The sequence below is a fragment of the Lethenteron reissneri genome, chromosome 2 (genome assembly GCF_015708825.2).
Source record: "Lethenteron reissneri isolate LAM-NWPU_2019-01 chromosome 2, ASM1570882v1, whole genome shotgun sequence".
NCBI lineage: Eukaryota > Metazoa > Chordata > Hyperoartia > Petromyzontiformes > Petromyzontidae > Lethenteron > Lethenteron reissneri.
Genome location: NC_083780.1, coordinates 2,053,587 through 2,197,765, shown reverse-complemented (window position 1 = coordinate 2,197,765; position 144,179 = coordinate 2,053,587). Strand labels below are relative to the sequence as shown.

At 48.2% G+C, this 144,179-nt stretch overlaps 2 protein-coding genes across 2 annotated transcripts; one reads left to right on the top strand and one right to left on the bottom strand.

Annotated features, from left to right (window-relative positions):
• The first annotated feature begins 7,811 nt into the window (after window positions 1-7,811).
• Window positions 7,812-14,306, top strand: LOC133341427 (carboxypeptidase N subunit 2-like). The gene is made up of 4 exons (XM_061550052.1): window positions 7,812-7,864; window positions 10,872-11,016; window positions 11,534-11,727; window positions 14,087-14,306. The coding sequence occupies exons 1-4, from the start codon at window positions 7,812-7,814 to the stop codon at window positions 14,304-14,306; spliced, it is 612 nt and encodes a 203-aa protein (XP_061406036.1).
• Window positions 14,307-32,796: 18,490 nt separating this feature from the next.
• Window positions 32,797-100,386, bottom strand: LOC133341422 (carboxypeptidase N subunit 2-like). Its single transcript, XM_061550040.1, has 4 exons — window positions 100,344-100,386; window positions 80,053-80,191; window positions 58,294-58,660; window positions 32,797-32,907 (listed from the first exon to the last, which is right to left on the bottom strand). The coding sequence occupies exons 1-4, from the start codon at window positions 100,384-100,386 to the stop codon at window positions 32,797-32,799; spliced, it is 660 nt and encodes a 219-aa protein (XP_061406024.1).
• Window positions 100,387-144,179: the final 43,793 nt, after the last annotated feature.

Here is a 144,179-nt window from a genome sequence, read left to right as displayed (position 1 = left end):
ACTGTTATAATACTGCTGGCTCGCATGACAATGTGTTCTCAGATACCAAGGAACTTGCAAACCTCCTGGATACTACCAAAGATTTGTCCATGAGGCTATCCAGATATACAAACACAGACATAACTTCAACCGAGATGATGGATTCAGATTGAGCAATCATTGGAAAGATGTTATTAACCAAGTTAAACTTTAGTTACTGTGCAGTTTACTGATAGACAGCCAGTTTATATTTATCTTCTTAAACATATCCATATTACCAGTCTGTTACCCCCAGCTCCACGCACCACCATCAACATCACCACACGTTGCTTATCATGTTTAGCTTCTCTTTTACTTTAGTTACCTGCTTTGAATTTTACCCACCCAGCAGCATAACAAAAGGCGGCTTAATCCTAGCTTGCTTATCTACTTCTGCCATCTACATTACAAAGGCTCAGTTCATGCAGCAGTACTGACCATTTCACAACTCCTCCTCTCCCGCGACCCATCCTGGCTCCTCCCCCCTTAACCAGTATATAAGGTCGTGCCTCTTGGGACTTCTCTTACTTGATACAGCAATTTTGCTGTGACGGTTTCACCTGAAGACGGAAGCTTGTGTTGCCTCTGAAATGTCGTGATTTAATTTATTTGTTTTCTTTTTAAACCTACGTGACTTTACCGAAAAAACCAGAGTACTTTAAAGGTGACGGACGCGAAATCGGAATAGCGCTGGCTCAGCACAGGGCTTGTGGCGTGCTACCTGGTTACTTTTTTAAAATGAAAACCCCACAGTTTTCGAGCCAATTCCTTCGCAAGTTTCGGCCACACACACACACAGATACACAGAGACAGACAAAAATTACATTTATAGGTGAGATTGTGACGTTATTGTTTAGGCAAGGCGAAGTGGTGAATTTACACCAACGCTGCAAGTTGTTGCGGATAATGGGTTCATTGATCAAACTAAACCTTCGTCTAAGCCCGTGAGTGTCCTCACACACAGACTCTTTACTATTCACACTCTACTAAGTACAGGAGTCTCATGAACTTGCCACCAATCACGCAGTCCCAGAATTTGCCATCAGCTTCCCGTGTTTTCTCCAATGTTCCCAACCCCTTAACGTGGTTGGTCGCCAAATGGATCTCTAAGAGTGGCTAATTCACGCTACATCATCTGCCTAATGTGATCATGCATTCACTAGACGAGTTACAAGCCTTAAACATCGCAAACTGATACCGCACCTACATGGGGAAATGAACAAATGTTGATGCACAAAAAACTGACGGCTCTACCCGCCGGGGTGTTTGATAGTCTGGCGAATCTAAGGGAGCTGCGACTGTGGGGGAACCAGCTGGCGTCTCTCCCCGCTGGGGTGTTTTGGAAACTAAATCAGCTGAGTCTGAATCCAAAACAATATATAACTGGGTAGAGGTGTAGCTGTAGATGAAGGGCTTCTACCCGAGGGGGCTCTCGAGAGGTCCTCTCGAGGGGACTTTGGGCTACGATTTCACACTTCCCAGACGTCTTGGGAAACATGAAGATATCCAGCTTTTACTCCACGATACGCTACCCATTAATCATGATGATGTCGATTGTAACGATATGGTGCTTTAATACTCACTGTATCAGTTCATATTTGTGTGGAGTTCTATTGGTTATTGCTTTGACGCCTGCAAAGCTAATGCGGGCGGGGCATCACACGTGGGTTAATAGTAAACAGAGGGGGGGCGGTTGTTGATGTGATTCTCTTACGTCTTACCTCTGTAGTAAGTTGATGAGGAGACGATGTCGAAGTTGAGACACACTGTTTATTAACTCCGGGACAGATACAATAGTTGAAGGGGTATCGGCCCCTTCACCCGTACTATGGGAAACCCACCCTAGTACTAAGCCCTCTGTCCTGTCCCCCAGTCCTCCTCTACTGGGCTACGGGAGGCTGACTGATCTGGCCCTGGCAAGCACAGATCTCGGCACCAGCTAACCAGCCTTGCCCTGATAAGGGCAGCGGTCTGGAAGCTCTTGGGCCGCGCCACTGGCTTACCCGGCTCGGCCCTTATAAGGACGGCGAGACCGGGGAGTCCCAGGGCCTAATCTCCGAGTCTTGGATCTTCACTGGTCAGCTTCGTGTCGAACTGCCTCGAGCTCTTTGGGTTCCACCTTTTATAGGGATCGCCTCCGAGGGCTGGGGGCGTGGGCAATAACTGATGCGGACGTCGGTGTGACCCCCCCGTGTATGTGAGTGCCGACAGCCCTGTGTTTGTTGTCCGCCGTTTCTCCCGTAATAACCCCTACATCACCCCCCCCCCTGTACAGCTCGCAGCCGTCCCGGCTGCAACAATCCCTCAACCCCCAAGAATAAAGGTTAACACCGTCAATACACGTGTGCCTCGTAACAGTAACAATAACAAAAACAAGCGTAACATCAACCGATGGTTCCCTAAAAAAAAAAACCCCCCACCCGGAACCGCAACACATATACAGAACGGTATAACAGCACATGCAATCAGCATATCGCGATCACACGTGTACATTGAAGCACAATAGCAAGCAAATCTGCAGGCGACCAACACACCATCAATCCCGTCGTAACTTTTCAACCACAACACAGTTATTCCCTCTCATGCAACGACCGCATCGCACACAGCACCTCGCAGCACAATACAGCCCAAAAAAAACATTTTTTTTTTCAATGAAGCACATCGCGCACGGTGACCCACGAGATGGTACAGTACAGGATACCCGACGCTCCCACGTTAATAATTAACTTTACCATCAAGATAACAACTCCACGCAGCAGCGCACACACTCCCTTTGAAACTCAGCAACCACAGCAGACTCTCCGTCCATTCCCAACACACGCACACACTTACATGGACAGCAAGCAACAAGCAGATAGCGTGGTCATCGTTATTACACACACATACAACCATTAAAAAAAACATATATACAATGAGCGGGTTCCGCAGCAACGGAACACGCGCGGAAAGCTAATCATAACAACCGGCGCGTTTTGGCGCGAGTCCGTGCAGCGGGCCCGTCACAAGGGGCCGGCTTGGTAGAGTCGGTGGCAGGTGTCGCATCAGCAGGTGCCTGGTCGTCCGGTTTCCCGGACGTGCCAGCGCCGCCCCCCACGGGGGAGGCTGGCAGCCAAGAGGGCTTCAGTCCTGGGGCTCCTGAAGACGGGACAGTCATTAGTGGATCAGAGGCTGGCATCGATCCCGCCCCCCCGGAGTCAGAGGACTCCCCACATGTTCGGCCATTTACGTGGGAGGAAGCGTGCGGAGCAAAAAATGGCTTTAACCGTGAAGGGTGCACAAACCACCGACGCTTCCCCCACTTAATGCGCACACATTGAGGCCGCACAACCTGCACAATTTCAACGGGGCCCCTCCATGGTCGCAACAACTTAGCCGAGGTGGCCAATGGCACCTGGGGGCAGTGCAACCATGCTCGGTCGCCCGGGTGCCATTCGTGCGTGTGAGTCCGGCGCGACCGCAATCTCTCGTTTTGTTTCTGGCGAGAGTCAGAGTTTTGCATGGCCGCCTGCCGTGCCTCCGCCAAGCGAAGGATGTTAAATTTAACATGGTCGGCGATTTTCGACTTAGCATGAGGCGCGGCAATCGTCAGCTGAGTCGCGACAGGCGGGTCAACCTCGCGACCATACATCAAAAAAAATGGCGAGAACCCGGTCGCCGCGTGAGGAGCCATCCTGTATGCCGCCAGGACTCCCCCGATCCGTAGATCCCAATCGTTTTGGGACTCAGATACCTGGTGGGATAGCATGGACGTAAGAGTCCTATGCAAGCGTTCCACCATCCCATCCGTTTGTGGATGGTAAGGCGAGGTACGAACTTTCTTTGTACCCAGAAGGCCACATACCTCGTGTAAAAGGGTACTAGTGAAATTCTTTCCCTGATCGGTCAACAACCGTTCCGGAGCGCCTTTGTCGAGGACGTAGCCCTGAACAAAAGCCTCCGCAACGGCCGCTGCGGACTGGTTGGCGAGGGGCCAAGCCATAGGCCATCGCGTGAAATATTCCACGCCAACCAGCAGGTACTTATTACCCCTCAGCGTGGAAGGAAACGGTCCCAAAATATCAAGGGCGACCAGCTCGTTAACCCGGGTGACCGAAATGGACTGGAGCGGTGGACTGGCTCCCTTCGCCGGCGGCTTCCGTTGTGCACACTGGGTACAGGACCGCAGCAGATCGTCCACGTCTCTTGCCATGCCCGGCCAAAAGTAATTAAGCTGGAGCATGGCAAGCGTTTTGAGGGTACCCAGGTGCAGGAGCCGTTCATGAGCAGCCCATACAGCCCTACCCCTCAACGTGGAAGGCACCACCAGCCTGTGACGGCGGATCGTCCCGTCCCAATGCATGAGTAAGCCCTGGCACCACCCCCATGAGTCAACGCCCGACTTCCCTTGACCTGATCCTTCCGCGCGACGTCGTAGCGCCAGGAGGGTCGCATCCTCCATTTGGAGGCGACCCCACTCAGTACTTGACAAGCCAAGTAGGGAATCACTCCCACCCTCCGAAATAGGACCAGCGTCCGAAGGAGTATCAACTGCGGCCGCAAGAACCCGATCCCGGCCGTCACTTGCCGATTTGCAACGGCCCGAACCCAAGAAACAAGTGCAATCCGGGCCGATCGGCAGGCGTGATAGGGCATCGGCGTTGGTGTGGCGAATCCCCTTCCGGTAAGTTGTCTCAAAATCGAAATCCTGCATGATCTCGAGCCATCGGGACAACTGCCCCGATGGCTGGTTAATTCGTAGGGCATACTGCAACGCTGCATGATCTGTACGGACGGTGAAATGCCGGCCGTACAGATATGGCCGGTACTGTTGGATAAAGAACACGATAGCCAAAAGTTCGCGGCGGGTGACGCAGTACCGCTGCTCGGCCGGGGACAGTACTCTACTACCATAAGCCACAACGCGCTCCACGCCACCCACAATTTGTGACAGCACGCCTCCAATCCCGGTATTGCTTGCGTCCGTGTCGAGCACGAACGGCATGGAAAAATCGGGGTAGCTTAACGGCGGGGCCCCCACCAGGGCATCCCGAAGAGAGACAAAAGCGGCGTTCTCCACCGGCCCCCAATGAAATTTGACCCCTTTTGACGTCAAGGCATGTAGTGGCTTAGCGATGGAAGCAAAGTCCGCAACAAACCGGCGGTAATATGAAGCAAAGCCGATGAAGCTTCTAACCTCCCCCACCGAGGTGGGAATAGGCCAGGAGCTGACACAACGCGTTTTGGCGGGATCGGTTGAGATGCCTGACCGGCCGACGATGTGACCCAAATATTTAACAGATTCGCGCAGCAAATGGCACTTTTGTGGCTTGAATTTCAAATTAGCAGCGCGCATTTTGAGAAAAACGGCCCAAAGCCTATCAAGGTGTTCCTCGAACGTCTTACTGAATACGATAACGTCATCCAGGTAAATCAAACACACCTCCCATTGCAAGCCAGCGAGGACCAATTCCATCAGGCGCTGGAACGTCGCGGGAGCAGAGTGTAATCCCATGGGTAAGCGATTGAATTGGAAGAGGCCGTGCGGCGTTCGGAAAGCTGTTTTGGGCCTAGATTCGTCGTCCAAGGGAAGTTGCCAAAATCCTGAGAGCAAATCCAAAGTGGAAAAGAATCGCGATCCCGCGAGGGCATCCAGCGATTCGTCCATTCGAGGAAGCGGATAAGCATCGGCCACCGAGATCTTATTTAATCACCGGAAATCAACGCAGAACCTTAGGGACCCGTCGTGCTTTTTGACCAACACTATGGGTGCACCCCAAGGGCTGGTCGAGGGAGAAATGATGTCCGATTTCAACATGTCATCTACAGCCGATTTGACATGATCCTTTTCGGCGGGACTTAACCGAAAAGGATTTTGGCGGATAGGAGCGTTGTCACCGGTGTCAATATGGTGGCGTAGCAATTTGGTACATCCGATATCGTATTTGTGTTTACTGAAGACGTCGGAAAATTCTCGCAATAAGGCGCGTAATCTAGCACGTTGTGCGTCAGACAGGTCAGGTGACTCAGCACACAACGCATCCAGCCAACCCTCGTCAGCGTCTGAGGCTAATTGCGTTTGAGAATCGGTGGCCACCTGGCCAATGATCGGCGTTTCCGCAGGTACCGGAACCGCATGTGCGAACACGGTACCTTGCGAAACCACTGCCGTCCGTGTCCCGACATTGAGGACCGCGATAAACGGGTCCCCATCCCCTTTAACAATAGTCTGGGCCGTCACCAGATCTGGCCCACTCACCCCGGCTCTAGATGGTCCCAAAATAACGCCCCGGTCAGAGACTCCTTTATCGAACGGTCGACGCAAGCGCAGGGGTACCAACATCTGTGCCCCCGGGGGTACACGCACCGTCCGAGCAACAAGCGCCTGTACCGTAGCACAGGCAACACGCACGGCAGGGGTGGCAGGTAGGAACGTCATACGTCGGCCCGATGGAAGCTCGATGCATTGCTGGTCAATCAGAATTTTGATGGGCAATTTGGCCAAAAAGTCTGTCCCCAACAGGCACGGAATAGCCAGCGAGGAGGAGACGAACACCGGGCCAGATAGTTTAATGTCCCCTATCGAAATTTGCGCTCGAATTTGACCGATAATACCCAACGAGCCCCCATGCGCAGCGTAAAACGGTATATCGACAGGGAGCAACGGGCGACTCTGAACGGGCAGGATATTATAAATCAAATCTGAAATGATAGTTGCCGAAGCTCCCGTATCGACCAATAGCCGTACCTCCACCCCGTCAATATGCCCCGCGACAACGGACGACCCCGCCGATGCAGCCACAACTCGGTGAGCCAACTCGGACCATTGGCCCGGTTGGAGCGCCCTCCCCGACATGCCGCGACCCGACGCACCAGCACCCAACCCCCGAGAATTGTGTGTCGGACCATGTGATAGGAAAGTGGGTGTGTGTGCAGGCCGAACATGTGGGGTGCCATGACTTGCCCGAGGATGTTGCGAAGGCTTGTGAGGAGGGCCGTCCGCAGCTCCAGGTCTCGCACCGCGCTGTCGAGGAGCCCGGCATCCGGACGCCACGTGGCCCCGGAGGCCACAATTATAGCAGACGACGAGCGTTCCAGAGGACTTGGGCTGGTCTTGGTGGCTTGGAACGTCCCGAGCCGGTCGCTCGGCAGATCGCCATCCTGCAGAACGATCCGCAGCGAAGGCTCCCTCCATTCCAGAAGAGGTCGCCGCCACGGTGTGTCGTGCAGCAGCTTTGTTCGCCTTCCTCCGCTGGGAGATGAGATTGGCGTGAATGTGCCTTGCAGCCCGCAGTGATGACATATCCGCATTGTCCTGCGCTAAGATGGTGAAGTCCAGATCGTCAGCCAGCAGCAAAATTTTCTCGGCCACCATCGCATCGATCCCCTCTTCATCCATACGCGGGAAAGCGTCTTTCGCCAATGACAGCAGGGCCGTGCGATAAGCGAGTGGCGATTCCTTATCACCCTTCTGCCATTCATAGAAGAGCTGGCGACAATCGGAGGGCGGCCCATAAACGGTGGCCAGCAGCTGCAGCGCCGACTGAATGGTGGAGCGTGCCGACTTGGGTACAGCAGTGAGGGTGCCCAGGGCGTCGCCGTCCAATAACGCCGGGAGAGCACACAGCGCCTCGTTGTCCGACCAACCTGCCATCTCTTGGTGGGCCAAGAACCGGCGCTGGAACCCCCCCCAATCGCCGTCGCTTGCAACAAATACCTGCAGGGCCGGCAGGCGTTGCTGGAATGTCGGCTCCGTCTCCGATCCTCTTGCAGCGTCTCTTGCAGCATCCGTAGCGCGTCCCCGTACTGTATGAGTAATGGCGGACTGTAAAGGGTGTCGCGCCGTCAGTGACGTGTTGGTCGGGGCTTGGTCGGTGCTGGCGTCCGCTGGTGGTGACGTTTCAACCCCTGATAGGCCGCCACCGCGACCCGCCTCCGCCGATGACGTGGCGGCTGCTGGCTGGGCACCGTCTCCCGCGTGACGAGCTGGGACTCCTCCCTCCGCCCCTACTGTCTTCGTGGCGGGATTTTCGAGTCGCCCCGCTGTTGTAAAGGCGGGAGTTTCTGGCGGGCTTTGTCCATCTTCCCGCCGCGTCGCTCCTCCCGGCCCCAGGCGAGTTATTTGTTCCAGCATAGCGGCCGCTGCATACAAGAGCTCCGCCAGCCGCGAGTGAGCCAACGCCAACTCGTCAGTCGACGTCCCGGCCCTCTCCGACGACCCCGCCGATGTCGGAGCCGGCAGCAGTTGTGCAGGTACGTCGGCGGCGATGTCTTGCACTGCCCCTCCCTCGTCGTCCTCCTCTCCTGGGTCTTGGGCACGAGTCTTCCGTCTCGTATCCATGCTTGGACCACTTCCAACACCAGATGTAGTAAGTTGATGAGGAGACGATGTCGAAGTTGAGACACACTGTTTATTAACTCCGGGACAGATACAATAGTTGAAGGGGTATCGGCCCCTTCACCCGTACTATGGGAAACCCACCCTAGTACTAAGCCCTCTGTCCTGTCCCCCAGTCCTCCTCTACTGGGCTACTGGAGGCTGACTGATCTGGCCCTGGCAAGCACAGATCTCGGCACCAGCTAACCAGCCTTGCCCTGATAAGGGCAGCGGTCTGGAAGCTCTTGGGCCGCGCCACTGGCTTACCCGGCTCGGCCCTTATAAGGACGGCGAGACCGGGGAGTCCCAGGGCCTAATCTCCGAGTCTTGGATCTTCACTGGTCAGCTTCGTGTCGAACTGCCTCGAACTCTTTGGGTTCCACCTTTTATAGGGATCGCCTCCGAGGGCTGGGGGCGTGGGCAATAACTGATGCGGACGTCGGTGTGACCCCCCCGTGTATGTGAGTGCCGACAGCCCTGTGTTTGTTGTCCGCCGTTTCTCCCGTAATAACCCCTACACCTCTATGAACTTCGGCTCAGACTAGAATTGAGCAATGCCAGGTAGAGAGGCCAGCGCTGTTGAGAAACTCTGCGTGTGAACAGGTCGACGGGAGTCAGTGATTCTGCTCAGATTTTTATAAGATCACAGAGATCTTCAGACACAGAGATGTAAAATTATCGTTCGATTGGAAACAGATATGGTTATTTAGCTGACAGTGGTAGTAGCCTAAATCAATGTAAATATTCACACTGAGCAGAGGAACATATTTAGTGATAATGTTCCTGTTTATTTGTATCTGCCTGTTCTGCGGTGGTGACTATGACTGTCCGGACCGTAACGAGGTGGAAAGAACCCCGACTAATGACAGCGTTGCAGCTCCCGAGGCATTGTCCGTTATCACCTGGATGCCGAACACAAGAACAGCAAGGGTCAGGGTGTTGTTGTCGACAGCGAGAGACACAAACAACCTGGACTCGTGGCGGAGAAGTAACAACACTCTCATGTTGAGAGCGACACATACACATCTACACTTGTGTCTGCAGTGTTATGCTTTGTAAAGTGCAGTTTTAAAACTGCCATTTCCGTCGATGTCCAATCTGTCATCAAAAGAAAAGAATAAGCTAGTCTGCCTCACTACAAATTCTCCAAGAAAATTTTATCTCCCCGTGGTCATGTAATGGTTGCATCAATCATGATTCTGATTTGATGGGACTGGTGACCAGTGCCATTGGCGTCAGAGCAAACGGCGCTGTCTGGAGCGTTGTCCCACACTCTATAAACTTTATTCGTATTCTGGCTGATTCACGTGCTGAGATAGAGAATTTTCACGCAGGGACAGTCTAAGCCCTAAGGACAAAGATCGCGGTGTCTTAGGTAAAAGGGCAGTCCTGTAATAAATTGGTCACCCAACTCCTGGCAGTATGCCGCCAGTCAAGGGAGTTCTCAACAACCTCTTTTTACAGGGTACTTGGCCTACTCTCCTTCGCTGGCCTGATGTCTTCAAAGAGTTGGGAGTACCCACAATTTATCATACAGCACGTGACCTACGGATCGACTGACTATGGTAAACGCATGTATTTGTGCTGTATGCCTTTGGCGTCCTCTGGTCTAACACCGTTTTGAGACTAGGCTCAAAAGAAAGCTGTCACTGGTGTGGACCAATCCGTTTAAAAAACGATGCATATATTATCAGAGTATGTTTTTGTTTGCATTCTGACCACAAGTATTGTGGCTAATGCAGACATGATTCCTTGTAAAAGGTTTCAGTTTGGTGTTTTAACATCTCAACACCTGTTTTGTTGCCAGAAAAAAGGGGAAACCTATTCGCAAGGTGGACAGAGTCTATGGACTTAATAAACATGCCCATTATTTCACTTGCCGAGCATCAGATCAAAGGTCCAAACTTTTGATTGCAAGTCCAATGTGCTCACCATTTCGCCATGGCCGCATCTCGCATTTTATTGAATTCCTGTGAAAAGTCTCTTCCAGAGCCATTCTCTGATTCATGGTAGTGGATCATTCTGGGATACAAATTAAATCACCTTCCTTTCTATATCGCCACAATAACATACATATATTCCAGTCTATCGGCTTGTTGACTTTCTTTAATTTGCTTAAACATGAAAATTCTGGACCAGGTTCGCCTTTTTTGGGGCACGTCAGCTGTAATGCATGCGAAGCAAATAATGTTGGTGTTATTAGATGTACACAGATGGTTACCAGATGCATGGCTCTGAGAGAATTTTGAATTGAACCTTCACTACTTGACGTGACGCTGATATAACAATTAGAATAATCTGTATTAAAACACCAATATATAATTTATATTACACCTTTTCTTAACTTTATCATGATGCCTCTAATATATAATTAATAAAACAAATTCTAGTGTAATATGAGACTGGCAGTCCGGCTGTCGTGAACGCTAATCCAGCCACATGTTGGTGAATTTACACATCTTGCATGTGTCTGGTAATCAGCTGATGGCCATTGCTGAAGTGTGTTTCACCACCTGGTGAATCTGCAGAAGTTGTATTTGGGTGGGAACCAGCTGCAGGATCTACACGCCGGTGTCTTTGACAAACTGACCAAACTGACTATCCTGAGTCTGCACACACATCAATTACAGGCTCTCCCCACCGAGGTGTTTGACCGCTTCGTGAATCTGAAGGAGCTGTATTTGTATAAAAAAAAACTTCTAAAGTCTCTCCCAGCCGGGGTTTATAAAAAAAAAAACTCAGCCAGCTGATGACACTGAGTCTGTAGTGTAAGGTATAATTCACTCCAGGCGGTGTTGATTGCCATTCCTCGTCGAAACGTGCGGGGAAATGTATTTGCTTCCTTCCCACATGAAAACAAATGCTCCACCACCAGCAGTGGCATGAGCAAGCAAGCAATTGCAGTGCTGCACCTTTAACTCTTAATTAAGAGACGAGGGCAAAGTGTATCGTGCGGTGACTGAGGTCGCCATACAATTTGTAGTCATTGGGAAACAGGTGACCGATTATGCCGCTAACAACTCGCACTGCTTGAAATCATGTTGATATTTGAAACCGTTTTTCAATGTTAATCAATATGATTTTCGAACACGTTCATATACATTATTACCTGCGTTTGCTCTGCAGAATTTGACTCTCAACCAGTTTCAGGACATTCCCAAGGGAGCGTTTGGTCTCCTGGGAAATTTGGAGATTCTGTACATGTGCTGCAACAAGCTTATAGAGCTGCCTAGTGGCGCGTTTGACAAACTCACTCGGCTGAAGCAGTTTGGCCTGGACCATTATCAACTTAAGAGCGTTCCCGTTGGGGTGTTTGATCGCCTGGGAAATCTTAAGAAACTGTCGCTGTACGGAGCTTGCACTGCCAGCAACGGTATCTGATATATCGCTGGGCACCGGGATAGAGATGACGCTCGTCACGAGAAGCTCTCAGTTAGTAAATCTACTGCGTTATTGACATCCACAATCATCGTAACCATCATCATTATGTTGTTGTCCTCTAGTCTGCAGGGTCACTGCGGAAGGAGGCGAGCAAGACACTGCGTTTGCAGTCAGTGATGTAGAAGCGCAGATAACAAAACAAACTCACTACAACACACAAACTGCCTAATTCTAGATTTGAAGCTTTCGTGACTGCAAGGATTCATATTCTTAGGTTTTTTCGGTATAGTCACGTAGGTAAAACATTAACATTAATAAAAGTAAAATAAAATAAAAATCACGACGTTTCGGAGGCAACACAAGTCTCCATCATCAGGTGGGACCGTCCACAGCCAGATTTGCTGCATCAAGTGAGGCAATTATTCAAGATGTAATCCCTTAAAAGTAAGTTAAGGGGGGAGGAGAGGGGGGGGGGAGCTCATCAGAATGTGGTAGCCAATGAATGGAACGTATCGGGAGGGAGGGGAGCGGGGCTCAAAGACGGCACGAAGTGCCACGTAGAACGCATCGGGAGGGGGAGGGGGCGGGGCCAAAAGAATGAACGACGTGGTACACGAGAGTCGGCGGCATGGACGTGGTTGTGCGCAAGCAAATACTGCTGCACACGCCAACGCATTGGACAGAGAGGGGGAGGGGAGGCCAAAAGAGAGTGTGGGGTGCAAGTGTACGTGGACATGTGTGTGTACGAGCACCTGTTGATACACATGATAGAAAAGAACGAAAATGCCCATGTTTATACCAGTGATGGCTGAACAATGAAGAGAGTACTGTTAAACACTGGGGATGTTAACACTCGGTAAAGTAAAGTAAAATAGTGCCTGTCAGATAAGATGGTCCATAAATGTGTAATTAAGTCTTTTTTGCGTGGTTGATAACATCTTTCCAATGATTACTAAGTTTGTACCCATCATCACGGTTGAAATTATGTCTGTGTTTGTATATTTGTATGGCCTCGTGTACAAACCTTTGATGGTAGCCAGGAGGTTTGCAAAGAACCTTGGTCTCGGAAAAGACAATTTCAGAACTGATTCTTCGGCCGTTGGCGATCATTGCTACAAATCGGTGGGCTCTCATGAAATTGTCTTTTCCGAGACCAAGGTTCTCTGCAAACCTCCTGGCTACCATCAAAGGTTTGTACACGAGGCCATACAAATATACAAACACAGACATAATTTCAACCGTGATGATGGGTACAAACTTAGTAATCATTGGAAAGATGTTATCAACCACGCAAAAAAGACTTAATTACACATTTTGGACCATCTTATCTGACAGGCACTATTTTACTTTACTTTACCGAGTGTTAACATCCCCAGTGTTTAACAGTACTCTTTTCATTGTTCAGCCAGCACTGGTATAAACATGGGCATTTGCGTTCTTTTCCATCATGTGTATCAACAGGTGCTTGTACACACACATGTCCACGTACACTTGCACCCCACACTCTCTTTTGGCCTCCCCTCCCCCTCTCTGTCCAATGCGTTGGCGTGTGCAGCAGTAGTTGCTTGCGCACAACCACGTCCACGCCACCGACTCTCGTGTACCACGTCGTGCATTCTTTTGGCCCCGCCCGCCTCCCGATGCGTTCTACGTGGCACTTCGTGCCGTCTTTGAGCCCCGCCCCCTCCCTCCCGATACGTTCCATTCATTGGCTACCACATTCTGATGAGCTCCCCCCCCTCAACTTACTTTTAAGGGATTACATCTTGAATCATTGCCTCACTTGATGCAGCAAATCTGGCTGTGACGGTCCCACCTGATGACGGAGACTTGTGTTGCCTCCGAAACGTCGTGATTTTTATTTTATTTTACTTTTATTAATTTTAATGTTTTACCTACGTGACTTTACCGAAAAAACCTAAGAATACACAAACTGCCGTCATATGAAATATATAAAATGAGTGACATTTCCGGCAATGGCTTTTCTTCATAGCAGGCAAATGGTGTCTATTATATATTTATCGCTTTAATGCAGTATTATTGACGAATGTGTAGAGTTGTTTGTGGATGTTTAGTTAAATTCCAGCTGTGTGTATTAAATTTCATTATTCCTTTAGTCTATTCATCTTAGTAGTTCAATATTGGTGTGCATGGGTGAATATTTAATTAGTGAATTGTGTGAATGATGAAAGCTGATATTGAGCATTTACAACAAACGCACTTGTCGCACAGCACGCGATAATTGTTTTAAACGTTCATTATCAAATCTAATTATTCGCACGATTTATTCATTTTATATTGATGCACGAACAAGGAAACACCCGACCAATGTCACCAGCTGACGACCATTCCCAAGGGTGCCTTCGACAGCCTCAAGAAGCTGCAATACATTTGGCTGCACAGTAACCCCTGGGACTGGGCCTGCCGCGTCGCTTCGCGGAGAGATGCCAAGACATCAGCCCTCCACTCGATGCATTGCTGTTCCATACAGCCGCACGTGATCTACACACACACGAGATGGAGCGATTATCCAAGAAGTCGATCACTCGTCTAAAAAGTATTATAAACCATTGTATTAGTAACAAACTAGAGGAGCAGACAATGCATCTCCTTCTGACTCTACACTTCAACGTCAACAATTTTAAGTTGTTTTTGCACAACCCATCGGCCCCATGACCTTCTGGAATTGCTTAATTCTAACAGCATTGATTCGATGTAAAAACAACTTTGGACAGGTGTCGACATTCAGTGTCGCATCATCAGAGTCAACAACACACTCATGGGCATTGTTTAATAATTCTGGATGTTGATCATTATTGTAGATGATTACATTTATGAATCCTGCTGTGGATGATGAGAATGATGATGACGACGACGAGTGTGTAACTGTTTTTATTGTACATCGTGATTTTAGTGACGACTGAGTCGATAGTCTGTTCATGCGGAGTACATTTTAGCAAAAAGGATTTTAATCCAGTGCTCGCCAGTCTGATCTCCTTTTGCGACAGTTAAAATGGTGGTTTATTGTTTTAATCCCCCTGCCTCTGTCTACCCTGACATACAAATGGATGCACCAGAGTCGATCGTTGCGTCGCGTGTAATGGGGCAAAGTGTGGGTACTCCCACCTTGACCAAGACTTCCTGCCAGCGTGGAATAATCGGCGAAATACTCTGCAGAGGAGCTCCTTCCAGTGGAGATCCTTCCATGATCAATAGCGTGAGCCAGGCAATTACGGGGCTGCACCTTACTCTGTTACTCACTGGAGAGGTTGACAACTGACCCGGGGCATTAAGCGCCGGCAGCGCTGAGCGATTTATCCGAGTTCGGCTCGACCCACGTGTATATAGCACATGATGAAAAGAGCGAACCAATCTCCCGGCAATGATCTTCAACTGGTTTAGGTCCAGGCTGAAGTGATTCAGTGTTGGCAACTCCCCTACCGCCTGCGGGTAGCTCCATGCTTATTTTTTCTTACTCAGGTAAAGCTCCCGTAGACTCACCAGCCAAGTCACAGCCTAAGTCAAGTCGATGACATATTGGTGGAACTTTCCAAATCATTTTGTGGTACTGCCCTGGCAGACAGTGGTACACAAGCACAAATAACAAAACAAACTCAACACAACACGCACACCGCGATGCGGAAAATATAATGGGTGACATTTCGGGCGATGGCCCTTCCGCATTGAACGTAAATATACATGCCCATGTCACTTTTCATATATGTATCGCTTTAAGGCAGTGCTGTTGAAGAATGTGAAGAGTTATTTGTGGTTGTCGAGTAGAGTTCCAGCTCTGTGTATTTCATTTTGTAATTTCCTTCGAATATTCGACTAAAGTTAGACAATGACTGCACTCTTAGTTGTTCAATATTGGTGTGGGGCCCAACTTTCTAAAAAACCCTCCCCCCCTCCCAACCATAGTGGTCAAATATGGTCACTTCATCCGGCAGTGGACAAGGGCTTTAAATTAGTAATTTGAAAACGGTTTGAACAATGCCCAAAACCTCACAAAATTAATGGGTGAATAAAAAGTAACCAGTGGTGTTGTCATATTTAGATTCACTCTGACAGAATCTTCATAAAACAGCGGACACCGATTTTCGGAGGTTCCTGCGCAGTGAAGAACTCGCGTCTCTCCCCGCTGGAGTGTTTGAACGCCTGGTGAATCTGCAGTGGTTGGTTTTGTCCACCAACCAGCTGAAGAGCGTTCCCAGGAGCGCGTTAAAAAAAATGGAGCCAGCACTGCCAGCAACGGTCTTAGCTTTGTCGTTCGGCACCGGGATAGAGATGACGCTCAGCACGAGTACCCTTCAGTTTGTAAAGCTACCGCGTTATTGACATCCACAGTCATCGTCACCATCATCGTCGTATTGGTGTCTTCATGTGCTACAAGTTAGTCTTTAGTGTGACTGAGCATTAGTGAATATTAAATGAGTGAATGGTGTGATTAATGAGAGTTGATATTGATCGTTTACAGAAACTCACACGTGCTGTGCGGATATGTGTTAGTGCAGTTATAACAAAAACACAATACAAAACAATGACAAGCAAAATTACACAACAACCACGGCACAACAAGAGCAACTATATAGAACAACAACTACACAAACAGCACCAACAGCGCAACACTCTCCTCACTCAGGAATTGGCCACACATCCTATTGTAGCTGCATCTCCCTGAAGACAGTCTCGGGACTCAACGAGGCTCCCATGGTCAGGCGAATACGATAATTATTTCTACTGATCCAGTAAAAATGTTCCAAAGGGATTACAAGGCGAGCTCTGAACACCGTGCGGGTCGCGGTACTGCACCACACAGACAGTGCGCACCACCACCACCGTCATCATCGCGATACTGAGGATACTACTCGTTATATTGGCGACATTAGTGGCAGTTGTCATATAGTGAGTACCAGTCGCTGAATAGCAGTCATCGAGTCTGATTTGGCCATCCATTAATGACGTCACGCACCTAGGGGGGGGTCAGACATTTGTGACGATGTGTGACGAGGTGAGGGGGGGTTCAGAAATGTGATGTCACATCAAAATGCGCAACTTTAAATAAATACTAGCTGTACTACCCGGCTTCGCCCGGGACTTGTATCTACCACGGCCGGCCGCCTTTGTCTCCCCAGTTGCGATGTTAATACGCTACAGTAGTTAAGTTACTCGTTTGAGGCAGAGTCGACCTAGGGGAGGTTCAAATAATCGTCACCGGTGGTGGCCGTGAGCGGGAATCGAACTGGGTTTGCCGGGTTGGTAGCGCAGCGTAGCGTTAAGCACTACACCCACCGCTCCTCACACACCACACACGCACAGACACACACACAGACACACACACAGACACACGCAGACACACACAGACAGAAACACACACACAGACAGCACGCTAACCACTACACTACCGCTCCCCACACACCACACACGCACACACACAGACACACACACAGACACACACACAGACACACACACACAGACACACACACACAGACACAGGCAGCACGCTAAGCACTACACTACCGTTCCCCCTACACAACACACGCGCGCGCGTCCATTGCTGCAGACACACACGACTTTCAGGGTGCATACGGCAGTAAACGACTGAAATAATAAAGCGGCAATGCTGTGTAAGGAACGCCTTAGACCCGCATTATACATTTGTGTAATGCGAGCGTAAACACACAAACACACACAAACACATACACAATACACACACACATACATGCAGACACACAGACAGACACATAACACACATACATACACACACATACAAACACAGAAACACATACACACACATACATAGACACACACATACATACACACAAACACATCCACAGACGTACATACACACATACATACAGGCACGCAGACATACACATAAACACATACAAAAAAACCCACATACATACACACACACATACATACACACAAACACATGCACACACATACATACACACATGCATACAGACACACAGACATACACATAAACACATACACACATACACATGACCCGGCTTCGCCCGGGACTTGGATCCACCACGGCGGCAAAACCGACATACATACACACACAGACATACACACAAACACATACACACACATACATACAAACACATACACACAGACATACACATACACACAAACACACACATACATGCACACAAACACACACACAATACACACACACATACATGCAGACACAGACAGACACATAACACACATACATACACACACATACACACACATACATAGACACACACATACATAGACACACACATACATACACACAAACACATGCACACACGTACATACACACATACATAGAGACACGCAGACATACACATAAAGACATAAAAAAAACCCACATACATACACACACACATACACACAAACACATACATACACATACATACACACATACATAGAGACACACAGACATACACATAAACACAAACACACATACACATGACCCGGCTTCGCCCGGGACTTGGATCCACGATGCCCCGCCGCCTTTGTCTCCCCAGTGACGATGTTCACACACGACAGCAGTTACGCTTTTGAGGCTGAGTGGACCTAGGGGAGGGCCAGGTCCGTTTCAAATAATCGTCAGCGGTGGTGGGCGTGAGTTGGAATCGAACTGGGGTCGCTCAAGCAGCTTAATGACTGTTTGTACAAAGAACATATAAAGAATCGATTATAATAACCAGGCAAGAGTCCACATTATAGACTGCCAGTACACGCACTCAGCTTCATAAGCAGGCTAGAGTGTACATGATAGAGTGGCAGTACGCTCACCGAGCTTAATAAGCAGGCTACAGTGTACATGATAGACTGGCAGTACGCTCACCCAGCTTAATGAGTATTTGTACAGTGAACATTAAAGTAATCGATTGTTGGCACGTTGGGTTTAAAAGTAATATTAATAGCACACATTGTGGTGGGGGTGTAGTGAAGAGTAGGAAAAACTTTGATGAATTTACCTCAGAGTGGCGTGGTGGGTGTCGAGGCCTAGTAGCGTGCAAAGCCTGCGGCCTCGCCTAAAATTGTCGGCTTGGAAGAGGCAGGGTACGGGTGGCGTTCCTTCCCCCCCCCCTAGCGCTCCAACAATACTGTGTAATGGGTATTATTTAATTAAATACAGAGCTTATGAAAGTGGCGAAGGCGTGGCTAGCCGTTGGCAGGGGCAACCGCCGTCCAATGAAACTGCAGCCCTTGGCGAAGGCGTGGCTAGCCGTTGCCAGGTCCAATGAAAGCGGCGAAGGCGTGGCTAGCCGTTGCCAGGGGCAACCGCCGTCCAATGAAAGTGCGTATGGGCCAAAGTCCACACACACACACACAGACAGACAGACATGAACGATTTTATATATATAGATAGACATGTTTTACTTAATTACAATGACTTTTTAATAAATATTTTCTCCTTCAACGTCAGAGTGCAGCGCCACATTAAATACGCACCACAATGACAATAGTTTAAAGCGATTTGAAGCATTGTTTATTTTAAAAATGGAAATATGGTTTTGGGGAGGGGGGGCCAGAGATTTGTGACGTCATATTTGAGGGGGGGTCTGACTTTTTGTTACGCCGTGTGATGAGGGGGGGGGGGGGTAAAACGTCGTCCAAAATCGCGTGATGTAATTTATGGACGGCCCCTTTAACTGTTCATCACATCCCTCCTCCACCTCCATGGGTTCTGTACGTGCTTAAACGAATTTAGTCCTTTATTCTGATTGGAAACTGCTCTGTGGATCTCCACAGAGCTGCCAAACAAGTAACACCCTCCCTGCGATGGGTACTGTATCGACATGTCATATGTAAAAAACAAGTGAAAGTTATACTGTGGTTAACAATGCAATGCTTACATATGGGATTAGCTGTGGAATTCCCAGCTTTACGTGATATCATCATTAATTTGTATTGTTAAGTTGACCGTGACCAGATGTCGGTCAGCCGAATCAACAATCGTACTCAGGGCAGTGGTGCTTGATGGTGAAGTATTTGTGCCTTGGGCACCCACGTGACTCTTTCACCTGTTTGATATACATAAGTACGTTCGTTGAATGCAGTGCGCTGTCATTTGCAATGGAGTAGATCGTGTCGTGTGGGAAAGATAATCGTCATACATAAACAGAATTAAACATGTTGGAGACGAAATAGATAATTGTGGAATGCCAGCGTTAATAGTGAAGGCATCCGATTGGCTGTGTGAGTTGAGCTATGCGTGAGAATTAATGATGAGCTGCGTGTGAGTTGCGTGTGAGTGAGCTGTGTGTGTGATTCAATTGAGATTGGCGGGTGCAGGGGCGTTTAATTAATCGGTTCCAGTTCGTCTCAGTCTGAACTGGCAGGTTTGCGTGTTCCCGCGTGCATGTACACCCATCATCAGAATCCATCTTCACCACATATACCATTCATCACCAACACCATCACCCATCAACAACACTACCGGTAATCAATAAATGTTCTCTAGGAACATTCTTAATCTAAAAGTAAATTAAACGTAATTGAGGATTCAGGCTTTGCCTAGAAACAGGTTAGTAGGCCTCAAGCCTTAGGCCTAACAGTTTAACCTTTAATTTGGTTACCCAACTAAGGTGTTTAATAACGTAACAATTAGAGATCGTTAGATGGCAGATCTTCAGTCACCCCTAAATCTGTTAGTGCATTTTTTACTATTTTGAGAATAAATGTGTATGTCGCAGGCTTCGTCTAAAGCTTTAAACTTTAATTTAGTTCCCCATCTAAGGTATTTAATAACTTAACAATTTTACAGAGGTCCTTCGATGGGAAATTATCAGTCGCCTCCTAATCTATAAGTATTTCTAAAACTAAATTTAGGATCAATTATCTTGCCGCAGGCTTCGCCTAGTACCAGATTAGTAGGCCTAAATGTATAAATGTTTAATTTGTTTGCCCATAGAAGGTGCCCCTAACCTCCGATTCTTACCTATATAGCCTCTTGTCACGGCAGCCCATTCGCCCACTTCAGCAATTGTTTATTGCTGTGGTTGTCCCATCTAATGACGGACGCTTGTGTTGCGTCCGAAATGTGATTTAATTTATTTTATACCTACGTGACTTTACCGAAAGAACCAATGAGTATGGATCTCTGCAGTCACGAAAACTTCAACTCGTACTGCTTGAAATGTTGAGAGTATGAGAGAACAAACATGTTAACGTGAAAAAACATGGATTTCAAACAAGTTCATATATTAACTGCGCCTACTATGCAGTATCTCCCTCAACCAGCTCCAAAAAATTCCCAAGGGAGCGTTTAACCGCCTCGATAATCTGGAGATTATGTTAATGTGCTGCAACAAGCTCACAGAGCTGACCAGTGGCGCGTTTAACAAACTTACTCGGCTGAAGCGGTGGAGTCTGAACCAGAATTAACTGAAGAGCGTTCCCAGAGGCGCGTTTGACAAACGAAGCCAATATCGCCAGGGATGGTCTCGGCGCGAGTAGCGTTCAGTTTGTAAAGCGACCACGTTATTGACATCCATAATCGTCACCATCGTCATGGTGTTCTCTTGTGCTATAAGTTAGACTCCATTGTCACTAAGCAGTGAGGTGAGCGTCTGACTTTGTGCATCAGTGAATATTAAATGAGTGAATCGTATGAATATTGAGAGCTGATATGGAGCCTTTACAGAAATTCACGTGTGCTGCAAAATATAACCACAAAACAACATACAGGTAGTCCCCGAGTTACAATGGTTCGACTTTCGATATTTCGATCTTGCGTTAGCCATACGACAAAATTGTCATCAGCAACCTAACATCGTTCAAGTATGCAGACGACAGACGGAATCTTGGTGAGTACAGTACAATTTGATATGTTACGATACATTCAATGCATGTTTTGATAAATAGCTTTAGTGATTTCATTTTAGGGTTACCACGATACGTTCAATTCATGTTTAAAGTTTTTTTTTTTTATAGCAGATAGGATTGTTTCCTAAAAAAATTTCTATTAAATTGAAGTTCATATAGGTAGGCCAGGCTTAATCACAAACCGTACCTCTCCATAACAAAGGCTCACCCTCTTAACCCTCGCCTTACCATATGAATAAAAAGTGTGCCGTACTTGGCCCTTCCCCCCTCTCCAACCATTATATATACGGAGTGGTAGCTCTTGCAATCTCTCATTTACTTGATACAGCTGTCGTGGCTGTGACGGTTCCATCTGAAGACGGAAGCTTGTGTTGCCTCCGAAACGTCGTGATTTTTATTTTATTTTACTTTTATTAATTTTAATGTTTTACCTACGTGATTTTACCGAAAAAACCTAAGAATAGTAGGCTAAGAATTTACCTTGTTTTTTTACTTTACATTTTACTGTGCAATACAGTATTGTAATTAATACATACTTACAGTATATAGTTTATACAGTACGGTACTGTAAAATGCTCTGTTTTGCTAAATTATCACCATTCTTTAAGACTCCTGAGAAGGCTAGGCCATCTTCGACTTACAATATTTTCGACTTACGATGGGGTCGTTGTAACCCATCTCCATCGTAACAACATTAATAACACGACAAAACAAATATACAGCGCAATAGCAACAACATTAATGATCACACAACCAAACAACAATTAAATAATGTACCTCAACACATCTAACCACACAGTAACACAATAACAATACATCAACACAACAACAATTACGCAGCAAAAGCAACAACACAACAGCATGAACAAAAGAACACACAACACAGACATAACTTCAACCGTGATGATGGGTACAAACTAAGTAATCATTGGAGAGATGTTATTAACCTTGTAAAAAAGTTTTAACTACACATTTGTACCATCTTATTTGACAGGCACTTTTCTACTTTACCGAGTGTTGACATCCCCAGCGTTTAACAGTACTACTTTTTTGTATTTGGATTTTCAGCCAACACCTGTTTAGGTCGAGGTACACTGATTGTTCTCTTGCACAGGTCGAGGTATACCGATTGTACTCTTGCACAGGTCGACAATCACCGATTGTTCTCTTGTAGCCCCCCCCCCCCCCGTTCCATTCTCTGGCTACCACATTCAGATAAGCCCCTCCCCCCCCCCCTTTAACTTGTATTTAAGAGCTTGACTCTTGGAATTTTGCCTCACTTGAGACAGTAAATCTAGTTGTGACGGTCCCACCTGATGACGGAGACGTGTGTTGTCTCCAAAACGTCGGAATTTATTATTTTATTTCTAGAATTTTTTCAACTTTATTATTTATTATTTACCTACGTGACTTTACCGAAAAACCTAAGAGTATAATAATACAACTGCACGACAACAATAAAAAAACTCATCAACATCTACAACACAACAAGATCAACCACGTAAAACAAAAATGACACCACACAATAATACAACCACACAGACAAAAAAAAACAACAAACACGTAAAACAACTACATAACAAGAGCAACCACCCAAACCAAAGACAAAACACATAATGTAAACAACATAACCACAACACAAACAGCAACCCCCTATAGCAACACCAAGTACAAAACTAACACCACTACAATAAAACATCAATCACAACTCAAAAGCGACGACGTGAAATGCAAAACATAGATCATACAACACCGCAATACTACAACATAAACAACAAAATAACAAAGCCATAAAACGCAACATTGACAACAACCACAGCCTTTTAAATCTAACAAGTACCTTAACAATGCAGCAATGTCCTCACACAGGAATGGCCACACGTAATAATAGGGGTTTTCCCCTTTTTTCTGGCAACAAAACTGAGACCTTTTACAAGGATTCATGTCTGCATTAACCACAATACTTGCAGTCAAAATGCAAACAAAAAACATACTATGATAATATATGCATTGTCCTTGAAACTGATTGGTCAACACCAGGGACGGTTTTCTTTTGAGCCTCGACCCAATTGGTGCTTGACCAGAGGACGCCAAAATGCGTCCGTAAAAAGGGGAAAAACACTTATATTTTGGTACTGGCAAAGGAGGTCTAATGATGGCTACACATATAACATCATCCATCCTGAAGGCAGAGTATCGGGGACTCAATGAAACTCCCATGGGCAGGCGAATGCGGTAATTGATTCCACTGAATGAGTAAACATATCCCTGAGGGAATGCGATGCGAGCTCTGAACACCTTCGGGTCGCTGTACTGCACCACACAGATAGTGCGCACGGCATGAAGCGAGGTGCCGAGATGTGAGGTGAACACGACGCCACTAACGCGACCCAGTGACCCGTGTTGAACTCCACTGCCATGTGAAGAGTGATTATCTCTTGTAGGGGCTGCTCTACGGAAAGGGGTGGAGGGGGCTCATCTGCAATTCGTGCTCAGTGATGAACTCACAGCCCACCCCGTTGGGGTGTTTGACAGTCTGACGCCACTGACTTTTCTCAACCTTGGTAACAACCAGCTGACGGCTCTACCCGAGGGGGTTTCCAGGACGCGTTTCACAGACAGCTAACCTTTACTCGCGCTGAGGCAATTATTGCCGTACTCATCAGTGCTGAAGCACGTGCACTACGCCTAAGAATTTACAATACTTTGACATCTATTGTAATCACGTTGTACATGCACATGTACAGCCCTTTCACTATCCACTGCTGCATGAGGACAGCCCTCGCCATGTGGGTCATACTGGTTAATGGACCACACTTCACTCTGTTTAGTGTGGTTTGGTGAAGGCATAGAGCACAGACACGGGAAGATAGTGCTGTACAGCAAATGGCTGTTGCAGAACTGGTTCCTGCTTCCTAACACGTGGGCCCCGCGGCAGCCTCTAACAACCTGGCATGCACCGTGGTCACCCATCCAAGCACTATCCAGACTCAAGGTTGCTTAGCTTCTGGGATATTTAATCGGGCGCATTATGAATGATTTGGTCTTGGTTTTCACACCAATATAGCTCCTCTAGTTCCACTATGCAGTCAAAAACCCCAGGGTGGAGCCGACAGCTGGTTGATGTACAGAAACCCTATCTTAGAATTCAGGTATTACATAATTTGTGCTGCTTGTCCATTAGATGTAAGAGCAGTGGCGGCTCCTGCAAAATCTCTCAGGGGGGGCAAATGTCTGGATGATTGATAAGGATAAGGTCCACCCATGCAATGGATAAATTAACAGCTTAAGCATGTAAAGGCAACTTCACTTCTTTAATATTAATGAAAAATAAAATGACTCTTACAATACATCTTGTTTGTTTCTATACTCACTATTAATACAATCCACTCAGTTTCTTTTATTAAAGATTCCACTAGGTGGCGACAAATAATATTGTTGGATGAAATATGCTTACGTATGATGACGTAAGCACGTTAGTGCGAGCCCTCCCGGAAGCCATAGAGAATGCATTGCAGCGCTCGCCGTTCGAAAAAAAACATCTTTGAATGTAAGTCTATGGGAACACTCTGGGCGATTCTCAGCCGGAGTGAAATCGCCCAAAAAGAGGCGGTACTCCACAGAACGTGACATGACGCTGATTGGACTATATCCAGAGGCACAGTAACGGCTCGCGAAACTCTGTGGTTGAATGACATTGGTGGTGCGTCGCCCAATCGCCCTAATGAAGAAACCGCCCCTGTGTAAGAGTTTTAAAATTTAAGAAGTACACATTTGTGACTTACACATTTAACACCGAAGCAAACCAAATGTTTAACATCTGCTTTAAACAGCAATCGTGACCGCCACCACCAATGTCAGCATCGGGATAGTAGCGACTTTAGTAGCAGTTGTCGTATAGTGAGTACCCGTCGCTCAATGCCAGTGATCGAGTCTGATTTGAAATTGAACGGCATAAATAACTGTTCATCACATTCCTCCTCCACCTCCATGGGTTCTATACCTGCTTCAGCGAATGTAGTCCTTGATTCTGATTTGTTACTGCTCCGTGGATCTCTACAGAGATGTCAACCAAGTAACGCCCCTCTCCCCCTACCTGTACGCGTGCGTACAGGGAGGGGGTGGGTCAAATTTTTACAGATTTTTGCGTACGTTCTAAATGGATGGCCCCGAACCAGCTTCAGGCGCTACCCGCCAGGGTGTTTGACAAACTCACCCAGCTCACTCAACTGAATCTGAATGACAATGAGCTGCATTTCCAGGGGAAGTTTTATCGACTGTCTTGCCTCACCGCAGATGTTGAGCGTACGTTCACAGGAAGTTCCTGTTTTTTATGCTAATTTTGGTCACGTAACCAGGAAATCACGACGTTAGATTTCAGTGAACCACGCAGGCATGGGCCATCTTACTCATAATTCAAGATGGCGGCACGCATCGCATTTCAGTGAGACCACAGCCGCACTTGTCCATTGTGGGAGCTTAAGAAGCATTGTCTGTAAGTTGTTTATATTCCTATAATATTGGCAATGCTGTTGTAATGTTGGAATGACCGTTATAGTGATGTAAATGCCTTTATGGTGCCGTTAAGTTGTTGTAGTAAATATGAGGCCTAGTTAGTAGCGAAGCCTGTGACTTTCCTTATTGTGGATGTTACTTATGATTTAGTAGGTCGTTTCAGACTTGTGCCTATGTTGCGATCCTGAGAGTAAAGATGACGAAGTATCTCATCCACAGTTTAGTGTAATGTGTAATGCTGTACATTTGGGGTGCAGTGGGATGAATACATGATGTGCCTGTATGCAACGCACCGGCTTGTGCTTTTGTCTAGTTGTTTAGTGGTAATGTGGGGGCCTGGTCCGTCCAGGATCTATTGTTATCTAAGACAATGTTCTGATGCTGTGGTGTTCATTGTGTTGGTGTTTCCGGATTATAACAGATGCTGTATCTGTGTTTTCTCACCAGTTTTACCTTCTTACAATCAATAAATGACGATTGGAGTGAGACGTTCATCCTGGCTCCGAGGGTTTATTGAACGCAAGGTTATATACTCGACTAGCGGTGCAACGCAGCGCACAGCGAGGCCGACATAGTAAAAAGACAGTCTTCTTGAAGCTCCCAACTGGTGCTGCAGCCAGCCCTGCAGCGAGTAAAAAGAGTCTTCTTGAAGCTCCCAACCGGTGCTGCAGCCAGCCCTGCAGCAAGCAACCAGCTCAGCAACGAGTCTACATTAAAATCGTGTTGCAAGCATCACAGCATGGAAAGCCACAGTTCAGCAGGGAGAGATGCTGAAGAAGGTGATTCAAGCAATCCAAGACCTCCCATCCTGCCTCAAGAGGACCAAGGGAGTTCAAGGCCCCAAAGAGAGGTCAGGCTGACACAGCGCGCCTTGGAAAGCTATGATGCTGAGAAGCAGGACATTGAGGCCAGGATATAAAGGGCATGGGAACGGGTTGAAGTAGATATATCTGAAGCTTCAAACGCCTCAGACACAGTGGCCTCAATTCAGCGGACCATCCAGCGTGTAAAAGTGAGCAGCTCAAGCTACAAGCTCCTGGCAAATAAATACATCTCCCTCCTGATGAAGGTGAAAACAGATGAGGGCATTGAGGGGATGCGTATGCAAGAGCACTTCCTTGAACTGCTGGATGATAATGTGCAGGCAGTGATACAAGAGGCAATGGACCGTGTGGAGGGCTTAAGAGAGACACGATCTCAGCACTCTGTCTCATCCAGGTCCACCACAAGATCTAAAGGCTCAGCGCACTCAAAGACATCATCTACTAGTATGGCAGCAGCTCAGGCACGCGCAGCAGCAGCAAACGCCCGTATTGCCTACATGGCTGAAGAGGAAGCCATGCTAATTGAAAAGGCTCACATACAAGAAGAAGAGAGTGCATTAGTGGCTACTGCCGCACAGAGAAAAGCAGAGCTTGAAGAGCAAGAGAGTACATTAGCGGCTGCTGCCGCACGGAAGAAAGCAGAGCTTGAAGAGCAAGAGAGTATATTAGTGGCTCAAAGCAGTCGGGTGCACTTTGTGCATCAACTCGCGTAGAGAGAAGCCACTCAACCTGTTGACTCTTGCAATTTTGCACCACGGTAGCAGTTATCATGATAATTGTAATGTGATTATTATGAATAAGATCCCTTTGACCATTAGCTGCTCGATAAGGCCTCTAAACGGCGTTGTTTAACCATACTTCACCACCAATAACACTATGTAACACAATTTTTGTTCCTGGGTAGTAAGTGTCATTTCGTAATTGCTTATGCCTAAAAGTACAGAAGATGGATATTATTCCCCACAAACTTTGCTTTTGTGACCAGGACAGTGATATTTTTAGATTTACATATTTTCTAGAACATTCCAGATATATTCAGTGCTGGGTAAACTTGGAGTAACTACTATAACATTCTAGAACTTTCTGGCGTCTACAAACTAAGCTGTGTCTGCGGCAGTAGTTACATTGGGGAAACTAAGCGACATGTCTCGGACCATGTTCGTGAACATAAGGTATATCTGTAACATGGTAGGACCAATACCTCGGCCGTGGCTGATCATTGTTTTAATGCTGTTATCATCATCATCACCCGCATTATCCTGATAATCTCAGTCATCATCACCCTCATGGTAACTGTAATCATTGGACGCGGTGCAATCTCTGTGGAGGATCGGATCACGTGCAACTGCTGGGTGGATTGTTACATCGCAGGATCGTGGGAGATGGTGACTTCTTGGGGAGACCCTCATCCAGTAGTGGATTGGTCATGGCTGATGACCGATTATCAAATAAATGATAATGATGATGCCGTAGCGCTATAACACAAGATAACGGAATTAGACAGTGGATACTTACGTCAATGCTGAGTGAAGCTGTCTATGAATCTAAATTGGTGATCATAAGGCGCCCTTTAATTAACCAGGTGAGAGTCAACAACTCATTAGGGGGGGTGAGACCCCACTGGGTTAAACACCCCCTCGGGGAGACTTTTATGCGATTGCTTCTCAAATCCAGGACGTGGGTGCTGTCAGCAATTCCAGATGTAACTGAACTCGGTCCTTTGCCGTCACAGTCCGTTATTTGGAGTCCAGAATTTGAATCTACAGTAGAACCTCTGTTCATGACCATAATTCGTTCCATAACTTTGCTCGCAACCGGATTTGGTTGTTACTCGAACCTAATTTCCCCATTGGATTGTATGTAAATACGATTAATCTGTTCCAGACTCCTACAAACTGTATATAGATATTGTTTTTTAAAGATTTTTAAGCACATAAATAGTTAATTATGCCACAGAATTCACAGTGTAATAGTAAACTAAATGTAAAAATATTGAATAACACTGAGAAAACCTTGAACAACAGAGAAAACTAACATTGCCGCGTCAAAGTTTAGAATCGTTCAACAAATGATTGTTTCGTCTGCTACATCAGTCGGTCGATTCTGAGAGAGAGAGAGAGAATATTCGTATGAGCAATTCATGTTTCTATTGAAAGTAAGTTAACAGTAATTTTTTGGTACAGTATTGTTTTTGGAAGCATTCACCGTAATATCGAATAAACATTTACTTCACCGCATCATCGTATGAATGATGTGAGAAGAGATTAACGGGTTTTTACGTGAGCGATTTACGTACTCAGCGCTTTCGCTCTCTAAATTACGGCATGAATAAGGGGGGAGGGGTATGACTACACTCACAAAATGAATATCTTACTAGGAATGATATGGGTCTCTGTTTGTAAACAAACAACAGAAAATTTGGCGCTTAAAAAAAAATGGCGCGGAAGGGGAAATCGGCTTCGGCCGTGTTTGATCACCACCCGAGTATGTGTTCGTGACCAGATTGAAAAATGTCGTGAAATATTTGGTCGGAACCCGATTTGGTCGTGGTTAGAAGCGTTCGTGACCAGAGGTTCTACTTTATGTAGCACCAACACTGCTAGTGACGTGGAGCTCCGCGTGCTCCCAGCTCTGAATGAGACCCATAGACTCCAGCACAGACCTCGCCTCCTCCAATACTCAATCACCTCTATTCTGACACCACTACTCATGGTAATATTAAACTAGTAATAGTTCAGAAATATAATAGGTAAAATACTGCTCTACTAATTATGATTATATAATGCCATCATTATATTTGTTTCATACCCCCACGGCTAATGTGACCAGCGCTACTGTAGTGAGAACAGAAGCTCCCCGCTCAATGTAACGTGTTACAGAGACACAGATTACGTAATGACAAAAACAATGACGCACGAGTTGGTTTAATTTGGGAAATTAATTTGAAGATGATAATTTGATATAACTTGATAATATCTTTATATGAATACTAGCTGTACTACCCGGCTTCGCCCGGGACTTGTATCTACCACGGCCGGCCGCCTTTGTCTCCCCAGTGGCGATGTTAATACGCTACAGTAGTTAAGTTACTCGTTTGAGGCAGAGTCGACCTAGGGGAGGTTCAAATAATCGTCACCGGTGGTGGCCGTGAGCGGGAATCGAACTGGGTTTGCCGGGTTGGTAGCGCAGCGTAGCGTTAAGCACTACACCCACCGCTCCTCACACACCACACACGCACAGACACACACACAGACACACACACAGACACACGCAGACACACACAGACAGAAACACACACACAGACAGCACGCTAACCACTACACTACCGCTCCCCACACACCACACACGCACACACACAGACACACACACAGACACACACACAGACACACACACACAGACACACACACACAGACACAGGCAGCACGCTAAGCACTACACTACCGTTCCCCCTACACAACACACGCGCGCGCGTCCATTGCTGCAGACACACACGACTTTCAGGGTGCATACGGCAGTAAACGACTGAAATAATAAAGCGGCAATGCTGTGTAAGGAACGCCTTAGACCCGCATTATACATTTGTGTAATGCGAGCGTAAACACACAAACACACACAAACACATACACAATACACACACACATACATGCAGACACACAACACACATACATACACACACATACAAACACAGAAACACATACACACACATACATAGACACACACATACATACACACAAACACATCCACAGACGTACATACACACATACATACAGGCACGCAGACATACACATAAACACATACAAAAAAACCCACATACATACACACACATACATACACACAAACACATGCACACACATACATACACACATGCATACAGACACACAGACATACACATAAACACATACACACATACACATGACCCGGCTTCACCCGGGACTTGGATCCACCACGGCGGCAAAACCGACATACATACACACACAGACATACACACAAACACATACACACACATACATACAAACACATACACACAGACATACACATACACACAAACACACACATACATGCACACAAACACATACACAATACACACACACATACATGCAGACACAGACAGACACATAACACACATACATACACACACATACACACACATACATAGACACACACATACATAGACACACACATACATACACACAAACACATGCACACACGTACATACACACATACATAGAGACACGCAGACATACACATAAAGACATAAAAAAAACCCACATACATACACACACACATACACACAAACACATACATACACATACATACACACATACATAGAGACACACAGACATACACATAAACACAAACACACATACACATGACCCGGCTTCGCCCGGGACTTGGATCCACGATGCCCCGCCGCCTTTGTCTCCCCAGTGACGATGTTCACACACGACAGCAGTTACGCTTTTGAGGCTGAGTGGACCTAGGGGAGGGCCAGGTCCGTTTCAAATAATCGTCAGCGGTGGTGGGCGTGAGTTGGAATCGAACTGGGGTCGCTCAAGCAGCTTAATGACTGTTTGTACAAAGAACATATAAAGAATCGATTATAATAACCAGGCAAGAGTCCACATTATAGACTGCCAGTACACGCACTCAGCTTCATAAGCAGGCTAGAGTGTACATGATAGAGTGGCAGTACGCTCACCGAGCTTAATAAGCAGGCTACAGTGTACATGATAGACTGGCAGTACGCTCACCCAGCTTAATGAGTATTTGTACAGTGAACATTAAAGTAATCGATTGTTGGCACGTTGGGTTTAAAAGTAATATTAATAGCACACATTGTGGTGGGGGTGTAGTGAAGAGTAGGAAAAACTTTGATGAATTTACCTCAGAGTGGCGTGGTGGGTGTCGAGGCCTAGTAGCGTGCAAAGCCTGCGGCCTCGCCTAAAATTGTCGGCTTGGAAGAGGCAGGGTACGGGTGGCGTTCCTTCCCCCCCCCCTAGCGCTCCAACAATACTGTGTAATGGGTATTATTTAATTAAATACGGAGCTTATGAAAGTGGCGAAGGCGTGGCTAGCCGTTGGCAGGGGCAACCGCCGTCCAATGAAACTGCAGCCCTTGGCGAAGGCGTGGCTAGCCGTTGCCAGGTCCAATGAAAGCGGCGAAGGCGTGGCTAGCCATTGCCAGGGGCAACCGCCGTCCAATGAAAGTGCGTATGGGCCAAAGTCCACACACACACACACACAGACAGACAGACAGACATGAACGATTTTATATATATAGATGACTCGTGTTTACTGTTTCCATAGTATGAACTGCCTGTCTGTCTCGGTTTTATGACTCGTTAGTTCGATCCATAACGTTAAATCTTAACTTAAAGTTTTCGTGACTGCAGGAATTCATATTCTTTGGGTCTTTCGCTAAGGTTACATAGAACCTATCTATGTGACTTTACCGAAAGACCCAAAAAACATAATGCTAAGGCAAGGTTTCCCAAACTCCAGGTCTCGTGTCCCACCATGATATGTCTTCAGACTTGTCCAATTATTTTACTGCATTCAAACGTGAATAAAGTTTTTACATGCTGCACGTATAAAGACTTAATTTGACTCACCAAGCAATTAACGCCAAGAGCAATAGGCCACATACCCTCCGGAGGATCTTGCAAGAGCTCCCTCCAGTGGAGGAACTTCCTTCTCTAGTGGCGTAATCCAGGCACCTGCAGGGCTGCACCTTAATCTGTTACTTCTCGTTGGAGAGATTGACAACTGACCCGGGGCATTGAACGCCGACAGGGATGAGCGCTTTTCTTGAATTCGGCTCGAGCCATTGGCTGAGACGCAGGTTGAGTGAACGATCGCAGTTCGACAAGATGGTCAACAGCGCACCTCCATCCACGTGGTCATGACGCAGCAGGCCATCTCCATTGCCAAGGTGACCGGGGGCACTCTCATGTCGCACTTCGACCCGGCGTCACGCGCGGTGCTCTGCATTGGGGGCGTGATTAGAATTGACAATGAATTTTATCTGGCAATCGCTTTGATCGAATGTCGATGTTGATGTACAGCTTAGACGAGGGTTCTTCAACTGGTGGGATATTGGGGAGCTGTGTTGCAATCGCTAGCTGGAGATGGATGAGCAAAGCTCATTTACAGACATGGAAGACACCCGCATTTTGAAAAGCGTAGCAATCCACGGTTATGCACCGTTTTCCCCCTCACAATCCAACGCGCATCCATTTCCCAAGCTGGCATCGTGGCAAGTGTCAACTTGAGCTGCTCCATGCTGGTGGCCGCTAACCCTGCATAGTGCCGCTCCAAACCCAAGAAGGTCGTGGAGCAGAAGTTGCTTAGGTTTACCTGTAGAAGAAGCTGCGTCTGTGAAACGCGCCCCTGGAAATGCTCTTCAGTTTATTGATGTCCAGACCCAGATTAGTCAGCTGGGTCAGTTTGTCCAACACCCTAACGGGTAGAGCCCACAGCTGGTTCGTCCTGAGAAACAGATAATGCAAATTCCCCAGGCGGGGAGAGACGTGAGTTCCTGCACAGGAACCTCAGACTCTCGCTCTCCACTGTTATATGACTACAAAGAACATGGGTTACATTTTACTCACCCTTCAGCTTTTGAGCGGTTTTTTATTTATAACATAAAAAAATTAATCATTGAAAGCCATTTTTTCTGTCCACTGCTGGATGAAGTGATCATATTTCACCACGCTGGTTGGGGGGGCATGGAGGCAGGGGAAGTTGGGCCACCACCAATATTGAGCAACGAATGGACTCATCTTTTAGTCGAATAGACTAAATGAAATAGGCAGATTAACACATCGGCTTTCGCGACCAATATCCATTAAAGAGGTATTTTGGGTTAGATCGCGTAAATATATAAATGTGTCGTTAAAACCCTCCATCACCCGACACAGCCAACTAGTACGGGTTGTCACGTAAACAGAACATGCCAATTCGTCACTAATACACACCGGTGTGTTGGTGAGCCAAGCCACAACATTTACAATTTGAATATGACGTTTCGTCAGTAATTACAACTAGCTTCATCAGGTGACAGCCAGATTTGTGAAGTCCACCTGTTCCATTCCTTATATAGAGGCATAGATGTCGTAACCACACTTCTGTGCTCTTGCGCAAAATGGGGGGGGGGGGGGGATTAATGAGTCAACGTACATTATGCATGCGCATTATGCAAGCTCTTTGATCTTGTCCTTCCTGACACAACATTTACAATCTGAGAATGACGTTTCGCCAGTAATTACAACTAGCTTCATCAGGCGACAGCCAACGAGAAGTAATGAGTCAACATATATTATACATGCACATTATGTGAGCCCTTTGATCTTGTCCTTCCTCGGACACGGGAGATCCTCCGATAACAAAATAGCACCCACCATTTGCGTGGTCCCACGTCCAGAGCCCTCTGCTCCTGCTCCGACAGTAGGTCCGGCTCAATTTTCCCCGCTCTCCTCTGTGCCGTCCCCTGGGGTCCATGCCTCATGTCAGCCCGCACCCCTCTCCACATGGCAGTTTCCCGCCATGCTGCTTGGTCGGCACTTGACCACGGGTAATCTTGGCCGCTCTCACCATCGACGTGCGGCTTCCACTCTCTCTCCATCAATGCGCAGCCTCCTTCTCTGTTGACGCTCTTCCGCTCCTGCCACCTGGCATAGCACTCTAGCTGTCGACACTCGGCTGCTCTCTTTCCATCAATGTGCTGCTTCTCTCTCCGCTGACACCCAGCAGCTCTCTCTCCATCGATGAGTAACCACTCCCACAGTCAACACCTCAGCCGCTTTCTCTCCGTCGACATGCAGCTTCTCTCTTCATCGACATGCAGCATCTCTCTCCATCGACGCCCAGCAGCTCTCTTTCGGTCGAAGCGCGGCCGCTCCCGCCTCTTTGCATAGCCACTCCCACCATCAACGCCCAGCCGTTCTCCCCTAGGCGATGCATAGCCGCCCACCCCGCAATTTCGCGCAGCAGCTCTCCCGCAAATCTGCTGCCCAGCAGCCTTGGGTTTCTTAACCAGATTCCCAGATCCCGGTGCTGTCGGGGGATCGACCTTCTCGCCGTTCTCGTCCCTACGACACTACTGGTGGGTTTTTATACCCCACTTCTGACACCAAATGTAGTGTCGTCTATGCGTGCGGGTGGCGTGTGTCGCACACACAGTCAGCCAGAGACGAGGTGGTCACAGGAGGCACCGCTCTGCCCTTTCATTGTTGTTGCCGAGCTCACACCACCACTCAGGCCCCCTCTCTCTCCTACACACGATCCTGCTGCCGCATGACCCGTCCCAGACATGACCCTGTCTGCATTGCACTGACGGCGTCGACCGGGGCAGCCAACTACTGTCTGGCTACACAATGATCGGGCGAAGGTGGCAGCAACGAGGGCGGCGACAACGACAGTGATAACGAGACGAGTCCAATCCCAGAACCAGCAGCCCAGAGCTCTCGCTCTCTGCTGCTTATATTCCCCTTGGCACGGCTTGGCTCCGCCCTAGCTGCACCTCCCTTCTCGAACCCTCTAGAGGGTTCCAGGGGCTTCCAGATGAGGTCTACCATGACCCTTGCCCCAATTTCTCCACCCTGCGGGCACACCCGCGTATATTCTCAGCGGCATGTGCTCTCACTGCCCACCTTCTGTTGCTGCTGCTGGACAGCGCTATGTCACTACATCTGTATACATAACATCTCAAAGTATTTGTATAACATTCAGGTGCCACACAATATTTCGAACTTTCAAGTTATGTTTATTCTGTTTCTGTATGTATTTCGTTTTTAGCAATTAATTATAAAATTGTCATGCTATTTTAATCCAGTAATAAATATTATACAACAAAATAAGAACTGTGTTTTGGATTTTGTTGAGTGAGGGGGAAGGGTTGGAAGGTTTGGAATCGGAATCAAAAGAAGCATCATTGCCATCGAATCATAAGACAACCGATTCAGTGGTCGCCTCCAAAATATTGGAAGCTGTCACCCCCCAGAGTAGTAACTCTAAAACACTGCACACCGTCTACTTTACAGCGGACGCTGTGTGTCGGGTAGTTCCATTCAAAACGAGTAGGTAATTTGTTTCCAGGGCCACGATCCACATTTACCATATTAAATATATATCCCGCAAATTACTCAATTGGGATGACACATAGCATCATCCACTACTTGACTAATGCCCGCTTGCAGACCAGATGTGCTACACAGGGACAACTGCCAATGGGGGTGTGTTCAAATACTTGAGATCGGTTGAGAGGTTAGTCATTTGAGTTTCTGAGAAATTTAAGATGGTGCCATGTGCATGCTAAAAAATTTTATTGTTGTAATAAATAGAGATGGGATTGATGCATCACATGCATCACCCAGTTGGGATTATCAGCCCCGGCGCTCCTTTTTTTTCGTCATTTTATCCACATTTCATTGTTATGGTTGTAATCGGTGTCATGTGAAATAATCTATTTGGAACTCAGTGAAACCCTTTATGTTGGAGAACAGTACGAGCAAGCGGATACCACAGAGCTACCTCTAAGATCCATTCAAGTTCCCTCTGGTCTATACATAGTAGAGGGCAGCACTTCCCCACTCGCTCTGGTTATAAGAGTAATGTATCTCGCTTGACAGTGAAATCAATAGTTTACTTCTACAAGTCATTTTTGTCTGTCTGTCTATTTGTCTGTGTGTTTGTGTGGATGAAACTTGCGAAGGATTTGGCTCGTGAACCATGGGATTTATGTTTTTAAAAAGTACACAGGTAGCACTGCATAAGCCCCGTGGTGAGCAAGCGCTATTCTGATTCCACACCCGTCGCCTATAAAGTACTTTAATCAGCAATTTAGTGCTGTTTTTGTTAATTATTTATTACCTTACGCCTCCTTGCGTGCCAAAGCACACATCTACACATGCACGCCCATCCCAACGCACGCATTGGGTGGGGGGGAGGGTGCAATTCTCATTGTGTGGACACAAGGCAACACACACACACACATTTGCAGCTCCCTTAAAACATTTATTACCATTGCTGTTTACTCATTACCATAACTATTATTTAATATTAAATGATAGGAATTACCAAATGTTTGATGACAGTTCATCTAAGCAACACGATTTTTCTCCACGACTACTAAGTGCTATTTTTAAATTGTTATTTACAAAATGCACACGTTAGGTGGGTGGGAGAGGACAATTCTCATTCGTGTGTCACAAGGAAACACAGATTTTCAGCTCCCTTAAAACATTTGTAGCGACATCGCGGATGTCACTGTGTGGTGCCGGCCCTAGAGAGTCACAGCGTGCGATGTATTCACATCGCGGACACCACTTTGATGTGGGTGCAGTACCGGCCTTAGAGGGGCTCGGTGAGCGCTGATCGATAGTGCTGGATGGAACCACGCTCAGCGTGCAGTGCCGGCCCCTACAGGATAGGGTGTGGGAGTGCCGGCCATGGAGATGCGGTTACGTGGCACTCTGGTTGACCCCAGAAGACACGTTACCGGTTAAGTCAACACAGGGTCCCCAAGTGGGGGATAGGGTTGGTCACTTGTCAGGGTCGAGATCCTGCTCGAGGATTCTGGAAGGTGGTCGTGGCCAAGGGCGGAGCCAGCCACGCCACAGAGGATATAAGTCGGGTCCCCCAGAGGGACCAGCGCTATTGTTCATCCTGAAGAAACATTCGTCTACGTTCTACGTCCCACAGAGTCTCCAACACGTGGACCGGGACCCAAGCTGGGGTCCGGTACATTGTAGCTAGTTACAGTGTAATTAGTGTAGTTAGCCTGGTGGTCACCACCATAAATTGTTATTCTGTAAAGGGGCAGTTACCCCATGTGTTGGTGTTAATAAATGTGTTGCCTCTAAAGAGTATGTCTGCGACTCAGTTGAACCCACTACAACTGGTGTCGGAAGTGGCCAAACGTTCTTTAATAAGCTAGCCATCTTAGGTTATTTTTACGCAAAGCAGACCACGTACTAGGACGTCGGACAATGAGGATGACAAACTCATCCCTCAAACTGCCCCGGGAATGGCGACCCCGGAGAAGGAAAGTGAGGCACTGTCGGCAGAGCAGCGCATCGACCATCCATGCGACAGCTCCCTGCCGTCGGGGAGGAAGAGCTGTACAGCACACTCCCGCCTCGCAGAGCTCCTCCAAGCTGCGGCATCCATCGTTGCGGAGCTCCACCGAGAGGAGCCGGCAGTGCCAGAGGACATCCCTGTCGCACCCCATACTGTACAGGGAATGGCTCTGACTCCCGGCCACGTAGTTTTACCCAGGCCTTACCATCAGCCCCCTGGGTATTTTGTAACATTGGACACTCCACCCCCATAACTCCTAATTGGTGATAGGGCAGTTGTGGAGAGAGTGGAGAGTTTCCCATACCTTGGCAGTGTGCTCATGACCGGCTCCAGTTTAACAGCAGAGGTCTCACTCCGAATGAGTCGAGCGGCATTATCTTTTCATCAGTTGCGTAACGCTGTGTGGAAGCTACCTGTTCTATCACTTCGCACGAAGCTTCAAGTCTTCTCAGCCACAGTCATTCTCTCCCTTCTCTACGCTTGTGAAAGGTGGACACCCCTAAAGGAACATCTTCGCTGGTTAGTAACATTTAGGCTGGGCTACCTACAATCCATCCTGTGTTTAACTAGCTTGATTGTGTGAGGAGCTCACAAATCCTTGAAAGATGTGGACAAAGTCCCATCGGTGAGCTCTTCCGGCAGGCAAGGCTGCATTGGCTGGGTCATGTAGCCCGCATGCCCAGCCACCGCATGCCTAAACAGCTTTTTTTCGGCCGGATCGAGGGGGCTAAACGGGCGCGGCATGGTCTAAAGAAGAGATGGAGTTACGTGGTACAGGAGGACTTTGAGCTGAGTGGCCTTGCCGATGACTGGAACCAGCGGTGTCAGGATCGGCCTCTGTGGAGGAGGCTCGTGAAGGACGCTACTGGGCAGTTGGAGGCAATCGCCCTCCAACAACACCGGAGGGCGGAGGAGCGACGCTCACAACAACGAGTGGAACGCCGGGTGGCTAAAGCACAGCAAGTTGGCACAGTAGGGGGCACAGGTGGTGCATCGGCCAGTCGTCTCAGTCAGTCTACCTGTGGCATCTAGGTCTACCTCGTGACCTCCTACCAGCAGGCGTTCGACACTTCATATGGCCTCAAGGTGCACATAGCCTGGCACAAGCGTCATGGTGACGTTACCACCACTTAGTGGCGAATGGTGGTTGTTGTTGTGTGTGTCAGTCGCTATGTGTGTGTGTGTAAGTCGATATGTGTGTGAGTAAGTCGATGTGTGTGTGTGAGTCAATGTATGTGTTTGAGTCCAATTGTGTGTGTGTGTGTAAGTCGATGTGTTTGTGTGTGTGTGTAAGTCAATGTGTTTGTGTGTGTGGGTCGATGTCTGTGTGTCTTTTTCGCCCGGGCAACGCCGGGAACGTCCCGCTAGTCTTGAATAAGAGTGCTCACTTGGCATGGTCAGCTTGCATCAAGATGGAAACAATCGGGGGTCTTCGTGAGGTTAGGGGCAAAATCAGTGTGGGTGAAAAAGAAAAACCCTGCGCAGGATTTTGTACTTAATAAAAACGTATGTTTTCCTCTCCAGAAAATCATAGGCGTGCTCATTGTGTTACACATTTGATAATTTTATGCAAACGGCGTTAATACGGTCTCCACTTTTATGATGAGTATTTAGAAACCACAGGCTCTTTTGATAACGATCTGCCACCACTTTTCCGTCGATAAGCACTCATTAGTTCCGTGTTTAGCGTTAAATATAAGCAATGGCAACCGCAGTCAGCGTTTCAACACGACGCTATTTTTGAGTAGAGCTGCCTGTGTCCATGCAACGCATAACAACACAAAGCAGGGATCTGCTGTTCTCGCTCAAGTAGCGATGGTGGCAGTAGCCGTAGGAGTATTTAAATCCATTGATAATGATGACAATATATACACATTTTTAGCAGCCTAGTGTTTGATGCATTACATTTTTTACGAGTAATAGTTCAATAGTCGAATTAGTCGTGATGGTGGTGTTGTCGTGAAGGACGCGGCTCTGCGTGCTCCCAGCTCTGAGAGAGACCCAGAGACTCCATCACAGACCTCGCCTCCACCAGTGCTCAATCGTTGCTAGTTAGCCACTACCATTACGACCAACCCACTCATAATAACGAATACGCATTATAGAACTACAACAAGTGTCCATTACATTTAGCACAGTAGTGATATGAATAATGAATTGACTACTAACATTAATATTCATTTATATAGATACTCGAAGTCAGTGTCCCAAAATCCAGATCCCGCTACCCACTACACTACTTCTTTCCCGGTTACCAATTTACCTGCATTCACATGCCAACTATGTCGTTACGCGCTGCACGTACCTGATGATTGTTTTCCACGCCCCACGTGTTCTAATAGGTAACACTGCCTGCGTCAAATGGAATGTGTGCACACGCACGTGGAACACCTGTCCACATACACGTGGAACACATGTCCACACACACGTGGAACACGTGTCCATACACACGCGGAACACGTGTCCACACACATACACACTGAAAAGTGTGCACTTTTCTCATGATAAATCATCAGACAAGTGCAGGATGTAGCTACTTAGTTTACATTAAATGAATTACCTCATCTCTTAACACAGCCTTTAACCGGGGCGTGTTTAACCGCCTGGTTAATCTGAAAGAGCTGTTTTTGCAAAGAAACCAGCTGACAGCTCTACCCAGCTGACTATTCTGAACCTTGAGAGAAACCAGCTTCAGACTCTTCCTGAGCGAATGTTGACAAACTGACACAACGGACCGGTTTGGTTCTGTTTAACACGTAGGCTTTCGTGGCCAATATTAGTGATAATAAAGGTTTTTGGGTTAGATCGCGTAAGAATAAATGTGTTGTCACCCTCCACCACCCGACACAGCCAGTACAAGTTTGTAATGTAAGCAACGCGCCAATAAGTTATTACTTCAGCCAACACGTTTGTTGGAGAGTAAACCCACAACATTTACAATTTGAATACGACGTTTTGCTGGTAATTACATCCAGCCTCATCGGGCGATTTGCCAGAATGGTAAAGCAATTCACCTGCTTCCGGTCTTAAAAAAGAGCAAGATGACATCACCACAGAACCCATCAGGTGCAGAGATCAGAGGGGTAGGAGGGGGGGGTTATACGATTAAATGCCTACAATACTGCTCAAATTAACAAAGCGTTGAATGCCAAACCAAGATGGAACAGCAATACTGCTAAAAGCGATCAGGTTATCAAAACAAAAATACCATATCTTGAGTAAGATTTGGCACGGTACACAAAATTCAAAAACTAGTATCTTGTGTAACGACTCCGGACTCGAACTTTAGAGGTTTATTTTATTGCACATACTGTAGCTTAGAACCACGTCGTCATGAGATAATGCCGACATGGAGATCGTATGACCGAGCAGAACGTGACGACTTTAAGACTGTCATGACGTAAAGACAGCAACGACGTGAAGACAGCGACGACGGCCCAATTCCCTCTAAACAGCCCCGAATATGCCTTCTTGCCCTGCTTTTAGCCTCGTAGATTCTCTGGGGGAATTTCTCCAGCTGTCTCTCTTGGACACTCTGGGGAATTTTCCAACCAAGGACCTCTGGGGAATTTCCCCATCCAAGATTCTTCAGACTTGCTGGTGCCTTTTTTTTGCATCCAGCCACACTCTGGGGAATTTCTCAACCAAGATCCTTCAGACTTGCTGGCACCTTGTTTTTGCCTCTAGCCTCTCCGACATCCAGTCTTCACATCGAGACTTGATGACAGTCTTTACGATCGGTATGCGTTGTGGTAAATGGGTGATTCGGCCTAGAAGGAAATTGTCTAAAATTGTGTTAGCCAAGGATGGCTATTTTTTTAAGAGAGGGGGGGGGTGATGTAATGACAATGCAGAGCGATAGCGGGACAGTGTGGCTCCCCGGGACCATGGTTACTAATGGACGAGCTACCGGGACCATGGTTACTAATGGACGAGCTAATGAGGATAATGAGAAGGGATCCAATGGCGGGAATGGACGAGCTAATGAGGATTAATGAGACGGGATCCAATGGTGGGGAAATGTGAGAAGGGCGGGGGGCAGCAGGGCCAGGTGTGGTGAGGAATATTTAGGAATAGGGTGTGGCCGGAATGGGCGAAGATAAATAGTTGCGTGAGCGGAGGCTTGGGCTGTTTGTGACTTTACCGAAAGAACCAAGAAGAGGAACTGCCGTTGTCGTCACCTTGGATTGGGCCGTCTCCATCGTCTGCGAGTTGTCTTGATATAGGAAGCTGTGTGTCTCAGAATAGAGTTGTCTCGTCACCCAAGAGTACGGAGTCACTCGCGATTACTTGTTGAGTTGTTATTGGACTTTATTCTTAATAAATATACAGAAGACAAGACGGCACCTCTGAGAGCTACATTACACTTCTGAAGTACCGGTGAAGACACTTGACGCCGAGGTTGAGGCACACGGATATTTATTTAACACAGCTCGTATGTGACATACAGCACTGGAGGGGGTATCGGCCCCCTCACCCGACTAGCTAAGGATACACGTCCTAGCTAGTCCTAGCCTGCCTCACAGTCCTCCACTATTTGGCTAGGGGAGGCTACTTGGCCCGACACTGGTAAGTCGGGCCCGGTACCCGGAGTCCCAGACCAGCTCTTAGAAGAGCACCGGCTCTGGCTTTCGGGACCACGCCGCTGGCTCAGTCCTGTTCGGCCCTGATAAGGACATCGAACGAGGAGAGTCCAGGGCTCTATCTAGGACGTCTTCAGTCTTCTTGGTTAACTTATAACATAACTAACTCGAGCCCCTATAACGTCCCCTTTTATACCCAACCCTCCTTGAGGGGTGGGGCCCCGGGGGATCATAACGCCAAACCAGCCCCCCCCAGGGTGTCTGGCTCGGACGTCGCAGAGGGCATCTCCCTGTGCACACACGTAGCCCCGCCCACTGTGTTTGTTTCCCATAGACTGCCATACATAACGGGCCCTCTCTTTAACACCCCTACATCACCCCCCCCCCCGCATAGCTTGCAGCCGTCCCGGCTGCCAACATACAAAATGACAATAAAAAAATGAATTTATACCGTAACCGCGCGTGTGCCTCACTAATTTTCAACAATAACAAGAACAAGAACACAACAAAATGCAACAGCAAGAAGAGAAAACAACCCGACGCACCCCCCCTTGAATAAATACGAATTCCGTAAGAAAAACACCTATATACAATTTGCAGGGAACCCACCATACACACAACACACAATGAACACAACCTATATACAATTTCTTCCGGCCTCATAACAGTCTGCGCATTTTTGCGCGCGTCCTTGCAGCGGGCCCCTCACACGGGGCAACCCCGGGTGGCGGACCGTCAGGTTGCAATTGTCCGTCTCGGAGTGGGACCTCCTCCGATGCCGCGTGACCGTTGGTATCCCCAGAAGGGGTGGTTGGGCGTGAGCCCGTCAGTCTCGATGCACCTGGAGGTGGCACGGCCGGCAAGGCATTAGGTGAGCACGGCGGAGACGGACCCAGTGAGTCGGTCGACCCCCCACACGTCTGGCCACGCATGTGTGAAGTGGGTTTGTGTACCGCAACGAAGGGTTTCAACCGAGAGGGGTGCACGAACCATCGCCGCTTCCCCCATTTAATGCGCACGCACTGTGGTCGCAAGACCTCGACCACTTCCACAGGGCCCCGCCACGGCCGCGCCAGCTTAGGGGAGGTAGCCAGGGGCACTTGGGGACAGTGCAACCATGCCCTGTCCCCCGGCTTCCACTGTATCACGTGCGCCCGACCCAGCCTGAGGCGCTCATTCGCCTTTTGACGGAGGTCCGAGTTCAACATCGCAGCATCCCGCGCCTCTGTTAATTTGGCCAGATTAAATTTGACGTGGTCAGCCAATTTAGTTTTTCCTTGCGGGTCGGGGATCTGCAGCTGGGCGCGAACAGGCGGGTCGGGTTCGCGACCGTACATGAGGTAAAAGGGGGAAAATCCCGTAGCTGCATGGGGTGCCATCCGGTATGCCGCCAAGACCCCCTGAATATGCAGGTCCCAATCAGTCTGTGAATCTGAGACCTGCTGTGCCATCATTGACGAAATGGTGCGATGCAGGCGCTCGACCATTCCGTCAGTCTGCGGGTGATACGGGGAGGTCCGAATTTTCTTTGTGCCTAAGAGGTCACAGACTTGTTTAAGTAATTTACTGGAAAAAATTTTGCCCTGGTCGGTCAGCAGCCGCTCCGGAGCACCTTTGTCCAGGACGTATCCCTGAACAAAGGCGTCCACGATGGCTGCTGCCGACTGGTTGGCAAGGGGCCAGGCCATGGGCCAGCGCGTAAAATACTCGACCCCTGTCAACAAATACCTATTGCCCCTGGGGGTGGCGGGAAATGGGCCCAAGATATCCAGCGCGACAAGCTCATTTATTCTGGACACCTTGATCGATTGTAAAGGCGGGTTAGACTCCCGTGCCGGCGGTTTCCGTTGCGCACACCGCGGGCATGAACCCAATAGATCCCCAACATCCCTTGTCATACCAGGCCAAAAAAAATCTAGTTGTATCAGTGCAAGGGTCTTTAGGGTCCCCAGGTGTAACAGGCGCTCATGCGCGGCCCACACCACCTTGCCTCGCAACTCAGAAGGGACGACCAGCCGATGTCGCTGGGATTTGCCGTCCCAATGCATGAGCAGACCCTGCACCATTTCCCATGCACCTGAATCTCCTTTCACCCGCCCAGCACCCCCGACGCGACGACGCCACCCGAGGAGGGAGGTATCCTCCATTTGGAGGCGCCCCCATTCAGTGACGGGCAACCCCAACAGGGAATCTCTTCCCTGTTGTTCGATCGAATTATTAGGCAGTGGTTCGTCGTCGTCGGTGGCTGCCAGGATCGGAACCAATGCGTCCCCTGAAGGTCTGCAACGTCCCGACCCCAGGAGGCATGCACATTCCGAGGTGGTTGGCATGCGTGACAGAGCGTCCGCGTTGGTATGGCGAACGCCCTTACGGTAGGTGGTTTCAAAATCAAAGTCCTGGAGAACCTCCAACCATCGAGACAACTGTCCCGATGGTTGTTGAACTCGCAGGGCATACTGTAGTGCCACATGATCTGTGCGGACGGTGAAATGCCGACCGTACAGATATGGGCGATACTGTTGGATAAAAAAAACAATTGCCAACAGTTCCCTACGGGTGACACAATATCTTTGCTCCGCAGGAGACAACACCCGACTACCGTACGCGACCACCCGTTCAACGCCATCAACCACCTGGGAAAGCACACCCCCAATACCCGTGTTGCTCGCATCGGTGTCGAGCAAAAAGGGCTTCGAAAAATCAGGGTAAATCAAGGGAGGGGCTTTTACCAGGGCGTCCCGAAGGGAGCGGAACGCGGCCTCCTCCTCTTGACCCCAGTGGAACCGAACCCCTTTAGATGTTAAAGCGTGCAGGGGTTTTGCAATTGTCGCAAAATCAGCAACAAACCGTCGATAATACGACGCGAACCCAATGAAACTCCTGACCTCTCCCACCGAGGTGGGAGTCGGCCAGGAGCTGACACACTGCGTTTTGGCGGGATCGGTAGCAATACCTGAGCGTCCCACGATGTGCCCCAAATAACGCACCGAATCACGCAACAAATGGCATTTTTGGGGCTTGAATTTCAAATTAGCAGCCCGCATCTTTAGGAAAACTGCCCGCAACCTCTGGAGATGTTCATCAAAAGTTTTACCAAAGACGATAACGTCATCCAAATAAATGAGGCACGACTCCCATTGCAGTCCAGCCAAAACCAATTCCATTAAACGCTGGAAAGTTGCCGGCGCTGAGTGTAAGCCCATCGGCAACCGGTTGAATTGAAACAAGCCGTGCGGTGTACGGAAAGCAGTTTTAGGCTTTGACTCATCGTCCAGAGGAAGCTGCCAGAATCCCGAAAGTAAATCGAGTGTGGAAAAGAATCGCGCTCCCGCCAAGGCGTCCAGCGATTCATCCATCCGAGGGAGCGGGTATGCGTCGGCAACCGAAATTTTGTTAAGACGCCGGAAGTCAACGCAAAACCGCAACGAACCGTCCTGCTTTTTAACCAGGACGATCGGCGCTCCCCAAGGGCTGGTGGAAGGAGAAATGATGTCGGCGGCCAACATGTCATCAACAGCCGATTTGACATGGTCCTTTTCGGCGGGACTCAACCGAAACGGATTTTGGCGAATTGTCGCGCTGTCACCCGTGTCAATATGGTGACGCAGCAGGTGAGTACAACCCAAATCATATTTATTTCGACTAAAAACGTCGGAAAATTCTCGCAGTAGTGTTTTAAGTTGTTGACGCTCTGAATCTGACAGGTCCGTCGATCCCGCACAAAGCGCCTCGAGCCACCCTTCATCGCTGTCCGAATGCGGTCGCGACGCAGGGACAGTGTTGACGTGATTTACGGCGGGTTCCTCACACGGCACCGGCGTTGCGTGAGCAAGCACGGTCCCCTGTGGGACCACCACCGTCCGCGAGCCCACATTTAGGACCGCGATGAAGGGTTCACCATCCCCTCTCACTATGGTCTGGGCCGGAAGTAAGTCAGGTCCACTAACCCCGGCCCTAGACGGCCCCAACAGAACCCCTTGGGCCCCAGTACCCTTAACGAGGGGCCGCCGAAGTTTCAAGGGTACCAACATTTGCGTTCCCGGAGGGACGCGTACCGTTCTCTCCACGAACGCCGGCACCGTCGCGAACGCCGTCCGAGTCGCAACCGGTGATGGCAGAAACGCCATGCGTCTGCCCGACGGAAGCTCTATACAACCCTGGTCGATCAAAATCACAATCGGCATTTTGGCCAGGAAGTCCGTCCCCAGCAGGCACGGAACCGCCAGCGAGGAGGAAACAAAAATTGGCCCAGACAATTTTATTTCCCCGATACAAATTTGGGCACGAATTTGTCCGATGATGCCAAGTGAGCCCCCGTTAGCCGCATAGAATGGTATGTCAACAGGCATCAAGGGACGACTCCGGACAGGGAGAATATTATAAATCAATTCCGAAATAATAGTCGCCGATGCTCCCGTGTCGACCAGGATGCGCACTTCAACCCCGTCGATGTACCCCACAACGGCCGACGACCCCGACGATGCGGCTACCACACGATCGGCCAGCACGGACCACTGGCCGGGTTCGATATGGGTACCCGGGGTGGTGCGTGATGGTGCGATGGTGCGTGATACCGGCCCCCCTCTCGTTGCGGTGTTTGAGTGCGTGACGGGTGTGTGTGTGGGCCAAACGTGTGGGGTGCCGCGACTCGCCGGTTTATGATGGTGGAGCTTGGGATGAGGCCCGTCGTCCCGGTGAGGTGTCGTCCCGCGCTGACGAGGAGAGCGGCACCCCGAGGCGACGTGGCCCCGGACGCCGCAGTTAAAACACCGTGGGAGCGGCGTCGGAGGTGACGAATGGTCGGAACGGCCCGACCCGTCCTGGCCCGGCCGTGCACTCGTCGCCTGTTGCCGTCGGTGGTCGACGGCGTAGAGTTCCTCCGTCGGAAGGGTGGCTGCAGCCACCGCACGCCCCGCCGATGCCCTGCTGGCTTTTCGTCGGAGCGACAGGAGGTTGGCGTGGAGGAGCCTTGCCGCCTGGAGCGACGTCATCTCTGCATCCTCCTGCGCGACCACAGCGATGTCAAGGTCGTCAGCCAGGAGGAGTATTTTCTCCGTCACCATAGCGTCGATGCCGTCGTCATCCATACGGGGAAGGCCGACTTGGCCATCGCCAGGAGGCTCGTTCGGTACGCCAGGGGCGACTCCTTTTCACCCCGCTTGCGGTCGTAGAACTGCTGTCTGCATTCCGCCGATGGTCCGTAGACCCCTCCCAGCAGCTGCAGCGCCATCGGTAACGTAGCCCGCCTCTCTTTTGGTGCCGATGTGAGGGCTGCGAGCGCGTCGCTGTCGAGGAGCGCCGGCAGCGCGCAGAGAGCCTCCTCGTCTGTCCACCTCGCCATCTCTTGATGGGCGAGGAATCGTCTGCGGAACCCGGCCCAGTCCCCCTCCGCGCCGACGAACTCTTTCAGCGGGGGCAGCCTCTGATGGAGTGCAGCGGTCGTTGTTGATTCCCGCGGGCGGATGTCACCTCCACTCGGCTGTGCGTCGGTACGAGCGGCCGATGGGATCGCCTGTCGCGGTGGTGATGACGTCGCGGCTTCAGCGACGGCGATGCCGGAGTGGATGTGTAGGCTGGCCACGCCCCGAACAGCTGCAGCGTCGATGGCGGGAGTTTCAAACTCGGGCTGCTCCGAAATGGCGGGAAGGCGCCCTGGTCGTTGGCCCGCCTCGCCCCGTGTTGAATCACCGGCCCCCAGCCGCGTGATGGTCTCCAGCGTGGCGGCAGCGGCATATAACAGCTCCGCCAGCCTCCCGTGAGCCAGCCGCAACGCGTCTGACTGTGGTCCTTCTTCACTCAGATGCCCCGGTAAGGAGACATCAGGCCCCGGCTGCACCATGGCTTGTGTAGCCGTCTCGGGCTCGACGATCTCGGCAGTATCTTCCTCTTGCGGTACTTTGGCCCGCGCTGTCTTCCGCGTGTCCATGTTCGAGTTTTACTTCTGACACCAGTTGAAGTACCGGTGAAGACACTTGACGCCGAGGTTGAGGCACACGGATATTTATTTAACACAGCTCGTATGTGACATACAGCACTGGAGGGGGTATCGGCCCCCTCACCCGACTAGCTAAGGATACACGTCCTAGCTAGTCCTAGCCTGCCTCACAGTCCTCCACTATTTGGCTAGGGGAGGCTACTTGGCCCGACACTGGTAAGTCGGGCCCGGTACCCGGAGTCCCAGACCAGCTCTTAGAAGAGCACCGGCTCTGGCTTTCGGGACCACGCCGCTGGCTCAGTCCTGTTCGGCCCTGATAAGGACATCGAACGAGGGGAGTCCAGGGCTCTATCTAGGACGTCTTCAGTCTTCTTGGTTAACTTATAACATAACTAACTCGAGCCCCTATAACGTCCCCTTTTATACCCAACCCTCCTTGAGGGGTGGGGCCCCGGGGGATCATAACGCCAAACCAGCCCCCCCCAGGGTGTCTGGCTCGGACGTCGCAGAGGGCATCTCCCTGTGCACACACGTAGCCCCGCCCACTTTGTTTGTTTCCCATAGACTGCCATACATAACGGGCCCTCTCTTTAACACCCCTACACTTCTACTAATGATGAATTGCCTAAGCTATCAAGAAAATGTGTGTATAGGATTAATTGCTTATGTGGCAGATGCTATATTGGACAGACGGGTTGTAACAGCATAAGAATAAAAGCACCAAATAAATATTGAATAACTCAAACATATCTGTCGGAAGTTGCAGAACATGCTTAAGAACACGGACACGCAATTGATTTTGATAACGTTGTGTAAAACTAATTAATACTTGCCGAAACTAATTCGAGAATCCATTGAAATCGAGAGAAATATAAATAATTTTCAACGCTCTGACATCTACAAGCTAAATGTTACATGTACGCGTATTATTAAGTAATATATCTTACAACTGAATTCCTTATAGAGTAAACACATGCTAATTACCTGATTACGAATCTATTATATAATTACAATAACCCCCCTCCTCCGCCTCTGATGTCTGCACATGATGGGATCAGTGATGCCGTCATGTTGCTCTATTTAAGACCGAAACAGGCGGATTGCTTCACTATTCTGGCAAATCGCCCGATGATGCTGGAAGTAATTACCAGTGAAACGTCGTATTCTAATTGTAAATGTTGTGGCTTTACTCTCCAACACACCGGTGGGCTGAAGGAGTAACTAATTGACGCGTTGTTTACGTGACAGAGCTTACTGTCTGTGTCGTGGTGAAGGGTTATGACACATTTATACTTACGCAATATAACCCAAAAACCTTTATTATGGACGGTTTGGTTCTGCACAGCAACCAGCTGAAGCGCATTCCTACGTTTGAGTCTCTCTCTGGGTTCACTGGGACCGGCGTAGTCAAACCAAACACAAGTTCCTTCTAGAACACATGAGCAAGGAACTCATTAAAGAACAGGCAGCCAAAGATCGCAAAGCTCTCATGAGCAGGAATGCGCTTTTCTATTTAGGGATTACAAAGCAGGGCAGAACGTCTCCGAGTATTTTTCACTGAATACTAGCTGTACTACCCGGCTTCGTCCGGGACTTGTATCTACCACGGCCGGCCGCCTTTGTCTCCCCAGTGGCGATGTTAATACGCTACAGTAGTTAAGTTACTCGTTTGAGGCAGAGTCGACCTAGGGGAGGTTCAAATAATCGTCACCGGTGGTGGCCGTGAGCGGGAATCGAACTGGGTTTGCCGGGTTGGTAGCGCAGCGTAGCGTTAAGCACTACACCCACCGCTCCTCACACACCACACACGCACAGACACACACACAGACACACACACAGACACACGCAGACACACACAGACAGAAACACACACACAGACAGCACGCTAACCACTACACTACCGCTCCCCACACACCACACACGCACACACACAGACACACACACAGACACACACACAGACACACACACACAGACACACACACACAGACACAGGCAGCACGCTAAGCACTACACTACCGTTCCCCCTACACAACACACGCGCGCGCGTCCATTGCTGCAGACACACACGACTTTCAGGGTGCATACGGCAGTAAACGACTGAAATAATAAAGCGGCAATGCTGTGTAAGGAACGCCTTAGACCCGCATTATACATTTGTGTAATGCGAGCGTAAACACACAAACACACACAAACACATACACAATACACACACACATACATGCAGACACACAGACAGACACATAACACACATACATACACACACATACAAACACAGAAACACATACACACACATACATAGACACACACATACATACACACAAACACATCCACAGACGTACATACACACATACATACAGGCACGCAGACATACACATAAACACATACAAAAAAACCCACATACATACACACACACATACATACACACAAACACATGCACACACATACATACACACATGCATACAGACACACAGACATACACATAAACACATACACACATACACATGACCCGGCTTCGCCCGGGACTTGGATCCACCACGGCGGCAAAACCGACATACATACACACACAGACATACACACAAACACATACACACACATACATACAAACACATACACACAGACATACACATACACACAAACACACACATACATGCACACAAACACATACACAATACACACACACATACATGCAGACACAGACAGACACATAACACACATACATACACACACATACACACACATACATAGACACACACATACATAGACACACACATACATACACACAAACACATGCACACACGTACATACACACATACATAGAGACACGCAGACATACACATAAAGACATAAAAAAAACCCACATACATACACACACACATACACACAAACACATACATACACATACATACACACATACATAGAGACACACAGACATACACATAAACACAAACACACATACACATGACCCGGCTTCGCCCGGGACTTGGATCCACGATGCCCTGCCGCCTTTGTCTCCCCAGTGACGATGTTCACACACGACAGCAGTTACGCTTTTGAGGCTGAGTGGACCTAGGGGAGGGCCAGGTCCGTTTCAAATAATCGTCAGCGGTGGTGGGCGTGAGTTGGAATCGAACTGGGGTCGCTCAAGCAGCTTAATGACTGTTTGTACAAAGAACATATAAAGAATCGATTATAATAACCAGGCAAGAGTCCACATTATAGACTGCCAGTACACGCACTCAGCTTCATAAGCAGGCTAGAGTGTACATGATAGAGTGGCAGTACGCTCACCGAGCTTAATAAGCAGGCTACAGTGTACATGATAGACTGGCAGTACGCTCACCCAGCTTAATGAGTATTTGTACAGTGAACATTAAAGTAATCGATTGTTGGCACGTTGGGTTTAAAAGTAATATTAATAGCACACATTGTGGTGGGGGTGTAGTGAAGAGTAGGAAAAACTTTGATGAATTTACCTCAGAGTGGCGTGGTGGGTGTCGAGGCCTAGTAGCGTGCAAAGCCTGCGGCCTCGCCTAAAATTGTCGGCTTGGAAGAGGCAGGGTACGGGTGGCGTTCCTTCCCCCCCCCCTAGCGCTCCAACAATACTGTGTAATGGGTATTATTTAATTAAATACGGAGCTTATGAAAGTGGCGAAGGCGTGGCTAGCCGTTGGCAGGGGCAACCGCCGTCCAATGAAACTGCAGCCCTTGGCGAAGGCGTGGCTAGCCGTTGCCAGGTCCAATGAAAGCGGCGAAGGCGTGGCTAGCCGTTGCCAGGGGCAACCGCCGTCCAATGAAAGTGCGTATGGGCCAAAGTCCACACACACACACACAGACAGACAGACAGACATGAACGATTTTATATATATAGATATATGATGCCCTGTATATTTGTGTGGATGATGATGATGCTGATGATGAGAAGGTGACATTCCTCCATGTAGCCTCACTCTAGATAAGCGTGAGCACGGGGAAAATCTCTCTCGGAGTTTCTATGAGACCGGACCCTGGCCGGCGCAGATGGGTAATGACTGCACAGACAATTCCTGTAATTAGCACGCAAGTTATATGGGTTATACAATAGTTATCGCGTATCTACTAGTTATTGTACAAAATGTATTGTTTGTGCATAAATGCACAGACGTCCATAAGAAGTCGCAATGTAGCTGATGAGATATTCTGTAACTATACATTAATTGTGTTAGTTGCGCTTTATTAATATTACTATTGTGCTATATAAAGTGTATAATTTTAATTTATACTATTCATATGCGCTATTAAGAGTGGGTTAGTGGTTACATCGAGAGAAAGGGGCAACGTTGGCTTTGTTAGTGAGACATTTAGCCCGTTAATTAGCGAATGCATTTTTACACTCACGCGGAAGAAGGTCGAATGGAAAGATATCGCAAATTCGCTTCAAATATGACGTTTCTTTACAGAAAGTGACAGTCAAAAATAAATTTACGCAGCACAGTGCTCCATCCGTACGTGACGTCACTGCAAAAGAACCCCCCCCCCTCATTAATAATCATGAGCGGGTGGATTTTTACACTCCCCCAGGTCGAGGGAAGTAACATTTTTTATGCAAATTCGCTTAAAATTGGACGTTTATTGAAATCAAATAAATAATTATACGCATCAACAAAGTGCTTTTGGTGTCTTTATTTATTTATTCAGCACTTGAAATTTAAGGTAAGTCAAATTTTTGCTTCTAAATTATGATAAAATATATACATTTCTCCGTGATTTTCCAGATATTCTATCGAATTTAAATTGATTTCAACCCCAGCGAGTGAAAGCAGAAGAAAAAGTATCAGAGCAGTGATTTTGAACTAATTGAAGGTGAGTTAAATACAGTGCTACAGTGACATGAAGTTACGTGGTTTTATGACGTAGTTTTGTGCAAGAATCACTGCCATTAATACAGTGAAATTCAGTGCAGTGTTTGATTACATCGTGTTGTGCAAGATTCACTGCCATTAAATTGACACAAGATACAATAATACTCTGGTAAAAAAAATGTAGGTACTTTTGTGGTTATGTTTGTTTTTTTATTAAAAACTTACTCCTGACAGTATCAGCAGTTACTTCACTCTGCGCTATCAATCGTCCATCGGGGAAGAAAAATGTGTCAGTTCAAAGCTTCAGGTGAGTTCAAAGCAAATGTAAAGTTACGTGAAGTGTTTATTCAATTTATTTTGAGACAGATATTATTTGCCTTTTAAAATTGCACAAGATACACACAAGTCAGTGCTCAAATAATTACAGCTCTGACACGATTGTGTCGGAAGATCCTGCGGACGCATTGAATTACCCTCCAGAATTTCTTCACGATCAAACGCCTTCAGGAATGCCGCCACACACATTGGCACTGAAGACAGGCGTTATCATCATGCTGCTGCGAAATCTGAACCCGAGGAACGGTCTTTGCAATGGAACGCGCTTGATGGTCAAATCATTACAAAATAACTTCATCACCGCAGAGATTGTATCGGAATGCAACCGAGGCGAAATCGTCTTCATCCCAAAAATCTACCTAGTTCCAAGTGATGTCACTCTTCCATTCACATTGAATCGGCGACAAATTCCGATCATTTCTGCGTATGCGATGACGATCAACAAGTGCCAGGGTCAGACTTTTGAAAACGTGGGAATTTAACTCAATGAACCCATATTTCCCCATGGACAGTTGTACGTGCTCTGTCTAGATCTAAAAAATCCTCAGCGGATCAAATTGTTCATCAAGGATAATCAACTGCAGGGAAACCTTCTGAAAAGAGATTCACACAAAATATTGCATACCGAGAAATCTTCCAAAGTCCTTAATTTTACTTTTTTAGTTAAGAAAAATGTATTTATGCGCAACAATTCCTAAAAAAAGTTGACAATATACAAGAACACGTAAATTTACATCTTTAATATTACAGCTTCCGTCCTAGGACGGGCAAAAAGCTAGTATATATAGAATGAGCATGATGTCGAGGTTGTGACGTGGGTTCTATTCCCGGCCACGGCTGTCTCATCAACTGAGAGTGAACTGCAGTCTACAACTACAAATCAGTTGAACTGTTTAGCCGCTCTTTCTGCATTGAATAAGGGTAATTGCGCAAAACTTTGGCTTGTTTCTAATATAAATTTTCTCGAATAAGGCGTGGAGTTAATAGACCGTTGGGTATACATTTAAGTGATAGGCAGAGTTGAAGCAAGAGTAACAGTTTAGTTACTGAATCCAAATCGCTGTAGCAGTAGTTATGATAGTAAAACATCAATGGAAAACTTGAAGCATCGTAGACACACTTGGATGGTGAGTGTTTATCATACAAATTAAAACTGTATGTTTTTGAAGCGCATATAATTGATACTAAATCACTGATTTGTCCGAAATCCCTGTCGTAAACTGTGAATCGCGAGACGCAATCCCGTACTGTACATCCATATGTACAGTAACCCCTGGGACTGCGCCTGTTCAGAGATCTTATATTTCAACCAGGCGCTTAATCAAAACTTAACACAACACACTGTCCTAGCGGGTAAAAATATATTGGGTGACGTTTCAGGCGATGGCCCTTCTTCATAGCACGTAAATGCACGTCCCCGCAACGTCGCCTATTATATGTTTCCTTAATATAATTATTCGTGGAATTTTAGTCCAGTTCCATCTCTATTTAATTTCGTCATTCCCTTCGTCTTTTCATCCAAATTTAAATAATTATTCCTCCCCCTCCACCAGCCAGCGTTTTGAAATAAGGTCACTTCATCCAGCAGCGAATAGACAAAGGAATTTGCATTATTAATTTTGTATATCTTTTTTAACAATACCAATCCGCTCCCAATCCTGATGGGTCAATAAAATATAACCAATGCTCTTAATAGTCGTGTTTGCATTCACTGTGCCAGAGTCTTCATATAACAGAGGAGCGCGAGTGTCTAAGCATTGAGGAACTCGCGTATCTCCCTGTCGGGGTGTTTGACCGTCTGGCTCAACTGACACAACTGGATTTAAGCCACAACCAGTTCACAGCTCTCCCCGCTCGGGTGTTTGACCGCCTGGTGAATCTGCAGCTGTTGCATTTAAACAGCAACAAGCTGAAAAGTGTTCCCAGGGACACGTTTGACAAACGGAACCAGCACTACCAGCAGCGGTCTCTGCTTTGTCGCTAGGCACTTAGGTAGAGATGACACTCGGCACGAGTAGGGTTCAGCTTATAAAGTTACCGCGTTATTGACATCCACAGTCATCATCACCATCGTCATGGTGTAATCTGCAGTGTCACTGAGCATTAGTGAATTTTAAATGGAGAATCATGTGAATTATGAGAGCTGATATTGCCCAGCGACAAAGCAGAGCCCGTTTCTGGCAGTGTTAACTCCGTTTGTCAAACGCGCCCCAGGTTGTTATACAAATACAGATGCTGCAGATTCACCAGGCGGCCAATCACCCCAGTGAAGGGAGAGACGAGTTCCTTACTGCACATGAACCGCAGACACCCGCTACCTGCTGGTCCACGAAGACTCTAGCAAAGTCAATGTAAATACGACCACAAAGAGCACTGGTTACATTTTATTCACCGATCCAGCTTGTCAGTGGATTGGCATTGTTAAACAATATATAAAATTAATTAGCCCCTTGTCTATCCATATTTCACGACACTATTGAACAACTAAACTTGTCTAACTTAAGTCAAATAGACGAAGGGAATGACGAAATTAAGTACACACAGCTCAAACTGGACTTCACTTCCACGAACATTTCTAAACAATCGTTAATAGGACCCTGGACCCCCTCACCCCGTTGTCCTTGTGCGCTGTGTGGGCCAGTGGTGGGACTCTGGGACTCCCGGCCCTTCGCCCTTGTAAGGGCGAGGTCCGATGAATCCAGAGTCGAGACCCGCACCTTGGCTGGGTCGGGTCAGGTAGCCTCCCCTAGGATAATCATAACCGGAGGACCCAAGAGCGTAGGCAGTGTCAGGCACGCTAGAAGTAGGCTGTGTTCCTAGACAGTGTAAGTACTGTTGCAGTGGTGTGTTTTAATAAGGAAGTTACCTACGGAAAGTGTTTTCGGAACCCATTACACAATTACTACTTTAGTAACTGTGGTGTTGCTGTAAGGTAGTGGTCCACACACTGGACTTGCAATCCCAAAGTCGCCGGTGCAGTCTCTCGGTGCGGAAATCAAAACCATGGTGCACGTTTCTTAAATCCTCCCTGCACCCTCCCCCCAGCCTCCCCAACCCCCCGTATCCACCCAGCAGTATGAATGAATAAAAGTCCACTATTCAATCGGTTGAACACGTGCGATGGGGAGAATTTTGGGTACTCTCACTTCTACCAAGACGTATGACCAGCGTTGACGAGTATGCCGAATACACTCCAGAAGGTCTCGCTACAGCGTCCTCGAGTGGAGGCCCTTCGCCATCAGTGACGTGAGTTCGATATCGCTGGGCTGCACCTGTTGCTGTGAGTCAGTAGCAGCAGGTGGAGGCAGCAGTGACTTTGGGCCGCCAGTGGAGGTGAGCGCCGCTGCCCTCGTGAGCACCAAATGGCCAAGACAAATGTTCCGTGCACCTTGCTCTGTTGTTGCTGCTGGCGATGGAGACGTCGGCGGAGTTTTCTCCATAAATCGGATATGAAGGAACATTCGCAAACAACAACAACAGCACCATGCATTTTGTCTAAGCGGCATCTCTCGGAGATGGATCATAAAGGCCACGATAAAATGACTCTCTCTGACCTGTTGAACATTCAGAACTAAGCTAATTGCCTGCATGGCATGCAAGGAGGGTGTCCTCCAACGTTTATAACACGCCAAACGTCCCAATGTGGGGACCGTCTTAGCATGGTCCAGAGACTCGGTGAAACTTTCCTGGATGACTTACCTTCACGTTGGTTATGCTATTCTGAAGTATCCTGCTACTTATCAATTTCGTTGGTCTATTAACTGAATACTCTTAGTTTTTTTCTGTAAAGTCACGTAGGTAAAAAAATTAAATTAAAATTAATTAAAAACAATAAAATCACGACGTTTCGGATGCAGAGCAAACCCTCTGGCTACCATCAAAGGTTTGTACTCGAAGCCATTCAGATATACAAAAAACAGACATAATTTTAACCGTGATGATGGGTACAAACTTAGTAATCATTGGAAAGATGTTATCAACCATGCAAAAATATTTAACTACACATTTTTGGACCTTCTTATCTGACAGGCACTATTTTACTCTACCGAGTGTTAACATCCCCAGCGTTTAACAGTACTCTCCTTTTTCGTATTTAATTAATTTACCCACCCACCAGCATAACAAAAGGCGGCTTAATCATATTTAATTAATTTACCCACCCAGCAGCATAAAAAAGGCGGCTTAATCCTAGCTGGCTTATCTACATATGCCATCTACATTACAAAGGCTCAGTTCCAGCAGCAGTACTGACCATCTCACAACTCATCCTCTCCCGCGGCCCTTCCTGGCTCCTCCCCCCTTAACCAGTATATAAGGTCGTACCTCTGGGCCTTCTCTCCACTTGATACAGATTTTTTGCTGTGACAGTTTCACCTGAAGACGGAAGCTTGTGTTGCCTCCGACACGTCGTGATTTTATTGTTTTTATTTTTTATTAATTTTAATTTCATTTTTTACCTACGTGACTTTACCGAAATAACTAAGAATATGAATCCTTGCAGTCACGAAAGCTTAAAATCTAGAATTATTCCCTGACTATCAGCCCTAACAGGAATGGTCGACAACTGCTTCCCATGCAAATACAACTTCTTTAAATTCACCAGGTCAAACACCGCAGTGGGGACGGTCGTCAGCTGGTTGGCATGCAGCTGCAGACGCATCAGCTTCCCCAGTTTGTCAAAGAGCTTTGGTGGCAGGGACTTCAGTTGGTTAGCTTCCATATCCAGTCGCGTCAGTTCAGTCAATTGGTCAAACACAGCGTGCGGTATCGCCTGCAGTTGGTTATTGTCCAGATACAACTCATTCAGATTCACTAGATGGTCAAAGACCCCGGTGGGTAGAGCTGACAGTTGGTTCTGATTCAAAAACAGATTCTGCAGATTCACCAGCCGGTTAAACACCCCCTCAGGAACGACCATCAGCAGATGCCCAGACAAATACAAGATGTGGAAATTCGCCAAAATGTGCCTGGATTAAAGTTCACTGCAGCCAGATTGCCGATCTGAAATTCCACAAGTATTTGCTTTCTTATTTATATTTTCGAGGCATTATTATACCAAATTAAGAAGCAGCGTAATATTACGACGTTTATATGTGGGTGTTTTGCTCCATTTATTAAATTTGTTATATTAACGCCAGGTCTGCTTTATGTTCACGGATGCGGTCCGAGACATGTCGTTTGGTTTCCCCAATGTAACTGCTACCACAGAGGCAACTTAGTTTGTAGACGCCAGGGTACTGTATGTCTGGAACCACATCTTTTACAGACGGGACCAGATCACGGATTTTATGTCTTGTGTTGAATCGGACCTGGATCTTGTGTATAATCAGGATTTTGGAGATCTTTTTTGTGACCCCAGCAATGTAGGGTAAGGTGATGGTCTTGAAAGGCTCCTCAACAGGATCCTTCTTGATGGTTAGAGTGATGGCTTTGCGGATTGTGTAGTCGGAGTAACCATTAGCCTTAAGAGCTTGGCGTACGTGTTTGAGTTCACTGGCAATGTGTTCCTGGTCGGAGATGCATTGGGCTCTATGGTATAGAGTCTTGATGAGGGAATTCTTCTGGGATGGATGGTGGTGGGAATCCGGTTTTAGGTAAGCATCCGTATGGGTGGCTTTCCTGTAGACAGAGTGGCTCATTGAACCATCATGTCTCCTTTTAATTAGGACATCCAAAAAGGGTAGCTTGCCATCTTTTTCGACTTCCATTGTGAATCGGATGGCTGGGTGTATGGAATTGATGTGGTTGAGAAATTGGTCTAGAGCAGGCCGGCCATGTGGCCAGATGACTAAAGTGTCGTCTACGTACCTCTTCCATAAGGTCGGGCGTAGAGTGGCAGTCTGGATGGCGTCAGTCTCAAATTTCTCCATGAAGATGTTGGCTACAACCGGAGATAGGGAGGAGCCCATTGGGGTGCCCTCAGTTTGCTTGTAGAAAGTCCCATTCCAGGTGAAGTATGTATTGGTTAAGCAGTGTCTCACCAGGGGGGGTACCCCAGCATTCAGTCCTTGATGAACCAAGTCTTCAATGATTGCGATGGTGTCAGGTACAGGAACCTTGTTGAATAAGGAAACCACATCAAAACTGACAAGCAGGTCACCTGGGGACAGGGCAATCCCCTTGATTATCGATACCAGGTCAGTAGAGTTTAGTACCGCAGAGGTGGTTTTTCCAGTGAAAGGCCGTAGGATTTCAGACAAAAAACGAGCCAATTTATAGGTGGGGGAGTTGATAGTAGAGACAATGGGACGAAGAGGTGTATCTTCTTTATGTATCTTTGGCAAACCGTATAATCTTGGTGGCCGGGCTGCAGAAGGTTTCAACGAGAACTGTTTGGTCTGATCAATTAATGCGGTTGAATCAGAAATTATTTGCTTGGTTTTTGAGACGAGGCTGTTGGTGGGGTCTCTTTTTATTTTTGTATAGCTGCCATCGTTGAGTAGTTCTTGGATTTTTGTTGTTGTATTCTGTTTTGTCCATGATGACAGTGGCATTGCCTTTGTCGGCTGAGAGGATGACAATGTCATCCCTCTTTTTTAATTGAGCTAATTCAAAACGCTCATCTTTGCTGATGTTGCTAGCTGGCATCTTAGCGTTTTTGAGGGTTGCAGAGATTTCAGATCTTGCTACGCCTGCAGCGATGTGACTCAGGCCCTTGAGAGCTACATCTACTCGAGCAATAATATCATTAACTGGTATGTGTCTAGGTGTGACTGCAAAGTTTAGTCCTTTAGCTAAAACGGATTTCAGACCTTCAGAAATAGAACTGTTACTGCGATTAATTACGACTTTGTTAATATCGAGCTTTTCAATGTGTGCGTCCGGTTTCTTGTTTGAGAGGCGGTTGAATTTGGAAATCAAGTTGTCCTTACATTTAGTCGACATAGCGGCAGCTGACAAAGCAACATAACAACCACACCACAGCACACGATAATTCACACAGACCAACTAAACAAAGAGCACCAACAACGCGTCACTTTCCTCACATCGGAATTGGCCACACATCCGATTGTAGCAGTGTTCCAAGACTCAATGAGGCTCCCATGGGCAGGCAAATGCGGGAATTAATTACACTGATCGAATAGAAATGTTCCAGAGGGAATTCTTTGCGAGCTCTAAACATATTGCGGCTCGCTGTACCACACCACGCAGACAGTGCGCACGGTATGGAGCGATGTGCCGAGATGTGAGGTGAACACAGCGCCGCTAACGCGACGAAGGGACCCGTGTTGAACTCCACTCCCGTGTGAAGAGCGACGCTCTCTTGTAGAGGCTGCTCTACAGCAAGAGGGGGAGGGTGCTGATCTGCGATTCGTGCTCAATGATGAACTCACAGCCCTCCCCGCTGGGTTGTTTGACAGACTGACGCAACTGACTGTTCTGGACCTTGGTACCAACCAGCTAAAGGCTCTACCCGCCGGGGTGTTTGATCGCCTGGTGAATCTGCAGCAGCTGTATCTGTGGGCAAACCAGCTGGTGCCTCTATCCGTTGTGGTTTTCGACAAAGTGACCCAGGTCACTCATCTGGGTCTGGACCTCAACCAACTGAAGAGCATCCCCAAGGGTGCGTACCACTTACACAGCTGCCTCTACTCGCATCGCAATTTTAAGCAAGTTCTGCTCCACCAACGTCTTGGAGTTGGAGCAGCCGTACGCAGGGTTAGCGTCCACTAGGATGAAGCAGCACGCCTTGATAATCGTCATGATGCCATCCTGGTGAAGGGAGGCGCGGTGAAGATAGAGAGAAAAAAGCTCGTGAAAACGGCACATACGTGTGGATTGTTACGCTTTTCAACATGCTTTTGTCTTCCATGTCTGTAAATATGCATTATTCATCTATGTCCAGCAAAAGAATACAACACAGCTACCTCATATTCCACTAGTTGAACTGTCTTGTCGAACTGCGATCATCCACGCCATTTGCTTTTCAGCCGGTGGCGAGAGCCGAACTCGGGAAAAGTGCTCAGCCCTGGCGGCGTTCAATACGTTTATAGTGATAAATAAAGTCATCATATCAAGTTATCAGCTACTCTTCATATTAATTTCCAAAATTAAACCAACTCGTGCATCATTGTTATTGTCATCGCGCAATCCGTGTCCCTTTAACGCGTTAAGACAAAGAACGGGGAGCGCCTGTTCTCGCTACAGTCGTGGTGCTGGCAGCAGCTGTCGCCATCTTCCACGACCCTGAGATGCAACAATCCACCCAGCAGCTGCACGCGATCAGATGCCCCACAGAGACTGCACCGCGTCGAATGGTGGCTACGGGTACCATGATGGTAATCATGGCTGTGATGATGATGATGATAATGTGGTGGTGATAATGACGACGACAATGGCAGTATGGTCCAGCAGTGGAGTTTGTTGTGTGGATATCAGAACAGACGAGACGTAAATATGGCAGTACCGAGAGTAGGCACCACCACCATTTGTTGTTGTTCAAGGGAAATGTTTTGTATTGCGAATCAAAGTTATTATCTGCTCAAATGAGGAATGCGGCATTGGTGCTAATCTCTTGCGTACAGCGCTGAATGAGTGGTGGAAATTTCACATTCATAAACCGGGGGCGATTCTTTCCAAAGTACAATCACTGCTGACTTCCCCGTGAATTAATTCTCATTTTATCGACCACGTCTATACAATATTCGTTACACGCACAATTTCCCACGGTATATCGTTAACGAATTAATCGATTAATCGCTTCGTGAATTTAGTCATTTAATTAATTCAACATTCATATGAATTGACAACATTTAACCAAGTCCTACCTCATCATCAATTGTAAAGACACCATCTCTGGTTATATAAAACATCAGTTGAGTTAACTTACAAATGTTATCACAAGGCTATCAGTAACATCAAGCAATTCCTAATTCAATAAATCGTCCTTTATTTAGTTAGCAGCATCCCGGACACTCCCAGCTCCCGCAACAAAGAAGATGGAGATTTGTGGATTTAAAATTAATCAAGGAATGTGCCGATGCATTGATTCATGGGTTACTTTAATTGTAACGCTCATAACACACTCAATAACAATCGTTAATGCAAATAATATGTGCAATCTATTATGTACTGCGTGTGCAAGGAGTCGCATCTGTACTGCCTCTTGTCTGTACCTGAGAGTGCACGGAGCCTCACGCATCTCTCAATGTATCTCTCGCAGCGAGATGATGGTGACAAATATCTCTCAATGCATCTATATCGCAATTTGTGCAAACAAAATGTAACTAGCCCTTTGCCCGTTTCAGGAAATTTGAAACTTGCAAGCGAAAAGCAGACCGCGACGTGATATTCATTGCATCAATTCGTGTGCAATTTGTAAGGCCGTGGTGACACAGACTTATTTCATTTAAAGGTTATTATAATCCCTTGTTCATCATGACGACCTTGTTACTTCTATGTCTCAACAACGTTACGGAGATCACATAACGTGAGGGTTCTGCCTTTGTAGTGAGGGTTGTAAGTTGACGCTGAGGAGGTAGGAGGAGGAGCCTCGCCCCCCCCCCCCCCCCATATGGAGTGACGTCACCCGCTAATTATTATTCATGGAGGGGGTGGGGCATTTGGAAGACGTCACCTCTTCATGATTATTAATGAGGGGGGCTGTTCGATGTGGAGTGACGTCGCCTGCTCATCTTTATTAATGAGGGGGGGGGTGCTACATGTGAAGGACGTCACCTGTTCATGATTATTAAGGAGGCTGGCCGACGTGGAGTGACGTCACGCGCGGAACACAGACATGCTTGGCTCATTATAGTAGTAAATGGAGCTGGAAAGACTGAGAATTGAGGAGGATAGGGAAAGAGACGAGGCAGGGTAGCCATGGAGACATAGTCCTGATGGGGTGGTGAAAGAGAGAAGAAAAGAATTACATAGAAAACAGGGGGAACATAGAGAGGAGGGAGAGAGGGGGTAGAGAGAGAGGGGGTACAGAGAGAGGGAATGTGTAAGCAGGAGGAGAGCAGAGCGTACAATCTTTTGTGAAATGTTTCATTTAAAAGGGGGGAGGGGCACATAAAGCTAAGCATTGAAAAAGCTAAAAAACGAAATGATGAACGAAGCAAAGTGCCGACTACACCGAGCATTTTCTTGTTTCCTCTGATCGTAAAAAAAAAGAGGAAAGACGGACACGTGAGTGATGGGAGACGGGAAGAGAGACGGCGATCGCGCACACAGGCGGCAGGAGAGTGGAAGAGTTCTGGAGTTATAATTGGAGTAACTCGGTAGTGGTTTAATCTGCACGCTCATGCACCCCGTATCGCGTGAGAGTTACTGACCTGCAAACAGATTCACAGATTGACTTGCAGACCGACTCGCAGATGTTGGTGTGAAGGAGAGGGGTGCGTTACTTGTATGTGATTTGTCTGTGCGTCCTGCCTGCTCGCCCGTGTATTTGTGGAATTCACTGCTGTGGTAGCAGTTACATTGGGGAAACCAAACGACATGTCTCCTGTCAAAGACCCTGAGATTATAATTATGATTACATTTTGCAATTGATTATAATGAATAGGTATTACCAAGTGATGGTTATGATAATGATGAGGACAACATTAGACGATGTGCTATTTATATATCCCGTGTATCGTTCATTGCCACTTCTTGTTACACAAAGGCCTCTCTACATGCTGACAATACATTAGCACTCGACTTATCCCACACGGGACGTACAGTGCGTGCGCAGTCATTCGACTGGACACATTGTGTACGAACGCACGCGTGTCCCTCGTTGTAGAGGCATGAACACACACACGCAGTTCTGTGCATGACATTGTCACATCTCGGTTTGAGCCTGGATCATGGGTGGATGTGTGGCCACAAAGCACAAACCAAGCTGGAACAGAGCTGCGGGGCTACGTTATAGGTGTAGTGTTCGCAATCTGTGAGAGAGCGGATGGTAAACAAAGTTTTCCCGCTCAATCAAACGGTCAGGGTCAAATGGGGTGAGGTAGGATCCAAACGCCAGATTTGGAAGGACCAATCGGAGGGTTCCACAAGGTGGCCGGGGATTGGACAACCCGGCCACGAACAGGTATAAAAGCCAGAGCGCTGAGAGCTCTTGGCCAGTTCTGCTACACGAAGACCCAAGTCGGCCGAAGACATCTAGGACCCTGGACCAAGCCCTCCAGCCCTTATCAGGGCTAGGGCTCAGTGTAACCAGTGGTCGGGGAGAGATCCCCTAGGTCCAGTCAGAGGACGCTGGGATTGCAGGGAGATTAGACAGCCTGCAAGGTCCGGAGGCTGTACCTCCTTAGAATAGGAGCTAAGCATGAGTGCGGAGCTGTACAAGGTCCGGAGGCTGTACCTCCTCAGGGTAATGGATGAGGGGACCGTATACCCCTTTGTGTGATAGGGACTGTGTAATAAGACAATAAACAGTGTGTGCCATAAAGAAGTTTATAAGTCCGTCCTTTACAACACTACAACTGAAGTCAGAAGATGGAAACAAGACGAATGAACCGCACGCGAAGTCCCGACGACAAAAGCTCCAACTCACCTGTGGGTGCTGAGGGCACCGCTGAAGACGCCGGCGTGCCGACGGCCGCCCCACCACCAGCGGAGCAGCCGATCGCCGCGAGCGGCGGTATCCAGGCTGCTCACGTCCGTCTTGCCCAGATTCTGCATGCGGCAGCAGCCATCCTCGAGGAAATTACCTTGGGGGCGGCGGGCAGAGCAGAGCTGCCGACGGCGGACGTTCCCGCCATTACCAACCAGGAAGGGTTATATTTTCCCACTGAAGGGTCACGTGGTTCCACCGGAAGCAGAAGCTACGTGCATGCTGGGAACTCCGGCGGACAATCACGGCACACCGCATCATCAGAGTGCGACGCTGCCTCCACAAGCCGCTCCAACAACGCCACGTCATTACGGCTGCGACGCCGTACATTGAATGTCATGGATCAAGCCATTGCCGCGTTTGGAGCTGAGTCCGACCAAGACGAAGAGGACAACACGGCTGCTCTACAGCAACGCCTGCCTGTCTTCCGGGAATTCTCGTCCACAGGGGGCGACTGGGTGGCGTTTCAACGTCGCTTCCTCAGCCACCAGGAGATGGTGGGCTGGTCGGATGCACAGGCGCTACGTGCACTGCCAGCCACCTTGGACGACGACGCTCTCGCTGTGCTCATCTCTATTTCCAAGCGGCAAAGAGCGACACTACAAGCGGCACTTCGGCGGCTGTCCGATGTCTACGGACCTCCTTCTGCCACACGCCACCAGTTTTACGAGAGACGGTGCAAGCCAAGAGAATCGCCATTGGCGTTCCGCACCGCGCTACTCGCCATGGCAAGAGCGGCTTACCCCCGCATGGACGATGAGGCCATCGACGCTCTTGTCCTACAGAAGCTGGTGGAGATGGCGCGGGAACTGCGCCTTGTCATCCAAGCCGTGGATGATGAAGATATGTGCTCGCTGCGAGCTGCCCGGAGCATCCATGCTCACTTGATGCTCGACCAGGACGAGCCCATCACTGCATCGGCTACAACATCGGGGCCTACCAGCAGGGACGACGATCGCTCTCCAGATCGGGTCTTCTCAACATCCAGGGCGACAGGCCGGTGATCACCGGATCGCACTAGACGCCGCGACGACCAGGAGCGGGGACGGGCCTTGCCCCGCAGCGACGTAACGTGCTTCAGCTGTGGCCGCCGAGGCCACATCTCTTCCGTCTGCTGTGCACCTCGTCGACGCTCCTCCGGATCCCAAGACCGGGACCACAAGGCTCCCAGTGCACCGCGGCATAAACAGGCGAGTCGCAGCACCCCTCATGTTCGGCCCTCACTCACACCTTACACACCACAACGCACCGTTGACTTCGCTCGGGATTCAGCGTATGACGCGCGGTGTTCGGGCGACTCTTCACGGCCACTCCGACCTGGGCAGTGGTCAGAGCTGGCCCATAGAGTGGTCGCAGCGATGGCGGGTTCCTCGGCAGTTGTTGGTTCGATCGAGGGGGTAGAGTTTCATGTGCTTGTCGATACCGGTGCATCTGCCACTATAATTTCCAATTTGATTTATAACATACTGCCGGTGCGATGTCGACCATTGCAAAAGGCCTCTGTTCTGTGTTTTGCCGCAAATGGAAGGTCTCTGGGGATTATCGGGCAAATTCGGGCGCAAATTGCAATTGGTGATATTAAATTGTCCGTTCCTGTTTTGGTCTCTTCTTCCCTCGTGGTGCCGTGTCTCCTGGGAACTGATTTTCTCGCCAAAATGTCCATTAAAATTCTCATCGACCAGGGATGTATTGAACTCCCGTTGGGCCGCCGGACGGCATTTTTACCCGCAGCCACGCAGTTACAAATGGCAAATGCCTCTGTGCAGGCTTTTACGGCTTGCGCTGTACGCATTCCACCAGGGGCACAAATGCTTGTACCCTTGCGGTTAAAGAAACCGCTCGCTCCCACCGCCTCGGTAAATGGCATTCTGTTGGGGCCCTCCAACACAGCAGTTAAGAGCCTATCATTGGTGGCCGCGCAGACTCTCGTAGTGGGGGCGACAGAGAGCCATTTTTACAAGTTTTAAATGTTGGTCTGTCCGAAACTGTCATTCCACAGGAGACAGTGCTCGCTCATGCAACAGTGGTGCCTCTGGGGACCGAGGTTGTTGGACATGTATCTGACAGTCGGCAGCCTCACCCTCCTCCTAAGTTAGACGAGGGATGGATAGACGCTCTCTGCACTGATGCCGGCGATTTATCCGGGTCACAGCAGATTAAATTGCGGGCTCTTTTGCGGGAATTCTCGGATGTGTTCAGCAAATCACAATTTGATATTGGCTGCACCAAGCTGCTGTATCACCACATTGATACTGGTGATGCTGCCCCTATCCGCCAAACCCCGTTTTGGCTCAGCCCGGGGGAGAAACAGCATGTGAAATGGGCAGTTGATGACATGCTGGCGGCTGATATCATTTCTCCTTCAACCAGCCCCTGGGGTGCTCCGATAGTGCTGGTCAAAAAGCACAATGGCAGTCTTCGATTCTGTGTCGATTTTCGACGCCTAAATAAAATTTCCGTGGCTGACGCCTATCCTCTTCCACGTATGGATGAGTCATTGGATGCTCTGGCAGGGGCACGTTATTTTTCCACGTTAGACCATCTGTCGGGGTTTTGGCAACTTCCCCTCGACAAAGCATCGAGGCAAAAGACTGCTTTTCGGACACCACAGGGCCTTTTTGAGTTCAATAGATTGCCCATGGGTCTCCACTCGGCCCCAGCGATGTTCCAGAGGCTCATGGAGATAGTCCTCGCTGGGCTCCAGTGGGACTCATGTCTCATCTACCTTGACGATGTTATCGTCTTTGGCCGCACGTTCAACGAACACATTGAACGGTTGCGTGCTGTTTTCGAAAAGATGCGAGCTGCTAACCTGAAATTCAAACCGCAGAAATGCCACCTTCTGCGTGAGTCTGTGCGCTATCTGGGCCACATAGTCAGCTGCTCAGGAATTTCCACCGACCCTAAAAAGACAAAATGTGTCAGCCAATGGACTACCCCCACCTCTGCGAGGCATGTTCGCAGCTTTATCGGGTTCGCGTCGTATTACCGACGGTTTGTGGCTGGTTTTGCTACAATCGCCAAGCCACTGCATGCTCTTATGGCGAAAGGGGTCAAATTTAATTGGGGAGATGCAGAACAGGCCGCATTTGACTCCTTGCGGAACGCTCTTGTAGCAGCACCGCCCTTAGCTTACCCCGATTTTGCGAAACCGTTTATTCTGGACACCGATGCCAGCAACACCGGGATCGGCAGGGTGCTGTCCCAAACCGTAAATGGCGTTGAGAGGGTCGTTGCCTATGGAAGCAAGGTCTTGTCCCCTGCAGAGCAACGCTATTGCATGTCCCGATGCGAGCTGCTGGCCATTGTTTACTTTATCCAGCAATACAGGCCATACCTGTACGGTCAACGATTTACCGTTCGTTTCGATTACTCTGCGTTGCAATACGCTTTGCGCGTTGACCAACCTTCCGGCCAGCTCTCCCGGTGGCTTGAAGTCCTCCAGGACTACAATTTCATGGTGATTTACCGTAAGGGTACACAGCACAGCAATGCCGATGCGCTATCTCGTCTTCCGCCAGGGAATAAATGCGCGTGCTTTACGGGTTCTGGCCGCTGCAAGCCGCCAATGGTACAGCCGGTTGCGCCTCCTGAAACATTTTCTGATGCATTTCCCTCCGATTCTGTGCCAGGAGCGGACCACGACAATCCGCCAGCAGGTGACGACTTGCTGAGGATAACGCTGGATGAATGGGGTCAGCACCAAAAGAACGACGCGTCATTGTTGTCTCTGCGTCGTCGCGCATGTGATACGGCCTCACGTTCTGGTAATTTGAACTCTTTCGCTATGCGGCAGGGTCTGCTCATGCATTGGGATGCAGATTCCTGCCATTAAAAAATTGTGGTGCCTTCGGCTTCGCGATGTACAGCCGTGTGCGCGGCACACGAGCGATTGTCGCACCTGGGTGTGCACAAAACCATGGGTTTGCTACGATTGCACTTTTACTGGCCGGGAATGCTTCGCGATGTAACTGATATTTAATGGGCTGCACCCAATGTGCACGACAGAAGCTGCCGGCGAAGCCGGCATGCCCACCACTGCAGCCCATCTCGGTATCCCGTGTAAACGAGCTGGTTGCTCTTATCATTTTAGAGCCTTTCCCTACTATGCCTCGTGGTAACAAGTACCTTCTGGTTGGGGTTGAGTATTTTACATGGTGGCCTATGGCCTGGGCCCTCCCCAACCAGTTAGCAGCAGCTGTCGTGGACGCCTTTGTTCAGGGCTATGTGTTGGACAAGGGCGCTCCAGAACGGCTGTTGACCGATCAGGGAAGAACATTTTCAGGTACCCTGTTGAGCGAGGTATGCCGCCTGTTGGGTACTAAAAAGGTGCGCACTTCGCCTTATCACCCTCAAACTGACGGAATGGTGGAGCGCCTGCACAGGATGCTCACCTCTATGCTGTGCCATCAGGTTGATGAATCCCACCAAGACTGGGACTTGCAGATTTCGAGGGTCCTCACTGCTTACCGCATGGCGCCCACATGCAGCGACGGGGTTCTCCTCGTTTTTCCTAATGTATGGCAGGGAGGCCATTCCGCTGACATTCAGCTTGGGATAGAGCAGCTTCCACGGTCATCGAAGCTCGCTGATCTTTTACGCTTCAATCTCCGGAAGTTGTCTGAGGCACGTGATGCGGCGATTGAAAATTCCGCCTCCCGCCAGCGGGCCAATTCGAGGTTGCAAGCCCCTCGCACGTCCATGCATCAGTGGGCTGCAGGTGATAAGGCATGGCTTCATTGCTCCGAGGTGCCAGTGTCTACATTGGCAAAGCTCCTTAAACCATGGCGGGGTCCGGTTGAAGTGGTCGAGATTGTATGACCACAATATATTAAAATCTGTTGGGAACGGCGTCGATGGTTTGTGCACCCTTCTCGTTTGAAGCCATTTGTTGCTCCGCGTGGCTCTGCATCAAACTCACAACATGAGGACCGGGCATGTGATGTGTCCGACGAGCCGGATGTCACCCCGTTGGTACCTAATCCACGGCGCAGACGTGTCATTCCTCCCGCAGATGATGCGGGACTGATGGAGTCGTGCGAGCCACGTTCTGCCGCTGGGAACCAGGGAGCGCCACGAGTCTCTACAGACAGGCCTCTGGACCCGCCCAACATTTTTGCCAGGCTGCCTCACCCGCCTGCGCCTAGAGTCTCCACAGAGAGACCTCCTAACCCACCCAACATGTTTGCCAGGCTGCCTGACCCGTCTGCACCAAGAGTCTCTGCAGAGAGGCCCCCTGTCCCTACCGACATTTTTGCCAGGCTGCCTGACCAGCCTGCAACCCGGATGAGGACACCCATCCCCTACGATGGGCCCGCGAAATATATGCGGGCTAAATCACGTCGCTTTTCATGATTGGCCATCGTTTTTTTCTGCAGCTTAATGCTGCATGGGTTCATACTCTTAGTTCTTTCGGTAAAGTCACGTAGGGGTTGTTGTGTCGCGAATGTCATTATTGGTGATTATCTCTCACCGAGTACATATGTTGTGTTATATTGGCCTTTCTTGTAGTTCTTGTTGTTTTTGTGGTTCTCGTTTTTTTTGGCACACTCATCGGTTCATTGATGGGGTTTTTTTCTCTTTGTAACAACCGGGATTGCTGAGGCTTCCGAAGGGGGGTGATGTAGTGGTGATAACTACTTGCTGTTCGCATGCTGCGAGAGAGCGGATCGTAAACAAAGTTTTCCCGCTCAATCAAACGGTCAGGGTCAAATGGGGTGAGGTAGGATCCAAACGCCAGATTTGGAAGGACCAATCGGAGGGTTCCACAAGGTGGCCGGGGATTGGACAACCCGGCCACGAACAGGTATAAAAGCCAGAGCGCTGAGAGCTCTTGGCCAGTTCTGCTACGCAAAGACCCAAGTCGGCCAAAGACATCTAGGACCCTGGACCAAGCCCTCCAGCCCATATCAGGGCTAGGGCTCAGTGTAACCAGTGGTCGGGGAGAGATCCCCTAGATACAGCCAGAGGACGCTGGGATAGCAGGGAGATTAGACAGCCTGCAAGGTCCGGAGGCTGTACCGCCTTAGAATAGGAGCTAAGCATGAGTGCGGAGCTGTACAAGGTCTGGAGGCTGTACCTCCTCATGGTAACGGGTGAGGGGACCGTATACCCCTTTGTGTGATAGGGACTGTGTAATAAGACAATAAACAGTGTGTGCCATAAAGAAGTTTATAAGTCCATCCTTTACAACACTACATGGGCATCAGAGGGCAGCGTAGCAATTAGGACTGCAATGGGCGATGTATGGGAAAAAGAGGCGTGCATTGTTTATTTATTTATCTTTACAGAAGCTGCCGCACTGAATTGACGCGCGTAAGGAGTTGGGCCTGGGCATTCCGGGTAGTGTTTAGTGGCACCCCTCCTCGAAACGTGCAGTGGAATTAAGCCAAACGCTCCACCGCTAGCAGTTGCGTGAGCAAGAAGGCAACTGCAGGGATGCACCTTTACCTCTTAACTGAGAGACCAGGACAAATTGTACTGTGTGGTGATTTAGGCCGCCATGCGGTTTGTAGATGGTTTGGAACCAGTAACCGATTCTGAAAACGGTTAGTGGAATACAGGTTCAATCTTAATTTGGAGCTTTCGCGAATGCAGGGAATACAGGTTGCCATATAACACCTCTAATAACTCATACTTCTTGAAATCTTGATGAGATTATTTAGAGAACACTTTTTTTACGTGACACAATATGGATATCGTACACGTTGATATCTTAACTGCATCTGCTATACAGTATCTCACTAACAACCAGCTGCAGGCCATTTTCAAGGGATTGTTTGACCGCTTGGGGAATCTGGAGATGCTGTACATGTGCTGCAACAAGCTCACAGAGATGCCCAGTGGCGTATTTAACAAACTTACCCGGCTGAAGAAGTTGAGTCTGGACCATCATCAACTGAAGAGCTTTCCCAGGGCGCGTTTCACAAACGGATCCAGCACTGCCAGCAACAGTTTCTACTTTGCCGCTGGGTACTGGAATAGAGATTAAGCTCGGCACGAGTAATGTTCAGTTTATAAAGCTACAGCGTTATTGAGATCCACAGTCATCGTCACCATCGTCATGGTATCCTCATGTGGTGCTCATGTTAACACACATGCGCGCCAGAACCAGGGTGCTTACCGGTTCGGGATGGTTATATACTCCTGGCCGGGACCTGCCGCGGAGAGGGGTCTGTGGGCAGTGTCTACGATCCCACAGAACCCCCGCTCCTCGGTGAGGAGCGGTAGAAACCGGTACAGACGGGTTAGGCCAACGGTGGCCAGGACCCATTTGAGGGGAAGGGGCTGGGGGAAGTGTACGATCACGCAGAACCCCACCCCTCGGTGAAAAACGGTATATAAAACGGGTTCTTGAAGGCGCAGGGCAGTTCGCCTCAAGCCGAAGCCCGCCTGGAGACTGGACCCGGGACCCCAAGCCACCGACGTCCTTTTTAAGGCCGGGGTTCAGTGCGGTGCCAGTGGTCGGAGGTTAGGACCCTGAGGTTCCCTCGGCCTGATGTCCTTCTGAGGGCCAGGTCCGGACGGGCCAGTGGTCAGGGACCCACCGGACCAGCGGTGGGTCAGCCTCCCCTAAGTCTAGCCAGCTGGAGGGCTAGAGAAGTCAGAGTAGCTAAAGTGACTAGGTACGATAGCCCGGAGGCTGTACCTCCCCAGGTTGTGGGTGAAAGGGACTGCTACCCCTTTGTGTAAGGGATTGAGTGCATCCTGTTATAATGCAAATAAACCGGGTCGCCTCTACGACGACTCCGTCTCCATACAAGAACATCAAACTCTTGTGCCTTCGTGCATCAGTGAATATTAAATGAGTGAATCATATTAAAAATGTAAGCTGATATTGAGCAGTTACAGAAACTCACGCGTGTTGTGCGGGATTGCGCTCATACAGCAACAACAATAACTCAACAACGATAACCACTACACAACAAAACACCAAAAAATTAAAATTACATATTACAAAGCACACAACAACCACAGCACAAGATAATTCACAGAGAATAACTAAAAAAAGAGAGCCAACTATGCGTCACTTTCCTCACACGGGAATTGGCCACATCCGATTGTAGCAGCAGCATCTTGAAGACAGAATCCCAAGACTCATTGAGGCTCCCATGAGCAGGCAAATGCGGGAATTATTTACACTGATCAAAATTTGGATTTAAAGCTTTCGTGACTGCAGGGATTCATCTTATTGGTTCTTTCGGTAAAGTCACGTAGAAGGGAAGTAATAAAATAATAAAAATAAAACATAATAAAATAAAATAATTCTCACGACGTTTCGGCTACAACGCAAGCAGCCGTCTTCAGGTGAAGAATGAGACACTGCCAAGCTAGGAGCTTATATATAAGCTGCGTTGGAGGTGGAAGAAGAGCGCCTTAACAAAAGAATGTGCATATGAAGAGGAATTTAGCATATTCATGGAAAATGCGTAGGAGGTGGGCGGGGGGGTTTCAAAGTCATATTATGCCCATGCATTATGCAGGATCAACAGCACCAAGGGGGGGTGCAGGGATTAGCAGTAACAAAGGAAAGGAATGTTAATGATATGTAGCTGCAGTTACTCAACAACCACGTAGAAAAAACTACATAAAAAAACTAAAGTATAAATTGCATAGCACCATCAGTATACTTACTATACTCTACAATAAGCTGAGTTACTAACAGCAAGTAATACATTACAATTCTACGTCGTAAAAATTATATAATATGCTTCCATCTAAACTTTATTCTATTGCATCACACGAGCATATACCGTACTATATACTGCCAACATTAAATTATATACTGTATTGCTGTAAACCAACCTATACCTTATACATTTAATATAACACTATGTATTATTCTACCCACCCTAATGTGTGTCGAAATGGTTTATTACGTCCTTCCAATGATTGCTAAGCCAGAATCCATCTTCTCGGTTAAAATTGTCTCTGTGACACCATCGCAATCATTGAAGACTTGGTTCATCAAGGACTGAATGCTGGGGTACCCCCCCTGGTGAGACATTGCTTAACCAATACATACTTCACCTGGAATGGAACTTTCTACAAGCAAACTGAGGGCACCCCAATGGGCTCCCCCCTATCTCCGGTTGTAGCCAACATCTTCATGGAGAAATTTGAGACTGACGCCATCCAGACTGCCACTCTACGCCCGACCTTATGGAAGAGGTACGTAGACGACACCTTTGTCATCTGGCCACATGGCCGGCCTGATCTAGACCAATTTCTCGACCACATCAATTCCATACACCCAGCCATCAGATTCACCATGGAAGTCGAAAAAGATGGCAAGCTACCCTTTTTGGATGTCCTAATCAAAAGGAGACCTGATGGTTCAATGAGCCACTCTGTCTACAGGAAAGCCACCCATACGGATTCTTACCTAAAACCGGATTCCCACCACCATCCATCCCAGAAGAATTCCCTCATCAAGACTCTATATCATAGAGCCCAATGCATCTCCGACCATGAACACATTGCCAGTGAACTCAAACACGTACGCCAAGCTCTTAAGGCTAATGGTTACTCCGACTACACAATCCGCAAAGCCATCACTCCAACCATCAAGAAGGATCCTGTTGAGGAGCCTTTCAAGACCATCACCTTACCCTACATTGCTGGGGTCACAAAAAAGATCTCAAAAATCCTGATTAAACACAAGATCCAGGTCCGATTCAACACAGTACATAAAATCCGTGATCTGGTACCGTCTGTAAAAGATGTGGTTCCAGACATACAGTACCCTGGCGTCTACAAACTAAGTTGCCTCTGTGGTAGCAGTTACATTGGGGAAACCAAACGACATGTCTCGGACCGCATCCGTGAACATAAAGCTGACCTGAAACACGGTAGGACAAACACCTCAGCCGTGGCAGATCACTGTTACAACTCAGTGGGCTCACATGATATTGACTTCTCCAAGACAGAGGTTCTCTGCAAGCCATCTGGCTATCATGAGAGATTCGTTCATGAGGCGATCCACATATACAAACACAGAGACAATTTTAACCGAGAAGATGGATTCTGGCTTAGCAATCATTGGAAGGACGTAATAAACCATTTCGACACACATTAGGGTGGGTAGAATAATACATAGTGTTATATTAAATGTATAAGGTATAGGTTGGTTTACAGCAATACAGTATATAATTTAATGTTGGCAGTATATAGTACGGTATATGCTCGTGTGATGCAATAGAATAAAGTTTAGATGGAAGCATATTATATAATTTTTACGACGTAGAATTGTAATGTATTACTTGCTGTTAGTAACTCAGCTTATTGTAGAGTATAGTAAGTATACTGATGGTGCTATGCAATTTATACTTTAGTTTTTTTATGTAGTTTATACTTTAGTTTTCTACGTGGTTGTTGAGTAACTGCAGCTACATATCATTAACATTCCTTTCCTTTGTTACTGCTAATCCCTGCACCCCCCCTTGGTGCTGTTGATCCTGCATAATGCATGGGCATAATATGACTTTGAAACCCCCCCGCCCACCTCCTACGCATTTTCCATGAATATGCTAAATTCCTCTTCATATGCACATTCTTTTGTTAAGGCGCTCTTCTTCCACCTCCAACGCAGCTTATATATAAGCTCCTAGCTTGGCAGTGTCTCATTCTTCACCTGAAGACGGCTGCTTGCGTTGTAGCCGAAACGTCGTGAGAATTATTTTATTTTATTATGTTTTATTTTTATTATTTTATTACTTCCCTTCTACGTGACTTTACCGAAAGAACCAAGAAGACTGATCAAAATGTTCCAGAGGGAATGCTTTGCGAGCTCTAAACATCTTGCCGATCGCTGTACTGCCCCACACAGACATTGCGCACGGCATGGAGCGAGGTACCGAGATGCAAGGTGAACACAACGCCGCTAACGCGACAAAGGGACCCGTGTTGAACTCCACTGCCGTGTGAAGAGCGACGCTCTCTTGTAGAGGCTCCTCTACAACAAGAGGTGGAGGGTGCTGATCTGTGATTCGTGCTCAGTGATGAACTCAGTCCTCCCCGCTAGGTTGTTTGACAGACTGACACAACTTACTGTTCTGGACCTTAGTACCAACCAGCTAACGAGTCTACCCGCCCGGGGTGTTTGATCGCCTGGTAAATCTGCAGCAGCTGTATCTGGGGGAAAACCAGCTGTTGGCTTTATCCGTAGGGGTGTTCGACAAACTGACCCAGCTCACTCATCTGGGTCTGGACCTCAACCAACTGAAGAGCATCCCCAAGGGTGCGTGCCACTGACGCAGCTGCCTCTACTCGCATCGCAATTTTAAGCAAGTTCTGCTCCACCAACGTCTTGGAGTTGGAGCAGCCATACGCAGGGTTAGCGTCCACTAGGATGGAGCAGCACGCCTTGATAATCGTCATGATGCCATCCTGGTGAAGGGAGGCGCGGTGGAGAGAGAGAAAAAGCTTGTAAAAACAGCACATACGTGTGGATAGTTACGCTTTTTAACATGCTTTTGTCTTCCATGTCTGTAAATATGCATTATTCATCTATGTCCGACAAACGAATACAATACAGCTACCTCATATTCCACTAGTTGAACTGTTGAAAAATCCTGGTCTAAGCCGAACATCGACATTCCATCAAAGCGATTGCCAGCCAAACATAATCGTCGCTTCGACTCGCGACCCCACCGCTACCGTTCAGCCTCTACCCCCTCCACAGAGCACCATGCGCAATGGAGATGATCTGCTGCTCCATGACCTCGTGGATGGAGTTGCGCTCGCTGTCGGCCATCTTGTCGAACTGCGCTGGTCCACGCCATTTGCTTCTCAGCCGGTGGCGAGAGCCGAACTCGGGAAAGCGCTCTGCCCTGGAGGGGTTCAATACGGTTATAGTGATAAAGTCATCATATCAAGTTATCAGCTACTCTTCATATTAATTTCCAAACTTAAACCAACTCGTGCATCATTTTTATTGTCATTGCGCAATCCATGTCCCTTTAACGCGTTAAGACATAGAACGGGGAGCGTCTGTTCTCTAGTGGTGCTGGCAGTAGCTGTCGCCATCTTCCACGACCCTGCGATGCAACAATCCACCCAGCAGCTGCATGTGATCAGATCCACCACAGAGACTGCACCGCGTCCAATGGTGGCTACGGGTACCATGATGGTGATGATGGCTGTGATGATGATGATAATGTGGTGGTGATGATGACGACAATGGCAGTATGGTCCAGCAGTGGATTGAGATGGCTGATATGTTTAAGCTGTTCCCGTGTATAGAGTTTGTAGTGTAGAGTTTGTTGTGCGGATGTCAGAACAGGCGAGACGTAAATATGGCGTTACCGAGAGTAGACACCACCACCATTTGTTGTTGTTCAAGGGAAATGTATTGTATTGCGAATCAAAGTTATTTTCTGCTCAAATGAGGATCGCGGCATTGGTGCTAATCTCTTGTGTACAGCGCTGAATGAGTGGTGGAAATTTCACGTTCATAAACCGGGGGCGAGTCTTTCCAAAGGACAACCACTGCTGACTTCCCCATGAATTAATTGTCATTTTATCGACCACGTCTATACAACATTCTTTACACGCACAATTTGCCACGATATTTCGTGAGCGAATTTATCGATTAATCGCTTCGTGAATGTAGTCATCTAATTTAATTCAATATTAATATTAATTGACTACATTTGCCCAAGTCTTACCTCGTCATCAATTGTAAAGACACCATATCAGGTTGAGGCCAAGACCAGCAGAACCAATCACCCTAGCTGACATCCCTCGATCACGCAAGGGCCATGTTCCCAGGCTCTCCCCCAATTGGCTGTAGAGCAGGACCGGCAGACCCGATCACCACGTGAGCCAGACATAGGCTCTCAATACACATCCACTGCTGGATGAGGTGCCGCCCCACCAGAGAATAAACAATACAAATAATGAAAAGTAAAATGTTTAAAGACTCCACCAGCAGAATGTTGCTGAATGTACCAGCATCGTAGGAATCTTCGATTGTTCGTCTGTGAGTCAGTGTTTGAGTCAGCGAGTCAGTATGCGATTCAGTGTGTGAGTCAGTGAATCGGTGTGTGAGCCAGCGAGTTAGTATGTGAATCAGTCTGTGTGTCAGTCAGCGAGTGTGTGAGTCAGTCTGAGTCGGTGTACAGTACGCCTCTCAAATATGTATCGTTTTGATAATCAGCTGTATCCTTTGATCATCATCATCAGCCAGTGTTGCTTCACTATTGAATGACGTCTTCCAAACTTGGTCGTATTTTGCCTCCGTTTTCTCATCCATCAGTTCTCTGTGTAATTCCAAAGCATACCCAACTCTATGCTGTTTATCTGCGATTTGTGATCTGATAAACTCACAGTCCTCCCCGCTGTGGTGTTTAACAGTCTGGCACAAATTACTTATCTGAACTTAGGTGACAACCAGCTTACAGCTCTCCCGGAGGGGTTTTTGACAACAAGGAAAATTTGCAGAAGCTGTTTCTAAACATCAACGAGGTGTCGGCTCTACCCGCCGGGGTGCTTGGAAAACTAACCCAGAAGTCCGTCCTAAGGGAGCTGCTGTGGTATAACGCTTAGGATGCTGGACTGGCCATCCAGAGGCGGCTGGTTCGATTCTACCTCTCCCTCGTGGTCGCTTCGGCTTGAAGCACATGCTGAGCAACGCGTCTCCGCCCACACGGTCCAATAACGTAGGAAAGCGTTGTGTTGCCCAGTTCCTAGAAAGTTATCATCGCGGGTCACCCGCTGATGACCCGCGATGGACTTGCCCTGAACGCGAATCACTATCAGCAGCAGCGGCTGCGTTCCAACCTGAACTCGACCCCCCCCCCCCCCCCCCGGCGAGTGACCTGCGGCTACCCCGCGGGTACGCGACTCAATGTAGGAGGCTACATTCAACACCCTGGTACATGTCGACCACGACCCCCAATGAAATATTAAATACGTATCCCGTAATTAAATCAAAGCCTTTGCGTTAAATATTGCATTCTATATTTGTGACTGAGTTGAATAACATAATATATCCGAGTAAAATACTACTTTATGATTATGATATCCATACTCACATCTACAGTGTCCACAATATCTGCTCAAAATCAGGTAACTGTCTCTTTACCTCTCATGAGGTTAGAAATAAACCCACGTGGTTATTCTTCTCACTCCTGAGCTCTCTGCCCCATCGTAGCTCCTCTGGCGCAAGCTATTTTGTGTACTGCATTGAGTCGGACCTGGATCTTGTTTGTTTAAGATTTGGAAATCTTTTTGGTAACACCTTCTATGTATGGCAAGGTGATGGTTTTGATTGGGTCCTCGGATGGTTGTCTCCCCATGGTTGGGGCTACTGTTTGCCATACTCCAGAGACAGCTCCCTTTACGGCCTTGTCTCAACAGTGGTAGATGAAAACATGCCAAAAGGTGAAGAACACGAAGACAAAGCATGTAACAAAGCATTCATGGCTCGGCTATAGTGAGCTGGGTGAGTTTATAAAACACCACGGTGGATAGAGCTGACAATTGTGTTAAGCCTTTGTAATTTGGCTGTTATACTCATATACTGGATGAGGTGAAGAGTGATTTGTTGCTCACAAATAGAATACATTGGGGAACAGCTGTGGCCTGGGGGTTAACGCAATAGGTTCTAAACCAGGCGTCATCCCCGCCAACTCCGCCACACCTCTCCAGCCCGCACTGACAAGCGTGGTGAGGTATGGTTAACCCCCCCCCCCCCCCCCCCCCCACTTGGAGACGCAATTCCCATTTGCAATGAAGTGTCCTTTATTTAACCACAACATGTGACACAGGGATCGAGTTCTGCATAAAGCGGGGGGATGAGACCCCACTGCGTCAAACAATCCATCGGGGAGCCTCTTTATGCGATTGCCTTGCAATTGCAGGGCCTGGGTGTTGTCAGGGATCCCAGAAGGAACTGAACTCAGTCCTTTGCTATCACAGTTCGTATAACGGAGTCCAGAACCTATGAAGCACGAACACTGCGAGGGACCCGCGGCTCCGTGTGCTCCCAGCTCTGAGCGAGACTCAGAGACTCCATCACAGACCTCGCCTCTTGAAATACTCAATCATTAAGGAACTGTGATGATTTTGATAAAGCGGTTATTTTGTGTCAGTTGTGATTATTAGTATCTTTTTGCACTTGCATTGCTCTCGGTTAATGTGCATTCTGTTTCTATACATAATACGTTTTTATTACTTTATTTTTAAATATCCATGCTGGTTTAATCCAGTAATGATTATTCTATAACAAAATAACAACCGTGTATTGTGTTTTGAATCGGAATCTGAATTAACATCGTTCAGCCATCGAATCCTAAGTCAAGAACCGATTCTGGAATCGACGAGTATGGATAAGGAAGGCATGGGATTTGTAGCAGGGGTTGAAATAAGTGGTCGGAATTAGCGAATGTTAAACAAGAGAAAGTGCGGGTAGTGGCGGAAATATCGGTAAGAGAAAAGGAAGACTTTAAAATAACACCAATATTGCGGGCTGAGGAAATGGGAGAAATAGAAAAGGAGGGTAAGAGTTGTTGGGACAGGGAGAAGGGGAACGAGAGGCAGGGGAAAATATAAATTGGGTTTTGAAAGGGTTGATGGACAGAAAGTGCCATTACATCCAAGATTGGATGGAGACCAGGCTTATTGACAAGCGGGAAACGATGATAGGGAAAAAGGAAGGAAAGGAGAAAAACATCTGGATGTCATCCACGATGAAATTTTTGGGAAAATAGAGCGAAGAAATGAGAGATTCGAGTTGCTAAATATTGAGAGAGAAAAGTAGGGAACCAAGAACAGACCCTTGAGGAACACCAACAGTGAAATGGGCTGGGGTGGAAGTGGCAATGATTGAATGAGACCGCAGAGGTGCGCAGACAAAGATAGGACTGTAGCCAGGAAAGTGGTGTGCCGGAAATACAAAGTTAAGAGAGAGTAGAGAGAAGAGTAGGATTGGGAACCGTGTCGAAATCTGAGGACAGATCAAGGAGTATAAGAATAGAAGAGAGACCAGCATGAGCAGACTTCGCCAGAATATTCTTAATCTAAAGAAAAACAGTTTCAGTTGAATGAGAGGGATGAGAACAAGATTGGAATTGAGGGTAGAGGAAGTTAGAAGAGATGTAGTGTGTAAGATAAAAGTATACCAGGAGTTTTAAGAGTTTGGAGATATATGGGAGAAGATATATGGGAGAAGAAAATGGGGCGGTAGATGCATCACTCTTTTCGCCTTTTTGGTGATTTTTGTTGTCATTTATCCCAATGTTATTTAGATGGTGATTAGCCGTATCACGTCATAAGACAAAGCATCCATTCGGAACCCTTGTAGAGCAGTGCAACCCATACTGTTACAGAATGGTGCGCACGCAAGCGTTTAGGCAAATTAATGCGGCTAAAGCACACAACCACTTGTACTCCCCGCTGAGACAATTTGCTGCGTTTCAGTTGCACTCGTATTACCACTTGTAATTCTGAATAATCAAGAATCAAAAAAGGTACGCCTCATACTTCTTTGGTAAAAAAATGTGTTTGCTTTTTATAAATGCACTGCTGTTATTAGAAATTGTTGCGTTCGCCGATGATTTTATACGTACATATATATTAATAGGTGTTATTAATCAATGTATTGTGAATATTAATACTGTGCTATGTAATGCATATTTATTGTAAAATTTGTATGCGTTTTTATGAGTGGGTTGATGGTGATGATAGTGGTAGAGTAGAGATGATTTAGTACTGAAGGAGGCAAGGTCTGTGCTGGACTCTCTGGGTCTTGCTCAGACTGGGAGCACGTGGAGCCACGAGTCCCTCAGAGTGTCCATGTGGCGTGCGTTCTGGACTCCAAAGGACGAACTTTGAAGTAAAAAGACTGAGGTCAGTTCCCTCTGTAATCGCGCATCACACCCATATCCTGAATTTGGACAGAAATAAAATAGAAAGACTCCCCGATGGGTGTTTGAGAAGTCGATCCCTGTGTCATGTGGTGCGGCTAAATAAAGGACGCTTTATTTTTAATGGCAATTTCTTGATGTGACTTATAGCCTTGTGATATCATTTGTAAATACACTCGACTGATGTTATATACCCAGAGATTGATCCGTGACATTGATAATGATGATGTAGGATGAGGGATATACGGGTCCTAATCTCTTAGCTCCTGTGGAGGGCTTGGAGGCCATCGGGATTCAATTGTAACCTATGAAGGCTAAGCTAAGATACTTAAATTCAATAGTAAAATGTAACCTACTGCTAATGAGGATTGAAGATTCCAATTGTCTGCAGTGTATGGCCTTGGCTGTTCTTGGCGGTAATGAGGGCTCGGGGTAAGCATCTACAACGTCACGAGCGTTAAGGACATTCCTGGGTGATTATAGTAGGTATTTTACATATGATCTCTTGGGCAAGGAGATGCAGGTTCTCCCTGGAGGGTGTTGGTAGTCCAATAGACTTGAGGTATTTTCCACGAATGGAGTTAAGTTTGTCCTCAAGGAGGATTAGGGCTTGGTTAAAGATGATATAAGAAAAGTTCACCTGAAGGGTGGGATTTTCTCATTGAGCTCTGTGGAGGATGTCCTCACTCCATTGGGTTAAATGGGCTGTAAACTTAAAGAATGATGCAGAAGAGCAATCTCAGTTGAGAAGGGGACTTTCTAACAGAAGCTTCTAAAATATATATTTGACTGGATCTTTGAATAAATATATGACTGGGTTTGGACAGTATTTGCTTTTTGAGTCAAACAATGAATGATGCAATCTGAACCTGGTATTGCGTCATACATGATATGAATTGCATCATGTTATTCCTAGAAGTCATGGATGATGCAATCATAGCTAGGCTGGCATCCTTCTGCAAAACAAATTGTTCTATTTCAGCTCCAGAAATCATGCAGTGCTGTGCTCTCTTATTTGTCAGTGTTTGATTTTCCAAAGAGTCACGTTAATATTTAGCCAAAGTGAGCAGAGATGCCTCGTACTTGTGTGAACAAAGAAGATAAGTTCTGCTATGTTTGTAGTGAAGTGACTTTTGCATCACAAATTGCAGTTTAACCATTATGGTTAAGAAAACCTATCACCTTTTTTGGCTGCAAAATTGGAGATCAGGACATGAAGTGGGCCCCATACATATGCTGCAACACTTATGATCAAATCTTCACCAGTGGTTGAACAGGAAAAGGAAATGTATGCCTTTTGCGGTGCCAATGATGTGGAGAGAGCCAACATATTATATCAGTAATTGTTACTTCTGCATGGCGCCTCCAGTTGGGAAAGGTGTGTCAAAGAAGAAAAAGTGGACGGTTCATTATCCAAACATTCTATCAGCTTTACACCCAGTACCCCACAGAGAAGGACTGCCGGGTCCTGATGTACCAGAATCATCCTCACTTGAGTTAGACGAGTAAGAGGATGCCACTTCTGGTCCTGAACAATCAAAGTCACGTGACCCAGATTTTCTCCCATCCTCCTCCTCTGAACCACGCCTGGAACTACCCAAAAGTAAGACATAGCTAATCTAGATTTGAAGTTTTTGTGACTGCAGGGAACTTACTGGATCCCGGCATAGCAATGTTGCCTGCAGGGGCGTTTGCCAGTCTGGCTCTCGTGACTTTCTCTGTGACAATCAGTTAAATGATATACCCCATGGCGGACCCGATCTCCTAGTCAGTCTAAAGGAACTAAACTTGTCCATCACAAACTGACCAAACTGACGCGAATGGTGCTGCAAAATCTCAGCTGGAGACCGTTACACAGGTCCAGGATTTGCTTATGAGCACATGCAGTCTGGGTGCATGACGCACGTTTATAAGGAACTGTGACGTCATTGTTTAGCCAAGGCGAAGTGGTGAATTTACACAGCCCGATAAGCGTGTGTATGATGGGTCCATTGGTCAAACCGAACCCTCATCTAAGCCCTCGAGTGTCCTCACACACAGGCTCTTTACAAATCGCAACTTCACTAAGTACATGAGTCTCAGGAACTTTCCACCTGTTCAGCAGTCCCAGAATTTGCCATCAGCTCTCCGTTTGCATTTTGCTTCGACATCCGTTATAATTGGCATACAATATCACATTAAATTAACAGCAATGTTTTTGTATTACTCGATATTTTTTGTCGTTGTATTTAGTCCATATCATAAATTAGACGTTTCTCTATCGATATCGCACTTCTCGGGGGATGTTGTTTGCTATCCAATGGGAGACTGGGTTCATGTGGCCACTGCAGATTCTCTAGGGGTTGCAAGGTGCCTCATTGTGGGACCCCTGCTTCAACCATACATCAGTCTGCCCTATCTCTCCTCTAAAGAAAGGCCATTACATTAAACGTTAGCATATCACGTATATATTATCAAGCAGCACGTTAAACCAACTTTTGTTTTAATATTATGTGTATAGACCTCGCTAAAGTAACATTGACTTGTTGTTTTTGCTGGAAACACGCGATGGTAGACCCGAAGAATCACAAAATCGTACTGTGAAAGCGAGGGAGTTATGAATGGTATTGTTTCTTAAATGGAAGTGGCATACGCAAGAATAAAATAGAAAGTAATCTCAGTGTGATTTATGTGTCTATGATGCATGCATATGGTTCATCATCAGTCACTGTTGCGTGTTCTCTGTGATTGGCGCGAGCCGATCCCAGCCATCTATCTGTTCAACAACCCCTGGGACTGCGCTCGTTCACCCGGCCTGCGTCTCAGTCGGTGAGTGGCTCGAGCCGAACTCGGGCAAAGTCGCCTCCAATGAGGCCAAATCCCCGTCCAGTCTGAGCGAGTGGCCCTCCCCCTCTCTAACCGCCGCCAAGAGAACACGGACTTGGAGCATTTCCTACTCGTTCAATACCGCTAAAAATGGCGAAGGTCGTGATAATGGATAATTATTTGACATGAAATATGAATGCTGGCATCTCTACCCGCTGGAGTGTTTGACCGCCTGGTGAATGTGAAACAGCTGCATGTACGTGATAACCAACTGCCTTCCACTCCTGTGGGCGCGTTCGATCACCTAGTGCATTTACAAAAGCTTTGGCTATAGAACAACAAACTGACGGCTCTACCCGCCGGGGTGTTTGACAGTCTGGCGAATCTGAGGGAACTGCATCTGGGGGAAAACAAACTGGCTTCTCTTTCCACTGGGGTATTTGACAAACTCATTCAGCTGAGATTTAATCCAATATGATGTCCAACTGGGTAGAAGTGCAGACGTAGAGGAAGGGCTTCTGCACGAGGTGGCTCTCAACAGGTCCTATAGATGGGGACTATGGCCTACGATGTTACACTGCCCAAATGCCTTAGAAAACGTGAAGATATCCAGCCTTTACTCCACCACAAGCGACCCAATAATTATGATGATGGAGATTGCAACGATATGGTGCTTTACGACTCACTTTATCTTGAGGGGGTAAATCCAAGTTAATGTTTGTGTGGAGTTATATTGGTTATTGCTTTGACGCCTGCAAAGATAATGGGGGCAGGGCGTCAAACTAGAGTCAATAGTAACCAGAGGGGGTTGAATTAATGATCTTACCGCTATGAATGTCATATCAGAGAGTAGAATTTAGCATTACCATGAAGAGAGGCCTCACTAAAGATTCTCCCAGCGAATTTCATCTCCCCGTACGTGACGGTGGTCATGTGAACGGTTGCATCAATCATTATTCTGATTATTATGTAAAATGTTGCGTGCCATTGGCCATTGGCACACAGCACTGTCTGGGGCGTATTCCCGCACTCGATGGACTTTATTCATATTCTGGATAATCCACGTGCTTAGATAGATGATATCCAAGCAAGGGAAAGATCACGGGGTATAAGTTAAAGAGGCAGTCCTGCAAGTACTTGTTCACCCCACTGCTGGCAGAAGGGCCGCCATGTGGGGGAAATTCTAAATGGCTTCTTTCTACAGGGTACTTGACCTACTCTCCCATGCTGGTCTGACGTCTTAAAACGAGTTGGGAGTGTCCACGCTTCATTGCACGTGACCTACGAATCGACTAACTATGGGTAGCCCACTACTAGGATGACAGAGTCGATGGTCTTAAGAAACGTGCCCATTATTTATATTGCTGAGCATCAGATCAATGCGCCATACTTTGGATTGCATTTCCAGTGTGCTCACCATTTGGATATGGCTGCATCTTGCATCTTATGGAATTTCTGTAAATCACCTTCCTTTCTATATCGCCACAATAACATACATATATTCCAGTCTATCGGTGTATTGGCCTTCTATAATTTGCTTAAACATGAAAACTCTGGACCAGGTTCACGTTTTTGGGGCTTGTCAGCAAACACTGGTCGTATTACCAGATGTACACACGTTTACAGGATGCCTCGCAGCATGTGTGATGCAGGGCTCTGCGAGAATTTCGAATTGAACCATCACATCTTGACCTGACATTGATATGACAATTAGAATAAACTGTAGGACACCCCCAATATATAATCTTTATATTGCACCTTTTCTTAAGTTTGTAAGAATGTTCCTAATTTAAATTAATTAAATACATGCTTGTAGAATATGGGACTGGTGGTCTGGCTGTGGCGAACTCTAATCCAAGCACATGTTGGTGAATTTATGCATCTTGTATTTGTCTGGAAATCGGCTGATGGTCGTTCCCGAGGGTGTGTTTGACCACCTGGTGAATCTGCAGAAGCTGTATTTGAGTGGGAATCAGCTGCAGGCACTATCCGCCGGGATCTGTGACAAAATAACAAAATTGACTATCTTGAGTCTGCACACCAACTAACTTCAGGCTCTACCCGCCGAGATGTTTGACCGCATATTTTATTTGAAGGAGATGTATTTGTATAAAAATAGCTAACGTCTGTCCCTGCTGGGGTGTCTTGACAAATTCAGCCAGCTCATGACACTGAGTCTGTAGAAACATAATTTGAAGAGCGTCCCTGACAGCCTTTACATTAGCACCATTGTGCAGTACTTTGGAGGATTAAACAGTGATACTACTCACGTGGACACGTTCTAGATGACATGCAATGCGCTTTTGATATTACAGTCGACCATAGGTCACAAAGAGATCATTCCAGGTGGTGTTGAGTGGGACCCCTCATCGCAACGTGGGGTGAAATGTATCCGCTTCCTTCAAAAACAAAGCCCAACGCTCCACAACCAGCAGTGGCATAAGCAAGCAACTTTACCTCTTAGCTGAGAGACGAGGACCAGTTGTACCATGCGGTGACTTAGGCCACCATACAGTTTGTAGACGGTTGGGAACCGGTAACCGATTAGAAAAACGGTTACCGGAATACAGGTGTAGTGGGTTCAATTGAGGCGCACACTCGAACTTGGAGGCAACACGTTTATTCACAAACCATATAACCACTCACAGGATAACGACATAGGGTGGTGACCACCACTGCTAACTTCTAAACCACTCGACGGGATGCTATATAGTGGTAACGACCACGGGGTAACTATACAATTAGACTCAGCTAGTTAACATCTTGTCTCGTCCACGATGCCATGTGCGAAGACCCAAGACAGAAGAACAAAGAGTTCCATTCCCAGAGACAGCCAGGATCGCGCTCGGGACTCGGCTTTTATGGGCCGCGGCGTGGCCGGGCTCTGTCCCTGGCCACGCCCCCTTCCAGATCCTTCTCGAAGACTCTGGCCCCCACATCACGTGTCCCTCTCACCCCCTTCTGGGCCCCCTTTTTCACGTCGTCCGGTCACGTATCCTTCTCGGGTTCACTCAGAGTACCATGTCCTCGCCCAACCTCTCTCTCACCGTCACCATACTCACTCTGGTGCTATAGAGGCTCCACATATACAGTACCACTCTTTACTCGGTACTGTCGCTACACTATAGTGACACCATTTATGCCACCACACAGGTGGTCGTCTAACACAGCTAATAGCTTTTAGGACTGAAATCTTGTTGAGAGTATGAAAGAACTATTTAACGTAACACAATATGGATTTTAAAACACGTCCATATATTACCTGCGTCTGCAATACAGTATCTCACTCACAACCAGCTGCAGGAAATGTCAAAGGGAGCGTTTGACCGCCTGGGGAATCTGGAAATTATGTACATGTGCTGTAACAATCTCACAGAGCTGCCCAGTGGCGCGTTTGACAAACTTACCCAGATGAAGCAGTTGAGTCTGCATCAGAATCAACTGAAAACCACTTCCAGGTGCGCGTTTGCAATGGAGCCATCACCGCTAGCAACGGTCTCTGCTTTGCCGCCGGGTACCGGTTTAGAGATGACGCTCGGCACGAGTAGCATTCAGTTTATAAAGCTACCGCGTTATTGACATCTACAGTCATCGTCACCATCATCGTCGTCATTGTGTACTCTTGTGCTACAAGTCAGTCTGCAGTGTCATCGAGCAGTGAGGTCAGCGTCTGCCTTTGTGCATTCGTGAATATTAATTGAATGGATTGTGTAAATAATAAACACCAAACCGACTCGATTATATCTAGACCAAAACCAGCTGAACAGCATCCCCGTGATGAGCTTCTGCTGACGAAACTCGTGAGATCTCAACCCGAGGGCTTAGCAACTCATGTCAAGGTATAAATCCAGGTTCCGTCAGGAATGGGGGCAACATTGAGACATTGTTGCAATGATTTTCCAACATAAATGTTAGATCTACATCATAGTTCAAAGAGGCAGTCGTTCTTACTTATATTCACCAGGTTGTGAAAGTGCCTGCCCACTCAACATTGCTACTGATAGCGGTCATTATGCCTCTGATCATAATGGTCATCATAATGGTTTTGAATATCAATGCTGTGCAGATGTTATTATTCATACGAATCATAACAAGTATTAATGATAATGATAACATACATTACGTCGCTGGTGCTGATGAAGTCATGATGATATCATTGACAATGATGGTGATTGTAGAAAGTATTATTACTCTTCACAGGACACTTGGGGTATTGCGTTGTCATTGTAAGCATACTAAACAATTCCGTGTCCTGCATGTAAGCGAAAGTATTAAACAATCTTTATGGAAGTTGCTTTCCAGTCTTTAGAATTCACTGTCCTTTTTTCCGTGTGCGTTTACCCAAGCGTCTCCGTCAATACACAAATCGAGATGTTGCACGCTGCACGCGATTGATGAGTGATAAACATGTGCCAAGTTTGTATCGTCCAGGCCCAATGCCTTCGGCACGGTGAGTACAGCGTGGCAGCTCCTGTACAGAAACATGAATAAATGATACTTATGTAGAGGTGTAATCGCGCATGGCTACGGATGTTGAGGTGTAATTATGCATGGCCACGGATGGCCAACAAACACAAGGGGCGGGGTTACGGCCGTACACAAGGGTGGCGCTCGCACCGACGTCCGCATGTGCATCCCCCACGGGCCCCCCCTCGGGGGCGAGTCCTATAAAAGGTGATGAGCTCGAGGGCTCGAGGTCGGGGCTCAGCTTTAACCAGAGAAGAAGGAAGACCTGCTAGAATAGGCCCCAGAGCTCCCCTGGCTCGCTGTCCTTATAAGGGCCGACCAGGGCAAGCCGGTGGCGTGGCCCCGAGAGCCCAGACTAAGCTGGTCTGGAGACTCAGGGTGCCGGGATCCCAGCTTAACCAGGCTGGGACAGATAGCCTCCCCTAGCCCCGTAGTGGAGGGATTGGCATAGGTTAGCGGGGTTAGCTGTTGTGCATCCCTGTAGCCAAGTGACCCGTAATTACTGTGTTGGTGCAATAAACAAGTGTGCCTCCGATCCTGTCGTCAAGCCTCCTACATACTTACTACATCTGGTGTCAGAAGTAAAAACGTTCAACGATGGACACACGAGGGACAACACGTACCAAGGAGTCAGAGATGGAAGACGCCGGGGCCGAATCACCACCAGAGATGGCCGGGGTCGGATCGGAGCAGCCGGGGCCGAGTACGCCCGCGCCGCTACGACAAGAGGGGGGGGATGCGTCGGCCGAAGGACTCCGGCTGGCTCACTCCCGCCTGGCGGAACTGCTCTATGCCGCGGCCGCCGCCTTGGAGGAGATCACGCGGCTGGGAGCTGGAGGGGCAGCGCGGGTCGACGACAGCAGCCGACGCGCGGCGACGTTTCCCGCCACCCCGACGCGGCTCGCGGTTAAATTTCCCGCCATCACTACAGTGCGAGCAGAGGGCGGGGCCGGCCCGCGTCAGGTGACTGCTGAGCGCCAAGCACAAGCCGTGACATCATCAACACTGGCCAGCGCATCAACAACAGAGCGACCGGCGATGCCATGCTCGCAGCCCGCCCACACTGTATCATCTGCTGACAGCGACGGAGAGCGATCTGCAGCCACGGACGTCGCGTTACAGCAGCGTCTGCTGCCTCTAAAAGAATTCATCGGCGCGGACGGAGACTGGGGCGGCTTCAAGAGGCGGTTCATCGCTCATCAAGAGATGGCGAACTGGTCGGACGCCGAGGCTCTACGCGCGCTGCCGGCGATGCTGGACAACGACGCCCTGGCTACCCTCACCTCGGCGCCTAAAGAAAAACGCGCCACTCTGCACCTGGCGCTGCAGCTGCTGTCAGCCGTCTATGGGCCGCCTTCGGACTGCAGGCAGCTGTTCCACGATCGGCACCGGGGCGCCAACGAATCGCCCCTGGCCTTCCGGACGGCTCTCCTGGCCCTAGCGAAGGCTGCTTTTCCACGGATGGACGAGGAAGGAGTGGATGCCATGGTGGCTGAGAAGCTGCTGATACTCGCTGATGAGCTGGACGTCAACGTCCTGGCTCAAGACGACGCAGAAATGTCGTCCCTGCTGGTCGCGCGCCACATCCACGGGGGCCTGCGGTCCCTACGTCGAAAGGCGGCCAAGGGGGCGGCCGGCCATGCCATGGCGGCCACCGCCCTCCCATCGGAGGAGGTCTGCGGGGTGGAGCGGCGAGGGGAATGGAGATCGGCGGCACCACAGGCTCGGAATGGACCGAGCCGCCAGGAGCAGCCCAGGACATCTGGGGCGCTCACACGCTGCTACAACTGTGGCCTGCAAGGCCACGTTGCGTCAGGATGCCGGGCTCCCCGTCAGCGCGGGGCGACACCTCGTCAGGACGCCACGCCGTCTCCTCCCAAGCTCCAGCAGAGAAATACGGCGAGTCGTGGCACCTCACACGTTTGGCCCATGCACACATCCGACACACACTCGCGCGCTCAACTGAACAGGGCTCGAAAATCGCCGTCCGTCGCGCGTGATTGTTCTGTAATGCGGCGAGCGCTCCAACCGGGTCACTGGTCGGAGCTCGCCCATCGTGTCGTTGCTGCGTCGGCGGGATCATCGGTTGTGGTCGGTCACATTGATGGGGTAGAGGTGCGGATTTTAATTGACACAGGGGCATCGGCGACCATTATATCTGATTTGATTTATAACATCCTTCCCGTTCAAAGTCGTCCCTTGCTCCCTGTTGACGTGCCATGCTATGCTGCTAACGGGGGCTCGCTGGGCATTATTGGGCAAATCCGCGCCACTATTTGCATTGGAGACATTAAATTATCCGGGCCTGTTTTGGTTTCCTCCTCACTCGCGGTTCCGTGCCTGTTGGGGACGGATTTCTTGGCCAAAATGCCCATCCGTATCCTGATTGACCAGGGGTGCATCGAGCTCCCATCGGGCCGACGTGTTACATTTTTGTCTTCCCCCACCACGGAGCGTCGGGCGTTTGCCACCGTGCAGGCGCTCGTGACAAAAACTGTGCGCGTACCTCCGGGGGCTCAGATGCTCGTCCCTCTTAGGTTGCGTCGGCCGTTTAATGAAGGGGTTGCGGATCGGGGGGTCTTGTTGGGACCATCTCGAGCCGGGGTCAATGGACCCGATTTGCTAGCGGCTCAGACCATGGTGAGAGGGGATGGGGACCCCTTCATTGCAGTCCTTAATGTAGGATCGCGAACGGCCGTGGTTCCTCAAGGGACCGTGCTTGCACACGCAACGCCGGTACCCTATGAGGAACCACTCGTGGGTCAGGTAACCACCGATCCTCCGTCGCGACCGCATTCAGACTGTGATGACGGATGGCTGGATGCGCTTTGCGCGGGTTCAGTGGACCTGTCCGACTCGCAGCGCGCGCAGCTGCGAGTTCTCCTGAGCGAATTTGCTGACGTTTTTAGTCAACACAAATTTGATATTGGTTGTACTAAATTGCTGCGACACCATATTGACACGGGTGACAGCGCGCCAATCCGCCAAAATCCCTTTCGGTTGAGTCCCGCCGAAAAGGATCATGTCAAATCGGCTGTTGATGACATGCTAGCCGCCGATATCATTTCCCCTTCCAACAGCCCGTGGGGCGCGCCGATCGTTTTGGTGAAAAAACACGACGGCTCACTGCGGTTTTGTGTCGACTTTCGGCGTTTGAACAAAATTTCTGTGGCAGATGCGTACCCGCTTCCTCGAATGGATGAGTCGCTCGATGCCTTGGCGGGGGCGCGATTCTTTTCCACCCTCGATTTGCTATCTGGATTCTGGCAGCTTCCTCTGGATGACGAATCAAAACCTAAGACTGCTTTTCGTACACCGCAAGGTCTCTTCCAATTTAACCGCTTGCCGATGGGTTTACATTCTGCGCCGGCAACTTTTCAGCGGTTAATGGAATTGGTCTTGGCAGGCTTGCAATGGGATTCGTGTTTAATTTACTTGGACGATGTCATCGTCTTTAGCAAATCCTTCGAGGAACACCTCCAGAGGTTGCGTGCTGTTTTTCTCAAAATGCGGGCTGCCAATTTAAAATTTAAACTGCAGAAGTGCCATTTACTCCGCGAATCGGTGCGGTATTTGGGTCACATTGTTGGGCGCTCGGGGATATCCACTGATTCCGCCAAAACGGAATGCGTCAGCTCCTGGCCGACTCCCACCTCGGTGGGAGAGGTCAGGAGTTTCATTGGGTTCGCGTCGTATTATCGACGGTTTGTGGCTGACTTCGCTACAATCGCGAAACCATTGCATGCCTTGACGTCCAAGGGAGTCAGGTTTCATTGGGGGCCGGAGGAGGAGGCTGCTTTTCGCGCCCTCCGGAATGCACTGGTGGGGGCTCCGCCGTTGAATTACCCCGATTTTTCACAACCCTTCTTGCTCGATACAGATGCAAGTAACACGGGCATCGGGGGCGTGCTGTCCCAGCTCATTGGGGGCGTAGAGCATGTGGTGGCTTACGGTAGTCGGGTACTGTCTCCAGCCGAACAGCGGTACTGCGTTACCCGTCGGGAATTATTGGCAATTGTTTATTTCATTCAGCAGTACCGCCCGTATCTGTACGGTCGGCGGTTCACCGTCCGTACAGATCATGCGGCCCTACAGTACGCCCTGCGGGTTCAACAACCATCGGGCCAGTTGTCTCGATGGTTGGAGATTCTCCAAGACTATGACTTTGTCACCACATATCGTAAGGGCGTCCGCCACACGAACGCTGACGCCCTGTCGCGGTTGCCACCCACTTCGGAGTGCGCTTGCCTCTTGGGTTCGGGGCGTTGTAGGCCCCCGAACGTCACCACCGATTCGGTCCTCGTGGCCGCCGCCGATGCGCCTTCGGCTTCGGGTCCTATCGAGCAAGAAGGGAGGGATTCGTTGCTGGGGTTGTCGGTCGCGGAATGGGGACGCCTCCAAATGGAGGACACCTCCCTCCTCGCTCTGCGCCGTCGCGCCGGGGGGGTTGGTCAGGGGGTGGCGAACGTTGACTCGTGGGGGTTGTTCCAGGGTCTTTTAATGCACTGGGACGGAAAAACCCGCCGCCAGCGGCTCGTGGTGCCTGCAGCATTAAGGGGTAAGGTGGTATGGGCTGTTCATGAGCGGCTTCTGCACTTGGGGGTTCACAAGACCTTTGCCACGCTCCAGCTCGATTTCTTCTGGCCGGGCATGGCAAAGGACGTGGGGGATCTCCTGGGGTCGTGCACGCAATGCGCGCAGAGGAAGCCACCTGCTAGGGGGTCCAACCCTCCGCTGCAGTCCATAAAGGTTTCCCGGGTTAACGAGCTCGTTGCTCTAGACATACTCGGCCCATTTCCCGCTACACCCAGGGGAAATAGGTATTTATTAACGGGGGTCGAGTACTTCACGAGATGGCCTATGGCCTGGCCCCTGGCCAACCAGTCGGCAGCAGCCATCGCGGAGGCCTTTGTCCAGGGCTATGTCCTCGACAAGGGTGCTCCGGAACGGCTGCTTACTGACCAGGGTAGAAATTTTTCTGGTAAACTCCTCCGTGAGGTGTGCGACCTCTTGGGTACGGAGAAGATTCGGACCTCTCCGTATCACCCACAAACTGACGGGATGGTGGAACGGCTGCATCGGACCATCACGTCTATGCTGTCCCAGCAGGTGTCAGTATCCCAGACAGATTGGGACCTTCGTATAGCCGGTGTGTTGCAGGCCTACAGAATGGCTCCCCATGCGGCCACCGGATTTTCCCCTTTCTTTTTAATGTATGGGCGCGAGGCTAACCCCCCTGTGACGACCCAGCTGAAGCTCTCGGCGCCCCAGGCGAAGTCTAACTTGTCCGAACACGTTAAATTTAACATCAGCAAATTGTCTGAGGCGCGGGAAGCGGCCGTGCAAAATTCTGAACTCCGCCAGAGGGTGAACGAGAGGCTTCGGTTGGGGCGGATACATGTGGTCAAATGGAAACCAGGGGACAGGGCATGGTTGCACTGTCCCCAGGTGCCGCTGGCAACCTCGTCAAAATTGGTACGGCCGTGGCGGGGGCCAGTGGAGGTCGTACAGGTCTTGCGGCCGCAATGTGTTCGCGTCAAATGGGGGAGGCGTCGGTGGTATGTGCACCCCTCAAGGTTGAAACCGTTCATCGCGCCGCCCCGTGGTTCACACACACACACGCATGGCCAAACGTGTGAGGGTTCCGCCGACTCCCCGACGTCGCTGCGCTCGCCTAACCTGACATCAACTGTTCCGTCTCCAGGTGCAACAGGAGTGACGGGTCCACACCCGCCAACCCCTCCCGGAGGGGTCGGGGGTCACTCGGCAGCGACGCCTGACTCTCTTGCACCCGGACCGTCAACAACCGCCACTGAACGTGCCGGGACGGGCCCTTGTGACGGGCCCGCCGCGAGAACGCGCGCAAAAACGCGCAGACTATTGTGAGGTCGGCCGTTGGGGGGCCTGGCGGACAGTGTGAGGGGTGGCGTCCGGAGTGTGTGTATATATGTTGGTTTTGGGGTGTTTATTCGGGGGGGTGCGTCGGGTTATTTTTTTTCTCTCTCTCTCTCTCTCTTCCTGTTGTTGTTCTTGTTAAGGTTCTCTTTGTTCTTGTTAATAATTACGCGAGGCACACACACACGGTTTTCGTGAGGGATGCACCTTTATTCTGATTTTTTTGCAGCCGGGGACGGCTGCGAGCTGTACAGGGGGGGGTGATGTAGAGGTGTAATCGCGCATGGCTACGGATGTTGAGGTGTAATTATGCATGGCCACGGATGGCCAACAAACACAAGGGGCGGGGTTACGGCCGTACACAAGGGTGGCGCTCGCACCGACGTCCGCATGTGCATCCCCCACGGGCCCCCTCTCGGGGGCGAGTCCTATAAAAGGTGATGAGCTCGAGGGCTCGAGGTCGGGGCTCAGCTTTAACCAGAGAAGAAGGAAGACCTGCTAGAATAGGCCCCAGAGCTCCCCTGGCTCGCTGTCCTTATAAGGGCCGATCAGGGCAAGCCGGTGGCGTGGCCCCGAGAGCCCAGACTAAGCTGGTCTGGAGACTCAGGGTGCCGGGATCCCAGCTTAACCAGGCTGGGACAGATAGCCTCCCCTAGCCCCGTAGTGGAGGGATTGGCATAGGTTAGCGGGGTTAGCTGTTGTGCATCCCTGTAGCCAAGTGACCCGTAATTACTGTGTTGGTGTAATAAACAAGTGTGCCTCCGATCCTGTCGTCAAGCCTCCTACATACTTACTACACTTATAACGGTGCCCCGGGGTACCAAATAATACTAAATGGCCGAGGCAATTAAATATATTTTATTTCTGGGACACTATATTTTCCAGGGGTGTACTTAACTCCACAATCCGAAATCAGTGCTACTCTTCGATGTCGAAACACCAAACATTAGCATAAAAAATCCGTTATCGAAATATTTTTTTTGAATAGTGCATCGTGTACAGCTCGTCGAGATGAGTCGATTGCCGCATCGTCTACCATCAACAGACTAAAAATGACTGCATCACGGACATTATGCGAGAGCCGGGGTAATATGGTACCCCGGGGTACCGCCATAAGGTTCAAATAAACAATCCACGTCACTTTTTTCATGATTAAAAAATGAATCAAACCCATGCATCACACGTAGGTATCTGAAAACGCTCAAAATTGGCTCTAATTATTCACACGATTCACTCATTTAATATTCACAAACGTACGTAGTTAGACGCTCTGCTCACTACTCCGTGACACTGCAGACAAACTTGTAGCACAATAAGACAACATGACGATGGTGACGATGACTGTGGATGTCAATAACGCAGTAGCTTTAAAAACTGAACTGTCCGGTGGTCGATGCAGCCGTCATCCGCTCGAACAGATGAGCGGCGGCCGTCAACAGCCTACCCAGCTCTGCGGGGGAGGCGGCAAGGTTGAACTCGCCATTGTCTCTTGCGCCGACTGCAGCACATCTTCGGAGCGGGTGCTCGGAGCCCCAGCAACCGGAGCTGTTGGAGGGACGACGTCTTGCTCGGCCTCATCGTCCGACGATGCAGCAGGTGGGTTTCTTCGTTTCAACGCCAACTTGGACATGACCGCGAAGGTTCGTTGTCACTTCTAACACCAAAGGTAGTGTCTTGCAAAATCACTCAGACTGACACGTTGTAACTAACAGGTCACCTGCTTACACTTTATTAGCCTATTCTTGCACTAGTTGTAGGCACTCCTATCACTGTCGCTATGGTCACTTCTGTTAAACAATTCCCACTATTATCTGCGCTACACCTCGCTAATCTGCACACAGCAGCTCTTGCTCTCGGCAGCTCCGCACTCAAGGCTTTGCACACAGCAGCACTCACATAGAGGCTTGCACCCAGCAACGCTCAAACAGAATTGCACACAGCAACGCTCACACAGAATTGCACACAGCAGCGCTCACACAGAGGCTTGCACCCATCAACGCTCACACAGAATTGCACACAGCAGCGCTCACACAGAGGCTTGCACCCAGCAACGCTCACACAGAATTGCACCCAGCAGCGCTCACACAGCGGACATTCCCTCAGACCCACTCACTCGTCCGACCCGGGGAGGGGGATCAACCATCATCCACCCGGCGACTCGTGAGGGTTGAGATCCGTTTCCGGCTGAAGCGGCAGCGGCGAGACATATTCTCTCTCTTGCTCCCCGTAACACATACCTCTGCTCCGCTCTCACACCCGTCTTTATATCCCCCTCCCAATTGTCCAGCTCCTCACTTGTGTCTCTTTAGGGCCAGACAGACTGGCGCCTGTCAGGCCATCAATCATCCCTTATGGCACGCCTCCCTGGCAACACCTCCGGTGCCAGCGTGTAACCCCGGGCCGACCCGGTCTGCACCTGCTTCTCCCCCTAATTAGGTGGCGGGTTGCCCGTGCAACGTTATGTTGCACACGCGCACGTGTTTATCCTCAGTTGCCCTTGGCCAACAGTGTGCGCCACGTATTTTAACCACACTACACCTGTACACGCACACAAACACACATGTGGAGCACGTGTACATACAAACTGAGATTGCAATCTTAATTTTAATTGGCTCACTGCAGAACCTGTGTGCAACTTGTTTCGCAATCATCAAACACGTGCTACGTGCAGCAATTTCATTGATGTTATGATGGGAGTATTCTCATACCATTATATACACTAAGTGCTACTGACAGCAATGACTTATGCATTCGCCATCCATCTTTGAGGACTGGAGTCCAGTCTGACAGAAACCCCAAGATATGGTTTCCTCGCACTCACACTGATCTAGAATGCGACTGTGTAGAGGAATGTCTCTCATCATCGTCGTCATCATCAGCTTCATCATCGTCAAATATTTCGGCCATCATATTCATATTTTCAATGAAAAACACTCCGAGAGGATCGGCCTTGGTTCATAATCTCCAAATTCAAAAGCACATTCCTGCTGATGCGAACCTTGCGACGTTTTGCTCAGTGCTCTTTAATGAGTTCCTTGCTCACGTGTTCGAGAAGGAACACGAGGTCTCTGTGTGACTGCGCGGGTCCCAGTGAACCCAGTGAGAGGCTCGCGTGAAGATGGGCTTCAGCTGCTTGCTGTGCAGAATAAAACCGATCCGTTGCGTCAGTTTGTCAAACACTTGCTCAAAGTCTGCAGCTGGTTTCTCTCAAAAGCCAGAATCGTCAGCTGGGCCAGGCTGTCAAACAGCCAAGCAGGTAGAGCTGTCAGCTGGTTGCTGCACAAACGCAAATCTTTCAGATTCACCAGGTGGTTAATCACCCCTTGGTTAAAGATGCCTTAGATGATGCGATAACTCACTTAACGTAACCACGTTCGCTCGACGGTATCATTGTTTATGCTGTAAGTGAGATCTGTGCTCTACTCTGCTTCCCCGCTCGTACAGCCAATAGCTGTAACGGGAGTTCGAACAAATACCGTGGGGAGATGATTCAAGACTCATTTAAAAAAAGGGCCCTGTCCTGACATGTTTGGACAATTTTTCTAAGGATAGGTTTATGTTATTTGTGTCTGTTTTGTCTGTGTGCCCTCTCCGCGCCCCCATGAATTTGTGGAATTCAGTCCTGGAATATCCTACCAAATATAATTACACTGTGTGTGTATTTTTGTGCGTTATTATCATTATCCTCAATGCTGAATTGAGGCTTCCCTACGCCAGCTTCACTGCTGGCCCTGCGTTGCCAAAGTCCATCTCGCTGCTGCACACGAGCTGCTCTCTTCGCTCCATCTACGCGGCGCTTCCTCTGCTTTGGCTGCAGAGTCAATGGACACAGAGCAGAAATAACAAATGTGGTTGAAAGATGGCGGAGTCAGCGTGCTGAACGTCTGATGCTGTAATTATCTTTGTGCTGCTTGGACAAAAACAAGGAGTCCGGTTTCTAATTCAGCAGCAGAACCCCGCACGCTGCCTCGATCAGCAGCACTGCCTCGTGCGCGCCCTACACAGCGATTGTTGATCTGGTGATCACTGTGGTCACGGCGAGAGAGTTTAGCTTAGATAGCTGGACAATCAGCAGCCACGCTCAAGGATTTTCCCTTCCACTCGCCAACGTGAGGACACTGAGTTCGAGCGCGACCCAATGGAGAAATGCCTCTCATCAGCACAATCAACAGCAGCAACATCATCGTAAATAGGAGCAGCATCATACATAAACACAATCAATATTGTTAATCACCAATCATCATTCCACCACTCATCATCATCCTCATGAACATTATCATAATCGCTGCATGAAGTTGCAAGCGGAGAACAGCACACAAACATCACACAATGACACTCCCTATCGAACGTTGTTACGTTAAGTTAATTTCCCGGGTCACTTAACAAAACCTTCAAGCAGGAGGTGTTTGACCGCCTGGTGAATCTGGAGGAGCTGCATTTGTACGGCAACCAGCTGACAGCTGTATTCTCTGGGCTGTTTGACAGCGTCAAGGACGAATAGAGGTCGCTTTAACAAAATATTTATAGATGATTCTGAATCAAGGTCACTTAAACTAGCAGTTCTTAATAAATGTGAATGTGCCTAGCTTTATGTTAATTTATTTAAGAAAGTGAATAGAATTGAGTTCGTGTTAACTAACAGATGGCAGTGGAAGAAGTTATGTTTATTTCAGGCATATTAAAGCGAATGGATTTGCTTTAACGATATACTTGTCTATGAAAGCGATTGAAGGCGGTTTTCAATCGTTTTTTACTGTGATGTGAATAGCTATCCGATCGCTTTGAGCTGTAATACATCTTAATGAGCTTTAACGCATGTCACTGTGCGTAACTAATGTCATGATAATGAACCGATATCACTTTAAATAAGAGATATCTAGCATAATCATAAGCCATGAGTACCCTCTCCGATTATTCACGTTCTGATCCAGCTGGCAACCAGCTGCAGGCTCTTCCCGAGGGGGTGTTTGACCGCCTGGTGAATCTGCAGCAGCTGTGGTTGAACAACAACCAGCTGACCTCTCTCCCCGCTGGGGTGTTTGACAAACTCACACAGCTCACTCACATAGTTCTGAGCACCAACCAGCTCAGGAGCGTTCCCCATCGCGACTGATGGAGGAGCTGAAGCCAGATTGAATTTGCAATTAGCTGAAAATTAAAGGTCACGTTTACAAATGCCCATTGCATTGGACATATTACACACACACAGTTTGCTCTAATAATTGTATACTTAATCTTATTTTCGTGCCTTTAGTTGGTTTCGAGATTTTGTCAATCACTTTTCAGCTTGCGTTATGCATTATTTGCTTTTACCCCAGGTCTCCCTTGCGCATTAACCTGTTATTACTCGCTGGAGAGATTTGCAACTGACCCAGGGCATTGAACGCCGACAGCGCTGTACGCGTTCTCGAGTTCGGCTCCAGCCACCGGCTGAGACACAGGCCACGTAAACGGGCGCAGTCCCAGGAGTTGTTGTGCAGGTAGGTGGCTGGGGTCGGCTTGTGCCATTCTCATCGCTTGTAGCAGAGGTTGTGCACTGCTCACTGACAAATCAACAACACCAGATGTTTACATATCAAATAGACACTTTTGCACAGTTCTATGCATATTAAGATTTTTCAGCCAATTAATCAGTATTTATATATGTGACAGGAAAACTAAGCTCTCGAATTACAATAATCAAGAATAAGCGTGCATATGGTTGTTTTTTATTGTTCTTTATATATTGCACAGTACCCGCTAATTGGTAATAACCGAATTGCACGAGGCGTGGTGCGTTGATTAACGTAGCAGACACACAGAGAGCCTCTAGAACTTAGCGAGTCGATCAGGAGCTGTGAGAGGAGAGGGTGGTTGTTGTACCGATACAGCTGTGGTGCCACGACCGCCGAGCAACTCCGCAAGCGCCGCGACTCCCTCGCACCCCCCGCACTAAACACACACCCGCACACAGCGCACCCACGTAGTGTCCTGGCAGTGGGTGGCCTGGCACATCGGGTTTTAATCTGAAGGGCCCCTAGGGGGAGAGTCCCACGGTTTCCCGTTGCCAGGAGATTGGCCGACCCTCACAGGACAGGTTACATTGCGGTGCCCTTAAATTGGCTTAATATTGTATGGGCGCAAAAAGAAAAGGTTCCCTTGGCCAACCGCAATGAGTTACAAACAACATTGGGGGGAGGACGGAGGGTGGAATATTAGGCACCCTGAGCAAGGCAACCTGAGCAAGGAACCCTGAGCAAGGGACCGACTCCCTGCCGTCCTGCCTCCTCGAGCCGCTCACAGCATCCGTGTGATGCCAGCGAGTGCTGCTACGAGGCAGTGATTGGTGAGGTTTTCGCTCGTCCCTCTCCCTCCGACTCTCACAGCGTCCGTGCGACGCCGGTATTACAGCTACGAGGTACGTTGTAGAGCGCTTTAGTGACTGTGTTCATAGGGAGAGTTACGCTAGGCTCTCCTCGCGAAATATTCCTCCTCCGAGTAATGTGTATTGGCGCCATTAATACAGTGTGCCTGGCGTGAGAGCGAGCGCAGGGCTGCAGTATGGGGGTGGTGTGAGTGATTTGAGCGTGCGCGTGAGGCGCGTGTACTGCAGCATATATGGCCGCCGTCGTTTGCGCGTGTTTTCGTTAGCCGTGCGTTTTTACAAAGCGCGCTTTACGCAGCGCATTTACACAGTAAAAATAGAATTAACGGTGAGGCGTGCACCCATAGTCCTACCGCCGCCGCTCCTTTTCCTTTAGCATTTGTTTACACGGCGGATTAAGTCTTAATCACTCGGGGAGGGGGGGGGGGGGGCGCGTGCATATTCATACAGTCCTTTAGCATTAGCCTTTGGGTGCAAGCAGATTAGGGTTTAACTCCCGGAGGTGCACGCGCATATTCATACTGCCATTTTTATTAGCGCCAGCCTTTGTGATGGAAATACGCGCCTGCAGGGGCGCACGCGTGCACGCCTCCATTTTCGGTTTTTGTGTGGTAGGGTACGTGTGCGTGGGGGAGATAACCCCGGCCGGTGGTGAAGCAGCCGTTCAGATATGTCCCTCAGAGAGGGCGCTGGCACAGGAGGGCCGATCACCCAATCGACGTGGGCCCAGCGAGAGGCGGCCTAAGAGGAGGAGGGGGAGTGGAGGGGGTGGACGTCGCGTCCCGCTCGCGGGGAGCGGGGAGGTGGACGTCGGCCCCCACACAGCTCCAGTAGACTCACCAGCCACTCAAACGCGCCCACAGGAACATATTTCAGTTGGTTGTGACGCAAATTCAGAACAGTGAGCTGTGTGAGTTTATCAAACACCCCTTCAGGGAGAGCCGACAGCTGGTTGTATTGCAGGTGTGAGTTCGCCAGGTGCTTGAGACCGTCAAACACCCCTGCGGGCAGAGCCGATATCTGCCCACCCGCGCCTCTGCAGGATATCTGCGTGAATCTGCCGCTGCGCTTCTTGTTGACTTTGTGCGAGAGTCTTGTAACGGTCACGGCCATTCGCTCCTCTGCGCTCGCTGCACTCCCTGCGGCACTGCTGATGCGGGTCTCTGTGTGAATACTTTGAGGCAGGTAATGAAATAGGGCACGGGGGATGCATTGTCTTCACGCGGGGCATGTGGTGTCTGCACTCGCATTTGTAGTGACGTTCAAGCGAGCGCAGAGGGGTGTTCATTTCAGTTGGCGACCGCAAGGCAGACATGACTATGGTTAGCATCAGTCTTAAATATCTGAACCCGGTATGGGCCTCCCTCGATCGACTTAGCCTTAAGTGAGTACCTGGCAAAGTGAGTAAGCATCAGCATTGGGGAGACAACGCGTGTGTGAGAGGGAGTAGGAATGTGTTTTAATCGAGAATGATTCCGTGAAACTCCTTGTCTACATCATCACTACCATGAACCATGACTGATTTGACCGATCTCAAGCCGCCCTGATGTTGGTCGTGTCTACTCCTCACCTGTTTGATTTCAAGCTCTGCTCAGTGAGCGCAGATGCCATCACACGTGAAGCGGTGCACGCGTGACTTGCATTGCGATGTTAACAGAACGTAGTGCAAAGCAATCGCGCATCAACGCGGAGCAGCTGAAGAGCATTCCCAGGGGCGCCTTTGACAACCTCAAGAGCCTCACTCATATCTGGTTGTTCAACAACCCCTGGGACTGTGAGCTGCGCGGGGCTCTCAGCCTTCTCTCGTCTTTCCCCCTCCTCATGATGATTAATAATAAAGTAACCTTCGCAGTAGTTGACTACGTACGGTGCGAACGAAGTTCAACATACATACGTGGAATTATGAACATATGTAGAAGGTTGTTTTTTATTGTTTACGTTAGAGAGAACGCGAGGAGTGGTGACCCCAGTGATTAGCGGACTACGCTATAAACATGGATTTGATCGTCAGCCACGGCGAACATCAGTAGCGAGTGATCATCATCGCCACTTCAGCATAGTGAAGTTTCGTAAAACGCTTACAATCGACACAATGCTTTGGCCAGGATATATGCACACACCTCTAAGTATATAATACACAATGGAAAGGGCCAACTCATCCCTGCAATGCTCTTCAGCTGGTTTAGTTCCAGACCAAAGTCAGTCATTTGAGTCTAAGTCGACCTAGGGGAGGCAGACGACTGGTTTTGATAATTGTCACTGGTGTTGGCCTCGGAATCGGATAACCGCTACACTCCCGATCCCCATTAAGCAATTATAATAATTATACTTCGATATGCTGTTCACGTCATGTGACTGACCCGTAATATTTGACGTTGAAACTTGTAAAATGAACAGTGCACCACTTTGTGCAAGAGAACGGTCCTGGAAGAACTTTGTCAATCTATATATATAAAGTAAAAAAGTTGCGTGTGGGTTTGTGGCTGGGTTTGTGTGTGGGTTTGTGTGTGGTCAGGCGCTTGGCTCTCCAGGTACCATGCCGTACGCCCCGCGGTGAGCAAGCGCTATTCCTTTTTCACTTTCGTCAACTTTAAATTAGTTTAATTAGCGATTTAGTGCAATTTTTGTGCGCTTCCCTTTCATTGTTTTTTATTAATGACGCGTGCACGACCATACCAACTCACGCGCCTTTGGCGGGGGGAACAGGCCATGCCAAATCGCACGCCTTCGGTGGGAGTGAGGGGGACATTTTCTTTCGCGTTAAAAATGCTATAAAAATACACTAAACGCTCAGGTAAATTCTTCGCTCTGTAATGCCCCTCCCCCACCCCGATGCGTGCACTTATTACAACTATACAGTCGCTAGATGCTACCACTATAGGCCGTAGATCAGTGGCGGCTGGTGATATTTATTTTTGGGGGGGCGCATTTTTTTTATTTTATTGAGGGGGGCAAATAAATATAAAGCAGTACCAAAAACCATTTTGACTACTTGAATATAAATTTTGATGATCTTTATTTACATTTCAGACCAAAAGAAGTACCAAAAAGCATGTTTCCTACTTGAACATAAATGTTTCTCTTTTATATACATTTCAAACCAAAGTACCAAAAAGCATGTTTCCTACTTGAACATAAAAACGTTAGTTTCATGCTATTATCAATATGGCTGCGGCTACTTTCATGACGTTTGCATTTGTCAGAGAGATGTTTGAGGTCTCTTACCCCCGTCGTTGTCCACAAAACTTCAGTGCCGACACTTTGAAATAAAAGACAGGGAAAACAAAAAAGAGAATTGCTAACATCACATCCAGCCAGCCACCTCCGTTTCTCATAACAAGCGCGGGTGAAGCTTCGTGTGTAGCTTCGTCCTCTGTCACTGGCCTGCTGCTGGATTTGTAAATCGGGTTGGTCCGGTCCGCGATCCTTTATCTTTTTTATTTCTTCCAGCGAAAGCCTTGTGAAAGGGTTTTTTTGTAAATAAATTACAGAATTTGGATGAACTGCTGCCATTGTTTACACAAAAAGTTTGATCAGCCTAGCAAGTGTCAAAGTGGTGTCGCCTGCGCACTCGCAGTAGTGGCCCAGAGCGTAAATTTGAATGACAGGTGACGAGAACCAATCAGATTGGATAAAATAACATGTATCCAATTCTGATTGGCCAGGGACGCAACGACTTGCGCCCCGAGGAGAATCTTTAAGAAACCAATTAGAGACCAGCTTCAGGTCACATGCTGTTCGAAAATTTAAAGTCTCACATAGACATCCATTTGTCCGGCGCCCCGCATGAAACACATTGAAAAACATAGAAAATAGTTGACCGATTAAAGCCAGTTTTTATTAAATGCTTATGCTTTTCTTACTACCAGCCGGCACATCGTATGAAAAAAATATTTTATTTATGTATTTTTATATAAATTTTGTATATATATATTTCTTGAATATTGATGGGGGCGGCGCCCCTGCGCCCTCTATTGACGAGCCGCCACTGCCGTAGATATCACTGCAGAGCGGCCGGGGAGATCGTGGCTGGGGGGGGGGGCGATCAGGGGTATCTGCCCAGCCCCAGCCTGCCAAGGTGCCACCTCGGCCGGTTGGATAATCTAGGCGAGGCCTGAGGCTCTGCACAGGACTAGGCCTCACCACGTCACTCTGTCAGGTGAGTACTTTGTGCTATACAGTCGATAAATACTGCTATAGAGTCAGCATCTACTACTGTAGTGATAGCAGGTACCACCACAGTCGATATGCACTGCTGTAATCATAGCAGCTACCACCACAGTATGCACTGCTGCAGTGAAAGCAGGTACCACCACAGTATGCACTGATGTAATCATATCAGGTACCACCACAGTCAGTACGCACTGCTGTTACATTTTTAAGAGTAGTTTTGAAATATTTTAAGACCTGGGCAACGCCGGGTACTTCCCACTAGTTAATGAATAAATGCCTCTTATTCTCACTCAGTTGCGCAACTTCCCATATACCTGCTAAGTGGGTTTCTCGCATGCAAATCAAAGTACAGATGCAGTTTTCCTAGCTGGAATCAAGCGAAATCTCAAGTGTAACATAATTATATAGGATTAGGTTTAACTTTATTGATTACGTGTGCATTCATTGGTTGCTGCGCTGAGCCCATCAGCTCAATACTTCTCCTGATGTCTCCTCATTTCTCCTAATCTCTTAAGGATTATCTACGAATGTGTCGAGTTCTCTTGCTAATTGCGCTCTTGTACCACTCCCAACCCGGCATCACCAATCAATAGTAGAGCAGTGATCTCAACTGACAACGAGCTGCAGACCTTTGCCAAACACGCGGCGTTCATCTGGAGGTTGAATTCAATTTTCACAACCATCGTTACAAAAGCAAAGAGCCTCACAGGTGATCGTCCTGGCCGTGACGTTAAATTCCACCGATGATGGTGCCACCTGAAAACAGGGAAGCCACCTCCCTGCCTCCCAGCAATGGCTCAATAACTGAATGTAACATAGACATAACTTCAACCGAGAAGATGGATACAAATTGAATGTCCCTCGCAGTGTTCATCCCCCCCCCCCTCGGTTCCACACTCAGCTTCCCACTTCTAGCCCTGCCCACTCCCCCCCTCCCAGCCTCACATCCTCTTCCCCTAGCCCTCACGTCCCCCCCCCCCCCACTCTTTCTCTCCCCTTGCTCCTCCGGTCTACGAGCACTTTTTTCTGTTTTCCCCCGTGTCCACACTCAGCTTCCCACTTCTAGCCCCACTCCCCCCCCCCCAGCCTCACGTACTCTTCCCCTTGTGCTCACGCGGCCCCCCTCCCCCTACCCCCCCCCCCTCTCTCTCTCTCCCCTTGCTCCTCCCCCCTTTCTTACTTATACAACCTCTTGCCACGGCAGCTTTCCCGCCTACCTCAGCATTTTCTTGCTGTGGGTGTTCCACCTGATGAGGATCGCTTTTGTTGCGATCAAAACGTCGTGATTTGTTTAATTTTATTTTATTTCTATCTACGTGACTTTACCTAAAGAACCAAAGAGTATGGATGTGGAGTGCGGTGTTGCGATGTGAAAAGGCACGTGCGGGATACAACGGGGTGGATCGAGCTGGAACCATGGACCTGCGTCTCGGTAGAATACTCAAGCTTGGGACGAGATTACAGGGGTGTTAACGGTGGCCCAGAGTCTCGCGTCTCCCGCGTCAGACTGTCAATCACCCCGAGCTTGAGCTCTGTAATGCAATTGCTCTACAGATACAGAATCTGCGTGTTGGGGGGATTCATGGATTCATGCAGTTGATGCCCTAAGCAAGCCAGTGATTAAATAAAACTCTATGGCAGCTGATGATGCCTTCTGTCCATCCGACCCATTGGGTCTCTGGTTGTTTGATGGAGACAATAGTTGATGCACTCCATAGCCGCCGCGTTGTTCTCGCGAGTGTGTCTCCAAGTCCACCGCCAGTCGCGCCCCTGAGAACGCTCTTCAGATTATCATTATCATTCGGATACAGGCGCTGCATATTCACCAAACACTACCTCGGGAAGGGCCTGCAGCTGGTTGCCACGCAGAACCAGACGAGTCACCCGGGTACTATTGCAGATGTATGTATGTTGAACTTCTATCGCACCGTCATAGCCATCTGTGCTAATCGGAGGTACGGAAAATAGATCTACAAATATGTGAATGAAAGCCACATCATTCAAAGAGAAATTAGTTAAAGCCACCTTCATTGACTTTCATAGAGACATTTTGTTGTTTAAGTTACCTCAATTTAGTATTTTGTATCAATCTTTATCCGCAGTTAATAGCGGCATGCGTTAACTTCCATAGATATCTTATCTGAAGCGACTTCCTTTCACTATCGACTTTTTTTAAAACAAAATCTAAGTGCATTGAGTTTTATATAGACGTGTTCGTTCAATTTACCTTCAGTCACAGTCTTTGAAATATGTTAGGTTCCGGTTGGCATGCATTGTGTTCTTGATATATTTCATATCTTGATAGAATTAAAAAAAATAGCTCTTCTTGTTATTTTAATTGCAATGAGACACGTCAGCTAAAGCGACCTCAGTTCACCCTCAACAGAAATTGACGTAAAAAGCCACCACTATTTAGTTAAACGAAGTCCCTTCAAACAATTTCATTTTTTAACGTATGTTATTATGCAGGTGTGTGTAATTATACATCATGATTTACTATTACATTGGATGTAGTAGGTAGCTCAGTGTCTCGTGTCTCCATCAGTGCCTTCAGACTGTCAAACACCCCGAGCTCGAGCTTCGTGATCTGATTTGTGTACAAATACAGACGGAGCGCGGTGGTCGGGATTCCCGCAGGCACAGACCCTAGGCTTCTCTCATGACAGTGAACATCTGTCCCTGGGCATGAACACTGCGAGGGACATGCGACGATCTAGAGGCGGCTCACAACGGTCTCCCCTTACACGCGGTCAGCGTCGCGAGTGGTTCAACATAAACACGAGATGCATCTTTTAGAAACTTTCTGTCAAAATGTTTTTCCCCAATACTTTTAAGAGTGCTTTGTTTAAAAATATATACACTGTTAACAGTGATCGCTTTGTATTTGTGTTTGAATTTGTTTTGTGTTTGAGTGTATAGTTCAATTATTTGTAAATATATTAGATTATTAATTTTTGTATTTATCAGGAATCCCTTGAGCATAGAGATTTACATTTCAATAGGCTCTAACCTAATTCATGTAAAATGTGTATATATCTGTAGCAATACGTAGATATGTAATTATTAAGACTCATGATCAATCCACTCCAAGTCGTATTCACGACCATGTGATGTGTAAATCTGCCTCGCACCTGCACACGAGCTGCTGTCATTACTCCATCTCCATGGTGGCCGACCATCCGGGCGCGTTCCCTCCCTTGGCTGCCACTCCGCTCTTGTAATCGACCATGGTCAATGTGCATTGGTCATCACGGATTATTCCATCATCCCATCTCGTGCCGTATCCTGGCCAAGCCAGCTTACTTTTATGAACAGTTTTATGTCATTCATTCTCTGATCCATATGTTTCTTTGTCTGTCTCTTAGTGTAATTCCAAGCATGCAACTCGCAATGCTTCTGTGCACACTTCTCAATTGAAGTGTTTGCAATAGAGGCGAGGGGAGGCCGAGATGCCTCTTGCCTACCGCAGCGCGTTATTGGCGTTGGGTGAAGCGGCGTACCCCGCTGTAGACCCAAAAGGCCTTGACTCTCTGGTGATAGAAATGATGTTGGGACTGGCGCGCGAAATGGGGATCGCTTTGCCGGTCATTGATGAGGATGAGCAGACGTCCCGGAGGGCCGCCTGATGTCTGCAGGCCCACGAGATGGTGAGCCAGTTTAGTGGTCGCCACAACACGTCGTGAATCAGCCGACAGAGGACCTACCAATGGAGGGTGACGTCGCAGCTGCAGTCGCGATGTGGAGTCGCGGACGGGGAGAGGTGCCGTGGCGGTCGCGGGACTGGAGGTTGTGCGATGAGGAGGATCGTCTACGATGGAGGGCCGCACTTACCTGTTTTCACTGCGGCCAGCCGGGGCACTTCGTGCGAGGATGTCTGAGCCCGTGTCAAGTTCCGACGACGTCTCCGGTGCACCTGGCTCCATCGGTGACTGCATCCCAACCTCAACAGCTTCCGAAACCCTAACCGACAGGGCCCGTGATCTCACCGAGCGTAAGGTGTCGCTGACCGAGGTGGAAGCCGCGACACCTGCGAAGCCAAGAGTGGGACCACGTTCCTTGGAAAACAGGTGTTGCCCACATCTTCTATCAGCATTGCGAAGTTTGTCTCGATGGACGGACCGCAGGCAGAAACTCGGTCCAAATGTTGCTAAATTCGATTAAACCATTGGTTGTGGGGTTATGTGGGGATTAAGGGGGTTGCATTGCGTGATTACAGAAATATTATTTGTTTCCACTCTCTCTTTGTTCTTATTTTTGTTCTCCCTTTATTGCAGATCGCTCTGCCCTACTCAGAAACACATTTTGTTATGTTGTTCATGCTCTAGGGGTGCTTGTGTGCTCCCTTGCATTTTGGGTATTATTGGTAGCCGGGACAGCTATTTTTTCACCACGGCGGGGGGTGGGGGTGACGTAAGGATAATTACGGTTATAGCTGCATTACATAATGCCTTATTATGAAGGGGCGTATCTGGGGTAAAGGTGAAGGGCCGTGTCAGTCGAGAAGCTCCGGGAACCATCCCGAAGGGTCTAGTAGGTTCTAGAAAGGGGGCGTGGCCAGAGGTGGAGCTTGGCCACGCCAGGCAGATATAAGGAGCACTGAACCAGAGTTTCGGGTCTGTTAGTGTGGGGTCTGGGTCCTGGTTGCGTCGCTGCCGTCGTCATCTCTTCGTCTTCGACCACGTGGCTGTTCTTCTGCAAGACCAGCTACATCACCACCACTACGCTCGTCAACCAGCCAGCATAGCGCAGGACGGAGATGGACTGCGTGTTTGGACAGCCTAGGTGTAGTCGCGTTAAGAAGTGTATCGCCCTGTGTGCTCTTAATAAATACGAATCCTTCTACTACACGTGTGTCGAAAGTCGCTCACTACACTAGCATCACACCCACTACTCACCCTTCATCCTGGAGATGGTGGACCCACAGGACAGCACCACATAGCTGCTCATGGTGCTCTTGTGCGACGACGGAGCTCATTTTCCCATTGTACTCGTTTGCATTAGCATGCCAATCCTTGGAGCATTTGTTTTGCGTGCGCACGGCGACGGGACTCCTTTCTATCTCTGACCCCGCCTACTTACCCTTGGGCGACACCCACCTCAGACCTATATATAACCTCTTGTTGCAACAGCCCTTTCTTGTTCAGCAGTTCTACTGCTGTATCTTTCTACCTGCTGACGATTGCTCGTGTTGCGATGGAAGCGTCGTTATTTATTATTTCTTTTTTCTACCTACGTGACTTTACTGAAAGAACCAAAGAGTATGGAGTCCTGCAGTCACGAAAACGTCTAATCAAAACTGATTACTCTTTCTGCTGGGGTTTTCGACAAACTCACCCAGCCCCTCTTTTTGTTGCTGCTGAACGAACGCAAGCGAATCACGTGATGCACATGTACACACACACGAGTACACACACATGCATTGCACATATGTGTGCAACACGTGTTCTACATATGTGTGTACATTACATGTCTTCCACATGACGCAGACATAGTTAGCGTGCCACGTGGGACGTGCTTAACAATTAATAAGCACGTACAGCGTGTAAGGACTTAATTTGCATGTGAATATAGTTAAACTGGTAAACACAAAAGACATAGCGTGGTGGGTCTCGATGAATTAAGTTTGGGACAGCTTGCCTTAGAATGTATGGAACGACCTAACGGAGCAGAGCTAATGAGAGACACAAACGAAACAGACTGTCAGACAGTGCAAACGATTCAAACAGTAAATAAGAGGCAGTTTATTTACATACACGATACGTTGTGTGGACTACAATCTTAGAGTTGATGCAAAATGTCTGTATATACAACATTAATAGAGTTCATTTGCAAAACTATATCACCAGTTAACAAGTACCATTAAGCAAATGCCATTGGCAAAAGAAACATCCTTTATTTAACCGCACCACGTGAAACAACGATCCAGTTCTCAATGAACCGAGGGTATAAGTCCCCACTGAGTCAAACACCCCCTCGGAGTTTCTCTATGCGATTGCTGTACAAGTCCAGGAACTAAATGTTGTCAAGGATCCCGGCGGGAACTGAACTCAGTTCTCTTGTTGTCGCAGTTCGCCCTTCGGAGTCCAGACCACACGTCACACGAACACTGCAAGGGACACGCGTGTTCCGAGCTCTGAACGAGACCCAGAGACTCCAGCACAGACCTCGCCTCCTCCAGTACTCAAAGAATCCATTCCCTGCGGAGAATACAATGCCAGTGAGTGGAACGCGGTCTGAAAGTCACCTTAAATGTGAACACAATCAGTTAAGATCCGAAATGGTTTATTACGTCCTTCCAATGATTGCTAAGCCAGAATCCATCTTCTCGGTTGAAATTGTCTCTGTGTTTGTATATGTGGATAGCCTCATGAACGAATCTCTCATGATAGCCAGTTGGCTTGCAGAGAACCTCTGTCTTGGAGAAGTCAATGTGATGTGAGCCCACTGAATTGTAACAGTGATCTGCCACGGCTGAGGTGTTTGTCCTACCGTGTTTCAGGTCTGCTTTATGTTTACGTAGTTGTTTAGTAACTGCAGCTACATACTATTAACATTCCTTTCCTTTGTTAATGCTACCCCCTTCCCCCTCCCTTTGATGCTGCTAATCCTGCATAATGCACGGGCATAATATTAACTTGAAACCCCTCCGTCCACCTCCCACGCATTTTCATATGCTAAATTCCTCTTGATATGCAAATTATTTTGTTAAGGCGCTCTTCTTCCCACCTCCCCCCCTCCAACCCAGCTTATATATACGCTCCTAGCTTGGTGGTGTTTCATTCTTCACCTGAGGACGGCTGCTTGCGTTGTGGCCGAAACGTCGTGAGAATTATATTATTTTGTTATGTTTTATTATTTTATTACTTCCCTTCTACGTGACTTTACCGAAAGAACCAAGAAGATGAATCCCTGCAGTCACGAAAGCTTTAAATCGAAAAATACTCTTTGATTCTTTCGGTAAAGTCACCTAGAAAGAAAATAAATTAAATAATAGAGTACGACGTTTCGATTGAGACACAGGCAACCGTCATCAGGTAAAGCTAAATTTGAGAGAGAGACAAAACACAGACACGGAGACACACAGACACACAAGGAGAGAGAGACAACAAAAACACGCAGAGAGAGTATTTCGGGATATGTTTATTCTGTTTCTGTGTATTTCGTTTTAAGCACTTAATTATTCAATTGCCAAGCTATTTTAATCCAGTAATAACTACTCTACAACAAAATAAGAACTGTGTTTTGGTTTTGTCGAGTGGATGGGGAAGGGTTGGAAGGTTTGGAATCGTAATCAAAAGAAGCATCATTGCCATCGAATCCTAGGACAAGAACCGATTCTGCGATCGACTCCAAAATATTGGAATCTGTCATCCCGCAGAGGAGTAACCCTAAAGCACTGCACACCGTCAACTTTACAGTGGACGCTCTGTGTCGGGTGGTGCCATCCAAAGCGAGTAGGTCATTGTGTGCCAGGGTCATGATCCACATTTTCCATATTCAAAATATCTCCTGCAATTTACTCAATTGGAATTACACAAAGCAGCATCACCCACTACTCAGGTTTTAGTTTTTTCAGTTTCATTTCTTTGATATAGCCCTGTGAGCCATTCGGCTCTTGAATCGGGTGCAACTGCAACAAACAAAAAACAAAAACATGAACATGAAAACATATTAAAGTGATTATGCGCAAACAGAAAAATCCAGGAAAAAACAGCAAAATCTTCAAAAAAAGCACCGTACACCAACGCTGTGTGCAAAAATCCCAGTGGGATGCAAGTCAAACAACAACAACAACCACAAGACAACTTAGATTAAAGCAATCACTTTAACTCCGTACTACAACAAACAAACATGGCCAAACCAAAAAACTTTTCGAAATCACCAAAATAAAGCCATAAAAACAATGTAACAGTGATCATAGGAAATGTGATCGAAATTTCACAATAAACGACATAAAATAACATGTTCCACCAAACCCCGTAGCCATAGCTGGCTGCATGAGTCACTCCACAACAGCAGGAGCATCAGTAGGGAGTGTAATGGTGTAAATTATGCAGGAGACGAGTTGACGGAGGCAACACGTATTTATTTATAACACTCTACAGTAACAGTCAGCTATACAGCCGAGGAACACAGCCTACGACTACGCGTGCCTGACACCGGCTACGCTCTCAGGTCCTCCGGCTATGTAACTCCTAGAGGAGGCTATCTGACCCGACCTAGCCAGGGTACGGGTCCCAACCACTGGCCCATCGGACCCGGCCCTGATAAGGACGTCGGGAACCAGGGGTTCCCAGGGTCTCACCACTGAGCCACACAGAGTCCCGGCCCTGATAAGGGCGGCGGGGCTAGGGGTCCCAGGGTCCTATCTAGCTTGCTACGTCTTCCTTCTTCACTGGCTTCAACAACTCCCCGAGCTCTCTCGCGCACTGCCCTATATACCCCCCTGCCCCCGAGGGGCGGGGCTATATGCGGACGTCGATGTAACCACCCTATGCACGGACCGTGATGTAGACACCGGATACATAATGGCTCGCTACACCCCGGTACGTACCAGCTCTACAGGAGTATAAAAACAAATTCACTGCACCTTTAAAGATCAGCACACTAAATCAAAACACAAGATCATACTTTGAAGCTCGAAGACAAATGCCCGCTTGCAGGCCAGGTGTGCTGCACAGGGGCAACTGCCGCTGGTGGTGCCCTTCAAATATTTGAGATCAGATGAGAGGTTAGGCACTTTGAGTTGCTGAGAAATTTAAGATGGTGCCATGTGCATGCTAAACATTACTATTGTTGAAGATTGATGCATCAGATGCATCGCCCTGTTTGGGATTATCAGCCCCGGTGCTCCGTTTGCGTTTTTTTTTTTCATTTTATCCAAATGTCATCGTATTGGTTGTAATTGGTGTCGCGTAAAATAATCTATTCAGGGCACAGCGGAACCATTTGTGTTGGAGAACGGCACACGCAAGCGGATACCACAGAGCTACTTATAAGATCCATTCAAGTTCCTTCTGGTCTATACACAGTAGAGGGCAGCACTTCCCCATTCGCTCTGGTTATGAGAGTAATGTCTCTCGCTTGACAGTCTCCGAGCTGGTATTTAGACGAATATAATTTGGTTAAAGCGCACAACCACCTATGAGCCACATTTCTGCGTTTTAACCGCCTTAAAGAACGGCAGCCGCATCTTACAGATGACAAGTGGATAGGAAATTTACAGATCAGCTCTACAGAAGGTCCTGGAGTCAAGCACATGGACCCGCATTCGCTGTACCGTCACTTTGTAGCCCAGCAGATGGTCTTGATTGGAGTCAGTGTGTACTCATGTGTGAATGCGCCACAAATATTGTCACGCACAGGAACACAGCCAAACAGCTATGGGATGATGAGACGAACCTCGAACTTTTGCTTTAAAATACTAATGAAATAGTGCGTATCATAATTTGCAATTCGAAATTTCGTTTCATGCCATAATACGTCATGCAGAGGTCTGGAAGAGAACATGGCAGGTGAATAATGTGAGTAGTGCAGCCGAGTGAAAGAAGAATCTGGCTTACACGAGGAGAGCTCAAACCATGTGACTCGCAGTGTCAAGGAAACGCACGGTGAGTGCTTGAGAGGGTGTGAGCACTGAGTGTGCCTGAGTCAGAGCCAGTATAGTGGATGATCACTTCAGCAGATAACTCGACAAACTCTACAAACCCACGTTGTGTTACAGTTCTGTTGAACTCCTAACGAATCTTTGAAACTGCAAGTGCGACTCGGGGAGATTGTGAGAGAGTTGTGGGGTCGCCAACAGATTGACTCAAAACTATCTGGGCCGACGATACAAATGCACAATAGTGGCCGCAGTTGGAATCGTGTTGTCATCTTGGGTGGAGCACCCAATTCCTACCTTGGTGCACCTGATATAATTTAGAGTAGAATAGTAGAGTGATTGATTATCCCCCAATCACTGATTCACTCCAGTCACTCGTTTTCATCACTCTTCTATCAAAGCTATTATGGTAATTGCAATCATTCTCACCATGGTTACTGTTCCCGTGAGCTTCCCTCCACCCATGTTAAGAACTCGGTCTACCAGACTTACGCCTCATCCACACTGCTTTCAACCGCCACAACTGCTGGTCAATAAAACACACGTAAAAACTCACCCAACCACTCCCTCATCCGCTCACTCATCCACTCACCGCTCTGCAGGTCACAACACTTCTGTTTATGCTTCTTCCATGGTACTGTTTCACTATGAAATTTCCTCCCATCATCGTATCTCTTTCCAAGTTCCTATAACCCTGCTCAACTCATTAACCATGGTAAATCTACAGCCGGATAGAAGTCACCTCAAGCCCCACCACATAACATGATCCAATCCACCTCGCACCTGCACACGAGCTGATCTCGTCGCTCTGTCTCCTAGGTGGACGGACTCGCGGCCGGATTTAGTTCATTGGCTGCAACTCTGTTAATCGCCTTTGACCATCGTCCTGCTCAGGCCCACTTACTTGTTAAAAAAGTGTGAAATTTCATTACCCGTCGTGTTTTCGTATTTGTTTTAATGTAAGTTCAAGTGTTCATCTCTCCTGGCTTTTTGAAGGAATTTTCAAAAATATTTCTCATTGAAATATCAATATATGTTGTGATTCAGGGTCAATGAATTGTCAATTCACCATGCTACTGCATGCACCATGCTTAATAAAAATGTATGTTTTCCTTTCCAGAAGATCGTACACGTGCTCATTATGCTACACGTTTGATGATTTTATGCAGACGGCGTTAATACGGTTTCCACTTTTTATGATGCATGTTTAGAAACCACATACTCTTTTGATAACGATCTGCCACCACTTTTCCGTCGATAAGCACTCATTAGTTCCGTGTTTAGCGTTAAATATAAGCAATGGCAACCACAGTCAGCGTTTAAACACGACACGCTATTTTTGAACAGAGCTGTCTGTATCCATACAATGCATAACAAATCGAAGCAGGGATAGGCTGTTGTCACTGAAGTAGCGATGATGGCAGTAGCCGTGGGAGTAGAGGTGTTTTGTGTTAGATCGCGTAGAAATATACATGTGTTGATAAACCCACCACCACGCGACACAGCCAACTAGTAAAAATTGTCACGTAAACAGAACATGCGAATTCGTTACTAGTACTAGTAAGTGTTGTCACGTAAACAGAACATTCGAATGTGTCACTAGTACTAGTGTAGTGACGTTATGGATGTCACTATGGTGCTTAGCGCCAGCTACTATCGTAGGAGTGGAAACATATGTCGGGAGTCCTCTCGGCCACCAAACCATAAATTGACATGTAAGCGGGCCATAGGGGGCTCGAGGGACACGTGACGGGGAGCCAAGAACACCTGGCAAGATCGAGAAGGGGGCGTGGCCGAAGGCGGAACGAGACCGAGCTCGGAGGGGATAAAGGGGATGCCCCGAGGGTAATCGGGGCTCATCTGTGGAATCAACCCTGGGTGCTAAGTCTCTTCGGTCTTCGCTCGGCATCGTGGGTCAGACAGCGTGTAAGCTGACTCACTTGTTCATGTAGTTCACCCACTACTCACATAGTTAACCGTGTAGTTATCACCTAGATGTTGAACCAATGTACGTCATTAGTTACCCTGTTGGGGAGTTGTTAAATAAATGTGTTGCCTCCAACTCCAGTGTGTGCCTCTGTATAACAAACTACAACTGGAGTCAGAAGTGATATATAATTGTGAGGTGATTGCTTAGTGTAGGAAATGTTAACTAGGCAAAAGCAACTTACCAAGTCGTCTTCGGGTGAGGACAATGATGACAGGGTGATTCCCCAGACAGCCCCGGGTGCCGAAACCCTGGAGATGGAGCGTGAAGATTACGTGCCGGCGCTGCAGCAGGGGGACCCGGACCTTGCCGTGCCGCTCCCGCCAGGGAGGGAGCGCCGATCGAGGGACGACTGCCTAGGCAACCTTTTGGCCGCTATCGCAGCTCTGGCTGCTGTTCCCAAGCAGGAGGACGATGACGGGATGCCGGAGTCGCGTCCTAACATCTCAGCCACCACTGTGCGGGAAACGAGAGAGACACAGGCCGTGCAAGCGCCCGCCATTTTGACGAATGGGCGGGATGGGGTTCCGGCCAAAATGAATCTCCCGCCAGAAGCTCTATCTCAAAACTATGCTCTGATGAAAAGACTCCCTTTTGTCCGGGAGTTTACGGCTGTGTTGGCCGCTGACATAATTCCCCGTCAAACAGTCCATGGGGGGCACCCATTGTGCTTGTTAAAAAGCAGGACGGGAGTCTGAGGTTTTGCGTCAACTTCCGCAAACTCAATAAAGTCTCCGTGGCTGATGCATACCCGCTCCCGCGGATGGATGACTCGTTAGACGCTTTGTCGGAGCGCGGTTCTTTTCCACCCTTGATTTGCTATCGGGATTCTGGCAGTTGCCCTTAGACGACAGCTCTCGACCTAAGACTGCATTCCGCACACCCCAAGGGTTGTTTGGGTTTAACTGGCTCTCGATAGGACTTCACTTGGCCCCTGCCACGTTCCAGATGTTAATGGAGTTGGTGTTGGCGGGGCTCGAATAGGACGTGTGTCTAATTTATCTCGACGACGTCATTGTATTCGGACGAACATTCGAGGAACACCTGCGGAGGTTGCGGGAAGTTTTTCTCAAAATGCGGGCTGCTAAACAAAAAAAATTACTGCAGAAATTCTATTTTATGCAAAGGTTGGTCTGGTACCTGGGGCAAATTGTCAGCGAATCCGGGATATCGACGGACCCGGATAAAACTGTGTGTGTACACACATGGCCAACCCCCAAGTCGGTGGGTCAAGTGCTGGGTTCGCCTCTTATTATCGACGCTTTGTCCCCGGATTCGCTACGATCGCAAAACCACTCCACGTCCTCATGGCTAAGGGACAGAAATTTCAATGGGGGGTGGAGGAGGGGGCTGCATTGGCCGCGCTGTGAGACGGCCTGGTCAACGTACCTCCACTTCGGTACCTTGATTTGTTTTCTCCTTCATCCTGCATACCGACGCCAGTAACACTGGCATTGGCGCCATCTTATCCCAGGTTGGAAATGGAGTGGAGCGTGTGGTTGCGTACGGGAGTAGGGTACTGTCCCCGGTGGAGCAGCGCTACTGTGTGACGCGCCGTGAGCTGCTGGCTATAGTTCACTTTGTCCAGCAATACAGTCCGTACCTATATGGAAGGCATTTGAGGTATGCTCGGATCACACGGCTCTCCAGTATGTGCTGTGAGTGGAACAGCTATCTAGCCAGCTCTCCCAATGTCTAGAAGTCCTTCAAGACTACTCGTTTGTAGTTTCTTATAGAAAGGGTGTTCGCCATGTAAACGCTGACGCACTGTCACGACTGCCACCCAGTGATCAGTGTGCATGCATTTCGGTGTGGGATGATGCAAACTTGCTGAGACAGCGCTGCCTCGTGTGGTTGTGGCTGCAGCAGACATTGCACACACAGGCGCTGCTGACATGCGGGATCACACACTCGGCCTCACCAACACTGAGTGGGGGCGACTCCAGGTGGAGGATGCCTCCTTAATTAAAATAAGACGCCTTGTTAAGGACTCCAAGGATGGCAGAGCCGACGAGCTTTGTCCACGGTGATCCTCAGAGGGGGTCTATTGATGAGATGGGGCAGGGAATTGCAAAAATACAATGTCGTTGTTCCCACCGTCTTTCGAGGCAAATTGATTTGGGCAACGCATGAACGAGTGATGCATCTTGGTGTCCAAAAGACCTTGTCTACTCTCCGGAGATGTCCATAATGTTTTGAAGGGATGCATGGAATGCGCTCGTCGGAAACCTCCGCCGAAAATGGCATGTTCCCCTCTCAAATCGATCAGTGTGTCCTGTGTGAATGAACTCGTCACGCTCGACATGCTCGGTCCATTTTCCACCACATCGCAGGGAAATAAATATTTGTTGGTGGGTGTCGAGTACCTATCTCGGTGGCCTATGGCCTGGCTGGTTCCAGACCAGTCGGCTGCGACGATCACGGATGCGTTTCTCCATGATTACGTTAAGGATAATGGAGCCCCGGAACGTCTTCTCACGGACCAGGGCAAAATATTTTCTTCTAAATTTTTCAAAGAGGTAAGCAGCTTGTTGGGCACCAAAAAGGTTTGCACCTCACCCTATCACCCGCAGACTGACGGCATGGTGGAACATCTGCACAGGACCCTGAAATATATGCTGTGCCACCAGGTCAATGAGGACCACTGGGACCTGCATGTTCCGGGTGTTCTCGCCGCATACAGATTAGCTCCTCACGCTTCCATGGGCTTCTCGCCATTTTTTCTTATGTATGGGAGGGAGCATGATCCATCTATTTAAGTTCAATTGGACTCGAAGCTGAAAAATTGCAAAATGCCTAACCCCATACGCCTTACCCTCAAACACTTGTCGGAGGCTATGGAAGCTTCTCGAGGAAATTCGGCCTTGCGGCAAACTGCGAATGAACGGCGAGTTGGTCTACGGGAATCTGGGACCAAATGGTCACCAAGTGATAGGGCTTGGCTTCACTGCCCCCAAGTTCCGGTGGGTACGTCCCCAAAATTGTAGATCGAGAACTTCAAAAAGACTTCTTCTTGTACAGTATTCTAAAAATATATATTATAGTTAACTTCAACTGGTCTGGTTTCTTTTTTCTCCAGCAAAGTTCTTATAAAAATAACTTCAATATCAATATAAACAATTTTCAAATGACGCTAAAACCCATCAAGTAAAGAGTACTTGTGTTTGCACAGCTGGTCAGTTTTAGTTCCAGAGAATGCACAGCTCCCATAAAGTTGCCATTTTCTCTCCATTACCATCCATGATCTTTCTCAGTTAATCCTTACCTTTCACTCCATGATAAGAATAGTGAATCGTGTATAGCTCATCGAGATTAGTCGATTGCCGCATCGCCGACCATCAACAGAATTAAAATGACTGCATCACGGACATTATGCGAGAGCTGGGGTACTATGGTGCCCCGGGGTACCGCCATGAGGTTCATAATTACAATCACGCATACTTGCATATATACTCATATACTCAAGGTAACGCTTTTTACGAAAGCGAGTTGTTTTGCTATACTGAGTATACATTCACAAAAAGTCATTGATGTAAAGTAATTTTGCACGACATATAATGGACGTGTATTTTTTATTGTTTGGTTCCATTTGTACCAACTTGATATTTGCTTGGGATCCAGCGCTAGGTGTTTCAGAATTCCTCATTGATCCTTCATATCATGACCTGGCATTGATATGCCAATTGGAATAAATTGGAGGAAAACACAAATGGCATAGTCGAAAACCTACACCGGACTCTGTCCTCCATGTTCTATCACCTGGTCAGTGAGTCACAGGTCGATTGGGACTTGCATATTCCTGCGGTTTTCGCTGCCTATAGGATGACCCCTCATACGTCCACTGGCTACTCTCCCTTCTTTTTGATGTATGGGAGGGAGTATGATCCTCCCATCGACGTGCAATTGCAAGCCGCGTCCGCTGTAAAAGTGTCCAAAATTTCTGATTCGGTTTGCTTCACTCTTGCTCAACTTTCTGATGCGCAGCAAGCTGCCAGTATGAACTCCCAGGCCAAACAAGGGAGCCCGTGTTTCCCTGTGCGATTGGTCGCCGGGGGACAGGGCCTGGTTGCATTGTCCGCAGGTGCCGGTGGGCACATATCCCAAATTTCTGCAACCATGGAGAGGGCCAGTTGATGTAATTCGGGTCGTGCGTCTCCAATGTGTCCAGATTCGGCTTGGTAAGCAGCGTTGGTTTGTGCACCCCTCTCATCTAAAGACGTTTGTCGCGCCGTGTGAGTTTGTTTCATCTCCATATCGCAGGGGCCGAGTGTCGGGTGTGCCCGACGAGCTGAGGTGTGCGTCTGCCGACGCCAGTGCTCAGGAAAATGTTTCTGTTCCACCCCCAGGCGCTGTGTGATGTATGCCTCGCACGCGGCCGCTCGTGTCGGCCTCGCGTGCTCCGGACGTGGAGGACCCGACGACCCGGCCTACTGCTCTTCGTGAGGAGCCGGCTTCGTCGGGTCGATTTCTCATTCCCCCCGGGCTTTCCAGGGCAGACAAGCTCAACACCCCTGGAGGCCCGGCATCGCGGACTCGCTCAAAGACTCGATTCGCATGATCCCCGCACGTTGCACACTCCCACGCCATCATGGGTTGTTGCGTTCGCATGAGTCATGGCGAGTATTTGGCTGATACTGCTCGCCATCGAGCTCACGGGCGTTGTTACATGTTGTGGGTGGGACATGTTGATTGTGAGGATCTTGTACGACACGCGTGTTGGGTTGTTAATTGTTCACTGTTGCGTATTTTTTCTTTCCCTTTTATCTCGGTGTAATTTTTTACATTTGGGTTTGGGTATTTTTTTCGTTGTTCTGTTATTGTTGGAACACACTTTGTTCTTTATATATGTTCGTCGGTTGCTTAATTACGGGGGAGTTGGCAGCCGGGACAGCTGAGTGCTACGGAGGGGGGGGGTGTAGTTACTGGGAATGTCACTGTGTGGTGCCGGGCCTGCGAGGCCACGGTAGATATTATGTTGTCATTACGTGCAGCCCGGATACTGGGCGTAGTACCAGCCATAACGGGGCTTGGGTGGGTGCTGGTTAGCGCAGGGACAAAACGGACAGCGTGCGGTGCGGGCTCCCGGTGAGGGAGCGAGAAAGAGTGTAAGCCAGCCAGGGTTACGTTGGCTCATGATACGCTGATTGACCTGCCGGCATGGGACTGGATGATTTTGGAGGGGGCCACCAGTGGAGGGGGGCCAATGGGTGGTCACGTGGTATAGAAGAGCTCTCGGGAGCCTTCGGCAAAGAACTAAAGAGATCGAGAAGGTGAGCGGGGTGAGAGGCAGAGCCAGCCCCAGCCCAGACCGATATAAGGGGGTCCCTGGGAAGGACTCGGGGTTCTTGCCTGTTGGTGAAGGGAAGATCCGCGTTAGGTTGAAGAAGCCTCTAGCTACGCGGTCTGGGACCAAGCTTGTGGTCCGGACCGGGATAGCAGGACCGTGTCTAGTTCTGCCGTAGCATGGTTAGATGGGCGGTCACCACCCGAGTGTAGGTTATGTTATGTTGTGTTGTTAGTTCATAAAAAGTGTTGCTCCCAAAGACAACTTCTGCGACTCAGGTAGACTCACTACACATATGTAGTGATGTAAATGGAGTCACTATGGCGTTTAGCGCCAGCTACTGTCACAAGAGACGAACTGTGCATCTTGAGCTTCTCTTTGGTACCAGAGTATATATGGCATGGAACGGACCCTAAGGGCATGGTTCTGGTGACAGTCAGAGAGAGGGAAGTAAAGACGTGCCAGTCTGGATGAACCTGAGAGGGCACGTGACCGGGACAGGGTAGCGAGGGGGCCCAAAGGGTGGCTTGAGGGACACGTGGTGCTCGGTCGAGAATCTTCTGGTAAGATCCAGAAGGTGGCGTGGCTGAAGGCGGAGTGAGACCATGCTCGAGAGCATAAAAGGAAAGGTCCCGAGAGCAACCATGGCTGTCTTCTAGAATCAACCCGCGGTGCTACGTCTCTTCGGTCGTCACTTTCGGCAGTTATGTAGTTACCCGGTTGTCGCCTAGTTAACCGTGGTAGTTACCACCTATGTCGTTATCCTGTGCAGGTTATGCAGTATCCTGTTGGGGTTCTAGAATAAACGTGTTGCCTCCCAGTTCAAGTGTGTGCCTCCATAAAACCCACTACACATATGTATGGTAATGATGATCATGATAATCATGACAATGGGTGTGAATCCATGTGACCTCACGACTGATCGCAGTAATATTGCTCGGTTAAGAAAACAATTAACAGCTTTGTCCCTAATCGCCCCAGAACGTGTCCTAACTCTGAAGCTAATCAGATTTGAGCCTGGAGAGCGCCTGGTTGAGGCGACCACGAAATGTATTGCATTGCGAGTCACAGTGATCTTCTACACTTATGAGCAGTGAGGCGTTGCTTCTCATGTGTACAGCCATGTGTACAGCCCTGGGTGAGTGATGTAAATCCCATGTTCCTATACCTCAACCATAAAGTGGTTCTCATTGTATCAACCCCGATAAGGATTCCTTACTCGCGCAATTTCCTAGCTTATATCGTGAGTGAAGGAATTGATTAATCGGTTCACGAATTTTGTCATCTAATTTAGTTCGATATTCATATGAATTTAATACATTAAATCCCTGCCTCATCATAAATTGTGAAGGCGCAATCTATGTTTATAAAAAAACATCAGTCGCGTTAACTTCTAAACGATATCGCAAGGCTATCGGTAGCATCAGGTATTCCCTTTTGCAAAAAGAACCTCCAATTAGCAGAGTTGGCGACGGACAATGCGAAAAATGTTCAACAGACTTAAAAAGCATCCTTTATTTCACCGTGTCAACGCGCACTGTTCCATCCTGGCAACTGCTAACCTAACTTACGGCCGCTCCGACCCCAAGAAGGTGGTAGAGCCGAACTTGCTTTGAGTGTGGATGCAAGGAGAGGAAGCTGCGTCTGTCGCTCTTCACGTGCCAGTGGAGTTCAACACGGGTCCCTGGGTCGCGTTAGTGGCGTCGTGTTCACCTCACATCTCGGCACCTCGCTCCATGCCGTGTGCACTGTCTGTGCAGTGCAGTACAGCGACCCGCACGGTGTGCAGAGGTCGCCTCCCATTCTTTCTGGGACATTTTTACTCGATCAGTGGAATTAATTCCGACATTCGCCTGCCCACGGTAGCCTCACTGATTCCTGAGTCTGTCTTCAGGAGGATTCCTGTGTGCGGAGAGTGCTGCGTTGTTAGAGCTGTTTTTGTAGTTGTTCTGTGGTGCTGTGGTGTGGTTGTTCCGTAGTTTTGTGTTGTTATTGTTGTGTTGCGTTGTGTATTGGTTGTTGTTGTGTTTTGTTGTTCATGCTGAACGAACGATAGCCCGCACAGCATGCGTGAGTTTCTGTAACCGCTCAACATCTCCTATAATAATTATTATAATTATTCACACGATTCGCTCATTCTATATTCACTGATGCACGAGGGCAGACGCTCACCTCACTGCTCAGTAACACCGCAGACTAACTTGTAGCACAAGAGGACACCATGACGATGGTGACGATGACTGTGGATGTCAATAACGTGGTAACTTTATAAACTGAACGCAACTCGTGCCCAGCGTCATCTCTACCTCGGTATCCAACGACAAAACAGAGATCGTTGCATGCAGTGCTGGCTCCGTTGTCAAACGTGCCCCTGGGGACGCTCTTCAGCTGGCTGTTATACAGCCACAGCTTCTGTAGATTTCCCAAGCGGTCAAACACTCCAGCGGGAACGCTAGTCAGTTGATTCTGGTCCAGACCCAACTGCTTCAGCCGGGTGAGTTTATCAAACACGCCACTGGGCAGCTCTGTGAGCTTGTTGCAGCACAAACCCAGAACCTCCAGATTCCCCAGGCGGTCAAACGTTTGGGAATGGCCTGCACCTTGTTGTGAGATACTGTATAGCAGATGCAGTTAGGGGCCATCCATTTAGAACGTACGCAAAAATATGTCAAAACTTGAGCCCTCTCCCCCTCCCTGTACGCACGCGTACTTTTTACACCCCCCCCCCCCACCTGCGTACGTATGCTTGATGCACCCCCCCCCCCCCCCCCCAGAATCCTATAGAACGGCGGATATTTAATCCACGCAGAAACTATAAAGGATTAATGATATTAACGTGTTTAAGCAAACAGATAGGCCACCGCCGGACTATCTAACTAATTTGAAAGCCAATGTAGTTTCCTATGCGTACGTACATTGTCAGTAGACCCCCCATACGCAAACGTACGCAATTGGGTTAACCCCCCATCCATGCGTACATACTAAATGAATGGCCCCTTAATATATGAACGTGTTCGAAATCCATATTGAGGGGCATCTCGGTCTCCCCCCGTTTTCGCATCATAAACTTTTGGCACGAATTGGACGGTGGATCAAAGATTGTCACCATCTGGGCGTATGCCTGTGACAGCATTGGCCTCTCCGCTAGGGGAACTGCATAAAATGCCACCAAGGCGTCGTCGTCCAGGGCAGTAGGGAGCGCTCACAGCGCTTCAGCATCTGTCCATCCCGCGAGCTCACACGTAGCAGTCAAACAGCGTTGGAAGGCTGCCCAGTTGCCCCCCGCGATTGCAAACTCCCGCACAAATGGCAGCCACTTCTTGAAGGAAGGCATCTCCGCGCGCGAAGTTGACCACAGGTCCAATTTGGTGGGAAGAGTTTCCCACCCAGTCGACAAAATGGCGGCCGCCCACGTGGGCTGGAGCTCCGCCATTTCCTGCACTTGGTCGATGGCGGTGGTAGGGCTGTCCACCCACTGCTCCCAAACTGCCGCATCTTCCTCCGACTCCTCCAGCTGCACAACAAGCACTGCTGCCGCAGACAGCAGGTCTGCGAAGCGTGCGTTGCGTACGCGCCGTCCTCCTCCTGACTGCGGCAACGCGGAGTCGTCGTTTCTCTCCCGCTGCTCTGCCAGGAGCGCCTCCTCAGAACCATTCTCCAGGGGTCCCGGATCCCGCGGCTGTTTGGGGGATCACTTCCCCGCCGTCTTCTTCGTCCGAGGACACCACGGTGTCTTGCTCCTTGTTAACATTGACATTCTAACTAATATTTTATCAAACTTTATCGTTAACACTTCTGGCACCAAATGTAGTGAGTCACTTCGGAGACACTAATAGTAGGAGGCACATACGTTTATTCTAACTCACTTCTACTCACACAATGGATAATGACAATCGGGTCAGGATAGCCGGCACACTGCCTGACCCACGACGCCGAGGAGACAAAGACGTAGCATGACGGGTTCCATTCCAAACGACATCCTTGTCCCAGCGTTGGGACCTCCCTTTTATCCCCCCAGCGTGGCCTGGCTCCACCCTCGGCCATAGCCCTTCTGGAACCTACCAGAAGATTCTGGGTTTTACCCCACGTGTCCCCTGTCACCTTCGCCCTACATCCCTTACCCCGGCCTATCACGTGCCCTGCTAGCCTACCGGGCTGTTATGTTCTCAGATGCCCCTTCTCTGCCAGCAACCAGCGCGACAAACCCTAGTGACCCATTCTATGTCATTGCATACCCTGCTGGCAGACCAGGCTACTACACCCACGAATCCCACTCTCTGCCAGTATCCAGCGCGACGCACCTTAGTGACCCATTCTATGTCACTACACGTGTATCTGGATTAGCGGTCACTTCAGCCAGTGCCAGTCCTGTATTTCACCTGCATTTATGTTCTTATATTTTGAGAATATATATTCGAGTTTTTCTTCCCAAAGTAACGAAAGGCAAAACATAAATATGTTTTATATATAGGTATTTTCCTCCAGTTTATTCCAACTGTTATATTAACGGCAGGCCATGCATAATATGAATAATCAATTGCTAATTCTCAAACACCTCGGCGGGTAGATCCGACGCTGGTTCCCAAGCAAATGTCAACTTGGTACAAATGGAATCATGCGATGAAAACTACACGTTCAATATATTTCGGGTAAAATTGCTTTAGAGCAATGACTTTTAGTGAGTTCATAGTATAACAAAGTTTTCGTCACTACCTTGAGTATATTAGCATATATGTAAATATGTGTGTGCATGTATACATGCGTACCTATGTCTTTGTCTTTTGTAAATACATGTGTAATGAGTCAAACTGAGTCATAGACGTTGTCTTGGGAGCAACACTATGTATTAAGCAACTTCAACATAACATCACACAATCTACACTCGGGTATCGAATACCCATCTAAACAAGCTATGGCAGAACTAGACATGGTTCGCTATCCGGGCCCAGACCACAAGTTGGATCCCGGACCGCGTGGCTAGAGGCTTCTTCTCCCCGACGTGGATCTTCTTTACACCAGCACACGAACAACCCCGAGCTCCTCACGGGGCCCCGTTATATCCCTCTGGGCTGGGGCTGGCTCCGTCCTTCGCCCCGCCCACCTTCCAGATCTCTCGAGCTCTTTCTTGAAGACTCCCGAGAGTTATTTTAGACCACGTGACTGCCCAGCGGCCCCCGTCCACCGGTGGCCCCCATCCAATATCATCCGGTCACGTGACGGCAGGTCAACCAGCGTATCATGCCCCAACGTAACCCTGGCTGGCTGACGCTCCCTCTCGCTCCCTCACCGGGAGCCCGCACCGCACACTGCTTGCGATGCCTCTGCGCTGACCACCACTCACCCAAGCCCCGCTAAGGCTGGTACAACGCCGTGGCTTTGTAAGCCTGTCACCACACAGTGACAATCACAGTCACTACAAATGTACACATGTCATGTTGTACTCGTACATAAGTGTGTATTGAGAAGCGTATATGCATGTTTGTGTTTGCATGCATGTACGTATGCTATATATGTATATAATGTGGATCGATGAACAAGGAGATGCATAACCAACTGCAGGCGATGGTGCCACTCTGTTTGACTCACTCGTCTGAGTCTGCACACCAACAAACTGTCGGCTCTGCCTGCAGGGGTGTTTGACAGACTCACCCAGCTCGTAGAACTGAGTCTACGTGACAACCAACTGACATCCATTCCCGTAGGTGTGTTTGATCAGCTGGTGAATTTACAGGAGCTGTGGCTATACAACAACAAACTGCAGGCTCATACCGCGGGGGTGTGTGAAAAAACTCACCCAGCTCATGACACTGAGTCTGCGCAAGAACCATTTGAACAGTGTCCCTTCGGGCCTTAACATCGACAGGATAGTGCAGCACTGTGGAAATAAAAAAGTGACGACAACGACACGTTCTAGATTACATGCAATGCGTTTGTGATATCACACTAGAACATAGGTCACGTAAATATTAGTCCAGGCAGCGCTGAGTTGTTACCCGCGTGAAACCTGTGGTGGCATAAATAACTGTTCATCACATCCCTCCTCCACATCCAGGGGTTCTGTACCTGCTTAAGCCAATGTAGTCATTGGGGCTGATTGTAAACTGTTCTGTGGATCTCTACAGAGATGTCAACCAACTAACACCCCTCCCTGCGATGGGTACTGTATCGACGTCATATGTGATTGTCGTGGTTAACAAAGCAATGGTTACAGATGGGATTCGCTGTGGAATTACCAGCTTTACCCGATATCATAATACATTTTTATTGTTGAGTTGACCGTGACCAGGTGTCGGTCACCCCAATCAGCAATCGTACTCACGGCAGTGATGCTTGACGGTGAAGTATCTGCGCCTTGGGCACCCACGTGAATCGTTCAGCTGTGTGATATACCTGAGTACGATGAATGCAGTGCGCTGCCATTTGATTTCGTGACTGCAGGAATCCATACTCTTTGGTTCTTTCGGTAAAGTCACGTAGGTAGAGTAGATCGTGTCGTGTGAGAAAGATAATCGTCATAGATAAACAGATTTAAATATGTTGGAGACAAAATAGATAATTGTGGAATGCCAGCGTTAATGGTGAAGGTATCCGATTAGCTGGCACCAACTACCGAATGTATTGACCAATCAAAAATCTACGAATCCAATCTCGCTGAGTCGAGTGGAAGCCAAATGATGGTAGCATGGCAAGTAGTGCGCGATGCCAGACGCAATCACATGCTTTACCATTGTCAAGGGCTATGAGCATAGACTCCACAATATTCAAGGGTTAAGCTCCGAATGAGTTATTGCAGAAGCCAACAGGTAAATGCTGATCGCACTTGAAGGAACTCAAGCTGACGATCATTACCAAATGATAATGAGTCCACGTGATGGTGGAGCTGGTTGTTCATGACAGATATCAATACTTTGCACTGCGATTAAGTCAAAGCGATAAAACGATGGGTATATGAACAAGATGGATGGCTCGATTCGGGACTTCGAGGACTTAGAGGACCAGAGCTTAATTTATAATAACGCTTAAGTATATACATAAGAGAAAATGCGCGTTGAATAGGAGACTGTTAGTCAGACTTGAATGAACTTTAATACAGACACGTGTTTGCGCATTTGCACATCTTACGTTTGAGTGGGAACCAGCTGCAGGCGCTACCCGCCGGGGTGTTTGAGAAACTGACCCAGCTCACTCAACTGAGTCTGAATGACAACCAGCTGAAGAGCTTTCCCAGGAGAAGTTTGGTTGATGAAGCCCAAAGCAGTTGGGTGCGCTTTGTGCGTCAACTCGCGTACAAAGAGAAGCCACTCAACCTGTTCACTCTTGCAATTTTGCACCACGGTAGCAATTATCACGATGATGACAATGCGATTATTATGAGTAAGATCCCTTTGCCGATTAGCTGCTCGATAAGGCCTCCAGACGGCGTTGTTTAACCATATTTCACCATCAATAATGTATAGCTACATAATAACTCAGCAGCTATGGGACTGTGTAAGGACAGCTGTGCATCTGCATAGAAAATAATACATATTCTACATTTTAAAGTGATTAGTAATTATCTAATAAAGTTTGCAAAACCCTTATACACCAATCTTGATTTGGCCTGTGTAATAATTTACCCATCTGTATGGAATGGATTCCAGTCTCAAAGAAACCCTGAGAGAGGGGTTCCCTGCGCTTTTACTGATCAATAACCCGACAATATTCAGGAATGTCTCTCTCATCATCATCATCGTCAAATATACCGGCCATCGTGGTCATCTATTCTGTGAAAACGCTCTGAGATGTTCAGCCCTGGTTCACGATCTCAAAATGCAAATGCGAATTCGTTCCGATGAGAGCTTTTTGATGTTTGGCTCAGTGCTCTGTCATGAGTTCCTTGATCATGTGTACCAGAAGGATACACGAGTTTGCTGTGTGACTGTGCGGGTCCCAGTGAACCCAGAGAGAGGCTCCCGCATCAAACACTCGCTCAGGCAGAGCCTGCAGCTGGTTTCTCTGAAGAGCCAGAATAGTCAGTTGGGTTAGGTTGTATGTATATTGAACTTATTTGGCACTGTACGAGGCCAGCCGTGCTAATCGGATTTGCGGGGGAATGATAACAAACTTAACACAAAAATCAGTTCTAAAGAAATCAGGTTTAAATCTAAATGTAATAGTGGATATCTCAAATGTCCTCCCAACATGGGACGGAAGAGCGTTTCAGACAGCCACAGAAGCGCATCTTAAAGCGCGCGATGCAGGGATCATCTCTGTTCGATAGTTAGCCAAAAAGCCGCTGCTGCAAGGATTACCGGAGTTTGAGTGATGGTTTAAGGTATTGTGGTCCATCTGTTGCAATGACTGTGTGTGTAATGAGTGCGACCTTGTAATGTATTCGTTCGGCAAGAAGGCTATTCTCAAACACTCGCTCAGGCAGGCTATTCACGTAATGTAACTGCAGTCACTGGACTGTGTCATTGTTAATGCTGTGTGCATGTGAGTTATGTACTTTACTCCACTTCCTAGCTAGTGCAGCAAACAGTTGTGATGTGAATCCCGATAAGATACTATGGGTAGATGACTCAAGACTCACTCCATGAGTATTCGCTGCTGTGTGCGGGGATAAACGGAATCACTGGAGAAAGCCACGTGCAGCTCTGGAGGCCTACATTACGATCAAAACCACAGTGGGCATTTACATTTAATTGTAGGCAATCTTTCCAGCTCGTAATATTTGTGCGTGTGAAGATGAATGGGAGAGTCGTGTCACAGCAGATAGCGCACTGCACTATGCACCCGTTGACCTGGGTTTGTTGATTCAGAGTCACGGCTAACATCAGTGGCGAGTGATATCAGAACCGGTCTTTCTCCCCCACCGAACTGCACGAAGTTTCCATCATCGGGTGCGTTCGGGCTAACGTGGTCGTTGACATCAGATAATTCCTGGTTGCATTGACACATATCGATTATTCTGCTCATAATCCTGCATTGGATCGTGCGAGTGGAAATCTAGTACATTCCATTCATGGAAATTATCTGCATGTATTCCATTTAGAAGAGGGTTTCCCCAATCCCACACACCCACGATCCTCTGCGGTACGTTTTACGTTCATGCATGTCAATGCAATTACAGAGGTAAATGAGGAAGATGTAGCGTGTTGGGTCGTGAGGAATGGAGTTTGGGAAGAGTTATGGATCGAATTGACGGAGCAGAGCAAGCGAAACAGACAAATATGACAGTATAAATTCATGACATGCACGATTCGATGCGTGTATCTTGCGCGTAGGAATCGATTTAAATTGATCAATAAGTTCATCAGTACACGCCTAGAGTCATGTAACATCAGGTTACAAAAGGGATATTTTGTTCTCTCCCACGAGTAGCCGTGGTGGCAGTAAATGTGGGAGTATTTAATACATGTTAACGATATCCTTGTGTTATAATTATTGGATTATAATTGTTTTATATTGGTAGTACTTTGAAACATAGTTATTACTACTAGCATTATCATTCGTGGTGATGGTGGTAGATTAGCGTTGATCGAATACTGGAGGAGGCGAGGTTGTGATGCCACAGCAACGAAGCAGCTCTGCCGGCACTGCTCCCCCCTCGCAACCCCTCACACGAACACACACACATACCCCCACGTAGGACCTCGTGGGGGGGGGGGATCCCTCGGCGCCTGGGTTTTCACCTAAGAGCCCCCTCGTGGTGAGGTCACACGGTTTCCCAACGCTGAGAAATTGGCGGACCCTCCCCGGGTCAGATGGCACTGCAATGAGAAAGCAGAAAGAAGCAAAGAGACAGGTAGGAGAGCGGGGCCACGAGCGGCGGGCTGAAGGTCCGGGACAGGCGAGGCGACATGCAGGAGAAGCGCTCTGATTGGTCGAGAAAACCCAGCTTAGCGGTGAGCTCTTTTGATGTAAAAACGGGATAAAAGCGGGAAGAGGAGCCCCGAGTCCAGTCTTCTTCTTCTCAAGTCAGCGAGCCACGCGTTCAGCCTTCCCGCCACTCGAGCGTCCGAGTGACGCTCCGAGCGCAACTGGGACCCACAAGCAGGGAGAGATCTCCAACACCCTTGTCTCTCCAACTCTCAACACGGACACGAAAAATCGTGAGCACGTCCGAAGGGCTTAGTGGAGAATAGCGTGAGGACTCGTCGGGAGATTAATTCGAAATAGACGGGGTGGACTGTGGTTAGACTGTCGCGAGACAGATTAGTTTTACACTACTGATTTCGGCTCTGGGTCACGTAGGAATTACTTACAGTCGCGCAGGGAATAAACCTCTAGCGTAAAATAACAGCGCCGTGTGATTTCTGTGAGTGTGGAGAGAACGTGGACGCGTAAATTTCGATTTAAAGCTTTCGTGACTGCAGGGATTCATCTTCGTGGTTCTTTCGGTAAAGTCACGTAGAAGGGAAGTAATAAAATAATAAAAATAAAACATAATAAAACAATTCTCACGACGTTTCGGCCACAACGCAAGCAGCCGTCCTCAGGTGAAGAATGAGACAATGCCAAGCTAAGAGCTTATATATAAGCTGCGTTGGAGGTGGAAGAAAGAGCGCCTTAACAAAAGAATGTGCATATGAAGAGGAATTTAGCATATACATGGAAAATGCGTAGGAGGTGGGCGGGGGGGTTTCAAAGTCATATTATGCCCATGCATTATGCAGGATCAACAGCACCAAGGGGGGGTGCAGGGATTAGCAGTAACAAAGGAAAGGAATGTTAATGATATGTAGCTGCAGTTACTCAACAACCACGTAGAAAACTAAAGTATAAACTACATAAAAAACTAAAGTATAAATTGCATAGCACCATCAGTATACTTACTATACTCTACACTAAGCTGAGTTACTAACAGCAAGTAATACATTACAATTCTACGTCGTAAAAAATATATAATATGCTTCCATCTAAACTTTATTCTATTGTATCACACGAGCATATACCGTACTATATACTGCCAACATTAAATTATATACTGTATTGCTGTAAACCAACCTATACCTTATACATTTAATATAACACTATGTATTATTCTACCCACCCTAATGTGTGTCGAAATGGTTTATTACGTCCTTCCAATGATTGCTAAGCCAGAATCCATCTTCTCGGTTAAAATTGTCTCTGTGTTTGTATATGTGGATCGCCTCATGAACGAATCTCTCATGATAGCCAGATGGCTTGCAGAGAACCTCTGTCTTGGAGAAGTCAATATCATGTGAGCCCACTGAGTTGTAACAGTGATCTGCCACGGCTGAGGTGTTTGTCCTACCGTGTTTCAGGTCAGCTTTATGTTCACGGATGCGGTCCGAGACATGTCGTTTGGTTTCCCCAATGTAACTGCTACCACAGAGGCAACTTAGTTTGTAGACGCCAGGGTACTGTATGTCTGGAACCACATCTTTTACAGACGGTATCAGATCACGGATTTTATGTACTGTGTTGAATCGGACCTGGATCTTGTGTTTAATCAGGATTTTGGAGATCTTTTTTGTGACCCCAGCAATGTAGGGTAAGGTGATGGTCTTGAAAGGCTCCTCAACAGGATCCTTCTTGATGGTTGGAGTGATGGCTTTGCGGATTGTGTAGTCGGAGTAACCATTAGCCTTAAGAGCTTGGCGTACGTGTTTGAGTTCACTGGAAATGTGTTCATGGTCGGAGATGCATTGGGCTCTATGATATAGAGTCTTGATGAGGGAATTCTTCTGGGATGAATGGTGGTGGGAATCCGGTTTTAGATAAGCATCCGTGTGGGTGGCTTTCCTGTAGACAGAGTGGATCATTGAACCATCAGGTCTCCTTTTGATTAGGACATCCAAAAAGGGTAGCTTGCCATCATTTTCGACTTCCATGGTGAATCTGATGGCTGGGTGTATGGAATTGATGTGGTCGAGAAATTGGTCTAGAGCAGGCCGGCCATGTGGCCAGATGACAAAAGTGTCGTCTACGTACCTCTTCCATAAGGTCGGGCGTAGAGTGGCAGTCTGGATGGCGTCCGTCTCAAATTTCTCCATGAAGATGTTGGCTACAACCGGAGATAGGGGGGAGCCCATTGGGGTGCCCTCAATTTGCTTGTAGAAGGTTCCATTCCAGGTGAAGTATGTATTGGTTAAGCAGTGTCTCACCAGGGGGGGTACCCCAGCATTCAGTCCTTGATGAACCAAGTCTTCAATGATTGCGATGGTGTCAGGCACAGGCACCTTGGTGAACAAGGAAACCACATCAAAACTGACAAGCAGGTCGTCTGGGGACAGGGCAATCCCCTTGATTGTCGATACCAGGTCAGTAGAGTTTAGTACTGCAGAGGTGGTTTTTTCCAGTGAAAGGCCGTAGGATTTCGGACAAAAAACGAGCCAGTTTGTAAGTGGGGGAGTTGATAGTAGAGACAATGGGACGAAGAGGTGTATCTTCTTTATGTATCTTTGGCAAGCCGTACAATCTTGGTGGCCTGGCTGCAGAAGGTTTCAACGAGAACTGTTTGGTCTGATCAATTAATGCGGTTGAAGCAGAAATGATGTTGTTGGTTTTGGAGACGAGGCTGTTGGTGGGGTCTCTTTTTATTTTTGTATAGCTGCCATCGTTTAGTAGTTCTTGAATTTTGTTGTTGTATTCTATTTTGTCCATGATGACAGTGGCATTGCCTTTGTCGGCTGAGAGGATGACAATGTCATCCCTCTTTTTTAATTGAGCTAATTCAAAACGCTCATCTTTGCTGATGTTGCTAGCTGGCATCTTAGCGTTTTTGAGGGTTACAGAGATTTCAGATCTTGTTACGTCTGCAGCGATGTGACTCAAGCCCTTGAGAGCTACATCTACTCGAGCAATTATATCATTAACTGGTATGTGTCTAGGTGTGACTGCAAAGTTTAGTCCTTTAGCTAAAACGGATTTCAAACCTTCAGAAATAGGACTGTTACTGCGATTAATTACGACTTTGTTAACATCTAGCTTTTCAATGTGTGGGTCCGGTTTCTTGTTTGAGAGGCGGTTGAATTTGGAAATCAAGTTGTCCTTACATTTAGTCGACATAGCGGCAGCTGAAGAGGCAGTCATTTTTTCCACATGTTCCCAATCCCATGTGGAAAAAATGACTGCCTCTTCAGCTGCCGCTATGTCGACTAAATGTAAGGACAACTTGATTTCCAAATTCAACCGCCTCTCAAACAAGAAACCGGACCCACACATTGAAAAGCTAGATGTTAACAAAGTCGTAATTAATCGCAGTAACAGTCCTATTTCTGAAGGTTTGAAATCCGTTTTAGCTAAAGGACTAAACTTTGCAGTCACACCTAGACACATACCAGTTAATGATATAATTGCTCGAGTAGATGTAGCTCTCAAGGGCTTGAGTCACATCGCTGCAGACGTAGCAAGATCTGAAATCTCTGTAACCCTCAAAAACGCTAAGATGCCAGCTAGCAACATCAGCAAAGATGAGCGTTTTGAATTAGCTCAATTAAAAAAGAGGGATGACATTGTCATCCTCTCAGCCGACAAAGGCAATGCCACTGTCATCATGGACAAAATAGAATACAACAACAAAATTCAAGAACTACTAAACGATGGCAGCTATACAAAAATAAAAAGAGACCCCACCAACAGCCTCGTCTCCAAAACCAACAACATCATTTCTGCTTCAACCGCATTAATTGATCAGACCAAACAGTTCTCGTTGAAACCTTCTGCAGCCAGGCCACCAAGATTGTACGGCTTGCCAAAGATACATAAAGAAGATACACCTCTTCGTCCCATTGTCTCTACTATCAACTCCCCCACTTACAAACTGGCTCGTTTTTTGTCCGAAATCCTACGGCCTTTCACTGGAAAAACCACCTCTGCAGTACTAAACTCTACTGACCTGGTATCGACAATCAAGGGGATTGCCCTGTCCCCAGACGACCTGCTTGTCAGTTTTGATGTGGTTTCCTTGTTCACCAAGGTGCCTGTGCCTGACACCATCGCAATCATTGAAGACTTGGTTCATCAAGGACTGAATGCTGGGGTACCCCCCCTGGTGAGACACTGCTTAACCAATACATACTTCACCTGGAATGGAATCTTCTACAAGCAAATTGAGGGCACCCCAATGGGCTCCCCCCTATCTCCGGTTGTAGCCAACATCTTCATGGAGAAATTTGAGACGGACGCCATCCAGACTGCCACTCTACGCCCGACCTTATGGAAGAGGTACGTAGACGACACTTTTGTCATCTGGCCACATGGCCGGCCTGCTCTAGACCAATTTCTCGACCACATCAATTCCATACACCCAGCCATCAGATTCACAATGGAAGTTGAAAATGATGGCAAGCTACCCTTTTTGGATGTCCTAATCAAAAGGAGACCTGATGGTTCAATGAGCCACTCTGTCTACAGGAAAGCCACCCACACGGATGCTTATCTAAAACCGGATTCCCACCACCATCCATCCCAGAAGAATTCCCTCATCAAGACTCTATATCATAGAGCCCAATGCATCTCCGACCATGAACACATTTCCAGTGAACTCAAACACGTACGCCAAGCTCTTAAGGCTAATGGTTACTCCGACTACACAATCCGCAAAGCCATCACTCCAACCATCAAGAAGGATCCTGTTGAGGAGCCTTTCAAGACCATCACCTTACCCTACATTGCTGGGGTCACAAAAAAGATCTCCAAAATCCTGATTAAACACAAGATCCAGGTCCGATTCAACACAGTACATAAAATCCGTGATCTGATACCGTCTGTAAAAGATGTGGTTCCAGACATACAGTACCCTGGCGTCTACAAACTAAGTTGCCTCTGTGGTAGCAGTTACATTGGGGAAACCAAACGACATGTCTCGGACCGCATCCGTGAACATAAAGCTGACCTGAAACACGGTAGGACAAACACCTCAGCCGTGGCAGATCACTGTTACAACTCAGTGGGCTCACATGATATTGACTTCTCCAAGACAGAGGTTCTCTGCAAGCCATCTGGCTATCATGAGAGATTCGTTCATGAGGCGATCCACATATACAAACACAGAGACAATTTTAACCGAGAAGATGGATTCTGGCTTAGCAATCATTGGAAGGACGTAATAAACCATTTCGACACACATTAGGGTGGGTAGAATAATACATAGTGTTATATTAAATGTATAAGGTATAGGTTGGTTTACAGCAATACAGTATATAATTTAATGTTGGCAGTATATAGTACGGTATATGCTCGTGTGATACAATAGAATAAAGTTTAGATGGAAGCATATTATATAATTTTTACGACGTAGAATTGTAATGTATTACTTGCTGTTAGTAACTCAGCTTAGTGTAGAGTATAGTAAGTATACTGATGATGCTATGCAATTTATACTTTAGTTTTTTATGTAGTTTATACTTTAGTTTTCTACGTGGTTGTTGAGTAACTGCAGCTACATATCATTAACATTCCTTTCCTTTGTTACTGCTAATCCCTGCACCCCCCCTTGGTGCTGTTGATCCTGCATAATGCATGGGCATAATATGACTTTGAAACCCCCCCGCCCACCTCCTACGCATTTTCCATGTATATGCTAAATTCCTCTTCATATGCACATTCTTTTGTTAAGGCGCTCTTTCTTCCACCTCCAACGCAGCTTATATATAAGCTCCTAGCTTGGCATTGTCTCATTCTTCACCTGAGGACGGCTGCTTGCGTTGTGGCCGAAACGTCGTGAGAATTGTTTTATTATGTTTTATTTTTATTATTTTATTACTTCCCTTCTACGTGACTTTACCGAAAGAACCAAGAAAACGTGGACGCGGTATAGGTACGTGCGTACGTGGAAAGCGCGCGCGTATTCGGTGATAAAGCTGCCACGCGTCTGTGCCCGATGTTTGCGCTCGAGGGCGTATTTACACAGCGCGCTTTGCGCAGTGTGTGGTGATCTCTTGGTAAAGTAACTAAAGTTGCATACCAACCAGTTGACGACTTTACCCACTGGTGTCCATCACAAACTAACCCAAATGACACGAATGGCACTGCACAATCACAGCTGGAGACCATTCCACTGGTCCCGGATTTACCTACGAGCACGTGCAGTCCTTCTGCGTGACGCGCGTTTATAGGGGACTGTGACGTCATTGTTTAACCATGGCGAAGTGGTGAATTTACACATCCGGATCAGCTTGTATATTATGGGTTCTTTTGTCAAACAAAACCCTCGTCTAAGCCCGTCAGTGTCCTCGCACACACACTCCTTACAAATCGCATTCTACTAAGTACAGGAGTCTCAGGAACTTACCTCCAGGTCAGCAGTCCCAGAACTTGCCATAAGCTCCCGGTCTCCTCTCCAGTGTTGCCAACCCCTTAATATGGTTAGTCGACACATGGTTCTCTAAGAGTGGCTAATTGTCGCTGGATAGTCCGTCGAATGTGATCATGATGTCACTATACAAGTTATAAAACCTTAAACATCGCAAACTGATACGGCACCTACATCGGGAAATGCATACGTCTCGATGCACCTGTAGAATCTAATGTCGATAGATGTTTTATGGTAAACTTAACGGATGCCGATAAATTTAATCTATAGACATTACATTCTACAGGCTCATCAACACTTTGCATTTTTCTTCAGCATCCGTTAAATATCGCATACAATATCACGTTAAATTAAAAGCAATGTTTCTGTATTACTCGATATTTGTGTCAATGTACTTAGTCCATCTCGAACATTGTATGTTTCTCTATCGATATCTCACTACTCGGCGGAGTTTGTTTGCTATCCAATGAGATTCTTTAGGGGTTGCAAGGCGCCTCATTACGGGAACCCGGCTTCAACCATACATAGTCAAACTGTCTGCCCCATCTCTCCTCTGAAGAAGGGCCATTGCACAAAACGTTAGCATATCACATATCATCAAGCAGCATGGTAAACCAACCTTTATTTACACACTAGCGGTAAGTACCCGGCATTGCCCGGGCGAAAAAGGCAGACACACACATGGACTTACACACAGACATCGACTTACACACAGAGAAACACATAGACTTACACGCACACTCACACATATGGACTCACACACACAGACATCGACTTTAGACACACATGTAGTTACACACACAAATCGACTCATACATACATAAATAGATTGAACAACAACAACCGCTATTCGCCACTAAGTGGCGGTGACATCGCCACAACGCTTGTGCCAGGCTATGTGCACCTTGAAGTCACGTGAAGTGTCGAACGCCCGCTGACAGGTGGTCACGGGGCGGACCCAGATGACACAGGTCGACTGACTGAGACGACTGGCTGATGCACCACCTGTGCCCCCTACTGTAGCAACTTGCTGCGCTTTAGCCACCCGGCGCTCCGCTCGTTGTTGCGAGCGTCGCTGCTCCACCCTCCGTTGTTGTTGGAGGGCGACTGCCTCCAACTGGCCAGCAGCGTCCTTCAGGAGCCTCCTCCACAGAGGCCGATCTGGACATGGATAGTACCAGTCATCGGCAAGTCCACTCAGCTCCACGTCCTTGTGTACCGCATCACTCCATCTCTTCTCTAGCCCCCTCGATCCGGCCGAACAAAAGCTGTTTAGGCATGCGGTGGCTGGGCATTCGGGCTACATGGCCCAGTCAACGCAGCCTTGCCTGCCGTAGGAGGTCACCAATGGGACTTTGTCCAGATCTTTCAAGGATTTGTGACTCATCACAAAATCCAGCCTTGTTAAACCCAGGATGGATCGCAGGCAGGCCAGCCTAAATATTTTTAACCGGCGAAGATGTTCCATTAGGGGGGTGCACGTTTCGCAAACGTACAGAAGGGAGGGAAATACCGTGGCCGAGAAGACCTGGAGCTTCATGCGGAGCGAGAGAGCAGGTAGCTTCCACACATTGTAACGCAGCCAATGAAAAGATAATGGCGCTCGACTGATTTGGAGTGAGACCTCTGCTGTTAAACCGGAAACGGTCATGAGCACACTGGGCAGGTATGGGAAACTCTCCACTCTCTCCACAACTACCCCATCACTAATTGTGAGTTGTGGGGGTGGATTGTCATATGGTACAAAATACCCAGGCAGGTGCTTAGTTTTGGTGGGGCTGATGGTAAGGCCCCACCTCTTAGTGGCAAGCTCCAGGTTCAGCAGCAGCGCCTCCAACTCCTCCTCTGAGTGAGCAGCAAACCCCAGAGCATCAGCATACATAACGTGGTTGAGCAATTGGGAGCCATCCCTTGACCGCACCCGGGAATCGATCAGCCTCCCAATGTATCTGTAGCATATGGTAATTCCTCCGGTACAGCCATTGAAGGCTTCACGAACTACGTGGTCAAAAGATATGTTAAATAATGTGGGAGCCAGAGGACATCCTGTCACACCCCAAGGTGTAGAGGGAATGGCTCTGACTGACGGCCACGTAGTTTGACAAGGGGCCGTTCACCATCATGAAGGTCCTTAAGGATCGTGAGCAAAGGGTGAGGGACTCTGAAAGCATGAAGAACAACCCAGAGGCCAGGCTTACTGATGGTATCATAGGCCTTGACCAGGTGAATAAAGCACATACATTCACTCACATGCACACATGAACCTACAGACACGCAAATAAATGGACTTACACTGACTCACATGGAGCCACGCACACAAAGCAACTAACACACACGCCCCTGGACTGACACACACGGACATATCGACTCACACACACAAACACATGGACATACACACACACATAGACATCCACTTTAGATACACACACATGGAGTTACACACACATATCGACGTACACACATACAGCGACTCACACACACAGACATATCGACTCACACACAGACATACGTGGACTCACACACACATTGACGTAAACACACATATGTACTTACACATTTATCGACTAAGACACACACACATGGACATACACACACACACATGGACCCACGAACACACATCGACTTACACACACACATAGACTAACACACACACACATTGCCCTACACACACATACACATATGGACTCTCAGACACATACATGTACTTTAGATACACACACATGGATTAACACACACATATCGACTCGCACACACAAACACATCGACTTACACATACACACACATAGAGTGACACACACATTGCCGTACACACACATATGAACTCTCACACACAGACATATACTTTAGATACACACACATGGATTAACACACACATATGAACTCAGACACACGCATTGACTGACACACACATCGAGTGACACGCACACATGTATGGACTGACACCCATGTACACGTGGACGTACACACACACATTGACTGACACACATAGACGCACAAATGCACATAGACTTACACACTGACATAGAGGAATGCACACACATCGACTAACACACACACATCGACTAACACACACACAGTGACACGCACACTTGCACTGACACACACACAAACACGTGGACGTACACACACAAACACATGGACGTACACACACACACATCGGGCGTTGTCCGTTCTAAAAAGACAGACACACACAAGGACTTACACACAGACGCATGGACCTACACGCACACACATATAGGCTCAAACACACACACGGATGTGCACAGCAACCGCCGATGATGGCACAGCTATCAGCATAGCAGTACTACGTATCAGTAAATATCGGGATGTGAGCAATAGAAACATTAGCAATGCATAGATGAAAGAAGCTAAAAAAAAGTGTACATTAAATAGCAGCAGTACGCACAGGTAAATTGAGAAGCAGGCAACAGTCTAGATTATAGACTGGCAGTGCGCCGACTCAATTACATAAGCATTGCTACAGTGGACATAAAATCAGGAAATACAGGCAGCAGCTGAAAAAGCAGGATACAGTCGACATGAAAGGCTGGCAGTACACTTAGTGAGGTAAAGAAGCAGGCAAGATATTATAGACTGCCATACACTCATAATGGGCAAAAGCTAAATTAACAGTGTAGATAATAGAGTGGCAGTGCACTGACGTTAATGAATCAGCAGACCACATCACAGACTGGCAGTACACCGTCGCAGCGTCATAAAAGCACAGCTAAAAAAGGGAATATTTAGCAACCTAATAATGAAAAATTAGTTTTGTGCACACAGCAGTATTATTGTAATATCTGCCAACGTATTTGTTTAATAATAGTAAACTACAAAAATGCTATCTAGGCGCTGTAATAATATTAATATCTACGGACTTTATAGCAGTAACTGCATCACACTGTGAATAAATAGCCGCAGCGTTGTATGTATATTTATAGCATGTGAAACGCGTAAAAGAAAATGTCGCCTGTGAGCTCAACCGAACCGCCCCCCCCACCCAATTGGCGTGAGTTGGTACGGTCGATGCCGCGCAATAAATAAACAAATATATCGAAATCTCACAAAATCGTTAATTTAGCTAATTTAAAGGTGACGGACGTGAAAAAGGAATAGCCTATTCCCACCGCGGGGCTTAAGGCGTGTCGCCCGGCAAATGTTGATCTACGTAAAACCCCACCGTCCGAGAGCCAAATCCCTCGCAAGCGGGCGTGGAAACTTTTATATATAAGATAATAATCATAATAATAATAAAGAAGAAAGATAAGATTATTAGGTATATAGACCTCGCTAAAGTAACATTTACTTGATGTGTTTGTTGGAAACACGTGATGGAATACCCGAAGAATCACAACATCGTACTTTGACGGTTAGATAGTGATGAATGGTGTTGTTTCTTGAATGCAAGTGGCATACGCAAGAATAAAGTAATCTCAGTGTGATATGTTTCTATGATGCATGCATGGGGTTCATTATCAGTCACTGTTGCGTGACTTCTGTGATTGGCGCGAGCTGACCCCAGCCATTTATCTGTTCAACAACCCCTGGGACTGTGCCCATTCACCCGACCTGCGACTCAGCCGGTGAGTGGCACGAGTCGAACTCGGGCAATGTCGCCTCCATTGGGGCCAAACCCCCGTCCAGTCTGAGCGAGTCGCCCCCCCCCCCCTCCTCTCTAACCGCAGCCAACATGGACATGGGGCATTTCCTCCTCGTTCAATACCACTTATAGATGGCGATGGTCGTGATATCTGATCACTATTTGACATGAAATATTAATGCTGGCATCTCTGCCTACTGGGGTGTTTGATCGCCTGGTAATTCTGAAAGATCTTAATCTACGCCATAACCAACTGCTATCTATTCATGTGGGCACTTTCGATCAGCTGGTGAATTCACAAAAGCTGTGGCTGCATAACAACAAACTGACGGCTCTATCCACTGGGGTGTTTGACAGTCTGGCGAATTTGAGGGAGCTGCATCTGTGGGGGAACCAGCTGGCGTCTCTCCCCCCTGGAGTGTTTGACAAACTCAATCAGCTGAGTTTGAATCCAATATAATATCCAACTGGGTAGAGGTGCAGCCGTAGAGGCTCGCGACAGGCCCTCTAAAGGGGACTATGGCCTGCGATTTCACGCTGCCCAGACGCTTTGGAAAACGTGAAGTTATCCAGTCTTTACTCCATCACACGCTACTCAATAATCGTTATGATGGAGAT

Bases quoted from the DNA above. Each gene is read 5' to 3' on its own strand.
- LOC133341422 (XM_061550040.1), bottom strand. From the start codon at position 100,386: ATGGGGAACGCTCCTGAGCTGGTTGGTGCTCAGAACTATGTGA. The intron at 80,192-100,343 runs GTGAGCTGTGTG...CGTGCTTCATAG, and splicing joins TGGTGCTCAGAACTATGTGA to GTTCTGGACTCCGTTATACG. The intron at 58,661-80,052 runs GTCTCATCCCCC...ACTTTAATCCAG, and splicing joins GGATTGTTTGACGCAGTGGG to GCACATTTTGGCGAATTTCC.
- LOC133341427 (XM_061550052.1), top strand. From the start codon at position 7,812: ATGGCGGACTGTAAAGGGTGTCGCGCCGTCAGTGACGTGTTGGTCGGG. The intron at 7,865-10,871 runs GTCGGTGCTGGC...CCATTGCTGAAG, and splicing joins GACGTGTTGGTCGGGGCTTG to TGTGTTTCACCACCTGGTGA. The intron at 11,017-11,533 runs GTGTTTGACCGC...GACATTCCCAAG, and splicing joins TACAGGCTCTCCCCACCGAG to GGAGCGTTTGGTCTCCTGGG.